This window comes from Ochlerotatus camptorhynchus, unplaced genomic scaffold, assembly GCF_037179485.1.
Source record: "Ochlerotatus camptorhynchus isolate MF236.1 unplaced genomic scaffold, CSIRO-AGI_Acam_v1.1 ptg000367l, whole genome shotgun sequence".
Classification (NCBI taxonomy): domain Eukaryota; kingdom Metazoa; phylum Arthropoda; class Insecta; order Diptera; family Culicidae; genus Ochlerotatus; species Ochlerotatus camptorhynchus.
The window spans coordinates 4,332,967-4,449,858 of NW_027040855.1; the positions used below are offsets into that span (position 1 = coordinate 4,332,967).

The following is a 116,892-nucleotide window of genomic DNA, read 5'->3' on the forward strand; positions in this document are numbered from 1 at the left end:
TGGCACTTGCTTCACCACCAGTGGAGGAAGCTTAATTTTTGCCCCACTCGGGCCGGCAGAATTCTCATTGTCGACGGCGTCGCCGAAGTCACCAATGATGCTGACGTTCGTCGCGGTAGCATCGTCACGTCCACTCGTACCATCGGATTGGCCCTGATTTTTCTTCCTTTTCTTGGTCCGCTTCACCGTGGCTGAGGTGGTATTCCCAACATCGGTGGGAAGAGTAGCGTACCTATTCGAAATATGTACACTCAAGCTACCCTCACCGCTGTTCTTCTTCTCCGCTTTCTCTCGGAGCCTGCTCCAGGAGCGCTGTCTTCCCATCACACGAAGCGACCGACACTATTAAACTGCGAACGTTTGGAACAAACTAGAAACTTTCGAACAACTCGACAGAGCGAGCAAAAACCGAACTGTACTGCTTGACGATCAAGCAGAGAATGAGCACTGATGTCTGTCTTCAACGAGCTTAGGTACCTCATATCTAATCAATAAGATTCCGTTTACATACGGACTATCACGCTTCACGCTCACTCGATTCTACTCGTTCTTTATTCAACACTAACTCTATCTACTACACCAGCGTCTGGCTGAAAATCTCCTTAATAAAGACAACCAACCAACCAACCAACAATTCAAAAGGTTCGTGAAGTACTATTATACACGTTGAAGATTGTAAATCGTTTAAACATTATTTTAAAGCAGGTTTAACTATATGGGTACACCTAGAACCTCATTGGGGAAGTCGAACCGAAGCGTTTTCCGTATAAACGCTTGTATAAAAAAAAGTCGTTTCGTCTTAGCTACAGAATATGCCCCTGGTTTAAGATTAGGCAGAGGTGTATAGAACCGATAGAATGCTCGTGAGCTTCATCATATTGTTTAAAACCTGTATTGCATTCGGACAATTCGAAGAACACATGCCAAGGATAATTTGACTGTACGTGTTTAATTGTAGCCATATCAAATGTTCAGGCGCGAACAATTATTTACCTGCTCACAATCTAAATAATAATTACATTAACGAAACGCATTCTTCCAAAATTCATGCTGCTCCATATCACGACTTTTCGCTGTTCTCATTCGCTTCGTCATCGTCATCGTCATCATCGTCGTCGTCGCTAAGCTCGTCGTCGATTCCTTCCAGGTCTTCGTCGAGGAAAAGGTTCTCATTAATAGGTGCTGCATCCGAGGAACTGCCAGCAGCTGCTGCAGTTTCTTCGGATTCACCGTTCTCTGCCACTACCGGCAAATTAGTTTTCATTTTCTCCCACCTATCCTCTTCGGCCACGGTACCAGTATTATCGACCTGTAAAAGTGATTTACAAAAAGAAAATACATTTATGCAAGGGAACGTTTCTCACGATTGCAAACTCCTTTACCTCTTTGATTGATAACGACAGCATGGTGAAGTCCAATTCCTTGTATTCCGTAGCGTCATCGTCGTCTTCATTCCTGCCATAGGATTCAATCGCTTCCTCACCGTCATCCATACCGAAATCGACCAGATCTGGATTGAAGCTAAACATTTCCCTACCGGAGAGTCCATTCTGGCGGCCAGCCTTGAAGTCCTTCCGTTTGCGATCTTCGTCATCTTGATCACGCTGTTTCTTTTCCTGAATTTTGCGTTTCTTCCAGGCAATGAAAGTTTCCAGCGTGACACGAGTTTGCTTCGGTCCCAGAGCTGCTCGTTCCCTTTCGATTAAGTCAACCAGCGAAATTTCCTCCTTTAGTGAATCCAATTTCTTCTTGTCCTTTTTCAAAACGTATCCCGGGGGAAGAGCATGACGATAGATGCATTTTTCACCATTCGGACACTCCCAGAACCAACCATAGAGGGCCTTTTCCACAGCATCCAGGAAGTACTTACAAATCTGAGAAATTGAATGAATAATAATCATTTTGGAATAAATCTGAAAAATAAAATTTACTCACAATCGTAGTCGTTGGCATGTTCTTTTCCTTGCCGTGCTTTGTTGCGACCACTTCCGCCAGCTTCTCTTCGGTCCAGTTATCAATTGTATCATTCTCCCCATCTCGCATATCCACATGAACGGAACGTTTCTCGGCTTTCCTCTCAATGGACAAGTCGTGAGAAAATTTACACTTGTCGCCCTTGGTACAGGTTCCCTGCTTGAAGAAAGCACACAGAATCGACTTCGGATCAACGCCTTTCTCAATCTTCTGTGTCGGAACTGGCTTGAACAGCGAAGCCAGCTCTTTCTGCTCCTTTAACTTCTTCTCCTTTTCCTCCTTCTTGGCATTCGGATTGCTCAATAGGTTATGTTGGCCTCCACTCTTAACTTGCTTTTCAACTTGAGTTATAAACTTTTGCTGCTTGGCACCTTTCTTGTTCTTCAAGCCGAAAGTCTTATCCTGTTTTTGGAAGGCGAAAGAATTGATTAAAATAGAATATTAAAATTAGATAAGTTAGTGACGACTACAAGGCAACCGCTTATAAACATTCCACCCACCTCGATGATTTTCTCCTTCTTCTTGGTCTCGGTTTTTTTGGATGCCCCTGATGATGTTTTCTTCGGAGGCATGGTGGAAGGATAATTTCAAATTGCACAAACTTTGAAGTAGATAGATTTTTCCGGAGTTTTAGCAATCAAAGAGCGAGAACATTGAAACACGAACACACCACACACGGCACTTTTTCTGAAGAACAAACTGCTCCGTGTGTGTTGACGTTTTGGTCGATGCTTCTTTTTGACACTGTTCCCACCTGTCATTTCTGACGTTTTTGTTTGCTTCAATCGGTACGACGGATAGGAAACTAAACCCGGTATCACGGTAACCAGCGTAAACACATTAATGTGTAAAATTTCACATATTTCGAAAAAAAGGGGCCACTCATAAAATGTGTAAACTGCGTTTACACATTTATGTGTAAACCGCTGGGTGTGTGTATTTTTTACACATTTTTCAAGAACGGTTTTTACAGCAAAATGTGTAAGAAGTAATCATTTCTAGAACTTAAATATTATGGGTGCGGAATGCCATCAAAAAAATCAGTAGCGGCGCCGGTGATATAGTGAGAAGCGTGATTATCTCTTACCCCAGCAGGCCTGATTTCAATCCCAGTCGGCACCGCTGGGATGTTCTGAGGCATAACATCTCTGATCACGCCGAGAATGATGCCTTCTTTCGGAAGGGAAGTAAAGCCATTGGTCCTCGGTTCATGAGTTGATGGATCGATACACACACAAAACAAAAATTGTATCAATAAAAACAAGCGTTATCAAAATAAAAGTTTCCCAGCTTTGATAGTTTTAACCATGAAATTTTTAAAAACAAAAGTATTTGGTTTGGTTTGAAAGTGTATTTTTCACTTTTGACTTGTATTTTTAAAAGCGCATATTTTTAAAATGAAAATTGTTTAACTGTCAAAAATACCTTGTCATAGCAACGTTTTTGGCAGCACTGGACACACATTTGCCGCTAAAATTAATCTTAACGTCAAAAGTCGCAAATCATGTTCCTTGTGTGGAATGAAACTGAAAATTAACATTAAATCCGCTGGATATTTCAAGTAATATTTTTACAATTGTCGGTTACGGAATCCACTGTGACATCATTAGTTAAAATTGTAAGTATTTAATTATCAATGATATTGTGTGAAGTTATTTAGATTTTTTTTCAGACGATGAAATCTACCAATGAATAGATCCGAATCAACCCTAGAATCAACAGTCAGCCGGGGGCGACCCCGGCGTAGTGGTTAACATTCATACCTCTCACGCCAAAGTCACGAGTTCAAATCTCACCCCCGGACAAGTCACGAATGACCCAAGGTGTTAAAGTGACTATAATAAAAAAAAAAAAAAAAAAAAAACAGTCAGCTGAAAAAATTCACCTGCAACTTTGTGATATCGCAATACGATGACAACGATTTTCTACTCACTGAAAACCTGCGGATGATGTCTTCCGAAACCCAGCATAATTAATATATTTGTATTCATGTGCACGCAGAAAAAAGTATCATCGAAATAAAAATATTTGAGGTAAAAATCAGGGGGAACTTCACTTCAGGATTATCCCATTTTTACCCAAACCTCTCATATAATTTTCAACGTGCACAAAATTTCAATCCATTCTATCTATTCTTTCTATTCCCAACATATCCCTTCTGCATGTTCACAAATTGTCAAGCAAGCCGTGCAGTTTCTCGAAGTTTTCAGGTCGACCACGAAGCACTCTGCCATACTCACTGTCAGTTTACAACACTCTCCACAACAAACACCACGTATGTCAGCTGACCATGCCGGTAAAAAATCGGTGCGAAAACTAAAAAAAGATGACGGACCATTCGTCTATAATCGGTCTCGGGGGCAAAAAACATCAAGTGCATCACGGAGGAGACGGCAACGCACATCCATTTCCCGGACTCAAACCGATCGAATTCGACGGATAAGAGCCCGGGTCTCTGTGTGTTGTATCATGGAAGTTACCGAACAGGCGCGAAGCAACTGTTGATTTCGTTCGAACTGCTGATTCTAGCCCCGGGAAAAGCCTTACCAATGAAACCCCCTACGACAAGCAGGTGGAAAAGGAATTCAGGTCGTTTTTTCCACTCGGCCCAAGTTTTACTCGTCTCTGCTGCTGGTCAAGGGTTCGGATAAGAAAGAGCTAATAGTGAAGTAAGACACCCACCGGGTGATGTATTTCTGTGCGAGAATATTGCGGATCAAATTCCCGTCCAATTACAGCTGGGAATATTAACTGGAACCTTGTAATCCATCGCCATCACCCGTTCATCCTACTGTGCAGTTTCGACCTTTTCGGTGCGGAACCGTTTTCTGCACTTGAGCTGTGAGCTTTGATTATTATAGTTGGGCGGTGTCCCGAGCGGTGTCCATTAATTCCGTTTCGCTAAAAATCAATATGTTTGATCCCCCCCCCTTTGGAACAAAACGGTACACTGAAAATGACCCCCCTCTATTTATTACGCAACGCTCTATAAACCCCCCTCCCCCGCCTTTTCATTTAATTAATGTATGATTTCGTTTTGTATTTTTTTATTTTTAGGTAATTAATTATATTATCAATATTCAAAACAAAAACAAAAAATCAGCGTACCATCGTGTACCTCCTTTTCAAAAGTTCAAGATAGCAAAAATCTCAATTTATAAAATTAAAACAGATCCATTTTGTAAAGCAAGATTTAGTGATGATAGCCTTCGTTGTCGTTGCCAAAAGCGTCAAAAAAGACCTGTATTTTCAAACTTTACATCAAGAAACGAAAAAAAAACAAAATGTTCTCTTTTTTACGCAACGCAAAGCTTTACTACTCCTCCCCTATGTATAATTCGTAACGATATAGGTGACCCCCTCTCCCCCTATAAGCGTTACGTAATTCATGGACGCTTCATTGCAGCAAATTTTTCTTCTTTTTACACCTATCCTCTTTGCGTTCAGACTCGTATCCCTCTGAAATTTTTTAACATCCCTCACATCACATCGATGTGCGGTATAAGAGGTGAGGAGAAAGGAAACTAGTGGACTCTTTCGTTCTCGCGTCTTCTTACGCAGCAACAGACGTGACGTCACGTCTGCTATTGCATAAGAACACCGTCAGAATGAAAGAGTCCACTAGTTTCCTTTCTCCTCACCTCTTATACCGCACCTCGACATCACATCAATTGCCTGATCTATTCCCATCTATTTTTTCTATCCCTGCTCTATTTTCGTCAACACGACACACTCAAAAAAATCCCATCAATTATGTTTTTCCCCGAAAATCCCAAGTAATTACTAGACTGAAAAAATACATCCAAATGAGTGTCGTTCCCCCTGGTAAAAATAAACGTGAACTCAGTTTGTTCTGGCCACAAAAATAAAATAGGTTGATTCAAACGTACGTTATGTTCAAAGTCAGTGTGATATCAATGTTTAAAATAAAAATAATTATACGTTTATTTTAAAAATATTCGAGTTGAAAATAAACGTGAATTTTTTTTTATTTGACAGCTTTGTAAACAAAAATAAATATTTTTATTTTACACATGATTTTAGAGTTTAGAGTTAATCTTTATGTTAAGAAAATATATATATTTTTTTATTATTATAAATCATCAATGCGCGATAAAATAAAACGTTCGTTTCCGATCAACCTGACACACTCAAGCTGGGAAGACAGTTGTAAACCAAATGCGATTCTTTCACAATGCAACGTTTTCGAGACATGGCATCGATGCTGGTACACGGCGTTTGATGACTGTATAATGTCTCCACGTAGAACATCTCATCCATCCCGCATAATTAAATACCATTTCGATAACCGGTTCGACTTTATCCCAACGGTTCGAATTGAGGTTACCATATTGATTATGGTTTCTGTATACTTGATTCATTGCAGTAATAATGTAATTCAACTGTACAAGATATAGTTACCATATACACAACCTTTATTAAATTGTTGCGTATACTCCTTAACCATAAGAAACTTTAACATTCCTGTAAACCTACATTTGAGTTATTTGTTCTTAGTGTGCAGCACTGCTTCCGCAGCTTTGATTCAGAATCAGAAAAGTTAGCCATTTTTGCGCAGTATTCAATTTGAAAAAAAAACCATGTCGCCGAAGAAGAAAGCTGCTCGCGAGCATTATAAATCACGCAGCATTAAGCGTAGGTATTTTAAACTATTAACAATACATTTTTAATAATGAAATGTACATATTTTCCCACAGAACCAAGAAATGCACCCACGCTGGTCAATCGAAAATTAAACCTGCTGGAGGAGCGTGCAAATTCTCAAAATGGAGGAGAAATTAACGACGAAGTAAGTTTAAATAATTATAAGATAATTATGTCAAGTGTAACACCTTAATATGCTCGTTCTAGCTGCGCATAATAAGCAAATCAGCAGTACCGGATACGTCTTCGTTGCAGTGAAGCAGACGGAGACTCAGGGCCCCCCACAGAGGGTTGACGATCCATTAGAACCAAATCCGAAAACCATGTTCCCTGATGCTCAAACGGTGGACGAAGATCATAGTTCTCCCTGCTCGGCAACTTGCAAATGGGTTGATACGAAAATGGACTCATCAGAGGAAGATTTCTCAAGCTCGACACAAACATCAGGTAAGCTTAGAATTGTTTACTAAAAAATATAGGTAAAAGATCGGATCCTCGCATGCAATGTGCGACACCGCAATGCCAGAAGAATGCCAGAAAGAAATACCTGTTTCGACCAAAGTGATTCTAATTTTCAACCTTTTTCTGTATTCACAGTGGTTAACGTGCCAACTCATCGATCCGAACCAATTCAACAAGTCAGGAATAATGAACTAGTAAATGCAGTTAATCTCTCAATCAATGCTGTGCCAAATGTAACACGTCCAGAATTACACGATCAGCATGACATGACTCTGGTTCAGATGTCATCAGAAGAAATACAACATTTAAAAAACAGAATTCTGCTTCAGGAAATCCCGGTTACAAGACAGGCTACTAGTAACACCTGTTCACAGATAGTATTCAACATTCCAATGGTGCAGATCCCATCACAGTAAACCGAAGAAAATCCTGTAGCAGTTCGATACACCGCTGGCCACCGAGCTGGCCACAACAACCAATGGCGAGAAAGAAGAAACATCTCCCAGGGATATTGATAACGATTTGGAATGTCCTAAATGTGACTATTTCCGCAGTCTCAATGCTCGGAGAACAGCTGAATTGAAAAAACTGAGAAACAAAATTGCAGACTTGGAGAGGGAGAAAGCGCAAACCGCGGACCACAGTCTTTCACTCTCCGTGAATTGCAAGATTTGAAGGACAACCGAAAGATACCGTCGGTAAGCTTATTTGAATTACTATTTGTCAGTTGAAACTCTTCAGCGAATTTTATTCTGTACTGCCGGAAACATTGTGGATGTTGTTTAATGTAGGATATCTTCATTTTATTTTTATAGGTTAGCTTTACCACAGATGACTCAATAGACATATCTCTAGAGGAAATCAAGAGAATTGATTATGAGTCGCAGTCAGACAGTCTTTTTGTCTGCAATCTTGCTATTCATTTCTTTGGGACGGAGAGATTAATGAATATGAGCGTTACCGGAAAGCAAACACCAAGATCTAAAAATCTTCAGCGAGAAGATGGGACCCCCTTATATCCAGCACGAGAACAGATCACTCCAAGCCTTTTCCAATTTATTTGCGGTAAGTTCATGAGTTAAATCTTACAGGATACAGCTGGTGCCTATTAAATATAAAGACGAATATTTTGTTATTTTTTTTTTTTTTTTATTTGAAACGATTTTCTCTATTCATTTAATAATGTTTTTATGCTCAATCCAACCATTTGCTTGGTACAATAAATAAAACTGATTTAATCCATTAAAAAGGTATTTAATTTGATATGAAAATATTATAGATCACTTTGTATATGGTACGTATAAAGTGGGAATGCATTAAAATTTCAGCAGTAATGGTTAAATTACACTACGGAAGCCATAAAGCGGGGATATTATTTATGGTTATAACGAACGATTTTACAATACCACGACTGTTGTGAATAATGTTTTCTACATATTGGAGAACCATAAACGATGAAGTTTCAATACACTTGTTGTGTTGAAAGTACATGAGGATTTGTGATTTTTCGTACGGTAAACGTTCTTAACAGCCCATTGATGTTATGGTCAGGTCTGTAAAAACATTAACCAATATGGTCAAAACAATAACCAGCTATGGTTCGATTATGTTCAATGGAACCATATCCATTATGGTCTCGGAAGGAAGATAAACCATTATTGTTAAGGTCATAATGTGGTTAACGTTTATGCGGGCAGGAGCCAGTCATATCTTTCGTACACACAAAGAAAAATCGTTAGTAAAATTAAAAAAAGCATCGGTGAAATTAAAAGTTTGCGTTGGTTCTTTTTGGTAGAAAGCGGTTAGCTTTTAAATCGAAAGTTCGTCAACTGTCAGTTTAAAAGTTGCCCGCTCATGACTTTTAAAAGTTTAAACTTTCAAAATAAATTGTTCTACTGTCAAATTAAAAGCGTGGCATGGTTGAAATTAAAAGCGTATTACTCTTAATTCAAAACAAACTTTTGACATGAAAGTACGGTATACTTTAAATGACAATAATTGTTATTTTTAATGCAAATTAAATATTTTTATTTCAAAAGTAGTATATTCAATATAGTAACATCCTTTCAATTAAAAATTACAAATTCATTTATTTCTCTATTTTTTATTCACAATTTGATATCATTGTCTGGTATATTCGTCGGATTGGGTAGGCAGTGTTTTTAGACAGCAGGCTGGTATGGATCGACATTTTTCACTTGAGATCCTTGTAGTACTGATTGAGGGCACTTCTCTCGGCGTCCGTCAGCTAAACCTGCTGCTGCTAGGGCCTTCTCTAACATCTTGCACCACTGTAGGCTACGAAATGTCTCCAATAGACAGTGTATGATTGATGCTCGTGGCCTACTGGCGATTCGCCACTGCCTGAGGATGCCATTTTCCGCAAATTACTGGTCCAAGCGTGTTTCTCATCCTACAATTTCAAAAGCAATCAATAAATATTATTTGTTCCACGGAATAGAATTTCAAATTACCGGATTGATTCGCCCGGAAAAGGATCAACGTTCGCCGGATTCTCTCTCGGCTAAATTAATGATACCTGCGTATAAGCAATAATCATGGGTCACCCGAAAAAAAATAACAACAAAAATACATTAAAAAACAATGTAACAATAAGACGAAAATTATTGTCTTAACAATGATTTATATTGTTACGTCTACAATAAATTTACCTTGATTTATGTTGTACAAAACAATAAATTTCATGGTAAATGGAAAATTTACAATAAAAAAGGGGGGTTGTTAAGTATCTTAACAATGAAATTTTCGTGATTTTCCCATATAATTTTTTTTCAATAACATTATATATTATTGTTATTTTACTGTTGGTTGGCGAATTTATTGATTAAAAAAAATAACAGTGTACTTTAGAGTGTATGTGTTGGCTTGACAGATCTACTTTATCGACTTTAAAAATAAATCGAAAAAATAAAACATTGCCCCAGGAAGGGAAGGGGATGGTATGTCTGTTACGGGTGGGTCCTTTTTTTACTGGTTATGGATCGAGATTCGATCCGGAACTTGTGAAATGCAGGCCAACTCCCCTGCGCTCGATATCCCTCACTCTTAGAAAATAATACCGAAGTCGGTTTAATTTTCTACCGAACTACATCGGTTACCAACAACGAACCGAAGAATTCGTGTAAAAATATGTTTTTAGGCGTATTTTCCTAGTCAAACCAAAATTTCGGTTAAATTTGACAGATAGGAATGAAGACTGAACCGAAAAGTACGGTAAAGTAGCGATATTTACCAGTTCGGTACTTGAAAACCGAGAAAACTCGGTAAACTGAACCGAATATTCGCTAAACTTTCTCAAACGTCAAACTCACAACTTCGGTTCAACTTCACGACGGAAATTTTAACCGAAACTCGGTTTTCAGCTAAACCAAATATTGTCAGCCATTTTTTCTCGCGGGTGCGCGTTGTGTTTTTTTTCGCAAGACGTGTTTTTTCGTTAGTGTCACACGGTGAATTGATTTGAAAATGGAAAAACTTCTGGAGGAACTGCATGTTTGATTGAATTCCATGTAGGAGGCATTATCACGACGTGTGAGAAGTTTTTTGTTTCCCTCAAGGGGGTTAACCCTCTCTTTCCCCCCGCACAGGTGAGCCATAATTTTCCGGTTCGTCTCAAGTTTGTTGTCAATAGTTAGTACATACAAAGCATATTTATGTATTAAAACAACATCTGACAAATATAATATAAATCATGCATCTCATTAAAAAAAACTAGTTTTATTTCTGATTCGAAACATCGTAAGTTTTTGGATTTGAGCGCTGTCAAAAAGAACCAAATTCCGTGATTGCAACCGGTGAGTCGGTTTGTTTGACAGCGTTCGGTAATACTTGGGTAAACCGATGTTCGGTTATTCCTGCTTGAATTGACTTTTTGTCAACCGAGTTTTTTCGGTTAGTTTGACAGGATGTGGGAAAAGAAATTTTAACGAACACTCGGTTGTTTCTTTTTGAACCGAACAGACTACCGAGCGTTCAGCAGATAAAAACTCGGTTGAAATTGAACCGAGTTCGGTACTATTTTCTAAGTATGTAGGTTACGTCTCCTTGGTGGTTGAGCGTCGTTGATAAGTTAATGCATTCGACTGGAGAGAATCGCCCATGAAATATGCTTCCACCTGAGAGTTCTTTCCTGACATCTTCAAGTGGTGGAATTTTTTATTATTATTGTATGATTATTGACTGCACGGAAAAGGTCTCCATTAAGCTTTAGAGAGGGTCTAGGATAAGATATGAGCGGACGTGGACTGCCTGGTTTTGAGCCAAACGAACTGTCAAAGCCAGAGCCATACGAGCAGCGCCTATCTTAATTACATTGGCAGTGTTGCTGACCCTCTCATAGTCTGCATGCTTCAATCAGATTTATTTTTATTGTTCGTGAAGTAACCCACAATGAAAATACACCAATATTTAATGTAACAACAATTTTTATTGTAATAGAGTTGTTCATTATTGTTCATGATCGAATCATGTTAACAATAAAATAAATGAAAAATACGATAAAAAACATTGTAACAACATTTTATTATGTACATTCATTGTACAGCTAGGTAGCAGTTTTGCCGTTTTCGGAAGAGTACAACATTATAACAATCATTTTTATTGTCGACAATAAATATTAATGTTAGAGCATTGTTTCCACTGAAAATTTCACTGTATTTTTTTTTTCGGGCAGTGGTTCAATTATGCAAATTATCTGATCTCAAAAATTACTTACGGTTTAATAAAAAATTGCTCTCCCAAACTACAATGTCAAGCAGCTGCAACTGAAATGAAAAAAATCTCTTTTCCGCCCGTATGGCACACTCCGCCAGTGCAGAAGTACATGGGTTCTAATTTGCAAGCAGTTACAGCGTTACAGACCAAATCTTTACACTTTCTAGTACAAGTTAAAAAAAACTGAAGTTTATGTAGCTCCCGTTTTGCACGTTTTTCTTTCTTTTTGTTTGCTCACGCTATCCTAAAACTACTCAAAAATGGGTAGAAATCAACACATGAAAAGCAATTTTGACAGTTAAGGCCTGTATAGAGATCGAAGCAAATCTCATACAAAATACTAAATTTTTCACCAGCGTGAAAAACGCAATTGGCAAATTTTTCACTTCGTTTTGAACTGTAAACAGATACGATCCAGCGAAATGTAATGTTGTGGATCGCATCTTTTTCGCTTACGTTTATTTTTTTTTCGCGCATGCAGCGCTCGCGAAAAGAGCAGCAGCTAAGCGAAAAGTTGACGTTTCGGAAGAGCGTATCTGTCAGATTTTCACTTCACCGGAGGTGTAAACTGATCGATTTCGTTTCACATGAACTCTAAACTGCGAAAAAAGGAAACTGAAAAATGTTCCACAAACATTTTTTCACAACCTTTTTCGCTAGCGAAATTTCATGATTTTTCGCGTGCTTCTAATTTCGTTTCGCTTTGATCTGTATACTAGGCTTTAAACAATTTTCAATTTGAAAATCTGCGCTTTTAAAACTACCAGTTAAAATTAAAACAATCACTTTTGAATTTAAAACAACCTTGTTGTATCAAACATTTTCGTAGTTAGAATAACGATTTTTTTGATACTTTTAAATTGAAAGGTTAATATTGTTACCGATACAGTTTTTGTTTTTTGTGTGTACAGGAATATAACTGATAGGAATTCTTCCAATCAGAGTATCACCAGCTCCATTGTCGCTTCGTCCAGCTCTTGATCTAATCCGGTCACTACCAAAAACTTCAGACTGTGTGAAATAACTACCATCTTCTGCGCCGTCTCCGCCAACCATTTCCGCTTGGCCAGGTCCCACTGGAGAATGATTCCATTCTTATTCGTTACGTACAGAAACCGATCATCGTCAGTCAAACACAGACATGGTGACAAAATCTGTCAAATACAATGGATTTTGATATTGTTGAAATAAACATGCCTTTTAATTTAATTCAAACATAAATATTTTCGTTTAAACATGCTTTCAATTTACTTTGAATAATTAATAAGTTTATACCCCGTTCACACTACAACCTATATTACGTGATATAGCCTATCTTGATATCAGCATCCATACATCTAGTTTTCACTGGAAATAATATGTATGACGTTTGATATCAAGAAATTCTATATCAAGTAATATAGGCTGTAGTGTGAACGGGGTATTAGAGTATAAACATTTATAGTTTTGATATAAATGAACAAAATTCGTATCCGTGCGTGTCTTGAACTCTCTTTAACCAGCGATGCAAATCGATAACAAGGAGATTATAAATGTGCATCGATGGCAATCTTTGTTGTTCTTTGGCAAAGTTCAAAGTTATGATGATATCAGTATTTAAATATTTATTGATGAATATTTGTAAAGAATACTGAAGTCCATGTGACATATCGAAATGAAAAGAAATTTAGTATGGCACCTTTATAGATTATATGACCGATAAAGAAATAATCTTAAATGTAAGTATCGATCAATAAAGATTTTTAAATGTGTACATCGAAATCATAGAAAATTTAAAGTAAAGAATTGCCGACATAAATCTTTGTTTCTGTATAAAGAACTTTGAAGAAGTTTCACCAAAAGTTGGTCGGGTTGCTTATTGCAAAATTTTCAGGTATTTTGTGTCAAACACAAACTTTACAATCATTTCTTGTTGTTTACACAAACAAAATATTCTTTTAACACATTATAGAGCCAAAATGAATGGAAGGCACCCTGCTGACAACCCTAATAAAAAAACAAAACGCGAACGATAACCCAAATGATAGAACTGTTCCACAAATGGTTTGCGCTGAACACGTCGTTCAGCAAAATAACCCTCAACATTTCATTAGGGTTTGTTATGAGATGCCTCCATTCAATCATACATATCGATTTGTTTCAGTGTAGTCTGGAACCGGTTCTTTCGGTTCATTACAAACAAACCATGCCAACATGTCATCTGCTTTGACGTTTTCTTCCGTCAGTAAGTCACTCGGTTTCGTGGCTGGTTAGACAAAACAAGACGGTGCGCTGGCGGTTGCGGGGACAAAGACGCATCCCCTTCCATGAATAGTTCGGTTCGGTTTTTGCTGTCGTCGCATTTTCCTACACGGCTGATTTACGCGTAGTATTTTTCTGCGGCGAGTGTGCATCATCCGGAGATCGAGAGAGTGCAAAAGCAAATAAACCGATAGTCACAGCTGGAAATATTGAATAAGCATACCGATGGCTGATAAGCGGCGATCCAAGAAACGCAAAGATGTAAGTAAATTTCCATGATAATGGTCGATGGTTGAAAACTGGCTCGAGCGAAAGAAGGTAGTTGATAACATGGATCCCGAACCGAGCGAGAACCTGATTTTAGTTGCGGGGTGAAAGTTGTGCTGTTTTTCGCTTGCCCATTAGTGGGTGACGTTAGCAGAAAAGTAATGCTATGCTAATGATGTGTATTTGAATGTGTTTAGAAGATGTTCCTCCCGTTAATCGGAGCTGAAGCGAATGTTGTGTGATAATTTTATTTGTTATGAGACATTGCCACCCAACCCCCCATGGATTGGGTGGAGTTTTTCCTTTCGGTTCTGTTTTTTTCTTTTTTCTTTGCTTGACATAACGGGACTGAAGCAGAGCATCATCTGAGCTCGCCGTTCTACGTCGCTGTTTCTAATCACAGGAAAAGGGCAAGCCACCAGATGAGTATATGTAAACGTCAGGGATGCCAAACATTACTGAATCATGAAGCAGAGCTGTACTGGAAATGAGCGAGGAATTGGGAGGAAATTAAAATTGTATATAAATTTACTAGGGGAAACGTTGGCTTCGGCACGTCTTTTCCTATTATCGTCAAAAGGGTAAATGAAGTCTTATAGCGAATTCGTTTATTATTCAGTTCCAACCTGGATCGGGTATCAAGATTGGGTCTGTTTGTTTTCTGACAAACGTCAGTTTGATCGTTTGTTTTTAAAACCCAGCTCAGGTTGAGGTTCGCACTGACAAAAAGTTCGGTTTCGCACTGGGTTGGAACTGGTTCCAACCCCGATAATAAACGAATTCACTATTAGAGTGTTAATTTCAATCAAAATGATGCTCTGGAACATCACGCACTTCCATGAAAAAAAAAATCAGCGCTCTATATATAGATAGAGGACTATTATAGGACTTCGTTGGACCACGAAAAATGTACAGGCAAAAGTTATTGTGAGAAGCTTGCATCAACAATAATTGTTAATTTGTCTTCCTGATGTAAATACACTTAATTATTCTGAATCCTGATTAATGTGGACGTCTTAGTGGAATACCCGTATTTCGTCTACAATGTGCAGACTTCTTCAGTGTCGCGTATCTGTCATGGATAAGCAAATAAGGTTGTGGAATTAAATGGAAATTACTAATCCTTCCCCCTTATTCTGCGAGTCACGTGACTCTCTGTCACCGGTGAGGTGACAATTGTCACCTCGTTTGAGGTGACTCTCCATGTAAATCAAATGGAGAGTCACCTCACACGAGGTGACTATTGTCACCTCACCGGTGAGAGAGAGTCACGTGACTCACAGAATAGGGGGGCTTTTCTCTCTCTCTCTCTCTTTAAGTGGACCCTACACGACTGTTTGTATTGACAATAATCGTATTGTCAATACATTCTATATTGACGTCAATACATCGGTATTGACAATATTTATGTATTCACATCATCAATATTATTGTCAATACTTGTAAGTATTGACAATATTTCTTACCGTGTGGGGTTCGCTTTATACTTAATTCTGTTTTTACGCGATTCATTTTTTTCCATTAGCGACAGTTTTTTTGTCGATAATTATTGCAACACCCTTGTAACATGTTATAAATCTGTAATTTGATCAGAGCATTAGATACCAAAATAAAATCTATAGTGATATTAAACAGGATATTTAAAAAAAAATGCCGTCCATTTATAACACAACAGTCCCCAATAAAAAAATAGTGTCAGCTAGGCCCCAATAACCGTTTTAAGGGATCCAGAATTTGGCTTCTTCTCTGCTTATGTATTGTCAACCGCAAGTTTATCTAACCTGGCATTACAATCAATTCGATTCCTTAATTTCAGGAGTACACTGGTCCAGGTGGCGCCGACCAGGAACTCGACAAGGCCTCCAAGGACGAGTACAAGGTGGCAAAGTGGCTAAAGTCAAACGTACCGACCAAGAAGACCAAATTTTTGAACCATAATGTGGAATACTTCTCAGCAGTGCGGGCCATCGATGCACTGATGACTTCAAAGTTCGCACAGGGCGACAACTGCCTGTTTCCCCACCGACAGGCGGTGCTCGATTTTATGGACGAAATGTTACATCACAAGTTTTTCCATCGCGCCAAGAAGGTTCCAGTCAGCGAACAGGAACTCCGGGGAAAGAGCAAGAAATCGACGGACAAGGAGAATGAGAAGGAAAAGTCCAAGAAGGACGAAAAGGGAACGGACGGTGGCGAAAGCAGCCACGCCGAAGGTGGCAAAGGCGACAAGGCTGCGGCCGATAAAGAGAAACGCAAACGCAAGATAAGGCTGGAAATGCACCCGGAGCAGTTGTTCGTCGATGGCCACGAGGCTTATGTCTGGCTGTTCGATCCAATTCCAATGCACTACTGGATCTTTGGTGCCCTGCTGGTTGTCGGGGCTATTGTTATATGTCTGTTCCCGCTGTGGCCGCCGATGCTGCGAAAGGGAGTCTATTATCTCAGCATAGCAGCGGCTGGTTTTCTGGTGTTTATTCTTGGTTTAGCAGTGCTTCGATTCGTTCTGTTCTGTCTTGTGTGGATTCTCACCGGCGGCAAACATCACTTCTGGTTACTGCCGAATTTGACCGAGGATGTTGGGTTCTTCGCCTCGTTCTGGCCGTTGTATGATGTAAGACCCTCAATTGTATAGTAAATAGTAGGCATTCTCCTCATTTTTGTTTGTTTTTTAAATTTTAGCACGAATACAAAGACGGCAGTTCAGACAAGGATAAGAACAAAAAGAACAAGAAGCGAAAGCGCGACAAGGATAGTGATGCCGAGGATGAAGGTACTACAGCGGCTAGCATTCCGCCAAAGATTGATGAAGTCAAGGAACATGATCCAGATCAGAAGGAGCCGGAATCCGAGGGGACGCAACTGCGACACCGAGGAAAGGCCAAGGCTGTCGTAGAGAAGGTAGAGGAAACGGCGCACGCTAGCGATGGACATGAGGAAGAAGAGGAAGAACACGGTGATAACGAGAAGAAGTGAGTACATTCATTTGCTTATGAATAAAACATTTTTATTATATTTCATGTGTTATTTTTAACACTATCTACAATATATGGCTGCTTTTTACAATATTGAGAATACGGGAATGAAAAAATGTCAATCTAACTGGCTAATAACTTGTGGGACATCGTTCAGTCGAAAATGAACAAACACAACTGTATTGATTCAATGTCACATCCCGACACGGCACTATGGTCGGAAACGCAAAATTTCACGACAAAAATCGATATCTTGAAAACTATGCACTCGAGAGGTTTGACATCTTGGGAAGAGTTTGTCTACAAGATATTTAGCGGCGCCGGTAGTGTAGTGGTAAGCGTGAATGTCTCTCACCACAAAGGGCCTGGGTTCAATCCCAGTCGACGCCGTCCTGATTTTCTGAGGCATAAAATCTCTGATCAGAGGATGAGTACTTAAGGGGGAGGGTTGATTTTGATAAGTCTTTAGTGGGATTTTTTTTCTTTGATTTGTTTTCCGTAGATTTTGTTTTCCAATGCTACCGACGCTAGGTAGGCAGCTCCCACACCTGGACCCTATAGTCGCTATATTCATAGTCTGGCGGATAGAATCTCGGGAACCAATTGAGCTGTCATATAGCGGAACCAATCGAGCAAATCACGACCAACAACAGAAAAGTGCACATCAGCTATGGCGAACCAAATTTCGTAACCCGTTTTCTCGTGACTCAAGGCTCGCCTACACGAACTAACACTATCTTTTGGTTGTGGAAAGTTTCCTCTATCCGATGATGCTGGTAATTTACCTTCCATTGACGAGGAAATAATAATCAACGTTTTGTTTATAAAACATGATAGTACCTTTTCAATTGTTGGTCTACAATATATTGAATCCCAGCCGAGGTCGGTGGGATTTTTCTGAGGCATAAAAATCTCTGGTCACGTCTTCCTTCGGAAGGGAAGTACAGCCGTTGGTCCCGGCCCATATGTGTGTTTAAATGGGTGCGATATCCTACGCAGGTGTGGAAGCTGCCTTCCTGCACATTCGATTGCCGTCAATGGATGGCAATCGATGTCCGTCGGTGATTGGCACAAGATTGCGGAACAGAGACCGACGTTAAAATAAAGGAAAATATATTGAATTGGTTCCGCTTTTTGATAGACCGAAATTCTATCCGCCAGTCTATGAATATAGCGACTATACTGGACCCTACCTATCGACCAGTGTAGGCAAAATCATCAATCAAATTATGAAGAGCTTTGAGTGGGTTGGTTTTTTTTCCTTTAAATTCCGTTATAATTGCTTATCTTTTGACAGATACGCGTATTTCGTCTACTACTTGCAGACTTCATCAGTGCCAAGTACTCAACACCACATCAAATTATATTTTCCGCTCTCATACGCTCACAATGTCACGCGTGATATTGGAACAAAATATGTTGAATTTCGTTAGCTTGATATTCCGAGCTGCGATATCACAGCTTGCAAAATCAACCGCAGCTGTATGCTTGTTGATTTTTGTCTACGAAAATCAAGCGTGATCTTGGGCATTGGTGAGATTTGATTTTTTTGATATTTTCCCAACACTTATCGACCCATAAACTCATGAACCGGGGACCAACGGCTTTACTTCCCTTCCGAAGGAAGGCGTGATCAGAGATGTTATGCCTCAGAACATCCCGGCAGCGCCGACTGGGATTGAGAGGTAATCACGCTTACCACTACACCACCGGCGCCGCTATTTTAAGACCCTTGCACTGGACTCGATTTCAGGTCTTTTTGAAGAACTATTAAGAGATTTTCAGATCTTTTATCCAAAACAAATTTGAATAGATTTTAGAATGAATTGTAGAGATAACGCCAAGGTATTCCAGAGAACAATTTTAGGGAGTTTTAATGAAGTTCTCTGCGAGAGTTTCGCCTAGAACTCCCAAGTAAATTGAGTGAGTTCAGAGTAAAAATTTAACCACCTGGTACCACCATGGTACGTTACGGGATGTAAGATCTACCACCGATTCCTAGTTCTGAATACTTCAAACTAGGGGAAAAAGATTGTTTCAGTAATCAAAGGAACAAATCTTAGTCCTTGCTACTTTTTATGCCTGGTAAACGGCCTTTCCAACAAGACTCGGCTTTATCCACCGAGGATGATCTTGAAACAAGAAAAAAAAAGAATTAGTTAGTCTTCATCTATGTGATTCCTAATCTTCTATTCGTTGTTCCCTAGTTTGAAGTGGTTAAGACTAAGGTTCTGATCAAGGGGTATTAAACTCTGCACACCTTAATACGTACCGAGTGATTGAGTTGTGCTGAAAGCTGTGCCAAGCGTTATGACGAACGTGCCTATCCAGGACAATCAAAGTATGCCACCAAAGTATGCCAAGGTGTCAATATTCCATGAGTTTGGCAACCCCGAAAGTTTTGACTTTTATGATTGTGTTTACCATATCAATTTCTCTGATGGATCATGGCAAGCATTCACCTTCATTCTCATTAGAGCGTTAACGGGTCGGGAGGTGGACGAGGAACTGGAAACCATCATGCAAATTCAACCCGTTCACAATATTCTGGCTTGATGTCTTTTTGAATTCTTGATGCCTTGCAGGTGTTCAGAAACAAAGGAAAAATCCGATCGATGATGAATGACATCCCTCCCCGACTAAAGTAAACTTATAACTGAAATGGGCGATAGTTCAATCCCACGCTAGGAGCAATAGGGTAGAGCGCTACTTCGTCGTAATCGCCCATTTCCGTTCTATCGATCAGAAAAGATCAATAATATCAATGATTTCACCGCGCACAAATCAATAATAGGTTTGTTCAGATGTGTTAGTTCATTAGCCACAACATAAATCCTGTTAGAGCGCATTGTATGAATATTTACGCTCATTGTTATCAAAACAAAAGAAGCGTTCCTAGCGAATCTCCATTTTCTACGTTTATCCTTAGGACGAAGGAAATCTAATGGCGTTTCAATGCGTTTGGACGGAATTGAAATTAATTAATTAATTTATCTTTATTAGGGAGGCTTTCAGCCTTGGGCTGGTTCGCCTCCAAACAACGGAATTGAAACTCGTAGGACGGATTTAGAATCAAGAAGCAGTATTAGATTTAAAACAATCACCCCTATTCTGTATTTCGTTTCGAACGAAATTCTCATACAAAAAAAAAAATATTTGTATGAGAATTTCGTTCGAAACGAAATACAGAATAGGGGTGAATATCTCAACAATTTGTGACTCTTTATCAAATCCAACGGTATGTATAAGGTGAATAAATTTAGAAGTCATCTCTGAAAGAAATATTCCATTTTTTGTTCAAACCCGTTCAAAAACGATAGGTAAAACGCGGGTTGTGCTTAGTACGACGGAAATTAGATCAAAAACCCTACCATCGAACCAGTTTTCAATTATCTGATCGACTTAGAAGTGCATGATCTCAAAAATATAATCCAAGCCGATCGTATCGCCTACCTTTCAAGCCTACCAAACTACGATCTGATTAAGTTGTAGTACTTTCCCACCACCTATGAAAGCTATCAAACATCTCCCCCTGAAGATCTGCCATGCTTCGGAAATAGGATTCTCGTCCACCACAGACTTCAGCGGAAGCGCTTTATCCGGCGCCTGTACCCAAGTAACTACCAAGCCCGCTAACTACCCGATATTCGCCCTTTTTGCGATATAAGGTAAATATAGGTTTTCCGAATTTTATATTCGCTAACTACCCGATAATCGCCCTTTTTGCGATATAAGGTAAATATAGGTTTTCCGAATTTTATATCAGTCGTACATCAGCTTTATATTGCAAAAATGGCGAAAATTACTTGAGTAGGTATGTATAGAACTAGAGAAGTTTCCACGCAATCCACTCAGCTCCTCACAGATGACAAACGTGGGTGATTTACGATTCAAGAGCTTATAGCATAGCAGTACCTATAAATCTTTCAAAATTTTATAGACATCCCCATAAAGTCCTGTGGTTATCCCACTGAAGTCCAAAACACTGCTAGGAAGAACTTTCGAGGAAAAAGGCATGAGAAAATGTGAAAATTTCCGTCCCGAAGCTGAGAGTTGAATCACAGACAAACAAACATAACACATTGAATATTTTTCAATTTTTTTTTTGATAATCACTTTATTTGTACAGGCTCAATCGAATAAACTTTACAGAGCCGAGTTATCATTTTCGTTATACATTATTACTGTCTTACATTTAAAGTTAAAGGAACTGTCTTGTCTCGAGGTTAGTGGAGATTTACAATTTTTTGATGGGAAAAGAGAAGAAGGAGGTTTGAAATGTGGTTAACGATACAAATATTTAATTAATCCTAAAACATGATATTATTTCTATTCATCTTGAAAACAAACATTGAAAAAAAAATCCACACGTACAAAATACAAACTAAACACAAGGTTAATCAAACTTACAACCTAAGGTTAATATTCTTAAAGTAAACATATATGAGTTTCATAAACTCCAGATCGCGTCTAGCCAAAATATCCTGAACTGGAACATTAGGTTGCCTACCTCGAGCCCGAAGTGAATCATAAAAATGTGATCTGACTCCACGATACTTCGCACAAGACCAAAGGATGTGATCAGCGTCCTGGTAACCTTGTCCATATTCACAGAGATTGCTGTCTCCCAACCCCACACGGAACAAGTGAGCGTTTAGACAATAGTGATTGGACATGAGACGAGATATCACGCGTATGAAGTCTCGACCCAAGTTCAACCCTTTGAACCATGCCAACTTCGACACCTTAGGGATAATTGAATGTAGCCATCGTCCCAAGCTCCCTTCACTCCATTGATGTTGCCAGCTAACGAGCGACTACTGACGATAAATAGAGAAAAATTCACTTTTGTCGATCATAAATGTCGCCTTCCATAGCGCCCACCTTCGCTAGTGAATCCGCCTTCTCATTGCCCAAAATTGAGCAATGCGAAGGGACCCACGCGAAGGTGATGATGAAAGAGCGCACGGATAAAGCACTAAGCATCTCTCGTATTTTCAAGAGAAAATACGAGAAGTGCCTTACCGGCCTAATGGAACGGATAGCCTCGACAGAACTGAGACTATCCGTAAAAATAAAGTAGTGGTCTGGAAGAAGTTTCCAAAGTGTAGTGAATTGTTGCCAGTTCAGCCACATACACAGAACAAGGAGCTTCAAGTTTTCGAGAGGCGCTATGAAATTAATTAAATACACCAAAACCAGCGGACTCCTCTATTAGAGATCCATATGTTAAAAACGTTCTTGCAGCATCAACATGGCCAAACTTTGCAGAGTATAATGACGGAGCAATCATAGGACGATGATGCTCTGGAATTCCGCGGATTTCCTGCGTCATAGATAAATCAATATTCACTGAACTGCCGAAATCGGAGAAGACTACACGATTGGGAATATTTCTTGAAGGGCTGACATCCTGTGTTAAATATAGGTAGTACAAAGTCATAAAACATGTTTGAGGATTTAGCTCCAGAAGCTTCTCAAAGTTTTCGATCACGTTCATTACTTCGCAACGGGTGAGGAGCCTCAGAGATAACTCTGAAAAACGGACGGATAGTGGCAACATGCCCGCCAGCACTTCGAGACTCATAGTATGAGTCGAGTGCATGCATCCTAACGCGATACGAAGACAACGATACTGGATCCGATACTAGAACAACTACCATATTCTAGAACCGATAAAATCGTTGTCCGGTACAACGTCAGAAGATCTTGTGGATGGGCTCCCCACCACGTTCCGGTAATTGATCGAAGGAAATTGATCCTTAGTTGGCGTTTTCGTCTCAGATACTCAATGTGAGATCTCCAGGTGTATTTGGAATCGAACCAGACCTCGAGATATTTGAAAGACATGGAATGAGTGATCGGCTTACCCAAAAGTTGAAGCTTCGGTTGTGCTGGGCTATGCTTCCTAGAAAAAAAACGACCAACTCAGTTTTCTCCGTGGATAATTCGATCAATCAATCTGAATAGCCCAAGTAGACAAATTGTCCAAGGTATCCTGTAAGGTTCCTTGCAGGTCAACCTCTTTTGGCCCTGTGATAGACACTACGCCATCATCTGCAAGTTGTCTCAACGTGCAATTGTCACTAAGACAGACATCAATTTCTCTAACGTAGATTACGAAAATTAAAGGGTTGTGTCCTAGACACGACCGCAGTACAACGTAGAACCTATCTATCTATCTTTTTCACTTTTTTTTTTCACTTTAAATAATCTTTATTTCTTGTGTTTGTGTGGTTTACATGTATGAATTTTTTCAAGTGACACAGATGCGTCTTTTCAACTTTAGTACATTTGAGATTTTAATTATTATTTACAGTTTCTAGTCCTATCAGGCCTGTTTTAAAAATGACCACCTTGGTGGGATTGGTTTGATTTGAATTGGAAAAAGGAGTCTGCTTATAACTACTATTTACAACTACAACTAAACTACAACTACTATATACACCTAACCTACTATAACAAATTGCTTATCAAAGCATGTTCTGATAAATTACATTTTTGTACAAATTTAGTCTTAATTTCGTTAATTTTGGAATCTATTTTGGCAATTCCTGCCTCTTCGTGTAAATTTGTTATTCTAGTGTCAAAAGGACGATCAAGTACCATCCTGAGCACTCTATTCTGAGCGACCTGGATTTTGTTCCTGTGAGTCTGTGCACATGATTCCCACACCGGAGCTGCGTAGAGGATCGCAGGTGCTATGATTTGTTTGTAGACGGCCAGTTTGTTCACCCTTGAGAGGCGGGATCTGCGGCAAATCAGCGGAAACAGACACCTAACCAAGGCAGAACACTTGACTACTGTTTTCTCTACATGCGAACGGAAGAGGAGCTTTTCATCGAACAACATCCCGAGATAGGTTACTTCGGCGGACCACTCAACCCTTGTGCCATCCATGATTACAGTACAAGATGGAGCCGGTTTCAGTTTGGGCGATTGCCGATGGAGGAACATGATCGCTTGTGTTTTGGTGGCATTGATTTTGATTTTCCACGTGGTGGCATAATCAGCAAAGGCGTTAAGGCATCGTTGAAGTTTGTTCGTTATTTCGCGAGGCATCCTTCCTTTGACGGCTATTGCGGTATCATCTGCGAACAGGAAGAACACGCAACCGTCGCACACTGGGGCAGATCAGTGATTTTCTCGGAAAAAATTAATAACTTTTGAACAAAGCATCCAATCAGAATACTGTCTTCGGTAAATTTGTTTGTATTAGTTAAGCGCTTTTTTTGAATAAATTAATTAGTTCGCAACTTGGTCGTAGAGATGGCGCGCGAATCTAACTTTTGAATAAAGCATCCTAGATGTATGGTGTTTTCAACAAAGTTTTGACGTAGGACTACGTCTTTGATTTCTATATGGGGGTACACTTTGTGAAAACCGAAAATGGAACATGTAACAAATTAAGAAAGATTTTGAACGTTAATAACTCAGCTACCCCTGGTCCATTTTCAATAATTTTATCACCAATCGATCAGAAATATGGCTACGCATTGATAACAATGCTTCCAAATGTTGATTTTCAACAAGAAACTATTGAAAAACTGGTAAATGTTCAGCATTGTCCAAAAGCGTCGAATTAACTAACAAATCCACCAATTACCTACATGCATATGCTGCTTCCCCAGCACAGTCGTCAGAGAGTAGTAAGTAGACGAAACAAGTCGAAGTGGCATTCGCCTCCGATCCTCGGGCGCGTGCGGATAGGGAGCCATGTTCAGAACCAAACGCAAATTCTTCGAGATAACCACCATCCGTCGTCTGGCTCGCCGTGGCGGTGTCTGACGTATCTACGGTTTGATTTACGAGGTGTGCTGAAGGTGTTCCTGAAAAATGAGATCTGTGATGCTGTCACCTACACTAAACACGCCAAGCGTAAGCGGCCATGGATGTTATCTACGTTTTTGAAGTGACAGAGACGCACTCTGTTTGGTTTCAGAGGTTAAATCATCCCCAACATTGGAAACAAAACGGCTCTTTTCAGGGCCACCAAGCTTATTACAGTAAAGAGTAGGAATAGAATTCATCTGCCTGTTTGTCCATATTCAGAACCACCGACCACACAAAATGCTCATGTGATCAAACTGGAAGCAGGGATACAAATTGTTTTGATCAACCTTGATCAACTTTGAATCGCCACGGCCGGATATTTTCGATGGAAGAAGCAACAATCTAGCATCTAATTCGACGAAGACGGCAGGAAACATTTCTGGATCAACAATAGAATAGGGCCCATCAGCATTTGTAAACAAACCGTTCCAAAGCCTCACAAATCGAAGGCCGCTCACACAAACCAACACCAACATCTTGTAGGTAGAAGTTTCCCCTATCCGATGATGGTGTTGGTTTGTGTGGGTGGCCTTCGCTTTGTGAGTAAAGGGCTTTGGAACGGTTTGTTTACAAATGCTGATGGGCTCTTTTCTATTGTTGATCCAGATTTGTGAAGCCGAGTTATTTACGAAAGAGTGTCGTTGAATTCTTCGAGATAACCACCATCCGTCGTCTGGCTCGTCGTCGCAGTGTCTGACGTATCTCCGGTCTGATCTACGAGGTGTGCTGAAGGTGTTCATGGAAAATGAGGTCCGTGATGCTGTCACCTACACTAAACACGCCAAGCGTAAATGGCCATGGATGTTCTCTTCAATAAAACGGCCCTTTTCAGGGCCATCAAGCTTACGTCAGTAAAGAGTTGGAATAGAATTCATCTATGCTTGTTTGTCCATATTCAGAACCACAAGCCCCCAACGACCACACAAGCTTGGAAGCAGGGGTGCAAGTGATTTTGATTGATTCAGGGTGGCCAGCAAACCGGGAAATCCGGGAATACCGGGAAATATCCGGGAATTTGGAAAGTAACCGGGAAAAACCCGTGAATTCTGCAAGAGAACCGGGAAAATAAATTAACCATATCATAGGAACAAATTTTTACATCAGAATTTTAGAATAAACCATTAAAACAGAGTGATCCTTTAGCAAATGAATGTCTTGCTCTATTTGTTGCATAATTTTCTTCAGTATACCGTCTTATTGTTTTTAGAATTTAATCACTCAGCAATATTGCAAATTGATTTTTGTCGTTTCAATTTCAGGTGTAAAGTGCATGGTCCTCTAAAGAAAATATTGAAGATGCTGGAGTTTGGAAACAAATATTTGTAAAAACCGAAACTGAATTATTCTTTTCCGGGGTTTTAATTTTTCGTTGTTCAAAATTCTCATGATGAATTCCAGAATTAACTTGGAATTCTGCTCTGAATTATCTTGAAATTGTTCTGAAATGAACCAGAAAACACTCCGCGTAATAATTACCGTTGAATTCTTTTAGTAATTTTCTTCCAACCCCTTCTAAGAATTTATTGGAATCCTTCATATAATTCCCGTTCCCGCCTATCCGGAGACTTTGATTCCTTTAAAAATCTTTTCAAACATTTCTTTTAACTCTATTCAAAACAAAAGAAATCTTTCGAAAATTAATTTATAAACCCCTTGGAGTATTTTAAAGAATTTCTTTCTAATTATCAGCAATTTTTTTGGAATCAATTTTGTTTGGGTTATGTGATCATAATCATGAATCATTCGCACTAGGGTTGAAATTATTGCCAGAACATTTTAAGACCTCTGTGTCTTGTTGAATTCCGATCATAATTCTCTTGGAATTCTTCTTAAAATTCATCTGTCATGTTCCTCACGATGCCCATACAAATCTCATCAGAACCACGTAGGAATTTTCTGCAATGTTTTATTTTTATTTTCACAATACTTTTTTAAATTTACAGTTTAATTTAGAACTTGCATTCTTCTCCAAAGAAATCCTTCCAAATTCATCTAACAATTTCTATGGATTTCATGTAAGAATAATTCTGGAAATCTGCTCTTCTCCTTCGAAAACTGTGTGGGAATCCTTCTCAATATTTGTTTTTAATCAACACTTTGAATTCTTTTAAATTTTACTAAAAATTCCAGGGTTTGTCCGCCAGATTCTACAGATTGCTATGTAATTTGTTATTACCCTTAAAATGCTTCCAAGTCTCAGAGCGTGACAATTATGACTCCACGACTCATAAGTATGATGTTTTTTTTTATAAATCTGTGATCTTGAAAAAAATTCAAAATTTCACATTTTAATTATTGTTTCTCCAAATCTTGCATCACGAAGTATGTTATTAATCACAAATTTTGAAGAAAAGTTCTAGTTTCAGACTCTACACAAATTTCAACGCTCCAGAATCTTGGGAATCTTCTTAAATCACATTTTTTTATCCTATCAGTAAATTTTGTTTTTTTTTTGTTGCATATTAACAACCGGGAATTTTTAAGATTTGAACCGGAGAACGGAAAAAACCGGGATTTTCAAAATGATAATTCACTGGCCACCCTGTTGATTCTCGTAATCAACTTTCTTTTTGAAAAAGATTACTACAAATTTGGATCGCCTACAATTCAAAACCGGAAAGAGTTGAGATAATAGATATTTCAGGCATAACATTTGATAACGGCACAAAAGCATTTGTAAACAAACCTTCTTAGGCCCTTTACATGCGAACCAAAGTACGCCCACGCAAACCAACATTTTTTTTTCTTTATTAAAGTGATTTTTAGCCATAGGCTAGTTTATCTCTTACGCAAACCAACAACATCATCGCATAGGGGCAACTATCACCTTTCCGTAAGTGGCATTGGTTTGCGTGGGCGTACTTTAGTTCGCGTGTAAAGGGCCTTAGAATGTTTGTTTACAAATGCTTTTGTGCCGTTATCAAATGTTATGCCTGATTTGATCAATTAAAAGAACTTAATGCTCTTCACATTTATTCCGTCCACTAGCGGTCCTACGTCAAGCTTCCGTTTGTGCCCCTAGGCACAGACCCTTCTACTTTTTTATCTATTAAAATGAAGGAAAGTTGCAGAAGACATAAAACTTCCATAACCTTTAGTTTCGGAGATATAGGGTATATTGAAAAATATGATGTCAAAATTCTTATTTGTTAACTTTTTTGTATATTTTCATATGTTTGCTATGGTTTCTGCATTTATTCCAACGAAAACAAACTAGGTGCGAATTTTCATTGAACTATTTGTGGAATTTATAGTGGTTTTAGTGAAATATTCTCGAAAAACATGATATTTTGCCTGTATTTTAGGTGGGTGGGATTCTCGTAGGGGCAGCTAAGGGCAGCTGGACTTTGTCTCTTTTGCTAGCTCATGTCATTGTCTAACATATACCAGAAAACTGAAGACATGATATTCAATGATTTTTTTTTAATTTCACCTTTTGTAAATCGTTACAAGTATCTCTACTAATAAGGAAACCTGTCAGTTATGTATATTTTTTATTCGTTAAACTTTTTAAATTGCAGAAGCAGTAATGGTTTAAAGAATAAACTATCTCTTAAGTTAAAGTATTTAGAAACCAGTTGTCCTTAATTGTCACTATCGTCAAATGAATCCTTGTAATTGGTTGTAATAATGCCAACACCTCGCTATTTTTTTTTTATTTATTGGGCTGAATTTTTCTCCGTTCTTTTTCGCAGACTTGTAATTAATGGATCTTGTTGGAAAAATAGTTTGATGTGCTTGTGTGATCTATTATCTTTACTAAAATTAATTTCGAGACACCACTAAACGAAATGCATGTTGAGCATATGGCATAGAATAAACAACTGTTGAAAATATACATTGAAGGTGAATCCATTATAACAACTTTGTGGATTATTGCGCAACACCGGAAATTGATCACTGAACTGAGACGAGAAAAAAAATTCACGCTTATGGATACCAACTACTGAAACATTGACGCACATGAATAATTCTCGATTACTTTTTCGAAAAGCTTTGTAAACAACGCATTTGATCGTCGGTTTGGCAGCTCGCTCACGTATACTAACACTACCATCAGATAGGGGAAATTTTCTCCTGTCTGATAGTGGTGTTAGTATGCGTGGATGAGCTACCAGTTACACCCAACCGACGACCAAATGCATTGTTTACATAATTTACGATAATTGTACGTTGTACACGATCACGTTGGCACGGCAGCACACAGCTTGTACGATGATGTCACATATACAACTTTACTTGGGTAATGCAGCTGATTGTGCTGACGTGTACATGGTGGAAAGGGACGGATAATCGTGTAGTAAGCTAGACAATGACATGAGCTAGCAAAAGAGACAAAGTCCAGTTGCCCTTAGCTGCCCCTACGAGAATCCCACCCACCTAAAATACAGGCAAAATATCATGTTTTTCGAGAATATTTCACTAAAACCACTATAAATTCCACAAATAGTGCAATGAAAATTTGCACCTAGTTTGTTTTCGTTGGAATTAATGCAGAAACCATAGCAAACATATGAAAATATAAAAAAAAAGTTAACAAATATGAATATTGGCTTCATATTTTTCAATATACCCTATATCTCCGAAACTAAAGGTTATGGAAGTTTTATGTCTTCTGCAACTTTCCTTCATTTTAATAGATAAAACACTTTGTTGTAAACACCATACGTCTAGGATGCTTTATTCAAAAGTTAGATTCGCGCGCCATCTCTACGACCAAGTTGCGAACTAATTAATTTATTCAAAAGAAGCGCTTAACTAATACAAACAAATTTACCGAAGACAGTATTCTGATTGGATGCTTTGTTCAAAAGTTATTAATTTTTTCCGAGAAAATCACTGATCTGCCCCAGTGTGCGTCGCCGAGGGGAGGAATGTCGGAAGTGTAAATGCTGTAAAGCAAGGGACCCAGTAGACTGCCTTGCGGGACTCCTGCTGGGATGGAAAACGTGTCTGAAAGACAACCATTCAACGATACCTTAAACGACCTTTGCTGGAGGTAGTTACGGGTGATTTTAACCAGATGTAATGGAAAGTTGAAGTTACAAAGCTTGTATACAAGCCCATTGTGCCAGACATTATCAAACGCTTTCTCAACGTCTAACAAGGCCATGGCTGTGGACTTGGATACAGCTTTGTTACTTCGGATGTTATTCATCACCCGCACTAGCTGGTGATTGGTGGAGTGCCCCTTTCTGAACCCAAACTGTTCCGGAAGGAGAATGTTATTTTCCTCGACAAACTTGAGCAAACGATTGAGAATGAGTTTCTCGAACAATTTGCTCAGCGCTGAAAGGAGGCTGATTGGTCTGTAGCTTGAAGCTAGCGTTGGGTCCTTCCCGGGTTTGCGGATAGGTATGATTTTCGCTGTCTTCCAGATACTTGGAAAGTAGTGCAGTTCCAAGCATCTGTTGAAGACAGCAGCCAGCAGAGAGTGAACCTTCATGCTGAGATTTTTCAACACTAGGTTGAATATTCCGTCAAACCCGGGGGCCTTCATGTTTTTGGTACATTTCAGCGCTGAGCAAATCTGTTCCACTGTGATTCTATCCTCCGGAAGGATGGCACAAGGGGAGGAATCAAGGTTGAGTACGCATTGCTCAACCTGAACTTCGAGCGGACTTTGGCTGTTGGAGCCAAGCAAGTGCGATTTGGCAATATGCTCACCAATCGCATTTCCTTTCTCCTGAGGGGTGATTATGAGCCGATCGTCATCATTTTCATCTTTTAGTGGCGGAATGGGTTTAGAGTGCGTCTTTAAGACCTTGGCAACTTTCCAGAATGGTCTGGAGCGGTCGTCCAGATTCTGGACAAGCCGCCCGAAACTTTCGTTCCGGAGTGAGACCATTCTGGAAGCAATCTCCTTGTTCAGATTGGCCATTTCACGTTTCCTCGCTTGATCTCCAGTCCTCTGAAACTGGCGTCTATGAACATTTCTCAGGCGAATTAAGAGTTGGGTGTGGGAATCAATAGCAATAAACTTACCCCTCACAGGAACTCGTCGGATGCACGCCTCGTCAGCCACGGTTATGGCTTGGTGGAGTCCCTCCAACGCTCGGTCGATGTCCTCCACGGTGTCAAGCGGCGGGTTGTCGATGATGTGCCTGTCTACCACGCGTCCAAACTGGGACCAGTTTACGCGATGATAGTCCTTGCGCAGGCTTGAAGCAGGAGCCACGTTGCAGCCCAGCTCAGACACCACCGGTTGGTGGTCGGAGCTGAGTTCGTTCAAGGCTACCGGCTTGGACAAGCCGATATTTGTCAGGAACAGGTCTAGCGTCGATGGGTTGCCCGCCGGTGAGATAAATGTTGGCTCATCCGAAAACCAAACGGAGTACAGCCCATGCTGTGAGTGGTCGAACAGCAGACGACCGTTCTGGTTCTGCTGGTAGTTCCACCAGGCCTCATGGCGAGTATTCAGATCTCCTCCAACTACGAAGCGGGAACCGGTACGGGTGATGGTGGACAGGTCCTTCTTAAATTTAGCCGCTAGTCCACTGCTGGCGGCACACTGTCGAGGGCAGTAGACGGCGATGAACTGGACGTATCCAGTCGACGACTCCACCTCCACACCAAGGGCCTCGATGATAGAGGTGCGAATATTGGACAGAGTGTGGTATTTTATTCCTTTCTTGACGACGACCGCAACACCACCCCCCCTGGAGCTGGTGCGATCAAGCCGGATAATATTGTGGTCAGGCAACCAGAAGCTGTCGCCGGACTTTAGATGGGTCTCGGTTAGAAGGCCCACGTCGATGCTGTGCTTGCGGAGGAAGTCGGCAAGCTCAATCTCTTTTGCTCTTACAGAGCAAGCATTCCAGGTGTCGATACTTAGCGGCTTAGACGCCATACTGGATGATGAACTTACCGAGCACTTGGATCTGTTCGGGCTTATTGCGGCACTTACGAAGAACACCGGACATGTTGACGAAGATTTCCATCAGTTCATCCGCTGAGAACAGATCGGGGTTGTTGTTTTGCGCTGTTGGTTGACTCCAGAATCCAGGGGGGGATGGAGAGCTTTGGCCAGCAGAATCACCGGAAGTTGCTTGAGCGGAATGCACCCGCGAATTCACTTGCCTTTGCTGAGGAGCACGAAGGGGCGGGAAATCCTCCGTCCGAAATGCCAGGACTTTGTCCTTCTTGCGGCCTGGTTGGTTGTTAGTTGCCGCCTGTTTTCGGATGCGTTTGAAGTCCTCGCGTTTGGAGCACTGTCTGTCGGAACCTTGATGAGCACAACCACAGTTGGCGCATTTTAACGCCACGGCTCCATCCGCAGGGCAGTTGGAAGTGGCGTGTTCTTGAGCGCAGTTGCTACAGCGTGGCTTGATGTTGCAGTTGCGGGTACCGTGTCCAAAATTGAGGCACCGCTGGCACTGCGTTACGTCACGATGGCCGCCACGGTATGGCTCCCATCGTACGATGATGGAGTAGACCGATCGGATGGCTTGCAGCGCATTGAGAGTCACCGTCCCTTTCTGGAAGTGCACCAGGAAGAGGCAATCCGGGGACGTCTTCACGTTTTCGTCTCTCCTTGCCATTCGGAATACAGCGATTGGGGCTAGCTTTTACCGGTTGATTTCAGCTTCGACCATCTTGGGGTCGAAGTTTGGTAGACCCCTGATGACTACCTTGAAGGGCTTCTCACCGGGGATGTCGTGCGTGAAGAATTCCGCCTTGGAATCCTTCAGATATTTCACGGCCACTTCGTACTCCGCTTTTGTTCGCAGCATCACCTTGGTGCCGATCCTGCCGAGCTTAAACTCAGCTGCAACGCCCAGCGATGAGAGATCGCCAATCAGCGTGTTGAGTGGTACTTGCTTCACCACCAGTGGAGGAAGCTTGATTTTCGCCGCACTCGGGCCGGCAGAATTCTCGGTTTCGACGGCGTCGCCGAAATCACCGATATCGCTGGCGTTCGTCTCGGTAACATCGTCGCGTCCGCTCGTACCATCGGACTGTCCTTGATTCTTCTTCCTCTTTTTCGTCCGCTTCGCCGGGACTGGGTTGGTATTTTCAACATCGGTGGGCAGAGTAGCGTACCTATTTGAGGTAGGTACCGAGCTACCCTGACCACTGTTCTTCTTCTCTGCTTCACACTTACAAATTTTCGCCGAGATTCCAACAGCCGAGTAATTCTGCAATTTATTTTGCTGAGATTCAGTCAAACAATTGCCGAGACTCAGCAAACAAATAAAATTTTGCTGAGATATCAGCTAACAAACAGATATTTTGCAGAGATATCAGCAAAAGTAAATACCGAAGTAATCGGCTGTTGAAGATTTTACCGAGCTAGATTAAGTGTGTTGGTCACGAAGTCTGCTCCGAGAGCGCTGTCTTCCCATCACGCGATGCGACCGACACTACTGACGACGCGACGTGCAGTATATCTGCGAACGTTTGTAACAAACTATAGGTTAATCGAACAACTCGACAGAGCGAGCAAAGACCGAACTGTACTTCTTGACGTTCAAGCAGCTAATCATGTTCTATCTATCTATCTCGATCTTTTTTTTTCCTTTGGTTTGTTTTTTCCGTCGATCTTGTTTTCCGTGCTGAGCACCAATGCTACCGACGTGCCAGGAAGGCAGCTCCCACACCTGGACCCTACCTATCGACCCATCAACTCATGAACCGGGGACCAACGGCTTTACTTCCCATCCGAAGGAAGGCGTGATCAGAGATGTTATGCCTTAGAACATCCCGGCGGCGCCGACTGGTATTGAACCCAGGCCTGCTGGGGTGAGAGGTAATCACGCTTACCACTACACCACCGGCGCCGTTATCTATCTCTATCTATGATGCATGATATATGCATTTAGGTTAACATCCGACGTCCCTCCTTTTTTACATATTTTGCAGAAAAATACATTCGAAGTCCCTGTTTTTTTACATATTCTGCACAAAACATAGGGGAATTTACGTATTCTCGTCAATCTAAGCAGCGTCCGCACTTCTATTAGCATTTTGTCAGCGTTACGCACATATATCACGTGTCTGTTTGTTAACATTCATCTGCTGCTTGCTTCTCTATCCATTCCAATCGACAGAATTTTTCAAACCGGTTTGAAAGCGATTTTACAACGCTCCAAACTTCTCAGGTGAGTGTGACTATTGTCGGCAGCCTCTTTTTCTTCGGCAACCTTCCCATTAGAACTGCGTGTTAACCAGCTGTTCTATTATCGGCAACTCGAAATCAGCCCCATTTTGTAGTGCGTATACTTCATTTGAAGAAAAATCTGGCATAATAGGATTGCTCGGTCGTACAAATATAATCAGATTGAAGCTGAAAGACTAAAGAATCGTTTGAATACATTCAGGGAAGTGTGTTGATGGGAAAACATAGTGAAATTATCGTTTAAATTTTGGTTGCCGAAAACAGTCAATGGGTGCCGAAGCCAACATTTACCCTACTTTCTAAGCCCCGCAACTGACAGGATTTCCCGCCATTTTATTATGAAGGACGCTTGCTTTCGGATCCGCTTGAAATCCTCGCGTTTGTGACACTGTTTGTCGGACCCTTGATGAGCTCCACCACAGTTGGCGCATTTGCACGTTTCCGACTCGTCGATAACGCACTCGGAGGAACCATGATTTTGGGCGCATTTGCCACAGCGCGGATTGATGTAGCAGTTTCGGGTGCCATGCCCGAAATTCAGGCAACGCTGACACTGGGTGACGTCGTGACGGCCGCCACGGTATGGCTCCCATTGAACAATGATGAAGTTGATGGAGCGGATGGCCTTCAACGCATTGAGCGTCACCGTTCCCTTCAGGAAATGAACCAGGAAAAGGCAATCCGGGTACGTTTTCACGTTTTCGTCTCTCCTCGTCATCCGGAAGACTGCGATTGGGGCTACCTTAAGTTCTTCTTCGATCGACTTGGGGTTGAAGTTCGGTAAGCCCCTGATGACTACCTTGAAGGGCTTCTCACCGGGGACGTCATGTGTGAAGTATTCCGCCCTGGTTGCTTCGTATTCCGCTTTGGTACGCAGCATCACCTTGGTGCCGATCCTGCTCAGCTTGAATTCAGCTGCAACGCCCAGCGATGTGAGATCGCCAATGAGCGTGTTGAGTGGCACTTTCATCACACCCAGTGTGGTGGAAGTGGAGGAAGCTTGACTTTTGCCGCACTAGGGACGGCAGAATTTTCATGCTCGACGGTACCGCCGAATTCACCGATGTCGCTGACGTTCGTCATGGTGTCACGGCCACTCGCACCATCGGACTGGCCCTGATTCTTCTTCCTTTTCTTCGTCCGCTTCACTTCCGCTGGTAGGGCATTCCCAACATCGGTGGGAAGAGTAGCGTACCTATTTGTGATAGGTACGCACGAGCTACCTTCACCACTATTCTCCACTTTCTGATAATCCTATACTACTACCACCGATCTATATATGGCTACACTGATGGCAGGGAAGCGACGCGCAGCGTTGGTGACCTTCGTCGTGGTGAACTTGATCGAGGTAGGTACTCAGCCCACACAGGCGCACGATGATGGATGAACGGTGCTCACACTCGGTGAAGATGATGTTTGAGCAGGTATGCGTGACCACGCACGGATGATGCGCAAATTGGTTCGTCGATTACCAATCGAAGAAAATTAATTCTTTCTTTCGATAATGTCGAAAACTACACTTTCTTCTAAAAAACTCACTTAATTAATTAACTAGTCCGGAACTATGCCAAGAATTACTAAGCGAGCACCAATGCTACCGACGCCAGGGAGGCAGCTTCCACACCTGGGCCCTACCTATCGACCCATCAACTCATGAACCGGGGACCAACGGCTTTACTAGGCGTGATCAGAGATGTTATACCTCAGGCCTGCTGGGGTGAGAAGTTGCCAGTGTTATATCTGTTTGTCTGTGGTTGAATCGACGCAAAAATGATTCCACTTCGTTTTCTTTGAAAGAGAAAGTATAATTATGCGAGTATCGGCGGTATAGTCCACATAAAATTTACATTAGCCGTATGTCAACATTAGATTGCAAAAGATGATTTTGCGAGATTTTCATAATTGAGGCCTTTTCAAAAAGAAAATCAACCATTATATTTAAATCGCTGGTAGAATGTAACCCCTAAGCTTCGTGATAACATTGTCCTTTGTAACTTAATTCATTCCATTTTTACAAACTAGTGATTGGACATCACAGAAAATTTAAAAAAAAAATGCATCGTTTTACATTATAGGCCATACTATCCCCCGATCCTTGCAATCCCACGTTTACAAGCACTGTGTCCAAAAATGTTACCATTGTCAAGTTATAAAAACTAAATCAATGCTAAGCTAAGTTCCCACAGTTGAATAACAGCAACGAATGGCAATGAAATATCATTTCGAACTCCCTTTCTTTTTCGTTTACAGTTCACACTCGGAGAGCGAATCGGAGGGCTCACAGCGGTCATCCACCGGGAAAGATTTCGAAATTTTGGACCACGATGAGGTAGAAGGATCGTAAAACACACTGAACCCAACAGATGCAGATATCGATGATAAAGAAGAAGACAACACTGATAAAAATGATACAAACATTTAAAAATGGCACACTAGGTGAAATGATAATACAACAAGAAAAACAAAAAAATATAACTGCTATATCAACACCCACTACACACAGCCACACTATTATTGTATTTATAATTTATTTGTATTTGTTTTTTTTTATTAGTTGCAACAAATTGAGCGAATAAATTAGTACATTAAACACTTAATGATTTAGCAATGATTTGGGTGGTGTGACTAACATCGTTTGAAGTTTGGCAAATAACCACACGAGCGACAGGTGTAAAATCAAGGGTTTGAAAGAACAATAACGAAACGATTCAGCTTCGGCAGTGGAATTTAGAGTTGGCAGCAGCAATTGGCAATAGCATAAGTAGACTTGGATCTGCAACTTGAATCTGAACAAACAAAAAAGAAAAAAAGAATTATATCATAAAACAAGCTAAAAGTTGTGCGGTGAAATGCACGAGAGTCTGGATATCTAAGTTTTAACAAACTAATGTTAACACATTTAGCAGAGAAAATCCCCTGCATTAAACCAAAATATCATGTAATGAATCGTTCGGCCATTTTTTTTTAGATGGGTATTATTTTCCAACAAATATACAAAGGGATAGCGTACAAACACAATGCAACAAATCAAGATTAATTCCATCCTGCTTTCTTGTTTGACAAAGTAAAATCTAAAATAAATATCCAGGATGATAGTGTTGAAGTAGAATTAAAAAAAAAAGAAGGTCATCCTTGTACTGATAGCGAAAGTTACGATGAGAATATTTATTTGAATAGTAGAGAGATGAGTTTTTAAACTCCTTTAAGCTCGGATTTAGACGAATGGGTAGAAATACAAACGTCTCAATGAAGATGCAAAAAATACAAAACAAACTAGTAATTGAAGATAAGATATATACATTAATTATGGGTCGAGGAAGTGGGTTATGGACATCCGTTGGTGGTTATCACGTTCTCTTGCGTTGGCTCTCTTGGTTACAAATTCAATTATTTTTTTTATGTTCATTGTGTAACATCAATATGGAATTTGGTTCACGAAACGATGCCCGTTTTGGTTCATTATATTTGTTACGCTTGTAGTAGTCAGTCGCATAATGCTTGTTAAAAGGAACTGTATTCGAAGGCATGACAATTAATGGCCTCGGAATGTACATAGCTGCCCATTTGTATGGGATATTTTCGGGACGAGCTTGCGTGTCTGTTTTCGTTCATTAAGAGGGGGCCACTTGATCTGCTTTATGGGCCTACATTCCTACATTCGCATTCCGTAGGACACAAAACAAAAAAACTTATCTCGAAGCGCAAATAGGTGGAAAATAGACACCATGTAGGACCATGGGCTTGAGCTCTATTTTAATTAATTTTATTGTTCGGTAAACATAAGATTTTTTGCAATACAACACTTATCATACAGTACCGATAGCGTGTAGTTCAAAACAATTGATTGTCGGTTTTGCATAGGGTAGGTGAGTCAGTTTTGGTGCTTGCTTCAGTTTTTAAACTTGCTTGCTAAATTCAGTTCGAAAACATTGAGTTCAACAGCTCATATTTGATTTTCAAATATGTCTTCACTAAGTAGGTCATTTGGCCTATTCTGCGCGGCGTGTGAGGTGAGGTGACTCACTCTCACTAGTGAAGTGACAATTGTCACCTCGGGTGAGGTGACACTCCATTTGATTTGCATGGAGAGTCACCTCACCCCAGGTGACAATTATTGTCTCCTCACCTCACAAGCCGCGCAGAATAGGCCTACATATTCTTAGCCGTACGGCTAAAAATCTGAGATTTTGTATCGCATTTTTTTTTATCCGAAATGCTCCAAATTTTGATGATGTTTATGCTCAAAATGTATGAAAAATGTTCAATTATAATCATAAAGTACGACATAATTCGATTTCACACTTCATTTCTTGATTTTATAGAGCGGCAAAAAATTGGGACATCTAATCATAGTGTGCGCTAATTGCGTTTAGTGAGTTTGTTTTGACAGTCCGATTTTGTTTTTGTTTTACAGTTCCCTTATGTCGTTTTCGTTTTTGCGGTGTAGCTACACCGGTGCTACACTGCCGTACACCGAAATATTTTAGGGTGTAGATATAGGATGCACCTTTGTTTACAAACAAATGATGTTGAGCTGTCAAAGACTCGCACTTATTCCTGCTTACACTACACCAGTGCTACACCGCAAAAACGAAAACGACATTAGAAAAACAAAATAGATAAATTTTAAGGTTCCTACAAGAATAAAACCGATTAAAAAGAAGCGCAGGATCCGCAGGTCCCTCAGAGGTGAGATTGTATTCGGAGCTCACCAGTCTAGAAAGAAACCATTACCGATGGAATGAAGCCAATGCTGATCTTGAAGAGGTTTCGTTCTATGCCGTTATGTTGCCATTCAGCACAGGATGTGGGAATCACCGCTTTGCACATTAAACTGCGTGCTACCAGTGGTAACCACTCCAAGACTCCTAGACCAAGCGCCCAATGGCTCAAATCCACGCTTGGTGCCCATTCATTTTATTTAACGTCGGTCTCTGTTCCGCAATATAGAGCAAATCACCGACGGACATCGATCGCCATCCATTGATGGCAATCGAATGTGCAGGAAGGCAGCTTCCGCACCTGCATAGGATATCGCACGCATTCAACACACATGGCCCGGGACCTACGGGTTTACTTCCTTTCCGAAGGAAGACGTGACCAGAGATTTTTATGCCTCAGAAAAATCCCACTGACCTCGGCTGTGATTGAACCCAGAACCATTGTGGGATGAGAAAGCAGTCACGTTTACCACTACACCACTGGCGCCAGCACGCTTCGTGCCCATCTACCCCAATCCCAACGAATTAGACTCGCCGATAGTGAGTTCTCTATGCTCATCGTCTGTATGGCGTGCCGCTTATACTTCACCAGACATAATTATTATTACTTTTTTGGGTTACAAAACTTAAAGACACTGACTGTTATTAACTGAATTGAAATAAAGGCAAATTAATTTTAAGTTTATTCATGGTCTCTCCCTTCCATTACTTTCCATTCCAAAGCTTGCTGCATCTTCTGGCTTTGGGTTATTTACCTAGTTAATTCTTGTAAAAACTAAATTATTTGCTGTTCAGCCTAGGGAAACATTACTTTTGTACTATCTTGCATATGATACCGGGTAAGTCTGGCTAGAACATTCCTTAGATGGGAAATATTCGGTAACATTTTTTCCAGCAAACCAGCTTAAATAGATTTTGATAAACAAATTTATTTTTTTCGTCCATCTAATTTGATTAGTATTCAATATTGAATCTAAGGGAAATTATATTTACTGAAACTCTCATTATGAAATCCTATAAATTAATTAATAAAATGATTACTTTATTTCACAACCAGCATGATTACATTGTACCCATTATCAACAGAGTATTTTCAGGTGAAATCTGCCAGAAAAATCTGGCCCGACTCTTTCCGATCTGAATGAAACTTTATACTACAGCTATATGAGATTTCCACAATCCCGAGACCATTTTGACTAATTTTAGAGAAGGGCGTATGTGTTTTCACATATGAATTTTTCAAAAAATACTAACTCTAAAACCTTTTTTGTACCAAAATAATTGTGTCTTAGAAGAAGTGGATTGGACTGTAAAAAATATATACACTAATACAATGTTAAATGTTTTCAAGAATAAAAATATAAAATGTGAATTTCTCTTCATTCCAACGTAAAATTTGTTTAATATTTTCTGATATGACCTTATATCATAAGACAATTTATAAAGGTAAATCCAAGTGGAGCAAATTAAAATTAAAAAGTTCATACAAGAAAAACTTCATGAATTCATCAAATTTGATTAATTAGAATGAATGAGAATATCACAATAATTGAATACGATTCTTTAGGTCATAACATATCAAAATGATCTTGGTGACCAGATACAACAAAAGGATGAAAGGCAAGTGTTTGACTCATAAAACCTGTCAATTTCGCTACCAGAGTGTTACAATAAGCGATTTTATGATTCGTGAGCGTTCACTCAGAGTGAGCGCTCGCGAGTCGTAAAATCGCTGATTGTGACTATCTGAAAGCAAATTTGACAGGTTCAATGTGTCAAATACTTGCCTTTCAACCTCTTCTTGTATCTAACAAGTACAAAATATGATTATAACATCTAATGATTTCAAAATTCAGAAAATCATGTTTTTATAGCAAGTGAGTGGAAGCAAGCCTGGAGCTAATACTAGATAGTGGGAACAGATTAGCGTGAGCGTCATGTCTATTGATAAGCACTTTTGCATCATTTGACTGATTTTGAGCTACACATATAGCTACACACCAAAAAATTATGAATTTTAATGTTGATGTAAATACCCATGCATGCTAAAATTGAAGCATGTAAACTTCATTTTTGAGGAAACTAGCAACATGCAAGAAATATTGCTTAGAAAGATGGATGGCTGCATACAATATTTAGAATATTTCATTAAATGTCTTAAAAATTTACACGATCTGTATTGTGAATTTGTATGATATGTGACGCTCCATTTATGTGCATCATAGTGACAGAAATTTACACTACTTTTTCGAACTGTGAGACCTTTTCTGCGTGGCGATTGGGGGAGATGACTATCTGTCACTCTGTGGTGACGTGATTGTCCGTGCCAATCAAATAAAAAATTCACGTCACCATAATGTCACCAGAGTCACCTCATCTCACTCACTGCGCAGAATAGGCCTGAGTAATTCGCGCATCACGTTTCCTTACGTTCAGGTTCGTCACTTTCTATTGAAGTCTCCAGTTCCACCTCACTCAAATAAGCTTAAGTATGTACATATGTGCCTCCATCGGCTATCGCATTTCAATGGAGGCGCAGGGTACCTGTTCGAATAAGTGTGTGGTCATTTATAAGTGTGTTTTCCCGATCTGTTCATTCACTTACCATACAGCTACTGCCGTTATATGCATAACTGTCCCATGTTCTATGCAATCATTATTGGTCGTGGGAAACTTACGCGCATTACGGCAGAGCAGTGAATGACCAATTTGGATTGATTAACACTCCGAATACGGTGGGTAAAAACTTTACGCCGGCTACGAAGCCTCCGAAAAACGTGTAACGGCAAGTTTGCAATGGCACAACTTAGCCATTTCTTAATGAATTTCAAAAATTGTGGTACCTTTAGAATTCCTAGGGTTTCTAGATGATTTTGATTGCAGAAAACTTGAAAATAGAGTCGTCTACTTTTTTAAAAAGCGAAAAGAGTTGTTACACGTTTTTTTGAAAGGTGTGTTTGTAGGGTTTTGCAAGTGGCGCAAGATCTGTAATTTAGATTAATGGGCACAAATGTTCACAATTAGCCAGAATACAGTCATGGTTCTTATATATGGATCCTGGAGACAACGGAACGGTCCTTGAAAAATCCGGAACATCCGTAAAAATGGTCAATCCATAATCCTGATCCTAGAGCTCTGCGGTTTTTTTGAAAACATTAGGAACTGTGATATAAACAAATATTTGGGGTCGTGACATAAACATGTCCCTGGATGGCCATGGGACCGTCCTCCGGAAGATCCGGAACATCCGTAAAAGTGGACAATCCATGAATCTGATCCTAGAGCTCTGTGTATTTTTTTAACATTAGGATCTGTGATATAAGAATGAATTTGGGTCATGGACCAAGATGGCCATCGGACCGTCCAGCGGAAGATCCGGAACATCCGTGAAAGTTGTAAATCCACGATCCTGATCCTAGAGCTCCGCGTTTTTTTTTTATAAACATTAGGAACTGTGATGATAGAAAGAATTTGGGCTTGTGACATAAACATGAACCTGGATGTCCATAGGACCGTCCTCCGGAGGATCCAGAACATCCGCGAAAGTGGTCAAGCAATGAAAATGATCCTAGAGATCCGCAGTTTTTGAAAAAAACACTAAGAACTGAGATGATAGAATGAATTTAGGGTCGTGACATAAACATGGACCTTTATGGGTATGGGACCGTCCTCCGAAAGATCCGGAACATCCGTGAAAGTGGAAATTCTCGAAACTGATCCGAGAGCTCCGTGGTTTTCGTGAAAACGTTAGGAACTGCGATATTAGAATGAATTTGGGATCGTGGCATAAACATGAACCCAGATGGCCATCGGAACGTCCTCCGGAAGATCCGAAAATTCCGTAAAAGTGGTCATTGTATGAAACTGACCCTAGAGCTCCACGGTTTTTTCGAAATCACTTGGAACTGTCATATATAAATTAATTTGCGGTCGTGACATAAACATGTACCTAGAAGGTTATGGGACCATCCTCCGCAAGATCTAGAACATCTTTAAAAATGGTCAATCTTTGAAACTGATCCTAAAGTTCTACGGATTTTTCGAAAGCATGTGGAACTGCGATATAAGAAAGAATTCAGGGTCATGACAGAAAACACGTACCGGAGACGAACCAGCCCAGGGCTGAAAGTCTCCATAATAAAGTTAAAAAACACGGACCTGGATGGCCATAGGACCGTCCTCCGGAAGATACGGAACATCCGTAAAAGTGATCCAGAGGTTTCTTATATCACAGTGTTTAAAAAAGAACTTCAGAGCTCTAGGATCAGTTTCACAGTATGATAAATTTACGGATGTTGCGGATCTTTTGGAGGACAGTCTCATAGCCATCCGGATCCATGTTTATGTCACGACCCTAAATTCTATCCAGTTCCAAGAGTTTTCGAAAAAAAACCACGGTTTTTTCACAGTTTCATCGATGATCCACTTCTTCTGGAGGACGTTCCAATAGCCATCCAGATTCATTTTCACGAATCTTCCGGAGGACTGTCCAATGGTCATTCGGTTCCATGTTTATGTTAAGACTCCAAATTCATTCTAATATCACAGTTCCACGGTTTTTCGTTCTTGGATCAATTTTATGGCTTGCAATCGGGCTAAGGCCTTGTTGTCCTCTGCTGTCCGAAGAAGTCGTCTCCACTCTACTCGATCCATGGCCAGACTTTGCCAGCCTCGTAGTCTGCGAAGGGTCCGCAGGTCACCTTCTACTTGGTCGATCCACCTTGCCCGGTGCGCGCCTCTTCTTCTTGTTCCTGTTGGGGCGCTTTAGAGAACCATTTTCATTGCGTCGTCGTGCGACATTCTTACGACATGCCCAGCCTACCGTAGTCGCCCAATTTTTGCAATGTGAACGATGGATGGTTCTCCAAACAGCTGGTGCTTGTCCTCCACGAGCATAGTCACGGGCTCGTGGCAGTAGATGACCACCGCTCTAATCAGCGTCTTTTAGACAGTCAACATCGTGCGGCGGCGAATTTAATTCGACCGGAGCGTCCTGTGGAGTCCAAAGTAGGCACGATTCCCTGCCATAATCCGTCTTTGAATTTCTCTGCTGGTATCATTTTCGGCGGTCACCAGTGAGCCCAAATACACGAACTCATCGACCACCTCGATTTCATCACCGTCAAGCTGAACTCGGGGTGGAAGGCTAACATTGTCTTCCCTAGAACCTCTTCCTTTCATGTATTTTGTGTTTAATGCGTTGATGGCAAGTCCAATCCACCTAGCTTCAGCCTTCAGTCTGATGTAGTTCCGTGCCATGATGTCGATGTCATCGGTGAAGCCAAGAAGCTGTCTTGATACTCGTGTCTATCCCAACTCTTCTGATCACACCTTCTAACGCGATGTTGAATAGCAGACACGAAAGTCCCTCACCTTACCGTAACCCCCTTTGAGATTCAAAGGGACTCGAGAGTGTCCCCGATACTCGAACAACACACATCACTCGATCCATCGTTGCCTTGACCAATCGCGTCAGTTTATCTGGAAATCCGTACTCGTGCATAAACTGCCATAGCTGATCACGATCGATTGTGTCGTATGCGGATTTGAAATCGATGAACAAATGATGTGTAAGGAAGTTGTATTTGTAGCATTTCTGCAGAACCTGCCGAATCGCGAATATGAACCCATGAATTCCTGCTGGTATTGCCCAAGTAATCTCTTGCAAATGGTGACAGGCGGCGGCGAATAATTTGGGAGAGTACCTTGTAAGCGGTGCTCAGCAGTGTGATCGCGCGGTATTTTCAGCAATCCAACTTGTCGCCCTTTTTGTAGATTGGGCATACAACACCTTGCTTCACTCCTCCGGTAATATCCCCTCCTCCCAAATCTTGGCAATTACCCAGTGCAGCGCTCTAGCCATTGCTTCACCACCGTATTTTAATAGCTCACTTGGTTGTTGATCTACACCAGTTGCTTTGTTGTTCTTCAGTCGACCGATCTCCTCCTCAACTTCTTGAAGATCAGGGGCCAGTAGCCTGTCGTCTCCACGGGAAAAAATCCGATCTCCGAAATGAGATAAATGACTCATGATTTCATGAACACAGCGTATTTTCATGTTATGAAAATACACCATGAATAATATTCATGATATCATGAGCAACTTTTGCGTAACGCAGCAAACATTCCCAAAATCATGAATCATCCGAGTTGAAATCATGAGCTAAATTCATGGGTTTAACTTTTAACCAAAAAATGTAAAAAGAATAAAATAAAACAACAGACTGGATTCGAACCAAGAACCTTGAGATCACTATACCCATACTTTGACCACTAGACTATCAGTACTTGTATAAGATGGAAGGCAAAAGGCGAATAAGAGATGCCTATGTAGTTCGGTTTATGAACACGGGTTGCCAAGTACGTGTAACGCTTTTAGCGGTCTTGATTCCTCTGCATTATGAAATCATGAATTTCCATCCCGAAATCATGAATCATTGTTACGATTTCATGGGATGGCAAGTTTTTTCATTTCATGATTTTTTATTCATGAAAATGGAATCGGATTTGTTTCCGTGTCCTCCATGCTTCCACCTCTCAATTTTATGGAGTGACCATTTTACGGATGTTGTTGATCTTCCGGACGACGGTCCCATGGCTATCTAGGTACATGTTTAGGTCACGATCACAAATTCATTCTTATATCACAGTTCCTAATGTTTTTGGAAAAAAAAACTGCGGAGCTCTAGGATCAGTTTCGAGAATTTTCCACTTTCACGGATGTTCCGGATCTTCCAGAGGACGGTGTCATGGCCATCAAGGTCCATGTATAGGTCACGACCTCAAATTCATTCTATCATCTCAGTTCTTAGTGTTTTTTTTTTCAAAAACTGCGGAATTTTCGGATCTTCCGGAGGACGTTCCGATGGCCATCTGGGTCCATGTTTATGTCACGATCCCAAAACCATTCTAATATCACAATTCCTAACGTTTTCAAGAAAACCACGGAGCTCTAGGATCAGTTTCGTTAATTTTCCACTTTCACGGATGTTCCGGATCTTTCGGAGACGGTCCAATGGACATCCAGGTTCATGTTTATATCACAAGCCTAAATTCTTTCTATCATCAAAGTTCTTAATTTTTTCAAGAAAACCACGGAGCTCTAGGATCAGGATCGTTGATTTACCACTTTTACGGATGTTCCGGATCTTCCGGAGGACGGTCCTATGGACATCCAGGTTCATGTTTATGTCACAAGCCCAAATTATTTCTATCATCACAGTTCCTAATGTTTTCAAGATTTCATTTTTATATCACTAATGTAAAAAAAAAACACGGAGCTCTAGGATCAGATTCATTGTCCACTTTTACGGATGTTCCGGATCTTCCGGAGGACGGTCCTATGGCCATCCAGGTATATGTTTATGTCACGACCCCAAATATTTGTTTATATCACAGTTCCTAATGTTTTCAAAAAAACCGCAGAGCTCTAGGATCAGGATCATGGATTGACCATTTTTACGGATGTTCCGGATTTTTCGAGGACCGTTCCGTTGTCTCCAGGATCCATATATAAGAACCATGGCTGCATTCTGGCTAATTGTGAACATTTGTGCCCATTAATCTAAATTACAGATCTTGCGCCACTTGCAAAACCCTACAAACACACCTTTCAAAAAAACGTGTAACAACTCGTTTCGCTTTTTAAAAAAGTAGACGACTCTATTTTCAAGTTTTTTACAATCAAAATCATCTAGAAACCCTAGGAATTCTAAAGGTACCACAATTTTTGAAATTCATTAAGAAATGGCTAAGTTGTGCCATTGCAAACATGCCGTTACACGTTTTTCGGAGGCATCGTGTTCGGAGTGTTAACCTACCGGTACATTTGATAAGCATCAATTATGGACTAATTCTATTGAAAACCGTGTTCGAAGTCGTATCTCGCTGAGAGCTGCACACTTCGTAATAACTACGCAAAAATTGATGTAAATTTAAGTGCTCTGAGACTAACATATACGAGCGTCAATTTCGACATAAAATCGAGTCACAATAGACGCGAAATTCAGTTCAATCATACGTACTTTTCATCGAGTAACTAACTTTTCAGTCTCGGAGCACTTAATTTTACATGACATGTTTGTTTACGTCTTCATCCTTTATGTCAAAGATGGATTCCATCACGTGTAAAATTAGGTATTTCTAAGTGTAATTTTAAACGTGACGGAATCCATTCTTGACGTAAAGGATGAGACGTAAACAAACATTACATGTAAAGTTAAGTGCTTCCAGACTGAATCATAAGTTTGATTGAGCTGAATTTTACGTATGTTATGACTCAATTTTATTTCGAGTTTGACGCTCGTATATGTCATTCCCAGAGCACCTAAATTTACATGTTTTATTCTAAGTGTGTGTCAAATAAACAAAACCTTCACATTAGGACACACACTTAGAAAAATTCATGTAATTTTAGGTGCTCTGAGAGTGACATATACGAGCGTCAATTTTGGCATAAATTTCAGTCATAACAGACCCCAAATATAGCTCAATCAAACGTACTTTTCGTCGAGCAACGAACTTTTCAGTTTCGGAGCACTTAATGCACTAATTAGATGACATGTTTGTTTACGTCTCATCTTTTATGTCAAAGATGGGTTCTGTCACGTTTAAAATTAGTTATTTCTAAGTGTGCATGGAATCCACAACATGTCGCATTTTGTGGATCATTTGACTTAGGTGGGTGGTGCCGTCTACCCGAGCAAAGCTGAAGATCAAATTGAAATCAAAATTTGCTGTTATGATGTAACTTATTTTAAATACTCCAGTTGATCTCATTTTGGTTGACTTAACGGTTAACACAGCAAAAATGAGAGCACAATGTTACACTGTTGAATCAAACGGAAAATTAATCCTGCTATCAATTAAATCAATTTGATTACTGATTTTGCATTCACGTTGTTTAACTGAATACTGGCCTGGTGTAAATGGTTAGCATCCATGCTTCTCACGCTGAAAGACTCGACGAAGAGAACGTTTTATTGAATTGATTTTCTCATTTCTTTTAACTGATTCTTATGTCAAGAGGGCCGCATACATGTGTCAGTCTCAGGGAACCGAAATTTACACGAATTTTTCGTAGTGTGTAGTTTATGGTTAACAATAAGCACATAGGGTTGGTGAGCCAGTAGCGGAGGAACTAAGGCAACTTATTTATTTAAAAATAAATATACGATGGACATACAATTATTATACGTCAATCTTTAAACCTGTCAACATCTATTTTGCTTGAAAAATATTACATTGTAATAAAATTGCATACATTTTTAGAAACCTCGTCCTACTTTAACTGTCATAACCCCAAGCCATCAAAACTTCCTCAAAGTACCAAGGCTGCAAAATGCGTGTCGATTCATGATTGACATGGCTGGTTATCAACAATCCAATGATCGTTATAATTCAGCCACCATTCGAAAGCTATGGCTATCTACTTTTATTCAGAACAGGTAAATGACCCGAAAATGACATGACTCGCAAATTTGGTTGCCCAATTTTAAGTTTGAGTCACTATTTAAAAGGTATGAATATCTACTTTTAAACGAAATAGACAGGGATTCGATTGGACCTGTGGTTGGCTAGTCGGGACGGAAGAACCCGTGAGAGTTGGCTTTGCGGAAATTCGGATTCGCCGGGAAAATGGTCAATTCCTGAAAGTAGACCTACCCAACTAACATTTTCAGCTTTATAAGCCAACTTTCCAGCGTTGTGCTGTAAAGTGGCTGAAAAAAACTGCAAATACAGCTACAAGCGTAAGCTAGCAAAATAGTTTTGGAAAGCGTTTACTCAACTTTTTCACAACCATTATTAAATTTGTCAGTTGCACTGAATAACAACAGCCAATAAAGGCTAATGTCACTTTTATACACATACTAATCAACTTTCAACTTGTAGCTGCAAAACAAAGCTAATAAAGTGAATATGTTACTCATTTGATGGCTTCTACACAACCAATCACTCTTGCTGAATAACATAAACATCAAAAGTTTTTTTTCAGCAACTAAACAACCTGTACTCAGTTAATTAACTGTATTAGCGCTACTTTGAAAGCATTTTTATAGTTAACTTGGTTTATTTTTAGACGTGTGCAGTTTTACAGCTTTTACTTTGCTCTTTTATAAAGCTGAAGTAACTAGTCGAGAAAGGTGAGTCGTGTGCACTATTATAAAGCCTTTACTCATTGATAGATAGTTGTCTCATCACAAACCATTTGGCGCTGTAATCGGTATCTATACATTCCGAAGAGTAAAGGGGGTCTGCTCAAAACCAACCAGGCAGCTCAGCTCTTCTCTTAAGCTGGGTTTATACAGGGCAAGTCAATTGATCAAGTCAGTTGAATTCAACTGACTTGAATGCGAATTGAACGTGTAAACTATGCCATTCAACTGACTTGATCAACTCACTTGAATTGAAAAAAGTTGAACCAGGCTCAACTTTTCAACTGAGTTGATAATTTGACTTGCTTAGTCGAAACCCAGCTTTATAATAGACAATCTCTAGTTTAACCTAACAACACGACGAAATCAGTTACCGTTTCCGCTTTCCAAGTAGAAGATCGTGAGTTCAATTCCCAGCTCAACCCTTTTTATTTGTGTTCTACGCTTAATTAATTTAAATCGAAATCATCAATTGCATCACTCAAGATAACGAGTTCATTTATCTTGTTTAAAAAATAAACCAGCATCCTTTCCTTGGAATTTGAAGAAGTGAAGAGGTAACATTGGTCTTACGTTAAACAACGATGAATGAAATAATCAATTCCATATGACCTTGAAGGGGATGGCAGATGGCAAGGAAAGTGGCTGGTGATCGGAAGATACTTCCCAAGTAACCAAAAGTTCTGATAAAAGGCTATTTATGGCTTAAGCACCTTGGTTGAAGGTGGTCTATAGAATTCTAAGCAGCCTCATTTTTAAGTCGTTATAAGAACTTGAAAGTTCCGGTACCATAATTGAAGAGCATTCTAAGCAGCCTCTGGCGGAACTAGAACGGAACTTTTAGAAAATAAATTAAAAAAGGTTTTTGTCCTCTACACCAACAATTCTATATTTAGTTCGCACTTTTATGAAAGTTATTCCTAAAGGCAGGTATTAATGTGTATTGATTTATCAGCATTAGTAGTAGTAATGGAGCTGTCGGAAGAACTAAACCCAGTCCTTCTGCGTGAGAGTCTCAGCACGAACCACTACGTCATCTGAAATATATTAAAGTGAGCTGTTGTCCCGCCTATTGTTGGAGTTTTCTGAGCCAGCTGACTGACTTGAATACGAAACACAACACCTTGATGAATTTAAATTGGTGTTTGCCCGCATGGTATTCCATCACACTTGTGGCGCAGTGGTTAGCAATCGTAGATCACATGCCGAATACACGGGTTCGAGTCCAGGAAATTACTTTTTAATTTATTTTTTATTTTTGGATAGAATGTTGCATAAATATAAGAATTATGATTTATTCGGGCCACTGATTATTTCATATTTACGTACATTATATTTTGTTACAAAAAAAGGTTTGTGCGGATTGCTTCACACAGCAAAAAAATAATTTTGATATCACATCAAAGTGGATGCACTACAATCATGTCGAAAATTTCATGTAATTTTTATGACCACATAAATAAACAAATGCAGTAAAAGCAGCGTAATGTCAGTTCATGCATTGTATTAATGATAATTTTGTCCTTTTTAGCAAGTAATATTACACCATATTTTCGACATGATTGTAGTGCATACACTTTGACGTGATATCAAAATTATTTTTTGCTGTGCATGTGGCTTGAAAGTTCTGTCGGAAATTTATTTGAACTTTATGGAACTTGAAAGTTCTGTCGGAACTTTATTTGAACTTTATGAAACTAGAAAGTTCTGTCGGAACTTTATTTGAACTTTATGGAACTTGGAAGTGTTGAATGCGGAACTTTTGGTTACTTGGGTTGGTTCGAATCCCATGCAGCGACGACGTGTGTATGTATTTAATAAATTTTCTTAACATCTGCCATCCAAATGATGGCAAAAGATGAAATAATGAAAACAATCCTATACACGCTAACTTGAAAGTACCCATTAATGGTTGAAAAAGACCCATTTTGAAGAAAAGTGGCTTAACTCATTAAATGAGTAAATTTTTTACCCACACGGGAAAAAATCCGATTCCATTTTCATGAATAAAAAATCATGAAATGAAAAAACTTGCCATCCCATGAAATCGTAACAATGATTCATGATTTCGTCATGGAAATTCATGATTTCATAATGCAGTGGAATCAAGACCGCTACAAGCGTTCGAATCCAGTCTGATGCTTTATTTTATTCTTTTTGCATTTTTTGGTTAAAAGTTAAACCCATGAATTTAGCTCATGATTTCAACTCGGATGATTCATGATTTTAGGAATATTTGCTGCGTTACGCAAAAGTTGCTCATGATATCATGAATATTATTCATGGTGTATTTTCATAACATGAAAATACGCTGTGTTCATGAAATCATGAGTCATTTTTCTCATTTCGGAGATCGGATTTTTTCCCGTGCATTAATGAGTATCTGTTACCCATTAATGAGTAATTGTTAATCATTAATGGGTAACAGATACTCATTAATGGGTAAAATTGTTTAATCATTAATGAGTTAAGCCACTTTTCTTCAAAATGGGTCTTTTTTTACTCATTAATTAGTACTTTCAAGTTAGCGTGTAGAGAAACAACCAACCCCCTGCAATGCGATCCAGTTCTTGAATCTGCTGACATCATCAGCAGCGCTGGTGATCCATAACATATAACAAAGCTTAAGTTCCAATCATTTAAAATTAAATGCGGCAAGGTGGCAATAAATGTAATGCCTTCAAAACCATTCTTACTTTCCCGCAATGGACAATTAAAAAATGATTTCGTTGTTTTCGAGTTGACGAGCACAATTTGCGTAAATCATGCTTTCCTATAACGTTATCTAGGGGGGGGACTCTATCTACGACGCAGAAAAAATTGTATTTTGCTGTGGCTAGCTGCACGCACGCTGAGTAGATAGAAGGAAGATTTATGTCGATTTGAAGGTTTCCTGCAAAAAGATGAAGCGCGATGCAAGTAGATGCGAGAAATGAAAGATGATTTTTCGAAGATTGATTCGCTAGTGTGAGATTTTTTGAGTATCTAGAATTGAGATTTAGATGTGTCGCCCCTCTCGGTTGAATAATCGTTTCATAAATCTATAATAAACGTTACTTCACATGAGAATCACGTATTTATACAAAAATCACTGTTTAAAGTAGCAATGATGTCTAATGAACGCTGAATAATAAAAAAAAATGATCGAATAAGCTTTATTACAACTCATGTAAGCCGAATAAAAACTTCTCTACATACCTTATACAACACCAAGTAATTCAATGTTGTGGTTGAACAAATTCTCCAGATTTGTGTGCATAAAGCCTCAAACAGAATTATTAAGCGTGCAGTTGAGTAAAATCGTCAAGAGGTCGTTTCTTCATCAGGCGATTGTTTGTTGGGATTTCAAGAAATTAATGGAATGAAAGATGTTGATACGGTTTTTGTTTTGTTTGGATTTTGTAAAGCCACAATTCTAAATTTAATGTAGATATATTTGGGTAAAAGACACTCACTTAAGTTCTTTCTTATAATGGTATACACTCATAATTGCTAAGTGGTGCGTTTTGCTTGCGGATTAACTACATACCAATATTATTTAGATTTAGATAAAATCCTAAGATAAACGTTCATTTTTATTATGCATGGGTAGGGTAATGTAAAATACTAAAATTAAACAATATGGGCACTCTTTTTTCGACAGTGAAAATCAAATGTCTTTGCATTAGCAACGATACTGACATAGAGGTAACTCTAAGACCAGAAGGTCCCGAAGAAACGTGCTCAACCTTTTGGCTCAGCTCTGGTATTATCTTCGGTCCCAAGCTAATCGATGCACCCCTCGAAACAAAAGAAATTCCACGAACCCCTCATTTTATCTGTCAAACTTTCATAGCGAATCAAAACAAACATAGTGTAGTACTAGTTTCGACTAGAATGGGGTACATTAATCGATTTACTTGGGACCAATAGGCTAGCCAAGTAGTGATCCAATTTAAAATCGTTTGTTTCCACCGGTTGGTACTAAGATAATCTCTAGCGTTCAGAATCATAAGGGCCTAACTGCGATGATCGATTCTCTCCATCGATTTTCTCTTTTGTTAATAACTCTGCTGGATTAACATTTCTCGGTGCGTCTGATTTTGCTTTTGCTTGCTAATAATTTCTGAAAAATTGGTTCACTGAACTGTGATAATGGGGGCCTCCCTTAGCTCAGTCGATAAAGGCGTAGCTACAAAGTAAGACCAACAGTCAATACGAAACTAACAATTTTAAATTGGCTCACTACTTGACTAGCCTATTGGTCCCAAGCAAACTATTAACGTATCCCATTCTAGTCGAAATTATAGTACTACGCAATGTTTGTTTTGATTTGCTATGAAAGTTTGACAGATAAAATGAGGGGTTATTGGTTTTTCCTACACACTAATCGAGTCAGTACGGTTTTACCGAGTTTTTGAATTGCGGAACTGTTCGGTAAAAGTTTAAAAATCTGTGGACAAATTATTTATGAGAAAATTTGTTCTGAACTTGTACATTCTTAGTTCTGTTAACCCCATTTAATGATAGAAAATAAAATTGGTCGATTTAATTGATTCCTTATGGATAACGGTCATTTGAATTTTTACCGATTTTTTCAGTAATTCAAAAACCCAGTAAAAAAATACTGACACCTGTAAAAAAATCTTAGTGTGTATGTTTCGAGGGGTGAATCGATTAGCTTGGGACCGAAGAGAGTACCAGAGCTGAGCCAAAAAGCTGAGCACGTTATTTCGGGACCTTCTAGTCTTAGAGTTACCTCTATGGTAAGACCATAGAGGTAACTCTAAGACTAGAAGGTCCCGAAATAACTTGTTCAACTTTTTGCCTCAGCTCTGGTACTATCTTCGGTCCCAAGCTAATCGATTCACCCCTCGAAACATAGGAAAATTTACGAACCCCTCATTTTATCTGTCAAACTTTTATAGCGAATCAAAACAAACATAGTGTAGTACTAGAATTTCGACTAGAATGGGATACGTTAATCGTTTGCTTGGGACCAATAGGGTAGTCAAGTAGTGAGCCAATTTAAAATCGTTAGTTTCGTATTGATTGTTGGTAAGACCACAGACAAACAGACATAACACATTGAATATTTCTCATTGTAAAACATCGTCGCTAAAACATTACCGCCATCTGTTGAGTACACTGTGGTGGGTAGTACGCTGAACAGATGGCGGTAGTGTGTAAACGTCAAACGCAAGGGAATTGACTATGTGCGCCACAAGTGGCAGTACTACCAACTGAGATACTTTTAAATTGACCGTTAAAGGCTTGTTCGATGAACAACTTGTGAGTGTTATGTCTGTTTGTCTGTGGTAAGACCATGCTGGAGGTGGCTGTGCTCGATTTCCGGTCTGGTCTAGAGGAATGTTTCGGGTTGGAAAATTTCTTGACTTCCCTGGGCATAGAGCAAAAAAATACTTGCCACACAATAATAATAATGCAAAAATGGTGCATGCATCGAAAGCTCTCAATTAATAACTGTGGATATGCATCTACACTCAAAAATATTACAAAACGAATAAAGATTAAATTTTATTTATTATGGTTAATCAAAATGTCAAAATTAAACTAAGTCCGATTATCGTAGTGGAATTCGATCAGTGTATACTAAAATGATAAACAATTACAAAATCAAACGCGACGGCGCTCGTAGTCGTTCGTAATCATTTTCTTGTTGCTATTATCTCGCGTTGGTGTCGTGCGGTTGGTGTTTTATATAAATGCAATTCAAATTATAATTGTTTGACTATTTCCAATCCTACTGATTTGGATAGCACGACTTGTGTGCCAGGATAGTAGAGTAGTAGTATTTTTAAAAATTATTATTAAAGACCATCGCTTGAAAGGAATTGATCGTTGCAGTATCCAGATCATTCTATATTCCCGGCGGTAGACCGTAATTTGCTCAATCGATGTTACCTCTAGTTCCCGAGAAAAGCTCGTGTAAAACATCCTGCTTCGCTTCTCATCCCCAGATATTACATTCCGAACGTGATCTTCATCAAAATCGAGTAATCCGATCTGGTGATCAATCCGATCGCCCACCGTCATGTCGTCAAATCAATCGAGGCCTATCCGAATGTTCCTTCAGGATACACCTCTGTATAAGGACAGCACTGCGAATGGAATATCGCTTCTGTGGACGCGTTCAACCTTCGCTCGGGACGTTGCCTCCCAGCGATGGATATCCCACTGGTCAAAATGTGGTTCTCACAGCATTTTTGACGAATCATCCGGTCAAGGTCAGAGTCTGCTAACATAACAGAAGCTGCTCAATGCATTGAAACACCGCAAGCTTTATCATATTGGTGGCGCTGTGTCGACAATACCACCAAATATGAGGACAGCGGGTTGGACTTATTGGGCTCGCATATGGTGAGAACGTGTCGGGATCTGGTGGAGAGCTTTGACTAACGAAAGTCTACTACGCATGTGATCAGCTAGACAGTTAGTTCTTTTTTAGTAAGACTGCGTTAGTACGAGTTTGCCCAAATGAACATTTCAAAACTGTACGTGTTTTTCATAATAATAAATATAAAAAAAAATAATTAAGGAACCTTCCTAACACAACATTAATTTTGATTTGAAAACAATAATATTAAACATGAAACAAAAAGGAAGCAGAAAATATATTCCCTAGAATAAACCATATGTATGCATTGCATGTATATTTCGATTTTATACTATTGCAGGGATAAACCATTTTTATACCAAGATTGCATTCTATCCCTTTATACCGACCTTTGCGTCGGTACGGAGAGTTGAGATTTAGCGTAACTTTTATACTATTTAGATTTCAATATTTTTTGAGTGTAGAACACTAACAAGCAATAAGCTGATATGCGAAGATGAAGAAGAAGAACCTATGATAATGCGACGAGAAAAAATCGATAAAGAGAATGTATCATCGCAGTTAGGCCCTTATGATTCTGAACGCTAGATGTATTCTCAAGATGGAATTTACTTTGGAGCATTTTCCAAAATTTCAAACCCTGTTCTTATCGACGAATCAATTCAGTTTGCAAAAAGCTGTCGTCACTTTATGTTCAAAGACAGGAGAATGATAATGACGCCTGTTGTAGTATTTTTGCAGTAAATTGCACCTTAAAATATAAGTACGTACACGGCCAATGTGACCGACCCGAATTTCAGTGTAACCTACTTATAATCACCAGAAGTGCAGGAGCTCATGAGTCAATTTGGCTTATGTTTTCCTATGGAAAACCTCAAAAATATGCCAGAAAATGAGGAATATTTACGAAAATTGTACTCAGTCTAGGAGTAGTACCAATAGACTGAGTGAATCCAATTTTGACTTTTCTCTTATTCGGGGTTTTTTCCTGGATAAACCTGGAAAAACATGAGGCAAATTTCCTTATCACTGCGTTCCTGCACTTTATGCGATTTATGAGTAAACTCATCTCAAATTTGGTCGTTCCTCATTGGCCGTGTATGATTCAGAGCTTCGAGGGCATCAAATAATGCTAATTCAAATCGTGAGCCACGAATTTGATGCATGACTGTTGGATGTAACTGCTGGTTTTATTGTTTTTGCAACGTATGATGGGAATGGGCCCCATATGCTGAAGTAGTGTTACACCCTATATTACTTTGTATCATATCAGTGCCAACATTTCAAAGGGGCGTAATTGCTTTTGTAAACAATGGCTTTAGCCGTCGATTGCTCGCAAATAAAAGCCCACCCCTCCAAATTACCAATGCTAGCTGGGACAGGAAACATTCCTCTACCTGCTGGTATCATTCATTTTCATGAGTGAGCTTTCATTCGCGAGAAATCGAAGACGAAAGTCATTGTTTACAAATGCAATTACGCCCCTTTGAAATGTTGGCACTGATATTATAATTATAATGTATTATGTATTGCTGTTTTTATATGTTTTCTGAATAATACACTGACTGTGTGACTGTAGCACTATTTTCCACTATCTTTCGCGATGCGAAACACTTGTTAACGTTTTCTTCATTTCCAACCCAGTGTAGCGGCCAAGTGATTATCTCGGAATCAGCCGCATCGGAACGTCCTTTATGCGGTATTGGTGGAAGCGATGGATAGCCAAGGGCCGTTGCACAGACAAACCTCAGCGTTTAATGAGTGCTGTTCTGTGTCGCTGTCTTCTCGGCCAACCGACTTGAATGCTATTGGATCGACTGGCTGCTATGCTGTTGCGTAGAGAAATGTGACATCTGCAACATGCCCATTAGCGACGGCCCAAGCAATACCAGATCAGCCGGAGCGTAAAAAAATACATAATTTCCACCACTCCCAGGACACTGAAGCCAAGGAATAAGCCGGCTGTTCCCCCGATGGAAACTGCCGGAAAATAAGACATTGTTGTTGTTGAAAGTGCACGGAGTATAGGGATAGAAAGGAAGAAAAATGACGAGTTAAAGGTTAGCGCATAATGGGAGGGAAATGGAAAGCAACCATTAGTTTCTGTCATCATTGACGTGTTTTCCATCACTAAACGAAAGCTCGTAATGAGGGTTGATAAAAATGGTAGATAAGAGGTAAACGGGTGCTTGAAATAGTATGAAGCGGAAGTTGTTTTGGTTTAGATTGAACATTGAAGTACCTACCCAATAGATCAGTGAATGTAAACAGCACTTGCCGGCTAAAGCGAATGAGGGGATATTTTTTCATCAGGATAAGACCTCCATTACTGCCAAGAAGCTTCCGAGTGCCAACGAGTATCTTGAAAATAGTGGGAACAAATAATAATGTTAATAAATTATTATCGTAATCAAAACCGTTGTGATCAGATTATAATTGTAATTTATGCATCCAATCAAATTAGGTCTACATTTGTTTGTTGCGGAAAACATAAAAAGCGTTGCTATTTTGATGCCTTTATTATTTTGTCAAGAAAGACCGAATGAAACAAATGCTCTTTTGTCTTGATAAGTTCAAGTTTCCTTTTTGTCAAATAGGACATTTGAGACTATGTTTGCCGAGAAAGAAAAGGCGGAGAAAGTTGAACCATGTATCAATCATCGGTCTACGTTGTGCAAAACAAGTGCACAAAAAAGCTATTGGTTGAGAAAGGAAAGAGTGATTCCTGAAACGAGATTTGTCACGCTTGAAATCATACAACATCTTAATGAAGCTTGTTATGTTAAGGGCAACCGAACTTTCCTCCAAAGAAAAATAATAAGTTATCGCAACCAAATAACTGAGGAATTCAATTACACGACCGCCGAGATGAAGGTTAAAACAAAAGTATGTAGGTAGGTAGCCGCAACTAACCTGAGTCTTCTCGATGATGACCTTCGAGTCCACGCAGTTTTGTTCACAGTAGCAGTTGATTGCATCATGGTCGCCGTGCTCTTCTCGGAGCTCAAGGAAAAGTTCCTTCAATGGAGGGAAACATACCTTCAGCGTGCGGTAGTCGCAGACTGGCTTCGGTGGCTTGACTGAAATCGATGAAATGAGACAATAAAGGGCGAACACGAAATTATTGCGACACATTCAACAGGCCATAACTTTTTTACCGTTGGGTAAAAATCAACCAAATTTTGCACACTTTCTCATTGATGTGACATGCTGTCAAACTCGAAGTCGTGTTTTTCGATTCAACGAAAATGGAGGTGAACCAACGCGAGTTGAGAGAACAAATTATTTCCAAACACCTGGAATTTCCTGACCTGTCGCACCGGCAGTTGGGAAAAATGTTGAACATTCACCATTCAACCGTCTCCAGAGTGTTGAAGTGGTTCCAGGAGCGGTTGACGTTGGACCACGGCAAAGGAGCTGGAAGAAAACCGGGACCGGAGAACAAAAAGACGGAGGGAAAGGTGAAGCGGATGATTAAAGCAAATCCCAACGTCTCAAGCCGTGATTTGGCTAAAAAGATCGGCATGTCGCAGAGCTACGTCCAGAATGCAAAGAAGAGAGCTGGACTACATACATACAAGGTACAGAACTTCCAAAACCGCGATGAGCGGCAACAATCGACAGCTAAAACTCGGGCACGGAAGCTCTACGAGAAGATGCTGACAAAATATGGCTGCTGTGTGATGGACGACGAAACGTATATAAAAGCCGATTTTAAGCAAATTCCGGGGTTGGAGTTTTTCACCGGCAAGAGCAAGTTCGATGTGGACGACAAATTTAAGAAGAAGAAAATGTCGAAGTTCACCTCCAAATATCTCATTTGGCAGGCCATCTGCTCTTGCGGACTGAGGAGTGAGCCTTTCGTGACAAAGGGCACAGTAAATGACGAGATCTACAAATCTGAGTGCCTCGAGAAGCGCCTTTTGCCGTTCTTGCAGCAGCACGACGAAGCTCCGCTATTTTGGCCGGATTTGGCATCATGCCACTATTCTAAAAGTGTCCTGGAGTGGTATGAGGCCAATTCTGTCCATTTTGTTCCAAAGGACATGAATCCGCCAAACTGTCCGGAGCTGCGCCCGGTGGAGCAGTACTGGGCAATAATGAAGCGGGAACTTCGGAAGAGCAAGAAGACAGTCAAAGACGAGAAGGACATGTTAAGAAAATGGAAAAAAAAACTGAGAAACTGGTACCGGATGACACTGTAAAGACTTTGATGGAGGGCATCAAGCGAAAATGCGTTCAATTTTACACTCAGGGCTCCATCGATTAACTTTTCTTTTGATTTTTGAAGTAAATATATGTATAAAACTACCCTAAAATTTTGGTTTGATTCTAAACATTATAAGAAAATTGGCATGACATTTTCGGTGTCGCAATAATTTCGTGTTCGCCCTTTAACTTTAATACGCCGGGCTCTCACGAAGCACAAAACACCCATGCAAACTAACTATAGTACTTGTTCGTTAACTGGGCTAAAAGCACAATCCAGTTAGCAAATGCCACTCGCTATCTGGGCTGGCTTATCAAACGTCAAAAAACAATGAGGGATACTGAAATGGATTGTTTGGTAGGCGTTAAAAAAATTCACATGCATTTATTGAAACAGTGTAAAGCTTGTTATTGCTATTTTCACAGCATTCATACTCGCGAATTTAAAAAGGCTTAACGTTTTCAAGTCTAAATTTCAGTGTGAAATGAAAATATTTTCAAATTTATTTATATTAAAACTTAAATTTCCATTTGAATGCCCCTCACCAATTATGACAACGGAATGTCAAACTAAATGTGACGCCTTTTGTTGACGTATAACTGCCCAGGTGTGGGAGCTGCCGGTAGCATTGGTGCTCGACGGAAAACAAATCAAGGAAAAAAAGCCTTGTTTAAACAATCGAGTCTTTCCATTGTCGTGCAGTTTTCCTTGTGTTGATGCTTTTAATCTAATAAATTGAGAAGTCTGATTTTTACCGAACAGTTCAGCTGTTGAAAGTGGGTATGTGTGTAATAAATACATTTTCTAATATCTGTGTGGTACGTTCCTCGTTAGAATCATGAAAACAACAACTTAAGAAACAACCATTCCTTCCCAACAAACATTGAAAGCGGAATAAAAGCTTATTCAGGCAAAAATATGCTTCTTCAGCTAAAAAATAGCTTATTCAGCCCTTAAACAGCACAAATGGTTTGTTGGATTGTCTTCCGTTTTTATTGTCGGGTAAATTTTCCAGCAGTTGAATAACACTAGTTTACAGCATATTTGAACTTTGTACGCTGATGGTCATTTCCCATGTAAAATCGAGCGCTGAATCCAAAAATGTAGTCTAAAAGAACTCAGTAGGATAGTTTTCGAGATATAGTTAAAATGGAAATTACACTTTAAAAAAATGTGTGAAAAGCTATATCAATTATTTTAACTTCTAATTAAAGGTGATAAAATTTGCTTACGATCGTTAGAACATCATTTTCAGGGAGATTAGTGGTACAACCACTACAAACATTTTTATTTACACTGCCTTAAAACTTATCAGAAATTATTTTTTTCTTAGAAAAATGAAAAATATAAAAAAAATAACAATAAACAAACTATTATCAACAACAAACCACTAATATCTCTGGCAATTGATCGAAAGAAAATTCTCTTACCTTTAATTTGGCGTTAAAATAATTGATATAGTCTCATTACAAACGGAGATATTTGTATTTTCGTAAACACATCCTTCCTTTTTTGACTACATTGTTGGATTCAGCGCTCGATTTTACATAATAATCATTGGTCAAAGATTCAAGGTCATCTTTTTACTTTTATTTGTAAACTAGTGTAATCGTTTAGTAAATGTTTAATAGTGTCTAATTAAACGTTACTTGACCTTCATCAAAGCGTATACAACATCGCTGTTTCAGGAAGCAATGATGTCTAATAAACGCTGAATAATTAATCGTTTGATCGATAAGCTCTGTTACAACTCATGTAATTAATTCGGCTTCTTGATACACCTTATACAACACAAAGTAGATCAATGTTGTTGTTCAATAGATTCTCCAGACGTGTGTGAACAAAGTCTGAACAGAAGTTATAATTAAAAATAGTACAAGTATTATTGAGCATGCAGTTTAATAAAATCGTAAGAAATCGTTTCTTCAATAAGCGATTGTTTGTTGGGCTTAGATAGATCTTAATCCCATATTTATTTACATGTCTACTCAGCCGATATTCAGCTATTTAAGCTGAGCATGAAGTTAAAATGCGCTTAATCAACTTTTTCCCAACTACTAAATAATAACTTTACAGCTTTGTCGCATAGTAGAGTTAAATATTGTGTTAGAAACTTACCGGATTAATATTATTCTGAACGTTTGTCATCGCCGGATTTAATTAAACACATAATTTACTAGCACCGGGACCTGGACTCGACCTTATGGCGACCGCAATGGAAAACGTCGACGCTACCAACTTGGCTAAACCAACACTTAAAATTTATCTAGAAATTATTATTATTATTATTATTATTATTTGATATAATTCATTTGACACTTCTTTGTCTTAATGAATAACATAATGTAGGGTTCATACAAATAAACATAAATAAAATTACACAAATTTAGTCAAGTATTACGAAAATGGTCAGTAAACCGTCGTTGCAGCGTGGACACCGGTACGTTTAAGTCGAATAAATGAAAAACTTCATCAAAGGTAGCTGACATAAATCTAACCGGATCATGCTGTCCATATAGGGTATTGCGGGGTTCAAACTGTAGGAAATTTCGTCGTCGTAGTAAACGTTCAGGGGCGTAGATATTCATTCTTGCTAGTAAGGATGGTGAATCAATGTCATTCCTGAGGATTTTAACGACGAACATCGCTTGAGCAACTTGACGTCTATTTTTCAGCGTTTCTATTCCGAGTAGTTGACAACGATCCTGGTATGGTGTCAGATGCTGAGGATGACGCCATGGAAGGTTCCTGAAAGCATAACGTACAAACTTCCTCTGTACAGATTCGATTCGTGTAATCCAACTATCGTGATAAGGACACCAAACGATTGCTCCAAATTCCAGAATTGACCGTACTAGAGCACAGTACAATGACCTCAAACAGAAAACATCACGAAATCCACTAGCAATTTTCATAATGAATCCAAGCTGCCTGTTTGATCTAGAGATGATGTCATCATAGTGGAACCGGAAAGTGAGTTCTTGATCGAGACTAACTCCCAAGTCTCGAATACGTTGTACCCGCGCTAGAGGTTGCCCGGATAACGAATATGGATATACGATTGGCTTGAACTTTCTGCTGAACGTGATTACCTGACATTTCTCGATGCTGAGAGTCATACAGTTCCTTGTGCACCAGTTTTCGAAGGAATTCAAGATATTCTGCAGTTCGAGACAGTCTTCAAAGCTGTTTACAATGACGTAGACTTTAGCATCATCAGCATAGAAAAGTCGCACTCCCGGTGGCAGAATCAGTGACACATCGTTGATAAACAAGGAGAACAACAGTGGTCCCAGGTTGCTCTCTTGTGGTACGCCAGATTGATTAACGAACATCTCCGATTGACTTGAACCGATTTTTACACACAAGGATCTGTTGGTTAGGTACGACCTGAACCAATCCACTGAAGCAGACGTTACACCAATCTTCTCCAGCTTCTTCAGAAGGATGTTATGATCAACCCGATCGAAAGCAGCCTTCAGGTCCATGTAGACAGCGTCCACCTGCTTCCCAGAATCGACTGCTTGAATGCACAGAGAGGTAAATTCAGCAAGGTTTGTAGCAACCGACCTTTTTGGATAGAATCCATGCTGATCAACCGAAATGTAATGTTTAGAGCGGGCAAAAAGAACGTCGTTCACGATGATTTCAAATACCTTTGAACATGCACACAAGGAGGTTATGCCACGGTAATTGCTGACATCTCGTTTATCCCCCTTTTTGAAAACTGGAAACAAGAATGATGACTTCCAATTCGAGGGAAACACTCCTTGTTGAAACGAAAGGTTGAAGAGTTTCATCAAAGGTTGACATAGCGCAGAAGTACATCTTTTCAGCATCGCTGAAGGAATTCCGTCAGGTGCAACAAATAGCGAGAATTTCAGTTTACTTATTGCCCTCGCAACCTCATTTTCATCGATGTAGAAATTGTCGAAGTCCAAGACGTCCTGTGGAGTATCTCGAACTGCCTCTTCAACTTGAGCAGGTTGCGCAGCGAAATTATTGAAGGACACTTTGAATTGGGATGCAAAGAGTTTACATTTTTCAGCAGTTGAGTCAGCAGAGAGATTTCCTAGATACATTGACGAAGGAAGACCCTCTTCGTTACGTTTAGATTTGACAAACGACCAAAATTGCTTCGGATTGGTACGTAGGTTGCGCTGCATCCGAATTATGTACCGAGCGTACAAGAAACGGTTGTGGTTCCTGTATGCTCGGCTTGCACGATTGAACTGTAGTTTTAAGTGCAACGAACGACTGCTGCAATATTTTCGAAGGGCCGAAGAACGGTGGCGTTTAAGCATTCGCAAGCGATTGGTTGACCAGGGTGGTTTCTGTGCAGCTCCAGCAAGAGGTACATGTTCAGCGATAATACTGCTTACAGCGTTCGTGAAAAAATCCACAGCATCATCCAAGTTCTGGAATGAATTAAGGTAACTCCAATCGATAGCAAGTAGAGCTTGATTCATCGCAGCAAAATCAGCCTTTCGGAAATTGAAACTGGTGTTATCATGCACCGCTTCGTATGAAACTGGGATCGTATGGGATAATGCAACCTCTATGGCTGGATGATGAATATCAATAAATAGAAGTCAGTGGGTCGATGGCTTCTGAAACCGTACAATTAGGCAAAGCGATGTCATTTGCAAGTATTAGATCGAAGATGCGGCCTTTTGAATTTGCAATCTGGTTGAGCTGCGATAATCCATGCAAGTTGAATCCGTCCACCAATGCGCAGCTGGCGGTTGAAGGACGGGAACGATCCATGTCCACAGAAGAGTAACCGTTTTTATTTGATATCCAAAATACATCTGAATGATTGTAATCGCCAAACTGAAGAGCCATGTCGTTAGCTCCTAGACCAGCGGCGACCGCACCAATTGAGTCTATGTGCAGTTGAATATCGTTGAGATCGTTTTTCCGATCGGGTGGAATATAAATAACTCCGACGCTGATGATGCAACCATTCATATCAATTCTCACCCAAATTTGCTCTAGTGATTTGCAAATGGTTGATGAATCTAAACAGCTACTAAGATGTGTAGAAACAGCTATGAGAACTCCACCTCCTTGACTTTTTTTTACTGTTGAGTGGTTGGCGGTCAGTTCTAAAGACAGAAAAATTATTCCCGAATAGCTGCGATGAAAAGATGCACTCGTCAAGCCACGTTTCCGTCAAAACAATGACATCGTATTCTTTTTCGCCAACAGCCAGGTAGAAGTCGTCAATTTTTGTCCTTAGTCCACGCACGTTCTGGTAGTAGATTCGCAAGTTTTGGTGGAGATCATCAGAGTGGCGAGTTACTGAGCTGGAACATGCAGGCACATCAGGCAATGGAACAGTTCTATTAAACGCATACTTGCCAGTGTCAAGAGGTTGGAAGACCCCGTCACCACTCTCAACCACAGGGCCAGAACGACTGAGGCGACTGGAACCAGCAAGCACGACTGGGTCAAGAGGGCTAGGGGCTTCCATAACGCAATAGGCAGTGCGTTCTGGTATCGGTGATAGGCCATTAGAGATGTCATCGATGCATGGAGTAGAACATTCACTAGGTTCGCCGTGTCTGCATCCAATATCGTCAGGCGAAGGCAAGATGCAGTGTTCTTGCAATCCTTCTGAAGTGGAAGGTTGGAAGACCCCGTCACCAAGCACAACTGCAGGGCCAGAACGTCTACGATGGCAGCAACCAGCAAGCGCGACTGAGTCGAGTGGATCAGGGGCTTCCATTAGGCAACAGGCCGTGCATTCTGGTTTGGAGAGTTTATTCGTGTGATGATAAGCTTTGATGAAATCGGAGAGGCGAAATGCTGTGCTGGAACACGAAAAGTCATCAGGCAATGGAATGATTCTATCGAACACATACTTGCCTGAAAAAGGAGGTTGGAAGCCCCCATCACCATTTTCGACCGCAGGTCCAGAACGGCTAAGATGACAGGAACCAGCAAGCGCGACTGGGTCGATAGGCTTAGGGGCTTCCATAAGGTGACAGGCAGTGCGTACTGGATTGACAGGAACATTGAGTACGACGACGTCCGATGTGAGCAGCTTGTAAGTATTGGTACAGGTGTGTGCAGCGATAACACGTTGCTTGTCAATCAAGTGTTTCCTGATGATCGTGAGCTCGAGTAGTTTTTTTCACGAGATTCGAAGGTTCGGATTTCGACTCCTTCTGGCCAGTACCATGTATCCTCAACGACGGTTTGAGCGTTCCTTGGTACAGTGGCTTTGAAGGACACAAATGTTAGGTCACGCTGATCCTTACCCCTGGGAATTAGCTTTACTACTTTCACCATGGAGGGGTCGACGTTGGTAATATCACAGATGTGATCCCGAATAGCTACTTCGGTTTGATCTGGTGCGAAAGGTGTCACGTAGTATGCAACTTGGTGTCCGTCAATTTTCAGCTGAGGCTCTTTTCGAGCAACCTTGAGTGAATTGAAACCGGTTGATACGGATAATGGTCCAGGTTGCCCAGTGGTTTGTTGCTGAGGTGTAATTGAAGTGGAGTTGATCAGGTTTGTTGTTTGATTGGGAGGATTAGCAGATGTAACTGGTCTCGATTCAGCAGTGGCGTTAGCAGTGGCACCGGTGTCGGTGGACTTCAGATGGTTGATGAATGGTACTGTTAATATCATCGAGAACCTCGAAGAAAGAGGTATCATCGCATGATCTGGAACGATCGAGAGGATCAACCGAATCATCAAGTGTGAGTTGATCGATTGTCCTGTGAAAGGCGGCTTGATCCAACGAAAGGTTGGATGCTCTTTTCTTCTGGTCAAAAAGAATTCCGTTAATGGTTCGAAGATTCTTTCCATAGTTTCCCAGTCTTGTGTCCATCGAATCCATCCTGATGAGAAGCTCACGTAATGCCTTCATGATGATCTTGTCACGGTCATAAACAGCAGGCTCGAAGTTCAGTCGACAAGCCTGACAGAACCATAGGAGTCCCACTTGAGCAGACCATGACGCAAGATGACTTCTGTTCACTCCTACACAGCTTGGATGGTATCGCCGGTTACATGATCCACTGCAAACTATCAACTTGCTTGACCTTAACGTTTTGTTGCATACGTTGCAATTCTCCATGACTTGAAGCTATGTTTGTCTATGGTGTATGATGTGTTACGCCTTTGGCTATTCTTCACGGGCTGCACGAGTCGATGTAGTGGTACGTATGTGGGTATGAATACTGCTATGAAAACGATTGTCCGCTTCTCTCAGGCAGATGGCGCTTTTCTCGGAAAAATCGACGTGGAGGTTAGATGAATGGCGCGTCGGAGGAATCAAACAATACACAAAGAACACTTCACTGCGTTGGCACATAAAAAGCCCAAAATCACTTCTAATCAAAAATTCACGACGAAAACTTCAGCTTTTATACACAACTACGACACTCAGTGATTGAAATCGGCACAGACGGATAATTAATTTGGTAAACAAACACAATTAAACGTGAAAAACTACTTCGTCTACAATGATGCGTGGACTGCGATGGATGCGATGACTCAATGATGTTTCGGCTGCATTCGGGTGTAAAGCAAAAATCATATCTATATGTTGTTCAAGAACGAGATCGCTGAGTAGAGGCTTTATAATAGTACATGTGTAACACTTTCTCGACTATTCTATTTATAGATCTATATGTTGTTCAAGAACGAGATCGCTGAGTAGAGGCTTTATAATAGTACATGTGTAACACTTTCTCGACTATTCTATTTATAGATTTATGAAAGACGCAGTGTAAAAGTTATAAAACCACTGCTAAAGTAAACATCAGAAATCCAAATCACGTTGTTTACATAAATGCTTCCAAAAATTGATTAAACAGCTTATTAGCTGAGTACAAACTATTTAACAGTTGGAAATGTGCTTTGGTTGTTTATATTACTCATTTTTTTTTGCCTTAAAAATCTCTATTTAGCCATATGGCTAGTTCATCTCTTCTTTATATTACTCAGTATGAGTATACACTTTTTATCAGCATTGAATTGCAGCTATAAATTGTATGTTGAAAAACATTTGAATAGCATTAGTGTAAACGTTCATTAGCTGCTGTTATTCAATTTGACTGACAAACTGAATGATAGTTGCACCGACAAACCGACATGACACTTAATTCTGACTTAGGCCCGAAAATCTTAAACGGCCGATTTAAATGTGCAGTGATCTGAACTGTAGGATTTTTTTTATCTAGATAAAAATAATTTGTCTAGAATAGATCAGACACGAACCAATTCATAACTTCGCATAACTTCATGGTTTAGCTAAATATTTCCCGCGAACACGGAGCCAGATGTCAGTAGTGTGCTTTGGTCAGAAATTTTATTGTTTTTGCTATGGTCATTCATGTCGGTTTGCCTGTGATAGTTGTACAAACGCTGAATAGGCGCTACTCATACTATTTTGACAGCTTAAGCTTGTAGCTGAATTCATAGCTTTTATACAGCTGTTTTACAACACGAAACTGCAAAAAGTAAACTTAAATAGCTAAAAACGTTTGTTGTGTAGTCCAACCGTTTTTGATTGCTGAGCAAAAGACCCTGGGTTTTATCCCAGGCCCTATTACATTACTGAATGGATAGGATCGTATAATTTGCCTTACAGCCATTCCAAAGATTGCAAGTCTTATTGGTGTTAATTTCGGAACATTAACGAGCACTTATCAAGGTAAATCCTGACCGAAAGAATCCAACGTTGAATTCAAATCTCCGAGGAGACACGCTGCCTCTTGGAGTGCAGTTAACTTGGGCTTTTGCTTCGACCTCTTTCATCCCGATTGTCTAGTATCCGTCGCCGTCACCCTGTTTGGAGTAGATCCATCGAACCGTCAAAGAATCACAACGTACACACTTAGTCTAGCTCGGCAAAATCTCCAACAGCCGATTACCTCGGCATTTACTTTTGCTGATATATCTGCAAAATATCTGTTTGTTAGCTGATATCTCACCAGAATCTTATTTGTTAGCTGAGTCTCGGCAATTTTTTGACTGAATCTCAGCAAAATAAATTGCAGAATTACTCGGCAGTTAGAATCTTGGCGAAAAATTTTAAGTGTGTACACACTTAAATTTTTTCGCCGAGATTCCAACAGCCGAGCAGTTCTGCAATTTATTTTGCTGAGATTCAGTCAAGCAATTGCCGAGACTCAGCTAACAAATTGATATTTTGCAGAGATATCAGCAAAAGTAAATGCCGAGTGTCGTGATTTCCACCATTTGGAAAAGGACCGTAATCCCTGCGCAGCATTTTGTGATCACTCAACTTCACACTTTAAGATCTTTTTCAAAACTTTTTCACTTTACTACCCAGTTCCATCCTTTCTCTACACCGAGGTAATCGGCTGTTGGAGATTTTGCCGAGCTAGATTAAGTGTGTAGGGTCCTGATCTACCGCTGGACAAAACAGTGACATTTACTTACTGTTATTTGGGTAAAAGTGCGGTATACAACCACAGTGCTGAAGTGCCATCTTTATACGGCATTCCTGGAGACAGATGCCTTTCGTGTAGATGTTGTAGTGCGTTAGATTGGATTCGGAAAAGAACCGACAGCTACGTTGTGCGACCGTTGTGTCCCTGTAAATAGCGGAAACGAAAAATGCTTGATTATTGATTTGTGCTTCACAGATTCTGGTTCAATTTCAAGTTGAATGCATTCCACTTTAGCGTGTGCCAGTAATTTGCATGAAGCTTGTCAGCTTTTCCAGCTGGCTTTCATATTTTCTAACTGCATTAAGCTTGATAGACGCCCACAGCGTAGACTAATGGCTTATTACTGCGTCTGGTTGGATGATGGAGAATAATCCTTCTCTTTCATTTTCTTTCGTTAGCTCCATCAAGTGCACAATTATTGCATCGTGGTGCAACCCTCCTTGCAGTTGGGTTTCGAAATGAAGCTTCGTTTTTGAGTTTTCGCGTTTTGAATGTACAATACACGCTAATTGCACTCCACGGGTTCTCCCCTTCTTGGTTTCTGGTAAGACGGTGAGGTGCGATGTGACAGGGGGGTCAGGATATGGTGCGAGTTAGGATGAAGGTTGGAAAATGCATTCGTGGAAAAGTACCGCAGACAGACGTGCAGGAGCCAGAGGGTATAAAGGCAAAAGCTTTTTGCTTTCTGCGTTCCCCAAACACATCTATACAAAGGCGCGCTCATGCAGGGCGAAACCCCAAACTAGTGGCGTACACTGACTGCATTAAAACGCTATTTCGTTTGCGTTGTCGGTTAGCGGGGATAGGTAGGACCTACCTACTGGGTTCTGCAAAGTGCAAGGATTCACGTAGCATAAGGACGAACGCAAGACTGAATTACGGGCGGTTTAATTTAATATGACTACAAAAGTTTATGTGCGAGAATAAACAAAATCTCTACTTGACTTTCTGGCTAGAATTGTGTTTGGTTTGGTGGGAGGGTTGCGGAAAGTACAGTAATGAATTCTACAAATATTTGCTGCCTTGTTGATGTGGTTGCATGGGCAAAGTGCATACACTCGACGATGTGGTAACTACGAGTGTTTGCTTAGGTATGCTAGAATGCTAAGGATGTTGTTTGCTGTTTTTTTTAAGCAGACTGCATGCCATTCGCTGTTGGCGTGCTACACAAATTACGTAACGCAATAAGCCCAGATTGTTACTCAGGGCTGGAAAATGTCATTTTCAATGAAAGATCTCACTCGATATTTACAGAGATACTTCTGTCACTATCATTGGACGAAAAAACGATGATAGAGATTTTCTTAAAAATTTTCTCGAATTTTTTGTCATGACAGAACGTGACAGTGTTGTGATCATCGTAATTACTAGCTCATTTAATGCTATTAAAGTTACTTGTACCGAAGTAATCTCAATAATATATACACTCTACCGATTACATGCGGTTGTTTGCTTAAATTCATCTAAATCAGTTAGAAATTTTGATGTCAAAACCCCATAAGAATTATTTTCATGAGTGCTTGATCATTGAAAAATGTCAAGAAAGCTAATGATAGGTAGTTTCGTCTCGTGATAGTGAGAGGGCCTGTTTTCTCATCGTCACATGACGGCCGTGATATTTACCGAGGTCAGCTCGGGTTCCGAGGGTTATTGCTGCTTTCAAAAGGAAGATTCGGATGAATCCAGTGAACGCACACAGTGGCAAAGGAACAAGGGAACAGTGACTTTACGGCACGGAAGATCGTAAAGGAAGATTTCGGGGCGAAGTCGAGGGCACGTAAAAAAACTCACATGATTACCAACCGCATCCGGGAGCTACGAGTCAAACGATGCAAGAAAATCTTGAATTTCCTTGAAAAAATCCAGTAATCCTGTTCAGCGACGAGAGCAGAATTACCGTCGATCCCGTATCAAATTCCAGAACCGACCGGTATATTAGTTCTCTTCCGGTAAAAGACGTGGCCAACGAGCACAAGACCGTGTATCTGACCAAGCATCCTGCTAGCGTTATGGTGTTTGGATTGGTGGCTTCCGATGGCAAAAAAATGAACCCGGTGTTCATTCCAGAAGGCGACAAGGTCAACACGGAGGTCTACATCGGGATTTTAAGTAAGTATGTTCTTCCGTGGATGAAAGAACAGTACGGTCCGAAGCCAAATGTTGTATTCCAACAAGATGGGGCTCCGTGCCACACCTCGAACCACACTCAGAAGTGGTTGCAGGAACATCTTCCGTTCTGGGCGAAGGATATGTGACCGCCATCCAGCCTCGATCTAAAAACGCTTACTCAATATGGCGCGTATTGAAGGCCAAGCCCTGTTCTAAACGCTACCCGAGTACAGCAAGCCTCAGACAAACATTGACTCGTACCTGGAGAGAAATGGATCCAGACTACATTATTAGAACCTGCCGTGCATTCCGGAAGCGTGTGGAGGCCAGCAATTGCAACAAGTGGAAACTCGATCGATGATTAACATAGTTTAAGACTCTGAGAAACATCCCCCCTTTGAATGAATAAAAAAACTCGAAAACAAAATTTTTGATTTTTTTTTAAATTTAGACATTACTCAATGGTGCAAACATTATCACGCACACGGTACCTTGTAAATTTGGTTCTGCATTTAACATTAATATTTTGAAGTCACAAAGTGTTGAACAGGTAAAACAAATATTCTCTGCCATTTTCATGTCAAATTCATCAAAAAAGACAAATCATGATTTAATTGCAGAAATAGCTGTGCGCGGAAAAATTGGCCGACTCAAATTTGGGGATTTTTTTAATTCATGCATTTAAAAAACTTTAGCATCCAAGGGGTAGGTAACTCCGCACACCAATATTGGGTCATTTTTTTGTCAGTGTGCCGCAGATGTGCCGATTGTGCCGGTCATAGAGTAAGCTGCGATTGTTTGTAAAATATCCAACCCGGTATTTCTGACACCTTGAATGTTTTGGTTTGAAATCGCAAGGATAAATCGGATTGAGGATGACGCCTTCAGTGGCGGGTGTTTGAAATTTCGGTGTTTTGTGATCATAGGATAAAAGTCCTGTATTTTAGGGTTTTATATTGCCCTCAAAGGCAGACCAGAAAGCTAGCCTTTCGTGATGTGAAAAGCAACAGTCTATCAGCAGCCGGAAAAAATTGGAACCGGTGGGGAACATTGTTGGCGACCGACTATGGAGGATGATAAATAGACTTCTGAAGTTTGTTTTGTGTGAGTTGCAGTATTATTTAAACTAAGGGTATTATTGGGGTCTGATTAACTGCCTCTTTCTCTTGAGCCCACCCTAGAACCTACATTTCGTATTTAGATCTATAAGTGATCTACTGGTCTGAGTCCTCTAGTATATTCAATTAGAGAATGTTCCTGAATATACAGTCAAACAGCACGTAATGTTGTGAACAACTTCAATGACAGCTCTCCAGCAGTGCTCGCATTTTCTTTACAACAATCCAATGCTTACAATATTGTGCCGAAGGATCTGCCTAAGTTGTGCCGAATCTAATTTCGGCACAATGTGCTGAGTGAATTACCCCTTGTTAACACCCCTCATTTTGGAGGACTGTGTGTACGGAATGTTGCCTCTTTTTTGTTTTTGCCATTTTCCATTCAGTTGTCAAAATGGCATCGAAGCCAGAGGAACAGCGTATCAAAATTTTGGTTGCGTCAGAAATTTGATTGCTTTATAATGAATGATGAAATATACGTCGAGGCGCATTTCAAGCAGCTCTCAGATCAAGAGTTTTCACGGCTACCGAAAAAGAAAAGGTTCAAGATAAGTCTTAGCAGAAAAATTTGTCAAAGTTCCCCAAACAATACTTTGTTTAGCAAAATTTTCATGACAACTGGCATTGTGAACCAAGATATTTATAAAAAGAAATGTTTGCCTTTTTGTAGAAACACAGTTGTTCCGTGCTGTTTTGGCCAGACCTCGTTTCCTGTCACTATGGAAAAATGGCTCAGGAACGGTATACCACCAACAACGTGCAAGCCGTATCCAAGGACAAAAACCCTCACAACTCGCCGGAACTGTACCCAATTGAAAAATATTGGGCAATCGTTAATCTTTGTCGGGCATTTTCATCACTGCGACCATTTTACTGATCTATTGTGATAAATTCTCCATTTTTTTTTAGCTATATTAAGATGCCATTGTTTGACTAATAGCATTATCTCAGCAAGGAATTACACTTCGAATAAAGTGCACTGCCGTACTGGGAGTTGTTCTCCAAATGTCAAAGGGTTCTATCAGCCCCTTGTCGAAGAACTTACGCCTTTTATTGAAAATTGCCAGACAGTGGCTTAGCAAATGTTCCGAGTCTTCCTTTACTATACCACAGAAGCTACATATATCGTCTTGAAGTTTTCCAATCAGCTTCAAGTGATAACGACCTGTTATAAGACCTGTCTATATGCTAAGATCTTTTTTGGAAAGTTCCAGGATTTTGTGGGTCACATAAATGAATCGCTTGGACAGCCTAGCAATGGAAGTATTCTTTTAGTTTTCCTTCACTTTTGAAGATTCCCACACTTTTAGCTCCATTCTGAAAGATGCAGCCGATAAGCCCCAAAGGGGCTCTGGCCCTATGAACTTATGAGAAGGTCCGAGTCTTGCTAGTGCATCAGCACTTTCATTTCCGTCAATCCCGCAATGGCCAGGAACCTAAAATAAATTGACTTGACAAGACAATTTTTGAAGTGATTGCACCTAGGATTGAACACACTCCTAGACAAGCTTTTTTTTAGATCTTTATTAAGGAGATTTTTAGCCTATGGCTAGTTCATCTCCAGAGAAAGGAGAGGACTCAGAGTCAGTAACCTATAAATACATGGTATATTAACATTTTGTAAATAACTTTGGTTGCTGGCTCTTCAACAACAGAAAACAAAATGATTTAAAACAAGCTACAAAAGAATAATCCAAACAAAACAGAGGTCAGCTGGCATGAGTCAGATACTGGAAAACCATCCAGCTGAGACGTCCCGACGGCCGAAAGAAATTCCTGCTATACCAAGTGGTAGATTTTGGCTTCTTTTAAGAAGGTTACTAGTGCTGCCGAGGCCGAAGTATCATTCCCGAGCAGATCGCTGATGCTGGAAGTTAGGCAGAGTGACTCCCGAAGATTTTAGAACTCCAGGCAGTTGCACAGCATGTGTTCGACGGTGTAGGGTACCCCACAGATGATGCAGCTTCTGCGGAACGGCAGGCCACCATAGTTATAGTAGAGTTTGGTGTGCCCGGTTCGAAGCCGTGAAATCACGCGTTGATCCTTCAGGTTGTCCAGTTCGCTCCATGGTTCAGTTGACCCTTTGACTTTGCGGATGAAGGCAGTTCTGTTGCGGAACCACTCGGCTTCCCATGCCGCTCGAATGGTCCGCATGATACACCGTCTGACGTCCTGTAGGGGTACCTTGTCGGTGAGTCTGGGACCCGATGTCCCGGCTTCGGCAAGGTGATCAGCAGACTCGTTACCTGGCACTCCGCAGTGTCCGGGAATCCATGCGTACACGGTGTTCGATGGGGCGTACTTGATAATCGCCTGGATCCATGGGTGTTTTGGTGCTTCCGAGGTGATCCCTTGAACGACGCTGTGTGAGTCGGTTAATATAAGTATCGGTTTGTTGGCTGGTGTCGTAGCGGCACGGAAGATCGCTGCAGCCTCGGCCGAGAAAACCGACCACTGTGGAGGAAGACTGCTGCTTTCAGCAATACTGTCTCCAAAAATCCCGATATCTACTCCGTTTATCGATCGGGAGCCGTCGGTGTACCGGTGTACGTGGTCGGCATAGTTGGATCCAAGTAACTCGGCGACCGATCTGCGCAAACCATGGATGCATCCCCTGCTTTGAAGCGGTTCTTGATCCGATTGTCCAATTGGATTCGTGAAGAGTGCCAACTTTTCTCTCCATGTCAATGGACTTCGGCCATTGGGGGGAGGTCGATGTTGGCGGCCGTGCGGAGGACTCTGTTCCCATCGTCGAGGAGAAAGATCCTATTGTTTCCGCAGGTCTTGGCAGAAAAGGCGGCGGCTTTTGTGGCAATATTTGCGTTCAAGCAGAACCGGAAAGGAAGAAGACCCGCTTCGATGCATGCGGCGTCTGCTGGAATGGATGGCAGAGGTGGCTCGCAGAGGTGGCTCGCAGAGGTGGAGGCAGAGGAATGGATGGCAGAGGTGTCCGAAACCGAACATCGCGGTTGTTGGATCGGTGAGGCTGAGAGATCGTTTTAACGAGGTTGAGTCTACTGCGGCAGTCCTTTTTGACCTGTAGGAAATGCTGGTAGAAGGAGAGCGTTCATTCGATCAGCACGCCGAGGACGCGAACTGTTTTCTTCTTTGGAATGGCTTTGTCGTCTGGCTGCCAATGTAATAGAAAGAGAAGATTAGTTCCAACAGGAATTGCAAAAAAGATGGTTATTTACCCACCTTATTAGAAAATTCAGAGTTCGCGGAATAGTCTTATTGATCGTGATGGTTAGCTCTTGCGACGGGAATAGCTTGATCAAATTTTGCTTTTGATTGCACTCCTAAATGATTCCTATTCCAAAATCGATCGGATTATAAAACCGCAAATAAATCTGTCACAGGTTGACATGATGGCGTCGAACGAATCGTGAAATTTACGATTTTCGACACGAATTACAGTCGCCGCAGTTTAACTCACAAATTATTTGGCCGTGATTGTATGTACACATTCAAACCTGAAGAATATTCAAATAGCGCAATAAAGAAAGGTTTCGTAATAAACACGGAGAAAGCGCGTGCAATATCTGCTATGGACGAAGCATAAATCATAGGCGAACGAATGGTTTCAAAGTTTTCACGAATGCACATTTTCGCAGCCAATCCTTACGGAATTCAGTTCTTGTTTCATATGAATTATTCTTAAAGTTGGCATTGAACCTGACGACATGCAATAAGAATGTTTCGCATAACTCTTGATAGAGCTGGAATTAGGGCGTAACAGCTTTTGTAAACAATGTCTTCTATCGATTATTTCTTGAAATTCAAGGCACGCCCACGCAAACCAACATAACCAACGGGAAGGGGAAGTCTTCCCCTACCAAATGGTGACGTTGATTTGAGTGAGTGAGCCTTGGCTTTCTAGAGATCATTGAGAGAAGTCATTGTTTACAAAAGCTGTTACGCCCTAATTCCAGCTCGATCTAGAACTAACGAATTAATTATTTTATGCTCGAAACTTATTTTACGAAAAGAGCGTGAGATAATTAACGAAAAAATGTTTTCAGTGTAAGTTTTTGAAAATTCTTAAGCAGTCCTGACTGGAATTTGTTTGTTAATTGAGTGACTGCATTTAGTGAACGCCACACACGGTAAGAAATATTGTCAATACTTACAAGCATTGACAATATTATTAATGTGATTATACGTCAATATAGAATGACAATACGGTTATTGTGAAGACAAAAAATCAAGAAAACTGGCAACTCTTCCATTTTCTCATACGAACGCTATGAGCCAGATACAATCGCGTCATCTGCAGCTCAAAGGTAAATGCTTCGAACGAATTTGATAGCAAAGATTACATCCTCAGAAGAAGGGTTTGTGTATTTGCTCATTTTTCTATGTGTTGCTTCCACTTTCACTCATGTGCAGCGCTACTGTATCTGTCGCTTGGATTCTGGAATAGTTGCCAGTCTTCTTGATATGATTATTGTCAATAAAAATTGTCGTGTGAGGTGCACTTTTAAAATAAGCCTCATTCTCATTGAGATTCAGATGAATGCTAGATGTATGAACTCATATTCAAGACAATAAATCTAGACCAACAATTGAAATAGGCGGAACAACCAAACGTAATCAATGGCTTTAAATGCAAATTTCTCTAGAATCAAAACACATCCACGCAAACTAAGAATGCCATTCGATAAAGGAAGTTTGCTCTATCAGATGGTGCTGTTAGCTTCATTCCTTTATTTAACGTCGTTCTCTGTTCCACAATCTAGTGCCAATCACCGATTGTCATTTTTGTCATTGACGGCAATCGAATATGCAGGAAGGCAGCTTCAACACCTGCGTAGGATATCGCCCCCATTCAAATACACATGGGCCGGGACCAACGGCTTTACTTCCTTTCCGAAGGAAGACATGACCAGAGATTTTTATGCCTCAGAAAAATCCCACTGACCTCGGCTGGGATTGAACCCAGACCCATTTGGGTGAGAAAGCAGTCACGCTTATTTACCACTACACCACCGGCGCTGGCATGGTATTAGCTTGCTTGGATGTGTTTTGATTCTCGAGAAATTTGCGTTTTAAGCCATTGTTTACGTTTGGTTGTTCCGCATATTTCAATTGTTGGCCTAGAAATTATCCTTAATAAGTGTCACAAAACAGATCCTGGTTTGTTTGTTTCTACTGAGGAGAACATAAAGGAGACCTAAAGTTGTAAAAAGTAGAATTACAACGTTAAAAATGAACGTAGCAACAACCGTCGGCTGAGCCTTATTTTGGTAAATGATTGAAGTGTTGTACATGGAAAGGTGATTTTTGTATTGCACTTACTCCCTGAAGCCGTTCGCCGTAATGCTTTCAATTGAGAATACTTCAAACTCGTACGCTTCGGTGCTGTACGGTAAATATCGGGCGATGTTCATTGTTTCGTACGGACTGTGGTGGAAAACCTGCGGCACGCTCGACATCCGTATATGGTTGCAGATGATAGTGGAGAACAATAGAAGAGAAAATAAACATTACCGGATGAGTGTGCTGATTTCGGATTTGAATGGATCGTTTGTCAGATCAGGTTGGTGACATTTAATCCTGTGTGTATGCTGTGCTGGAGTTGCTGCGGATTGGACTGGATTGCTGTGTGAGAATTATCTTTAGGTGCATATTTCACACATTGCCTATGACATTGGAATATATTTTGTCAAATCTGCAAACATGTCGGCGATATTCATTCAATTGGTCTATCTTTCGTCAACTTTTCTATCACTATATATTAACAATATATGGTGTAGTACTGCTTCATCACATGGAATCCATTTATGACACACAAAGAACTTCATTTCCCCATGCAACAAGTTTTTGCTCACGAATTAAAAATTGCAGTTTGTTTAAACAAAATTCTACCGGGTTGTCCAGCGACCGATTCAATCGCGAGATGCAAAAGTGAAATGAAGTTTGACGAATTAGTGCCGCATCCTATTTGATAATTTTGCAATAAATGATGAAATGACGCTGTTGCTCAGTGAAGTGTTCTAATTATTGTTCTACTGTGCTCAAACTTTGCATCAAGCGTAACGAAATTGATTAACTTAACATGCAATAAAATCGTGTAAATTTTCCACCGTGAAGCGTGCACACAGAGATCAGGTAATTAATTACGGAAATAGGTCCATCGAAACCGATGAAACTATACGTTACATCACCGTCGAACAGGTTACCATAGCGAACATCATGCAGTTTGTGATTTCGGTAGAAATAATTTTCTTCAGGAGGGTGTCCTTTCAGCAGCTGACTGGTGGGTCCGTCATCGGTGGTGGCAGTGGTTTGGATATGGCCAGCCAAATGGTGCGAGTACTCAACCATCCGTGGACATATTTATGGCAGTCATGGCAAACGACACGTGGTCATCGTGGCATCGATCGTTGATTACACGGATGGTCACAATGTCAATTTTGGTGAAGGTGTTTGTTTTGATTGGCCACCGCAAGCGTCGAGAGGGTTATTGAAAAGTGGGTGAGAGTATGGTCAGATAATTAAATGCAAAACAATCAATCGGTATTTTAGATTTTTGATTACACATCGCTTCAGGATAAAGCACTTGAATTGAAGTTTGTTTGATGATTTTTCGCTATGATTTTTATTTCTGGTATTAATTTAAACTCATTTTACATGATCTATGCACAATAGAGTGATGGACAGCTCTGGGCTGCTGGAAGGAGAAACATCCTTTATCTAAGCGTTAGTGATTAATTCCAAATTAGTATGTAACAGTACCGGATGGAGGTGAGTCTTCTTCTTAACAGTAGTTTGGAGCTCGTACTACCTACGAGTTTGTGCAGCTTGTTATATGCTATGCTATCTATGCAAAATAGAGTGATGGAAAATTTGAAATTATCGCTCCACAGTGCTCAAACAGTTCGGAATCGGGACCAGATCATCATCGCAAAATTTGAACTCAGTAAGTTAAAAACTGACAACGCACAAACCATTTGAAATTTAGATGCAAATTACTCTGGGAAATCCAAACGTTGGGCTCATGCACGATAACGACAGCAAACATAAATCAAGGCTGGTTACAGAGTGGTTGACCAAAGAAAACATAAATGTAGGGTAAACGCTCCTATAGTTGCGGTACGTTAGAAGCGTTAGGTTCCTATAGTTGTGTATGGAGGAATCTAACGCTTCTAACGTACCGCAACTATAGGAGCGTTTCCCCTATTAGATTATCGATTCTCATCCTGGGGTACGCGTCAGAACGAAAAGCATTTAAAAAGATGCGATGTTAAGTGAGCTTCATTTCACGGTGGGTGAACTTTGAGATCAGATATTATTCTCCCTAAAGCATAGAATTGAACTGTATTGAACATTTCTGGAATGAAATAGGAAGAGCAGATTTTAAGTAGTAAATTTGTAACAGAAATTAGTTAAAGTGATTTTAACTATGTAGAGTAACCCTCTAGCATAAACTACTACAAAAACTGTTTTTACTTATTAATCTTATTTAATCGATGTCATGTCACCTGTCAGAAGAAATAAGATACGTACGAAGACAAACACACTACTAATGAAGATGAATTTTAATGGTTTAAACCTGGGAGGGAGAAACAGACTCGGAAAATGTGAATGTCAAGTGAAGCCAGAAATGAGCTGTCACAAACTGTCAGTGGGAGCCAGCAGTACAAAACATTAATCAATGGGAAGTATTGATATCGAATACAAAATATTTTCTTGCTTGAAAACAATTTGCACTGCAAAATTCAGGAATCGGTATGTAATTTAGCTAAATTGTAGTGTACCAAGCATGTTGTATCATAAATTTGATAGTTTTCTCAAAATGGAGGGGGTTGTAGAGATATTCAGGAACGGTTACTCTAAATTTTCGGGTTCGTGTCGGGTACGAGTATACGAAGAAAATATTTTTGAGTTCGGATCGGGTAAGGGGTATATTTGGGTACGGGTAGCATCGAGGGGCACGCAAAAACTTCAACTCCGGCACAGGAAGTAGCCGTAATTAAATTAATTCCATTAATTACAGGGGTCAGGTCGGGTTCGGGTTCTTGAAATTTTTATGAATTGGGTACGGGTTTGGTTCGGGTATTCAAATGTCTATATCTGACCATTTTTATGGGATTGTTTGTTAATGTGATGTATTGTTTTTCGTAAATAAAGGAAATGCTTAAAATATTCACACATTTATTCATCATTTCATAACAGTTGGTAACAACAAAATTTCAGCTCAAATCAACTCAACATGATGTTTTGTACTGCTGGCTCTCACTGACAGTTTGTGACAGCTCATTTCTGGCTTCACTTGACATTCACATTTTCCGAGTCTGTTTGTCCCTCCCAGATATTACCTACGCGTTTATTATTATACCTGAGCAACTTGAATGAATTTTCCTTCTCACTAGCTCTTATCCTTGAGCCCGAATGAGTTCCTTCGTTACACGCTGTACCACAGACCGGTTCACTTTGTGGTTCGAACTTTTCCTCCAAATCTAGATCGTTCCTGGCGACTTCCGGGTCTGAATCCTCTTCAGTGTTCTGTTCATCTTTTTCATCTCCAATAGTAACCCATTCAGGCACCACAGCAGCAAAGTTCGCGTAGGTATGATCCAGAAGAGCCGGCGAAGAGGGGACGGGATTTATAAAAGTCCAACAACCGATCGCACTCTTCCGGTTCCTCTTCAGGAGGTAGCAAGCAAGCTTCAATCGACGGAGCGGCATCTTTTTTTTTCGTTTTCTTCCCATTTTTATCGACGCGGAAGCAGTCCTCTAAGAAATGGGCCTGCAAATAATTAAAAAAGATCATAGCAACATTGATAAAATGCAAAACACTTGTACCGTCAACACTTACGCTACAGACTTGGTTTAATTTCGCCGGTTCCGGAATCCATCCGACAGAACTTAATCCATTGGGATCTTGTGATATAATCAGTAGGAAAGCGCAAAAAACCCAATCCAGGATAATTCCTGCTGTTCCGGCCGCAGTATTTCACCTGACTCTTCATTTTGGCTGATTCACTACGAGTCTCTACAAGTGATTTTTCAACTTCAACTTTCCACAAGCATTAAGTCATCCGACGGTAACACGTAAACAACAGAGACACGAAAAACCGAAACCCCTCATTATGGGAACAAATTACTTGATAATTTTTATTTGCCAAGAATTTTCTTGCGCAATATTGTGATTGATTTATTAGATTTTGTGTGTAGTATTTGCTTCTCCCTCCCAGGTTTAAACTGCTAAAATTGAATTTAAAAAACTTCATGAATCGTGACGAAACTTGAGCTCTGAAAAAGTAGCACTTTCAAAACAAACTGCTGTCAAAACGTTTCACAGCCTACTACTAGTGGCACTACTGCAAAATAAACACGGTGTATTAAAACAAAAAAATCTGCATTCCCGAAACCTTCACAATTTCACACTATTAATTAAATATTTCTCGAGTACTCTATCAAAAGGTCCTAAGTAAAAACAATGTAAAAAATGAACATCAATTTAAATTTACTTATCATACAGCTATCTCCCGAAGAACGCGTTACCCAGTGAGTTGCACCCACCAATTTTTCGCGGCGGGGTTTCAACTAGTCGGTCTGATTTTTTGCATATGAGTAGGGTCAATGGAGAACTAGTCACTCGCAGAAAATCAGAGCGCTTGGGTGAAAACCCACCGAGACAAAGCGGTGGGTGCAACTCAGTGGGTAACGCGTTCTTCGGGGGAAAGCTGTAGTGCATTGTCCAATGTACAGTTTAGAATGATCGGTACCTGATTGTTACTTCGGACTTTTTGTCAGCATTGTTGGTGCTCATTTTCTAGAGGCAAAGGGGCGTGGAAAACCAATCTCAGGTTATAAGTAAGGCTACCAGTAATTTTTCCGGTATTAGGTACGGCTCTTATGTTGGCCTACAGATCTAGGATTTGGCCCATCGCCAAAAATTTGCTAGTTATCAATTTTATCCAAATGATCGCGACATTGGGACGGTACTAATGGATATTTTTGGTCGCAATTGAAAATTAAGTCGATTGCTGAATTTATGTATGGGCCCAAATTAGGGGCATTTAGGCCGACATTACATCCATTTCCCCTATGTGAACACGAATCTAGTATTATGTAGAATAAACGTCCAATGTTACACTCATTAATTATGTCCCGTGCTGTAATGATAAATTGAGAGCTGGCTACTCGCTGATTTTCATATGTGAGAGTCTATAATTGTAATTTAGGAACGGATAAATACAGGTAAGTACAGTTTGGTTCCCTCTAATAGACACTGAGTCTCCCTTAGCTCAGTCGGTAAAGGCACAGCTACTAAGCAAGACCATGATGGACGCTGCTGGGTTCGATTACCGATACGGTCTAGGAATTTTTAGGCATCGAAAGTTCTCAATTGATAATTATGGAAGTTCATCTAGAACAGTAACTTGAGAGCACGCAATAAGCTAATAATATTATGCGTTAAGCTGTAAACTTGACATGCGAAAAAGAAGAATAGACACTGATGCATGGGTATAGTTTGATTGTCATCAACTTTCCACAAAACTTACAAAACTTATAGGTAAGAGAGTCATTCATAGATTCGTTTCGTTAGCTCGTTCGTTTTGTTAGTTCGCTTCGTAAACGCGATGTGAACCCAGATCCTAACCTTGATATTCCAAACCCTCAACTATTGTTCTACCCTGACATGGTTGTTTCACGTGGTCAGATTCTTCTTAAACCAAATCCCTTGTGTGAAACATAAAATCGCATGCCAATTGGTAAGCATTTTCCTAAAGTTGTTAGAACTTCTCTAGAGCTCCCCAAATCTTCCAGATGTTAATTTATCTGACTTAAAAATCACCTAATTTACCTGTACTTGCTGACATTTCCGAGAATTCCAGAAAAATAACGGGATCTACGGGTTGCTTCTGTAAAGATTTAAAGCTTTTTGAATTTATATCAAATTTCCGGTGCTCTCTGCATTTAAATGAAATTAATTCAACTTCCATGAAGTTCTCTGGACTTCCCAGAGATTATCTGAACTTTCAGAAAATCCCTGGATTTCACTGATTGCCACAAAACTTTCTAAAAGTTTTTAAAACTTTCCTGAGGTTAATGGAACTGTCTTCCAGTACTTTGATCTTCCATGAAGTCAGGTAATGGAATGTTCCTTGAAATCTCCAAACTTGCTTGCACTTCTTTAGATTTTTCTGAAGTTTCCAAAATTTACTAGATGTTCTCGGACCTTTTGTGAAGTTCCCTTATCTTCTCTGAAGTTTTCTTAACTTATATGGAGTTCTTTAGACTTTCTGAAACTTATTAGGACTTCTCTGAGATCAATTTTTCTGAAATTCGGAGTCCTAATAATTTACGTGGTGCCAAGATAGTCACTGAAGCCGGAGACAAACCAGCCCAGGGCTGAAAGCCTCCTTTATAAAAATATGAAAAAAAAATTATGACTTAAATAGAAAGGTTATTTAAATTCATGAAAGTACCCTGAAAGAAAACACTTTTCTTAAAAATTCTGATCTTCCCTAATGTTATTGTAACTACCCTAAGGATCAGGACCTTCTCAAAATCTCTCAATTTCCCTGAACTTCTCTAGACTTCCCTGAACTTTTTGGAACTTGCCAAAAGTCCTTGCAATTATCCTGGAATTTATGGAACTTTCCTGAAGATCATGTGATTTTCCCTTTTCCGTAGCTGTTACCGTTTGTAACATTTGTTTTTTTTTTGTAATATTGTTAGCAATATGTTTTCTGCATGGGGCCCATGCATTAATTATGTCACGCAAAAACGAGCAAAAAATTACCCCCTCCCCCCCTATCGTGGCGTTTTTCCTATACCTAATGCATTGCTTGTCACAAAATCTTAGACCCCCTTAGAGCATATGTGCATCAACTAGAATAACCAATAAATATATTCCTAGGTACACTACCAACTGCTGGAATCTGAGTCGAAGTAATAGTTCAGTGGATAGATTAGAAGAAAAGGACAAGAGAAGACCAACAGGAAAGGGACAAGTAATTAACAAAGGGATGTACTCAATCCTCTGGCACGGCCGTTGGTTTTTGAAGCTGCCGTCAGTGATAACGGTGGCGTTGTTGTTGGAATGATTTTAAGCTTCGGTCATACGTTACCATCATCATGGCTTAGCGATAAGTTTCACCCATCCGAGTATGACCACCCGATAGGAAGGTCATTTTTTCTTGAAGCCACCGCGAACTAACTGTCGTGCACTTCTTTCTATTAATTTCAAAGAGCGAAAGAAAAAAAAACTAAAAAACACCGAGAGAACAATTGAAAACTCTATTCACATGAGAATTTTTTTATCAATACCACAACGTAACATGGCCGTTCAAACAAACGCATAAACGGAGCTGAAACTCGTACAGCTGTCAATAACTGACTGTTTGTGCAAACGTCCACTACCTGTGTTCCTACCCTACCAGCTGTGTGTTGTATTGTATCCCTATACACTATCAATAAATAGAGTAGTATCTTGAATACCTCCGCCATGGCAGGACGGTGAAGCAAACTGTGTCTTTTATTCATACATCCCTAAATAAACACAACGTAGGAAAAGTTCTGCCCGTGCGCGATCACTGACTTATAATCGAGCCTAAACAAATCGGCTTCAAGCAATGTGTTCTTGGATGACTTTTGTGCCACCGAAGTGGATGTACTCTTTCAAGTTGACAAGTAACCAGAGACGCGAGTAGGAGCGGATTAAGTGTTAATAGTTGGTGAAAATTAAAGAAAAACTAGATAACGTTGGAAGTTTTGAAAATAGAAATGAGGAAGTAAATTAAACATAATTAGAGTGTGAAGATCAGGTATGCAATTAAAACCATTTGTGATGGCCTTGGGACAGGCACGTGTATATAAATTAATAGGGTTATTTGTTTGCCCAATAGGACCCGTAAATTATAAACCGGAAACGACCTTCAGGGAAGGCTCCGAATAAGCTGTCTGGGACCGTTTCGTGCTTTTAAGAGCATACTTCGTTCTCTCACGAGATTCAGGAAGAGAGATCTGGTCCTCGTTGCACTGACCAGGGGATTGCTTAGTCATACCCACGGACCCAGTTTCGTCACCAATCGGGTTACCGGGCCATAGTAGTGAGTAATTGGAACCTACTCTCGCCACGGATCATAACCGGCAATTGTCGGCGGTTGATAGGATCATCGTCACCCTTACCGGCGCCCAATCACCACGGTAATCGTCGTCCTTCTCGAGCCCAATCACCACCACGTTTCCCGCCATCAAGCTAGCCATCATCATGGCCAGGTATAGTTTAAGCGAACATACTACACACCCCACAGACATACACACAGCATGTAAAATTTAGGGAATTAAAGAATGCGAATGTCAATCATTAGCTATTTATTCAATTATACCACACTATCCGAGTCCTGGTTAGTCCAGTAAATTTACACCAGCCGACCTTGAGACTAAGTATAGTTCTCCAGATCAAGGTAGCCATCAAAAGAGGTCGTTGGATGACCCACCCTCACTGGTAGGCCGTTGCTTAGCCAAGCCCACCGAGGGTCTGGTAACCCTTAAGGTACCCCAGCCTAGCAGCAACATACACACTAAGAAATAACTAATTTTACACGAGACGTAATCCATATTGGACGTAAAGCATGGAACGTAAACAAACATTTCATGTAAAGTTAAGTGTTCTCAAACCGAAACATAAACAAATCGACGAAGAGAATGTTTCATTGAATTGATTTTCTTGTTTCTTTCAACTGATTCTTTTGTCAAAAGGGCCGCTTACATGTGTCGGTCTCAGAGAACCTAAATTTACATGACATTTTCATAGTGTGTAGCACCCCTGAAATTATCGGTATTTTTCATAGTTCTTTGAACTTCTTGCAAGTTGCCGCAACTTTTTGAAAATAATGTAACCAATTTAAAGCTATCTGATCTTCCCCCAAAGTACTCTAAACTTCTCTAATGTGAAAACTTCTACTAAAATTTCAAGCTATAATGTGTGAATGGAGTACAAACGGTATAGGCATAGAGGATAGAGGTAACTCTAAGACCAGAAGGTCCCGAAAAAACGTGCTGAACTTTTTGGCTCAGCTCTGGTACTATCTTCGGTCCCAAGCTAATCGATGCACCTCTCGAAACATAGGAAAATCCACGAACCCCTCATTTTATGGGTCAAACTTTCATAAAGAATCAAAACAAACATAGTGTAGTACTAGAATTTCGACTGGAATGGAGTACGTTAATCGATTTGCTTGGGACCAATAGGCTTTTCAAGAAGTAAGCCAATTTAAAATCGTTAATTTCCACCTGTTGGTATGTATGTCTGAGCACGACTTTGGAACACCCCTTCTTGTTTCAGATGACGTTTGAACAGCTGTTTATCACGCTGAATCATTGTTTACCTTTCGACCAACAGTTCCGTGTATCGCAAGTATCGGTTCTTTACATTTCCGTGACAATGCGAAGCATTTCTCCAGAAAAGCGCAAACAGATCGTGCACAAATGGTGTACTATCCTGAACATTTCTTTGACTCAATTAACGAAATTGGAAGGTGTTATCATGTGAGCACCTGTTAACCTGTAAGATACATCCCCTTAAGGATAGTGTTAAAATAAATATTAAAATGGGCGTAGATCCTTTGAACGAAGGGATGTTTGTATGAGAAAAAATTGCAGTTTTACGCACTTATAGGTTGGTTGGTTGTCTTTATTAAGCAGATTTTCAGCCATACGCACTTATAACTTTGTAGAACATTGAAAAAAAAAAAATGAAAATATTAACAAAAATTTTATTGTAAAAAACACTTTTTAAGTCTGTACTACCGTTTGTACTCTATTTTCACCCTAAAACTTCGTCCACTTGAGCGATAGAGAAATTGTCGTTTTGAACAAAGTTTCTTAAAATGATTTCATCTACTATTTGTTAAAATTGATGAAAATCAGCGAAAATATGATGTTCATCAATTTTAACAACACATTAAAAAAGTTATTTTTTTTTATCTGAGTGTATAATCAAAAAATTTCACCACTCAAATAAAGTACTCAAAAATTGAAGAAACATTCTAGAAAACATCAAAATGCAACACTCAATAGTTTCGTCGCAAATGGCCATGCCCCACTGTTCTTGATTTCGTCCCACTGTGCGACACAAGCAGCAGTGTGTGTGTTTTTACGGTGTGAGTCACGAGAAAAAGGGTGTCCCACATCACATTGTATCACGGAAAAAACGCTGTAGAAAATTACATAGTTGACCTATCCTTTTCAAACTTTAAGGTTCAATTTACTTTGATGCTTTTTGGAAAATTTCAAAAGCAGTTTTTTCCGACGCATTATTTCAGATTGCAAAAAGCTCGCACTATTCGATTCCTTTTGATATTTTACACAAAATGACGCGAGCTTTTTGCAATCTAAAATAATGCGTCGAAAAAAACTGCATTTGAATTTTAAAAAAATGCATCAAAGTAAATTGAACCTTAAGACAATAAAATATAACCCATTAGCAAGCTTTTGGCAAATTTTTTTCATTTAATTTCAATACCATAAACGTACGCTCGCACCTTACGCTTAACTCCACTCATTAGGTTCTGTACAACATCTGGCTGCAGCTTCTTCTGTACGGAAACCCTTCTTCATGTCTTCCTTAGATTTGACTTTCTTGGGATGCTTCCGTAGTGCCTGCTTTATAATAGCCCTAATTATTTTCGATGATCCTTAGTTTCGGTGCGTTAGGGGGTTCATGTCCTTGGGTACGAAAGTGACCCCGTTGGATTCATACCACTCCAGGACAACATTTGAATTGTGGTACGAAGCTAGATCCGGCCAGAACATCGTAGGGCTCTCGTGTTGCTTCAACAGAGGAAGCAGACGCTCCTGTAGTCACTCCTTGAGGTAGATCTCCCCGTTTACAGTCCCGGTAGTCACAAACGGTGCACTCCGTTTGCCACATGAGCAGATCGTTTGCCAAATCATGTATTTCTTGGTAAACTTTGATAGTTTCTGCTTCCTTACTTCCTCCGGAACATCAACCTTGTGCTGGGTGATGAAGAACAGTAGCCCCGGAAGCTGCCAGAAGTCCACCTTGACGTAAGTCTCATCATCCATGATGAGACAATGAGGCTTCGTCAGCATCTGGGTGTACAGTTTTCGGACCCGTGACTTTCCCACCGTAATTTTCCGTTCGTCACGATTTGGAGCCTTCTGCACTTTGTACGTATGCAGTCCCTCACGGTCCTTGGCTCTCTGAACGAAAGACTTGGACAGATTCAACTTTTTGGTCACATCCCTGACCGAAGCATTGGGATTCCGCTTAAACGCTTTCACGACACGCTTGTGATCCTGATCACTAATAGAACATCCATTCTGACCGTATTTCTCCTTCCGTTCGATGCTTTCGTAGTAACGTTTAATCACACGACTCACCGTTGACTGCACGATTCCGAGTTGTTTTCTGATGTCGCGATGAGAGAGTTGAGAATTTTCCATGTGCTTGCGCAAAATCAATTCGCAACGTTGCTTTTCGGGTGACGCCATTTTTTTTCCAACTTTCGAAATACTGACAGCGATAAAAATAAAGTGCAAACAATGCATTCTAAACTACTTCTACCCAAATTTTCAAAAAAAAAATACCCAATGGGTAATTTTCTACAGCGTTTTTTTTCGGTGATGTAATTTGATGTGGGACACCCTTTAGTCTGTTTTTCGATAGCAACTCATTATTGCGGTGCTTGGTTCATTGTTTGAAGTTCGTTCGCTTTTGCCATTAGGGTTAACTACCCCATTTCCGGCCTATTAAGCATAACCCGCACTTAGTCCTTTTTAATCTAGTTCAGTTTAGCACCAAACGGAATGTTATTATTACTGCTGGCTTCCAAATTTATTTACCTTTCTGTACGTACCGTAAGATTTGAAAACGAGAAACCAATCGTTGAGATATTGTCAAAAGTCTAACACTGCTTCTTGACACCAAACTCGGCCTAACGCATTGAAACGCAATTGAAACGCCAACGAATTCACTTCGGCCTATCGGATGAAGATAAAAATTGATTCGGTTGGAGCGCTTTTTTTGTTTTTGGGAATAATGGGTGCAAACCTTCATACCACGCGTTCTCATTGACTTCGTTCGGTAGCTTATTAACTAAACCCAAGTAACAATCTAAATGCTTGGAAGATTTATTCTTATTTTATCATTGTTTTATCATAGTATCTCTTCCAGCCTGTGGTTGTATTACGGTTTTGTGTGCTTGTCATAAAATCAGGCCGTCAAGTCGTCTATAAAACTGTTTTATGACTACTAAATTAAAACTCAGACTTCATAGTTTTAACTGTAGCTGTAAGGTGGTTCTGCATCACTACTTATAACTGAAGAATAAAACCAAAACAAAACATACAATTATGTTTTATGGTACACTTTTTATGACCGATATAAAACTTGAAGCAGTCTTAGACCTTCATTAAAGCTTCATTACAACTATCATCTTTATCAGAGGCCTAAGATTCACAGATAAGAAATATACTGCTACAACAAAAAATACTCTGAATTTTTTTGTCATTATAAAAAGCAAATCTATTCAGATATATGAAATGAAAACCCCTTCAGTGCTTCTGAACACGATGAAGATGAGACGATCGACAATATGAAACTCCTGGAGGAACTACAGTTATACGATCCCTACATAAGGCACAGTGCGGTGAAGGAGCTCTTAAAAATATTGAACAAGCGGCTTTCCGATACACTTCCGAAAGATCCACGAACCCTTCTTAAAGCAACGCCGACAGTTTCACTAAATCCGGTTGGAGATAGCCACGGCTTTAAACCTTGTATTGAAAAAGCTTTTAGTGGATCCAATAAGCATTTCTTACATCTTGATTACAAGCGAAAATAGGAGGATTGCTTGGAATGTTGACTTTTTGACAGGTTGCCATGGTTTTTGTTTTGTTTTGATTCGCTGTACCGAATAAAACCAGCAAGCTAGTTATACAGCTTAAATATAACTCAACGCTCTCAATTTGGACTACGAAATGCTAAGATACAACCATTAGGTTTATGTTATGCTATAGAATTCCAATCTAGGAGAATATGTTATATTGAGGTATTTTTAAGGAGTAGCAAGTTATAACGAAAAAAAATGTCGCCGTATGAACAAATTTCACACAGTATGAATACTTACGCTTTAATTGATAGGCAATAAAACACTTTCATACATTTATGTATAATTAAATAATATGTGACTGGTTATTGCTCAACAGTAGTAACAGTTTTGTACTAAATAGATAATCTTTGAATGACTCTTTAATGCATGGTGCTAATGCAGACAAATTAAAAATATCCCTATCTTTTAGTATTCATATGGCGCACTAAATTTATGCTCCTATTTGGTATAATAATCACCATAAATATTGCACGGCATGCTGTGAAGCATATACAGATTGGTTTAAAATTATAATAAAGTCGTCTTATTTTCAATGTAAAATAATATCAGCCATTATAACCAACTGACAAGGATCATGATTTCACATCAAACATCGAAAGAATAAAACCACAATAAAATATTTCTCAATATTAACTATCATCCAAAAACCCCAACTTAAAACCTTCAAAGTTGTCAAAATGTTTTGCGTATCATGTTTTATCAACTTCTTCAGGAGCGATTTATGCGGTTGTAATATAGTTTTATGGTAGTCATTAGAAGGCTGTTAAAACTTTCTGACCTGGAGGAGGTTTTATGTTTTCATTTTTAACAATCACGTCTAGAGTGTGATAAAACTGACATAAATCCTATGCTCCTAAAGTAGTTCGCATATCAAGTTTTAATGACTGCATTAAAACTGGGCCAATTGGCCATGACATGGCTGTATTGCGGTTCTCAGGAGATTGTTAAAGCAATGTGGTCGTCAGTGAAGGTTTTATAATTTGGTTATATCAACTGCTATAAAACTTAAATAAAACAAAAATTGTTGCTTGGGAAGTATCGTACCAAACGCATAATTGACTTGTTAACTCTGAAATCATGGATTTATTTGAAGTTTCTGCTCGATAGGCCCAAAATGGGCGATTAGGCCGAAGTAGTTCTCTACCCTACCTACCTCCTCGTTGAAAGCTAGTGGAGATGACGGTGGAAACAAAGCAGACGATGAGTTTCAGCTGAGAACATGACTCGGGGAATCCATCTATGGAAGAAATTTCGAATTTTGTGACTGTCATAACAATCTTAAAACTTCCCTTTAGCTCCCTGGTCTTCTGTACAATTTTTTAAAAATTTCTTAAATTTTCTAAAATTCTAAACCCACCCTGACAGGTACTCAAACCACCCCAAAAGTTTAGACCTTTCTTAAGATCTCGAAAATTTCCTGAAGTTGTCGAAACTGCCCATCTAGATCGGAGAGGTCGATTCAAACATTCAATTTTTATTTTCGTTATTTTGCCTAGACAAACCAAAAAACAAACGTTTGTAAAAAAAAATCTGCCTTCAAGTGTACTGTGTAAAATGTTCTACGATCATAAAATACAATTTGATTTTATTTGGGCCACCTCATGTATATGCACTCTGTATAGACAATTCAAAATGTCAATCGGTTCCTTGGAAAATCAAAAAAAAAAAATATTGTGATAAAAAAAGTGTGGGAAAATTTCACCAGCAAATGAGAAAGGTTTTGCTCCCATCAAATAAAGTGGAATCCTTCAAAAAGTTTCGAAAATTTCAGCGAAGCCTGAAGAAGTCCAGGGAACTTAAATGAACATAAAAAAAACTTAAACACCGCAGAAGTTCCAATAAATTCACGAAAGCCCAGCGATGTTTAGGGATCTTTATTATAATTTCACTAATTTCAGGGCAGTTTCAAGAACATCATCAGGTGGTTAGTTAATATTTATGCTAGGTTTCAAAAACTTCGGGGAAGGTTGTAGAGCTTCAGATCAGTCCCATTAACTTTATGAAAATTGTAGGAAACTTATAGACGTTACGAGGATTGAAAGTAAATGCCGAGAATCTCAGAGAAGTATAATCAACATACTTTTGGAACATTGCAATGCATTGGGGAAGTTCAGAAAAGTTTCGAAAAATTTAAGGTGATTTAACTAATTTCACTTTCAAGAAGTTCTGAGAATTTCAGGGATACCTGGAGAATTTCAAGGAAGTCCAGATAACATCACAGAAATCCAGAGAACTTGAGGTAAATTGTGGGAACATTTAAAAAAATATCGTGCAGCCTGGATTATGGGAGAGCATGGAGTAACCATGAGTAACCCACATTTTTTTATATAATGCGTTTATTTCCAGGCTCATTTTCCGTAGCTTTGCGGAGCTGATATTCATTGTTTAGATTACAAAATTACTTAAACCTAACGGGGTCGCTTACTCGTGGCTTTCTCGAGGTTAGGGGTAACAAATTGTAACAAATGGATGGCAGGGTAGACATTGAGAACACAAGGTTTGGAGAGCAATGTGCTCTTGATCTCGAACTAAGCGGCAAACTGATAAAAAGACAAACATGGGGGTACACCAATGGGCAGCTAACAACTTGGGGGAACACAAGATGACACTAACTACTAAATCCTCAGATATATCCGTTTTAAAAACACATAAATTAAATTGCAATAGTCGAGATTTCGGCTCACCAAGATGTCTCTAACAGGCCGCATAGGTTGTTTTAATCGGGCCCTGAGGGATGCGGATAACTCGGATGAAGGGTGCATGACCAAAGCACGTGGTCGATCTCGTGATAACCACTACCATAAACGCACAAATTGCTGTCTGCGAGCCCGATTCAAAAGAAATGCGAATCTAACGAGCAGTGATTGGACATGAGCCTCGACATGACACGTATAAAGTCACGGCTCATTTTTGTTGCCAGTTGGTGAGGACTTGCTGACGGGTAATTGAGAAAAATTCTGCAAAGGTGATTTATCGATCAAAAATATCGCCTTCCATAGCGATACAATAACGCTTTCTCGTTACCTGGAATAGAGCAATGAGATGGGACCCAGACTAAAGTGATGGTATAGGCGCAGTTAGATAAAGTACTCAATTTGGCTCGGATTTCGGTCAGAAAATACGAGAAGTGCTTCATCGGCCTCCTGAGTAACCCACATGGCAGGCCTGGTTATGTCGTTGAGAAAAACCATCTAATGTAACATGTCCGAAATACAACTTAGGTAGTCAAAATGTCCCATTTGATTCTTTTCATATTTTAGCAGACCAGTTCCAGGCCAAAATAGGATAAAAATAATGTAAAATAAAATTCAGACTCGACCTTCTTCGATTTGCATGAAAATTTGCATAATTATGTGTTATGGTTAATCCACAGTCAAACAGACATAACACATTGAATACTTTTCAATTTAAAACATCGTTGCTAAAACACTACCGCCATCTGTTGAGTATACTGTGATGGGTAGTACGCTGAACAGATGGCGGTAGTGTGTAAACGTCAAACGCAAGGGTTATTGACTATGCGCGGCACAGGTGGCGGTATTACCAACTAAAAACATTTAAATTGACCGTTAAATGCGTGTTCGATGAACAAATTGCCAGTGTTATGTCTGTTTGTCTGTGGTTAATCATTCACATTTTTGCACACAATCGGTCATTTTGGATCAAGCATTTTTTTCTTCAAAATGTTGTCTTTGACATTATTTAATAAATAGTAGCACTTCTGATTGAAATGACGACTCTGGCAAAAATGTTAAGAAAAGTAAACTTAAAAATTGACAAAAATCGTAGAATTTATTTTTTTATTTTACTTAAAATTACTTTAAAAAATACCATGTAGACGTTATTTAGATCAGAAGTCTTCTTCTTATTCTTTTTCTTCTTCGTATTTCAAGTTTATTGCTTATCGCATATTAGCTTATGACGTGCTCTTAACTTAGTGTTCTAGATGCACTTCCACAGTTATTAATTGAGCGCTTTCAACGCCTGTCCATTTTTTTTGCATTCGTATAATTGTGTTGCAAGTACAATCACAACGCTATGCCAAGGGAATCCAATAAATTTTCCAACCCGATAAATTCCTAGGCCAGACCGTGAATCGAACCCAGCCACGACCATCATGGTCTTGCTTTGTAGCTGCACCTTTACATTCTGAGCTAAGGGATGCACCTTGGACAACGTTTTCGTGCTACAGTTTATTGAAAAAATACAAAGACTTCATTGTGAAAAAATACAACATTCAAAATGATTGAATTCTTGTAAAATTTGAATTATTACCCTAACACACAATAATGCAAGGTTTTATGCAAATCGAAGAAGATCGAGTTTTTTTTTTCAATTCGTCATTTGGCGTGGAACTGCTCAGCACGTACTTCAACATAAAAGTGTGATTTTACAATCCCTGCTAAATGTTCACCGTTTTTATTCACTGACAACGCCAACAATAGTTTTGTTAAACGAATTGTTTCAGAAAAGTTTAAAAAATAACCTTTCGATCTTTAACTTAGTTGTTCTCAATATGGCAGAAATTTAACATCGAGTACTCGAGGTTTCATCGGGTGGTCTGGAACAAAAAAAGTCTCGGTATTTTACATACAAATAGACTGTAAGAAAAAAGGCCCATATAAATAAACGTTAAACCTATATTTTGTATTTAAAAGTGCCCCAATGAAATATATCATTAGTAGTCTAAAAATGACGGGAATCGTCCTCTTTTCTCAATTGTGAAGTTTTCGGGAATACCTATTTTTGTTGTTATATTATTCTAATAAAGACACCGTGTAAACTGTTCTTATGGATTCTTACTAGACCACACTTTACATCAAATCCCTGCTTTCAGAGTGTTTGAGGGGCAGGGTTCCTTCCATTCATTTTGGCAAAAAAAAATGTTTTATAAAATTATGGAATAATAAGATATTATAATAATATTTTGTTTGTGTAAGCAACAAGAAAATATTGTGGAGTTTGTGTTTGACACATAATACCAGCCAATGTTGCTGCATGAGAGTCGCAATAAGCGATTTTGTCATTTATCTCACCCACTCTTCACTCTTCACTCTTCGCGAGAGGCGATCAGAAAATCGCTCATTGTGGCTCTGTCAAAGCTAAATTTGCAGGTTTTATGTGTCAAACACAAACTTTAAAAATTGGTCTTGTTCTTTACACATACAAAATAACATCATAATATCGTATTATTCCATAATTTCCTAAAACATTTTTTTAGTCAAAATGAATGGAAGGCACCCTGTTGAGGGGAGTGATTCTTACCGCTTAAACCGACCAAAACGAGAAAATATCACCACTGAACTAGATTCTTCATTTTCCCTCTCTAGGTTTAGATAGATATAGACTGACATCAGAAAGAGCATCTATTCGATTAAGGAAAATTTAAAATAAACATTTATCAAACTGATTAGGCAGTTTGAGGCGTTCTCTTCAGTTTGATTTTATTTCGACGTAATGGAGAGAACATTAGGTGCATTCTAGTGAAGTTAACGTTGAGTGTAAACAATTAATGGCTTTACCATTCAGTTCATCACTCTGGATGATACCGGGTTCATTTTCTTTCTAGGATAGATGGCTTGTGGAAGGAGTATCTTTGTCATTAAATCATGAATAATCGTGCCACCTAGAAGGACTACCATTACGGTACCTAACCTAGAATGCTCATAGCTTTATGAGGTGCGAAGATGAAGAGAAATGGGAACCCATCTATACAGTGAGGTCTTGTTGGTTGTTGGGTTGTGGTCGGTCTTGGCCGACGTCGGTATATGTAGGTAGTACCGTACCGCTGCTGCTGGGTGGCCTGTTGATGGAGTGTGTACCGGGTTATAAAGCACAAACAAATTACCTCGTCGTTAAATTGGGTGCGATGAAGCTATTGGTGGTGTAGCAAATTCCGTACTCAGTCAGCGTCTGAACCGTTAGGATGTACTCGAGGTTGTTCAGACTGCGTACCCGCAGCTCTTGGTGGTCACGCCGGGTAAGGTCCTTCGTCAGATTGGCGATAAGCATCATGTAATCCTTTGGCGTAACTCGAAGCATCGAAAGGATGCGCTGCACGGTGGGAGTGAATTTCAGTGCTTTCAGATAGATACACAGATGCAGAATAGGGTTGTTCATAACATTTGTGAGTTGGGTTTCTAGTGGAATATTCTAAAGCGCAAATCAGTGATTAGTAAGCATTTGGGCATGAACAAATTAATCCTTTTTCTTGTGTCACACCACATTCAAATTTGACGAATAAATGAAACGAATAATAAAACTTCTAATAAGAGGAGTTAACCCAAAACGTAAAAGTATATTTCAACCCATTTCAATTATGTTTTAGCAAGGTATCTTGCATGTTTGTCAACCGTATTCAAATGCAAAAATGCAGTACTAAAATCAATTTTCAGGATTTTTTTTCAAATATGTTGCATTAGAAATTTGAGGGGAGCCTTTAAAGCTTACTGAATTTGAACAAGCAATGATCCTTTGTTCATGCCTTTTGTAATGAAATCACATAGCGTCCGGATTGCAAAAATTTAAGCATCTCAAAATAAGAAAATGCTCAGAGTTAGGTTATTCCATGCATTTTGTAACTAACTTTTTTTTATTTTGAATATTTAATCATCAGTAAAATCTCAGACATAGGAACCAAAATTAAATTCTAGGAGTTTGAATTTTAAACATGGTAAAGGGCACACGGAATAAATTTCATGCATTTAGAACTTAGGATAATGTTTGAAAAAATTTGACATCTGTCAAAAATTATGAAAAGTCAGGCTATAATTTGTCATGATTCTGACATTTGAAGAGAAAGGAAGTAATAAAGCATTATTCGATGCAACAAACATTCGGAGTCAATCAAGGTTTAACTTTAATTCTAATCGAAAGGAATGAACTCTTAACTTGAATGATTGTGTCCCTGTTTGTAATAAGATAATAGTTGAATTTAGTTTTACAAAAGTATTTGGATGCTTTGTTAATTTTTAGGAAATTTTTGAAATCTTAAATTTGAAAATATCGATATGGGGTGAAATTGATCAACCCCTAAAATGGCTTCCCGGTGCATTTCTAGTAATTTTTCTTATTGAATGTGGGTTCCCTGAATCCGATTTAGATGCTAAAACCCTTGTGCCAAAAATAGATGTCATTCAAATACACTGGCAATTTTGCGATAAGCCCTGGATTTCTTGATATATGAAACATTCTACCGCAATTTATTAAATAATTCGAATTCATTGACACTTAGTGTTTGTGCAACGTCATCTATATGTACAACTACCCTACCTACTGTAACTACTATACAAAGAAATGTAGAAAACAATATAGTATCTCGAATACCTCCGCCATGGCAGGACGGTCAAGCAAACTGTGTGTTTTATTTATTTCCATCTCCGTGCCTATCACAACGATCATAAACACAACGTAGGGATCTCTCCCGTGCGCGATCACTTAGTTTAATAAAAAATGCTACTTGAATGGTAATGACATCAATCTTTGCAGTCCAATCATCGTTTGTTTGGATGTTGATATTGTATGCTACTTAACGTCAGCTGTATAAAATTGAAATTCATTCAATAATATTTTTTTTTGTTATTAAAACACATTAAGGCAATCATTGGAGTCTCATGAAGATATTCTCTAAAGATACGTTAAGTACGTGACAATTAAAAGTGCAACACATAATGATCAATTTGCCCCCAGATTACAGTACTTGCTGAACAACCTACAGTCTTGAAAGAAACTAGAATTTTTAAATAGTTGGAGATCCTCAGAACTTGATCAACCCAAAGTCTTGGAAAAATACCCAGAAAACTTTACTAATATCTTCGTCTGTATGGTGATCTTTTGAATATTTTCTGCTGTCTAGGAAGGATGCTTGAAAGTATAACCAGTATCTTTGGCAAAGTTTCCTGAACATCTACAAAACTCCCTTAAGTTTTACTAAATTTCCTCAATTTCTACGAAGTTCCCTGATTTTATTCCAAATTCCATGCTTTGTTAATCTCTCTTAATTCTAAGAAGATCTCTGAACATCTTTGCACTTCTGAAAAGGCACCCAGCATCTACAAATATTCTTGAACACCTGGAAGGTTCCTTGAAATTTAACGAAGTTCCCAAAACCTCCAAGAAGTTCATGGAGTATTTGCTAATAAGGATCTCCGAAAAACTGCAATGAAGTTCCCTATACTGAAGCGAAGATCTCTGAAGTTCATAAACGTTTATTGAACTATCCTTAGATCTTCTACAAAATTCCTTGAACTTTACAAAATTCCTTTCACTTATATGAAGTTTTACGCAGCTCCTCAAAATGCTACGAAATTCGCAAAACTTCTACAAAGTGTGCCGTACTCCTACGTTCTTCGTTGATTTTCCGCGTAGTTTCACGAACGAAATTTCTTGAATTTGTGCGTAATTTTCAAAACTATTCCAAGACCATGGGGCTTAAAAGGAGCCCTGAAATGATATGAAGGTTCCCGATCAATAATGAGCTTGCCTGTAATAAAATAATGTTACCTTAACTTCTACAAAGCTTCTCAAACTTAAATAAAGTTTCCACTTCTGCGCATTTATCAGAACTTTATCGAATTTTTCTGTAGTTCTATAACATTCCCAGATTTTCTAATAAGTTTCCTCAAAATCCTTTTCTATCGTCTTTTTTTCTTCCTTGATTTGTTTTCCGTCGATCTTGTTTCCCGTGCTGAGCACCAATGCCACCGACACCAGGGCGGCAGTTACCACACCTGGACCCTACTTTTCGATCCATCATCTCATGAACCGGGGACCAACGGCTTTACTTCCCTTGCGAAGGAAGGCGTGATCAGAGATGTTATGCCTCAGAACATCCCGGTGGCGCCGATTGGGATTCAACCGAGGCCTGCTGGGGTGAGAGGTAATCACGCTTACCACTACACCACCGGCGCCGCTTCCTACCGTCTTTGGATGTCAATCGACGTCCGTCGGTCATTGGTACTAGATCGCAGAACAGATACCGACGTTAAATAAAGGAAAGAAGAAGAAGAAAATCCCAAACCCAAAGCTTAGTAGAATGTGGCGATCGTGGACTTTTTTTATTTTCCATATTTCTGGTTTATTGACATTATAAATATGAGATTTTTTGTTAAATTGTATATTGTATGAAACTGAAATTTTATATTGTCTATGGATTTATTATTCTTTTAAAGATAAACTTTTAGTTATATATACCATAATACCAGTTATGTATACCATAATACGGGGATAATACCAGTTGGAGTTCACCACCATAAAACATTTCTCTTTACTCAAGTTAGTAAGCATGTGAAGAAATAAAGTCGCATAAATCTTCGTTTAATGATCGTCAATCAATTATCGAATCAAACCAATCAGAATTCGATCAAACGGCATTCAGCCAAATAAAATTCGGCCAAACGCCATTCAACCAAACGGCATTCGGCCAAATGACCCGGAACAAATTTTAAGGATAAATTAAAGGAAAACTATGCATACATCTAAGAGAATCGAACTCTGAAGATTACTTTAAACAAATTCTGGAGCGGAAAGCAATTTTTAGAAGAGTTTCCAGAAATTGCATTCTAAGGGAATTTTAAGGATAGTTCAATGGAAATTCCAAGGCAATTCTTAGGAGAGTTTCAACGGAATTCCGAAAGAAGGAAGAGTGGAAGAGTGTTCCAAGAAAATTCTGAAGGCAAATTAATATTTTTTTATCATTCGAAGATAATGCTGACCAAAACTTCTAGGGAAAATTTAGGAGGTTTCCAAAACAAATCTGTGTAAAACTTCAGGACTGTTCTGAAGTGAATACTTTGTCAGCTCTTAGCTGACCCGAGTTGCTGGTTTCTCTTGGGTATTTTATACAGAATTATGGAGAGAAAATCAAACAACTTTTTGTGAGAACTATTGAGAGTTATGAGAGAATTGTAGGATCAATACAAATAATTGTATGATATTTCTTAGGTTCAACAAAATTGCTCTCCTCTGTGTAGAAAACTGACTATGCTTATGCAAATAGATAGATGGCGTCCTGTGCTAAGTTGCTTCTGATGATATTTTCTAAAACTTTTCTGAATATATTAATTCTTCATATCATTTTCCCTCCCTTAGCTCAGTCGATAAATGCACACCCAAGTAACATTTCTGGTCTTATGAAGGTTCTTTAGACCATTATTTAGAGTTGTAGAATTTTATAAAACCTTGATAAAACTTGCAATGTTGCTTGGGCAGCTACAAAGCAAGACCAAGCTGGAGGTGGCTGGATTCGATTTCCGGTCCGGTCTAGAAATTTTTCGGGTTGGAAAATTTGTCGACTTCCCTCGTCATGGAGTATAATTGTACGGAAATTATACTAGTGCAAAAATGCTACAGCCATCGAACGCTCTCAATTAATAACTGTGAAAGTGCATCTAGAACACTAAGTTGACAGCACGCAATAATATGCCAATAGTTTGGAAATAGTTTGACTCCACATGCTTGGAGTTTTGAGATACTGCATTTTTCAACCCGTATGTTCGATGCGGTTTCTGAATCTCAAAATGAGCCCATTCTAGCCCAATTTTCTTCACCAGTATGAATTTAAGGCCAATAAAACAAAGCCCGTTGTTCATCGAACAAAGTCATTAAAAAAACATGTTTAGAGACGTTGAGCCAGCTTGCTCGTAATGGTTGAAATTTTAGAATTAGTTTACTACTAATAGTAATCATGTGCCTATGAAGTCTATAACTAAACGTCTTAACTAGTCTTAACTGTTGGTATTTGTTAGAATTGGACATTAATAAATTAAAAGCAAAATCCAAGCGTCCCATACTCACATCGATGTTCGCCGATCCCTTGATGTTGCCAAAGTTCATGTAGGTGGAATTTGCCAGAGATTCAATAAATTCGAACACCTCTTCCTTTTCGTCTTCCATAATGTAAGTCCGGCTGCAACGAAAGGATGTGAACTAATTTAATAAAGTGGTAATGCTGCTTTCACTATGCGTAGCTTGTTTTCATTGACTACGACCGTATGTAGTAAACTTGGGGATACAAATTCTCCCTCCCACCCGGAAGCTGCCAAACAACATACGAAAAGACGAAAGCAAATGAAATTTTCACTCCAATCGTTTTCCTCTAAGAAACCCCCGGTTATTGCTCGATTTTCCGCTCATTTTGTTCAATGTTCTGTTCATAACTTTCGCAGGTCCATGCCGTAAATCTTGTGCAAATCTCCTGAGAGCACAATCGGTCGGTCGCTGAACCGTTTTGGGTGCCGGCGAGTTCCAGAGAACACCCGCCGGAGAGTTCAAATTGCGACAACGTGGCATGGTGGAACATCAGAAAGCAGTTAAATTAATGTCATAAACTTTTGTTTTATTGCATTTCGTCCACCACCGTTTCGAGCGTTTTCTTTTGGGAAGAAATTTTTCCGCAAGCGTTCGTTTTCATAGATTTGAGCTTTCTTTCTTCGTTTGTTTGGGTGCATATTTATTTTTATGTTCGAATGCTGAAGAAATGGGTTGCGGTGAGGCATCTAACCATTTACCTCTGGATGGGCTTTAAGAAACGGTAACATGATGATATTTGTTTTGTTATAATTTTAATAATATTCGATGTAGCGAGGCGGAACATTCTGAAATTTCTTCATTGCTGACCATTCAGCTTAATTTTGATCATATTCAGTTTACAAATTGCTATTCAAGTATAGTCTTCATATGTGGCATTTTCACACAGTACTTACGTGCTAAATTCATCAAACAGCTCCCGATCGATACGGTTCATAGGGCATATCGTCAAACTCGGTAAGGAAATGTTCCAATAGTAGTTATCCTTTTCAATCACCACAACGGTACTTTTGGTGAGGAATCGTTCCCAAGATTCCAAACTCAACGTAACACAGAAGTATAGCGATACGACGATCAGCACTAGCCACAGTATTCTAAAAAAAAAATACATCCTTTCTGTTTTCAATTCAGTCCATCCATGGTATTATGACGCTTCACTTTTCCAATGAATGGAGTAGAGACTTCCCCAAATAGGTAATTCCGTGCAAGGCTCCGTGGGAGAAAAACACATCCAAAAAGGTCTCCACCGGAGCAAGACATAATTTCAATTTGCTTGGTTTGTTTTTGGTTTTACTATCAGGATTCACTGTTGCTAGTTCATTTCTGGTCATCATGAATGGCAATCAATGAACGTCGAATTGCATTAAAATGCAATAAAAACTCGTTTCAAGTAATAAAGCCAATTGATTTTACCACAGTCTGTGGAACCACCACTTAAAGCAAACCAACCGCTTCCCTAGAGTGGATAGTAATTTCTGGAGTGCACGTGAAAATGAGTTCGATAACTGTTCAGCAACTCATAGCAGAACTGATATAATTAAAATTGCATTCTCGATGTTTAAATTGTAATTTATTCATAATAGCATGTTATATTTAATTTGCCAACCAGTCAGCCATTGAATACGGATTGCGACACTTTGCGATTGCTTTGTCGTTGATTGATGAGTGATATGTTGGTTAAGGCACCAGAAGAATGTTAGTTTGAGAAATCTAGAGGTAGGGTAACTGATGATGGTTGGACCTATTTAGGCCGGTTTCACACGACGTCAACATTCATGTCGTATTTTTTTTTATGAATTAAACATATAATTATGAAAATTGCGTGATTAGGGGAAAGATCTACCTCTCTTGTTTCTAATAATAACATAAATAATTAAATATTATGACCAAATGATTTTATAAAACGTTTTTATTCGGCAAAGAATTATGATGTTGGTTGGACCTATACTGATCTTGGTTGGACCTAAAAAATGATGATGGTTTGACCTATTTTTGCAAATGCTAGTTTGACCCATATTTTTTCAAAAGCTTTGTTTAGAGCTTATTGGTACCATGAACAAATCCTTTTTATACAGTTTTATGAATTTGCTATTTAATAAAATCAAGAAAATTGAGTTTAACTTCGTTTTTTAAGAAAAGTTCACTTTCCACGCATTAGCTATTAATCATGGCTCATTTTCTCGGAAATCATTTACATGGAACATGGAGCTAATTTTGACATGGAAGGAATAAAACCTATCATACGACACTTCACATTACTTCCAAATTCGATAACAAGACAAATAACAAAATTGAGTGCCTTGGACCACATTGGCCACTTCCGGGCATGTTCTGGGTGCCCCCGGGGAATTTAGGGGCTTAAAATGACAGAATATCAGAACTTAATTCCGGTTTTAAAGTTTTTTTTTTTTCGGAAATAAGTTTCAGGTAGCAATTTTTAGTTTGTTTACATTTTATTTCAAGTTAATTCACGCACAGAAGGTGTATGAGAAGTGCTTAATGTAAATTCATATTAACAGATTCTTTCGGCACTTTCGTGGTTGTTCGGAAATCGGTGGTTACCTTTTCAGCCAACCTGACGATGGAATTCCTACTTTAAATTTACGCCCAACTAGTGACGCAAGGTCTTTAGCAGCTTCCAAGATCTGTTTGGTCGTCTTGGGACTGCCAGAAGCAGCGCACATACAAACCCAATCCCCTAGTTGTTTCTCCAAATCAACACTCAACCCTATTTCCCTTCCATATTTCTTGCCGTGGCTTCCCATAATTTTTGCGTGAAATGTCGTTTTCGGAATATTGTACCTTTTCTGTGCCTGATACGCGGAAGGTGATTTATTTCTTACTAAAAGAACAGCCTCTTGAAGATTTTCGACCGTATAACTCTTTTCTTTGGCCATTATTTCAATCGAAGAAACTGATCACTCGGCCAAAACGAAATCGAAATTTCAAATCAGCTGCGCATGAAGGATGTAGACAAACCGAAGCGCACCTAGCGGTCGTCTTAGGAAACACATAGGTCCAACCATCATCATGCGTAGGTCCAACCATGATCATATTTATCTATTCGAATTTCGTCAATTATTCAAACATTTTAGTGAAACCAATGGATAAATGGCGGTACTAACGTGTTGTTTACACCTTAAAGCGGTATTTTACTGCATGAAAATAAAAATAAATGTAAAAAATATTCCTTTTTTGTATGTTTGAAAGTAAGGCATGATGACGAGCTAATGCGTGGAAAGTGAACTGTTTTGAAAACACATTGAAACTCAATTGTTTTGAAGTTTTTTTTTTCAATAAAACACTCATGCAAATTGAAGAAAAAGAGTTTTTATGATAGTAAAGTGATCTTTGAAAATAAAAAATTAGCAAAGATTGTCTAAACTAGCGATTGAAAAAAAAGGTCCAACCATCATCAGTTTTTGGATAGGTCCAACCAGAATCAATTACCCTACTTCAAGCGGCCTCAACACACAAATAGATAAAAAAAATATCTTGAAAATGCCAAAACTTTTAAAACGTCAAAACACCAGGAAAGGCATCAGAATCGCTAAACTAAAAATTTACATCCAAAATTGACTGTTATTGAGGCTCAATTTGGATAATCCCTGCATAATTTATATTCAGATACATTTTGCATGATATTTTAAAGCCGGATGACCATGTTTTTTGGAAAGCTCAAGACCCACCGCATAGATTGAGAAACAACATTTATAGCGAGCTGAGTCGAAGCCTATTACAGTTTTATTATCATCAACGTTTCGATCCAGGGGTTGGGATCATCATCAGGGCTTGTTGGCGATGATAAAACTGTAATTAGAGCTTCGCCTTAAAGACTGTAGAGCCGAAACTAAATTATCCATTTATCACTCCAGTTGAATATCCCTAACTTCAATAAAAATCTCTAAACATTCGTGAACTTATCTACACTTGCTTGGAGTTATTTGGAGTTCCATGAAGTTGTACATTTCAGCAGGCTTGCTTCCACTCACTTGCTATAAAAAAAATGATTTTTTTGATTTTTGAAATCATTAGATGTTATAATGATATTTTGTACTTGTTAGAACAAGAAGAGGCTGAAAGGCAAGTGTTTGACACATAAAACCTGTCAAATTCGTTTTCAGATAGTCACTATAAGCGATTTTACGACTCGCGAGCGCTCACTCTGAGTGAGCGGTCACGAATCATAAAATTGCTGATTTTAACACTCTGGAAGTGAAATTGACAGGTTTCATGTTTCAAACACTTGCCTTTCAACCTCTACTTGTATCTAACAAAGACAAAGTAACATTATAACATCTAATAATTTCAAAATTCAGAAAATAATTTTTTTATAGCAAGTGAGTGGAAGCAACCCTGCATTTCAAAAGTCCTCGGAAGTTTTAACACTTTTCATAATTTTCCTAAAGTTAATGGATCTGCAATGTAGTTTTTTTTAAATATGTTATTTCTACTAATTTCTGGAAGAATTTACTTGTGTTTTATACAATTAGTATCAATGTTCAGGCTCTTTGGAACTACATGTGATAAAATATGAAACGCACCTTTTAAAGTGAATTACACATAACAATGTTCATCACTTACTCACACTTGAAATCTGCCTCGACCAACCTGGCAGAACGCGCCATAACCCTCACTGAACCAAAGGGCATGGTGGAGGGTGGATCTCTTCATGAACATAAACAACATTGTTGTTTTTGTACCAGTCTAAGACTGGTCGGGCGTAATGGCAAGATACCAAATCCGACCAAAACAGCGTCTGACCTCCGTGGGACTTCAGACTGTACACCCTTAATTATGTATCCGGGCGGCTGTTCGCTGTTGCCTTGACCTGAGCCCAGGTCAGATTCTTGTCGACTTGTCGGGTTCCAATCTAGCACTTGCTTGCAGATTTCTTTTCCGCCCTTTCTTAGTATATGGCCGACTCACCTTAACTTACGTTATCGAGTTTCTGTTGATATCGGATTCTGACGATGGAGCTCAGCATTCGAGATCCAGTTGTTCACCAGGCACGAATTATATAGCGCAGGCATCGGTCGATGAAGACCTGCAGCTTTTGAGTGTTCTCCGCTGATACACACCACGTCACACCAGATTTCACGTTTGAATTGAAAATCCGAATTTTGGTACGTTGACTTATCTGGTTAGATCTCAACACATTTCGTAAACTCGCCAAAGCAGCCCTAGCCGTCTTGATTCGTGTACCTATGTCAATCTTGGTCCCACCTTCAGACGCTATATGGCTGCCAAGATATTGGAAACTTTCGACTTTCTCCACTGCTTGCCCCGCTACCGTATAGTCTGAAGGGTTGTCCATGTTGATATCCAACGATTTAGTCTTGTTGACGTTGTTGGTGAAAATCGCCGCAGAGGAGCGTTCAGCTAGGTCGTTTAGGTTACTCTGCGTATCATAGCGCCGTTGAATAGCGCAAAATCATCACCCAAACCAAAGCAGGCCACGGTTCGGTACACGGTCAATTGCACCTACCATGATCTCGTCGATTACGATTAGGAACAGTAGTGGTGATAGTATACATCCTTGCCTCACACCGGATAGGGTCGGACAAGGCTCCGTTATGCAGGACTCTACATATGCAAGCCTCGTACTGAGCTTCGATGAGGTTGACGATTTTATCCGGGACTCCTTTGCGTCTCAGGGCGTCCCACTGATTTTCATGATTGAGTCAGAGACCGACGTTAAATAAAGGAAAGAAGAAGATGATTGAGTCGGTTGAAAGCTTTTTCGTAGTCAATGAAAACCAAATAGAGGTACTCTTGGAATCCGTTGACCTGCTCCAGGATGATCCAGAGCGTGACAATACAAGATCTTCTGGCATGGAATCTTGCCTGCTGCCGCCGGAGAATTTCGTCAATCTTCTCCTGTATCCGATTCAGGATAACTTTGCACAGAACTCTGAGAACAATACACAGTAACATGATTCCTCACCAGTTTTCACACACAGTCAGATCCCCCTTCTTAGAGACTTTACTAAGACGCCCTGCATCCAGTCGCGGTGTTCCAGATATTACAGAATAGACGACGCAACATTTGTGCGAATAGCATTGGGTCAGCGTTGAGCATCTCTGCTGATATGCGATCGAGCTCGTGAGCTTTGCTGGATTTCATACTTCGGATAGCTGCTTAAATATCCTGCCTTGGGTTGAGGCGAGTGATGCGCCGTATCCTTGGCGGATCTTGCCGAGACGTTGATGCTTGGTTGAACATTATACTGATAAAAAATTTAAAATTTCCGCTCAACAGTGCTCAATTAGAGTTAACCTTCCAAAATTTGAACTCATTTGGTAAGAAACTGACTTGGCACAAACCAGATATGGTGTAAAGACTTGGCACAAACCAGAGTGATATGTAAATTACTATGGGAAAACCGATTGTTCTGTTCATATCTATCCAACAATTCACCACATCACTCTGCACTCTGCACTCTGCACAAATCTCACCAATGCCCAATATCACGCTTGATTTTCGTAGACAAAAAGCAACAAGGAAGCCAACAAGGAAGGAAATGATATTGAAAGCAGTGAGCAGTAGCTACGACTATCAAGCTAACAAAACTCACCGGCTACAATTCTTACCAAACCGTTGTTAGTTTGAGTTTAATGATTGTTGCCTTACATCCTAATGCAAGCGGCGCCAGTGGTGTAGTGGTAAGCGTGATTGCCTCTCATCCCAAAATGCCTGGGTTCAATCCCAGTCGGCGCCGCCGGGATTTTCTGCGGCATAAAATCTCTGATCACGCCTTCCTTCGGAAGGGAAGTGAAGCCGTTGGTCCCCGGTCCATGAGTTGATGGGTTGATAGGTATGGTCCAAGTGTGGGAGCTACATTCCTGGTGTTGGTAGCATTGGTTCGCAGTACGGAAGACAAGATCGACAGAAAACAAACCAATGAAAAAAAATCCGAATTCGACCCGAAGCTACCGTCACTGCTGGCAGCAGTGACTACGTGTCTGCCATCGGTTAAGAGTAAAAAGAGATACTTACTATACTTTCTCTTTCTAAGAAACCGATGTGCAACGGAATTAATTAGTTTAATTTTTACATGTTGCGAATAGTCTCGCAATATCAAAGGAGCTTGTAAAATAATATCAAGCATGATATTTTGTTCCAATCACGCGTGATATTGAGACCGTATGAGAGGGGAAATATCAGTTGATGATTTTGCCAACACTGGCTATGCTTGTTGGAAATTTTCGCAGCTACAACTTTGTTGAAGATCACTTTTCAATAAAACGTAACAGAAGTTATTAATGATTCAAGTCACTGATGTTTTATGATTATGCTCAATCAACTGTTCAGCAAGCAATATTGGTGTTTTTGGCGCGTAGAATAGAGCATAACAATCATGGCTACTATGTTACACTGCAGGATACAGTGTTGCCTTCAAAACAGCTGCTTGATCATGCCATAAGATTATGAGTCTCTCAAATGAATAACTTTTTAAATTGACGTATGGTTTTTTTTTGTTTATTAATTTATTTGATAAGGCTCAAACCAATTAACTTTACAGAGCCGAGGATTTTTGATCACTATACAATACAATGAAGTCTTTTTTTACACGGTTTTTTTACGCGGTTTTTTTTTACACGGTTTTTTTTACACGGTTTTCCACGATTTACACGGTACGTTTTTAACGATTTCTCGACAACGATACAACCTATCGACTTGCTTCCAATCACATTATCCGTTTCAAGCTATAAGTAATCGAACGGCATACTTAAAAAAAAAAAATCACAATTTTTGGTGTAAATACAGAAATTTTTAAAATATGTCTATATGGACCATATCATGCTTTAATTACAAATGGCATCAAAATCCGATGTTTTAAAAACATTTAAGCATGCGAAAAATCAAAATCTCGTAGGTTGTTTTTTACACGTTTTTTTTTACACGGTACGTATCCCCCGTGTAAAAAAGACCTGAGTGTACATCTTAAAACTATAGTCAAAAGGTACAACACAATAAACACTTTATCTTCCGCTATTCAAAATCAAATTCCGCTCCATCATAATTGGAGCAGCTTCCAGTGGTTTCATTGTATGGCAGTTACGCCAACGAGGGTCAGAGCGCGTCCATTGCAGTAATGGACGCAAAACGTGGTCAGCACTCACACACTCATCACGAAATGGTTATTTTACAAAGTCGACGAGGCATCGACCAAAAGAACTGCTTATGAAGAACAATGAGGAGGACCACACATTGGTTGCTGCCAAGAAAACAGGCGATCGCGTGGCACACATCGAGAGTGGCCTGCTTTTGTCGATAGCCGAGTGAACACTGGATTGACGTATGGTTGAAAATTTTATTTTCGACAAAGTTGTAGCTGAGAAAATTTCCCATAAGAATAGTTATACAATTTTTTTTAACAGAGCTATATGGAAAAGACTTGAAGTCAATGAACAAAAAGCTTGGTTTTCGCATAGTATTTTCCAAATGAACTTCAAGGTTTTGTGCCAAGTAAGTTTCATACCAAACGAGTTCAAATTTAGAAAGGCTAAACAAGACCCTATTTGGAAATTTCAAATTTTGCATCAGTCTATTGGACATCGAAGCTTGAAGAAGTTGTTCGAAGTGCTCAAACCAACGATTTAGCTGGTCAATAGGGTCGATAAGTAGCTGTACAGTCGCGTCTTCGGATTTATCCTTGCTCCACTGAGGCGTCGTGAGATATCGTAGAGGATGCGGATATCGCCAGTGGTTGTGGCTTTCTCCCCTTCGTCAGCCAGGGAGTCTAACCACGCTCGCTTGACCCGCCAGCAAGAGCGTTTGACTTTCATATCTAGAGCCGAATACCGTTTACGGGCTTCGTTCTTGGCTACTCTGGTTGTCGTCAGGTGTCATCAGTGATCCACTCTTTTCGCTGAGTGCACAGCTCACCCAGATTGTTCTCACTTGTCTCGATAAAGGCATTCGTCCACTGTTCTTCTACGATGCCACCTTCCGGAACAACCGCTGCTCGGGTCTCAAGTTCTTCGACGAACGATCTTATCACAGCTTGATCTTCTAGTCGGTGTGTGTTGAATCGCCATCCGAGCCTCTCCTCCCTCCGCTGGATCCGTGCAATGCGTAGGCGGATCTTACCGATTAGAAGGTGATGGTCAGACGCGATGTCGCTGCACAGAAATCCTGAAACATTCATTCAATTAGCAGCACCGGTTGTGTAGTTGTAAGCGTGATTGCCTCTCGCCCCAGCAGGCCTGGGTTCAATCCCAGTCGGCGCCGCCGGAATGTTCTGAGGCATAACATCTCTGATCACGCCTTCCTTCGGAAGGGAAGTAAAGCCGTTGGTCCCCGGTTCATGAGTTGATGGGTCGATAGGTAGGATCCAGGTGCGGGCGCTGTCTCCCTGGCGTCGGTAGTATTGGTGCTCAGCACGGAAAACAAGATCGACGGAAAACAAATCAAGGGAAAAAATATAAAAATTCATTCACTTATATTTCATTTCACGCAAACGAGGAACTTCAAAGCAATGTTGTTTACAAAGATGGGTTTTTGTATAAAATATTTGCAAGATTGCATTATGCGTCTCAGAGCTTTACATGATTTGTAATGTAAACTTATATCATATGTGACACTCCATTTACGTAAATCATATTGAAATTTACACTACTTTTTCGAACTGTATTAGTTTCATTAAAAATGCTGAACTAGAGATGTTCTCAAAAAATTCTGAAGATTTTTAAACATCTCTGAAGTTTTTTTGAATCCTCCGTATTAATGGAATATCGAGGCAAACTTAAAATTTTGCCATTGAATCATAATATGCCTCTGTATTGAAACGACAAATTACATAGGTACCAGAACGTCAAAATGGATTAAATCAAGCCACTTCAATCGACGATTTGTGGCAACTGCTAGCTCACTCACAGAAACTAACAACAGCAGCTAGTTGGGTAAAGATTCCCCTACCTGATGATAGTGTTTGTTTGCATGGGTGAGTTAGTAGTTAAGACAAATCGTCGATGGAAGTGATTGTTTACAAAAGCAGATACGTCGATTTGAATAGTTACGCTTGAAATGTTTGATTTAATCTAAATGTTGGGGGTTTGACATCTGTAGAATACCCGTGCTCTAAACTACTTGAAAGTTTGGGAGCTTCTCCAAATTTTCCACTATTTTCCTGAAATTTATGCAACCGCATTTATCTTCCCTGAAGCTTTCGGAATTTTTTTTTAAATGTTACTGCATTTTCCTGATGTTTTTCATAAATTTCTCGGAGTTTTCCGGAAGTTCTCGGATGTCGCCTAAAGGTTTCAAGACTTCAATGAAGTTCCCGGCCTAGGAAGTTTTCGGGTTGGAAAATTTCTCGACTTCCCTGGGCATAGAGTATGATTGTACTTGCCACACAATTATACTAAATCAAAAATGGTACAAGCATCGAAAGCACTCAATTAATAACTATGGAAGTGCATCTAGAACACTAAGTTGAGAGCACGCAATAAGCTACTATGCGTTAAGCAATAAGCTTGAAATGCAAAGATGAAGAAAAAGACGAAGTTCCCGATGTTTTCTTGATATTCTCCGGATTCCTGTGAAGTTCTCGAAGTTTTCCTGAGACTTCTTAACTTCCCTGGAAGCATTTGGACTTTCCTGAAATTTCCGAAACTATTATACAGGGTGCGTGACGAATTTTTGCAGTAAATTTCAAATAGTAATTTCTCATGCTTGCGGATCATGATTTAGATATATTTGGCAGCACTGAATTGCTCATACTGTTAGGTGTAAGATGTAAACAAACAGTGTTGAGTAAACGTAAAGATGTCGAAACAAAAGAGCAATCGGTCAGCCGCTGTCGCTTTGTTGCGCGCCGGAGTAAGCGTAATAGAAATAATTCGGTGGATAAATGTGTCTGAAAGAACAGTATATAATATAAAAAAGGCCTGAGAAAGTGATAAAACGGAGAACCTGCTCATACTGCTAATAAAACACAGAAATGGCTTGCGGAAAATATTTCGGAATTTTGGGAGAAAGAAATTTGGCCCCCAAGCAGTTCCGATATCAATCCGTTGTATTATTTTGTACGGGGCATCGTCGAACGGAATACCAATAGAACCCCTAACACCACACTTAAGTCCCTAAAAGCTTAGTGATGACATCTATGGATTAAAACATTGTCAAACGTGCATATGGCAGTTTCCGGAAGCGTCTAGCTACAGTCGTCGAAAGGGAAGGTGATTTTTTTGAATAAAATTAGTTACAACTTCCATATTTTGCGAAAGAAAATAAATCACATAACATTCATTGCTAGAATAGCTAACTGGTGTAATTTTTCTCAAATATGTCATTTACTGCAAAAATTCGTCACGCACTCTGTAGGTTCGCGCAATTACCCTGGCAAAATAAAAATATAGTTCTTAGATTTGGAAATAAAATTCTAATTTTCTTTTAAATTCTTAAAATAATCTTGTAACAAATGGAAACAAACAAATTCTTGAAACTTCACCAAATATATCATTTTTTTTCAAAAAATTTCGGGACGTTTCTTATGTTCCCACAGCTTTAGATCTTTTTTCAAAGTTTCCTGCAAATTTTGTGAAGTTTATGGTAGTGCCCTGATGTTTGCAGAACTTCGCTGTTGTTCTTGATATTCTCCTGATCATTATCATGTTCATTGTTCCTAAAATAAATTGAATTGACCTAAACATCCTTGAACATCCCTGAAGTTCTCCGGACTTCCATGAATATCTGCGAAGAAGTTCCTGAAATTTTTAGGACTATCCATAGTATTTTGTGGGCTACGAGGTCGTGCGATTAGCGTCACCCGTCTTTCTGGCGTATTGTTAGTGGCACGAAGTTAGGGTTCGATTCCTGCTCCTGTCAAAAGAACTTTTCGCAATACGGAAATTTCCCTACTGGTCTACTGAGTGTTGTGCTGTCTGTCCGTTGTCTAGTGTTAAGGGTTCTGTCTGAACAACCTCCGTCTGTCTATTAAATATATGGAACTTCTTGTAGATTCCCGCTATTTCTTCAAATTTATGGAACTACCCTAAACTACCACTCTTCGCATACCGTCCCTGGGACGGCGTTCCATAGCGAAAATCAGCAAGCCGAGAAGATTGCGTTTTAACTTTGCTTTGTACCATTACTTTTTATGGCATGGAACAACCAATTTGACTGTCATTCCAAACTTTTTTAGAACATAGTTGTTGAGTGTGTCCAGTATTATGAAAATATGGGTAATTACCTACCATTTGAGCATGAGCATTGACGACCATACATTTCACCAGTTGCTACTCCGTGATTGACCAGATTTAGCGAAATTTGTACAAAGAACCATATGAATGGGGCTTCATTCTCAGTGTACAAAATCCGGGTAATCTTTATTTTTGAGGTCAATAACGGCGCCGGCCTCATAGCCTAGTCAGCAAAGGCACGGTATTACCAAGCCGGAGGCGGCGGGTTCGATTCCCGGTCCGGTCGAGGGAATTTTTCGGGTTGGAAATTTTCTCGAACTCCCTGGGCATAGAGTATCATTGTGCTTGCCACACAATATACAAATTCATGCTTTGGTATTGGCATCGAAAGCTTTCAATTAATAATTGTGGAAGTGCATTAGAACACTAAGTTGAGAGCACGCAATAAGCTAATATGCGTTAAGCAATAAGCTTAAAAATGCAAAAAAGTAGAAGAAGAACGGTGCCGGCGACATCCTTACGGTCATCGGGGAGGGAGAGGATTGTTTTTTCAACAACCGATGTTACTAGAGACCGAGTATACCCTGCATCTCCACGGTTGTCACGGTAAGGACCTTTTTGCTTGTGGGAAGGGTAAGTTAGATCTGGATTCAAATTGGGAAGTGATGCGATCTTTTAAAGGCTATTAGGGGCTGTTCATTAACTACGTAGACAGTTTTTTTGGATTCTTGACCCCCCCCCTCTCCCAGCGTAGACAATTGTCCATACATTTTTTTAAAATTTGTATGGGCCGTGGATTATTTACCACCCCCTCCCCCCCCTATTATGTCTACGTAGTTTATGAACAGCCCCTGAAGCAAATGACGCGACCCTATCAACTCAGTAACGTAAATGAACTTGGGTTCTAACCCACGATTTTCTGTTCAGTAAGCAAAAACGGTCGCTCTAAGGCCACCGTGCCGCTTACATCACAACAAGCTACGACCGACGATCGTTCATTACAAGAAGCTATTACAATGAAATGAAATCCTTCAAAGTAGTTAATAATGTCTTCCGAACCGGATTTGGCGTACGTCACATTGCACAGCGCTCCAGAATGAAGATTTAGGTGGAATGATATGTTTTGAGCCTGAAATTGAAACTTTAGACTAAAAGTCTCTCCTACAAAGTTGTTCCTTATAGTTAGGCCCTCATTTTTATAACAATGAATTCTAGGGTGGTTCCTATCTAAGAGAAGAGGTGACAATACGGGAGTGAAAATGAACCACTTTTCTGTCAAATGTGAACCAGCTCCTGATTGGTCGATTTCATGTGAGTAAGATAGAGATAGAGATAGATAAAGATAGAGATAGAGATAGAAATAAAAGAGGAAGAAGCCAATTGTCACCTCTTCCTCTTAGGTTCCTATTATCATTAAAATCAAAAATCTAACTTTTTTGTTTGAATAAATTAAGGTACACATTCTTAGACAAAGTTATAGGTGAGCTAATTTAAAGCAACTTTATTTGAAATTTTTCATGAAAGTCATCTTCTAGAGGCTTTTAAAACTCTTTAAGACGAATGTTTTATAGCGCAATTTGTTGTCTGTATCTCTTCTAATAAAAAAGATATACCAAAATATAGTAAAAAATATGAATAAATTCAAATTGATTTTAAACGAGTTTAAAAAATAACATTCCTTAATTTTTTTCATATTATTGAGAATAACATACGCCCTTTCAATTGCCGTAAAAAAACTTATTACTTTTCTGAATCGTTCCTCAAATTTATGTAACTAACAATTTTCTGGGTAATTAGCTATCATTGAAAAATTCAGTTTTGACAAAAATTACTTTGGGACCACTCTCAAAATGGAACTGCCCAAAAGTTCACTGAAAATTTCATTCAATATTCCTAAAGTTAATGGAATTTTCCTGAAATCTTTTTAAGATTGTCCTGAAGCTGTCGATACTTACCCCTAATGATTATTAAACTTCCCGTAGTTCTAGAAGTTCTCGATATTCTCAAAACTACCTTGACTTTTTCTGAACGTTTTAAATGTTCTCACAATTTTTCTAATGTTAATGGAACTATCGTTTAACAACCGGCCAACCGAGATTGATACATTCACAACAAAAAAAAAATCGATTATGTTTGTCATTTATTAATTAGATAGTATTTTTCTGAAACATTTGCATTTATCAGCCCCTAGTCATTCAACATTTTTGCACCGGGTGTTATTGTCCCCCTCGACGCGTAGCATAAAGCAATATTTTTCTGGAAGAGGTGGGTGGCATTTTTGGTTCGATCGAGAAAATTCTAGGGATGGAAATTACCCCAAATTCCGTGGGCAGTGTGATTGTGCTTGATCACAAGAATTATGTAAAATTCATCATGATTTATATAATACTGAGAATCTGAAAGGGATTACTGGTAGAATGTACCGTAAAACAGGGTTAAATGGATCACTGAGGTTTTGTTAAGACATAGTACTTTTTATGTCAAAAGTTGTTGAACTAGGATGCATTTTTACGACCTTAATCAATACAAATATTGCTTTTTAGAAAAAAATAGTGATACAATTTACAGCTGATCAATTTGACCCCGCCGGTGTACTGTACTGCCTATAATCGCATATCAGTCCCATATGGCTTTTCGTAATTTTTGAGATAGCATTGTTATTCACTATCAATTGGCATCTACTTTCATATTACTTGATAAAACTACGGATTATGATCATGGAAAATGTGAAAACCACATCAAGTCAGTTTGTCCCCTGAAACAAAATAATCGCATATCAGTCATATCCTGAAATTCAATCGTCCATAGTTCAAGTTAAAGTTCTGCTTTTCGAATTGTTATATTTTTCGCTGATATAACAAAACATACAAGCTTCATTGCACCTGATTCAAATATGAAAAAAATATCATTAAATTTACTATGATTTTTCAAGTATGTACATGGGAATCGCACTTTGTACCTTCGATGGCTATTTTCGCAATGCCTACTTTTTCCATATGGGACTGATATGCAATTATAGACAGTGTACCTAAAAGAAAAAAAAAATATATTTTTTTCTAAAATTCACTCTGTCATCAAGCAACTGAAACTGATGTAGAGCTTATAGTTCGTGATATGAATCAAGATTTACAGGCGTTATCAAAATACTTCGCAGCAAACCTGCTTTCCCTGAATGCTTCAAAAACTAAATGTATGTTTTTTCGTTCCCCTAGGAAGTCTGTACCACAGCATGGCAACGTAACATTGAACTTATGTACAATCGAAGAAGTCAGATCATTTAAATATTTAGGTTTGATCTTGGACACAACACTTTGTTGGGTTGACCACATAAAATATGTTGAGAAGAAAGTTTCATCGCTTTGTGGAATAATGCGCAGAGTAAGCTATTTTGTATCTCGCAGTACTCTCTTAAAGTTTTATTTTGCTCATATTCATTCCTGCCTAAATTATCTTATTATAGCCTGGGGTCGGGCATGTAAATCTTATCTAAGAAAACTACAAACACTTCAAAATAGATGCTTGAAAACTTTATTCAAAAAACCAGTTTTGTTCCCTTCGTTGCAGCTTTATTCCGACAGCTCTCATAATATTCTTCCGATTAATGGCCTTTGCGAATTACAAACTATTATTTTTGTTTACGACACCCTACATAACGATAATTTTCATCATTCTATTCAATTACCTCTTGCTGCTCATAGTTACCCTACTAGA

General features: G+C 39.5%; 3 protein-coding genes across 3 annotated transcripts; 1 reads left to right on the forward strand and 2 right to left on the reverse strand.

Annotated features, from left to right (window-relative positions):
• Window positions 1-930: 930 nt before the first annotated feature.
• LOC135709937 (zinc finger CCCH domain-containing protein 15 homolog) lies at window positions 931-2,676 on the reverse strand. Its single transcript, XM_065232383.1, has 4 exons — window positions 2,475-2,676; window positions 1,936-2,376; window positions 1,383-1,874; window positions 931-1,309 (listed from the first exon to the last, which is right to left on the reverse strand). Exons 1-4 carry the CDS (start codon window positions 2,544-2,546, stop codon window positions 1,061-1,063), a joined length of 1,254 nt encoding a protein of 417 aa, XP_065088455.1. The 5' UTR covers window positions 2,547-2,676; the 3' UTR covers window positions 931-1,060.
• Window positions 2,677-14,073: 11,397 nt separating this feature from the next.
• On the forward strand, window positions 14,074-36,863 carry Trp1 (translocation protein 1). Its single transcript, XM_065232326.1, has 4 exons — window positions 14,074-14,337; window positions 16,160-16,954; window positions 17,023-17,312; window positions 36,517-36,863. The coding sequence occupies exons 1-4, from the start codon at window positions 14,302-14,304 to the stop codon at window positions 36,608-36,610; spliced, it is 1,215 nt and encodes a 404-aa protein (XP_065088398.1). The 5' UTR covers window positions 14,074-14,301; the 3' UTR covers window positions 36,611-36,863.
• Window positions 36,864-57,304: 20,441 nt separating this feature from the next.
• Window positions 57,305-101,988, reverse strand: LOC135709891 (sodium channel protein Nach). Its single transcript, XM_065232340.1, has 7 exons — window positions 101,928-101,988; window positions 101,020-101,131; window positions 96,074-96,279; window positions 69,112-69,266; window positions 58,392-58,558; window positions 57,725-57,839; window positions 57,305-57,458 (listed from the first exon to the last, which is right to left on the reverse strand). The coding sequence occupies exons 1-7, from the start codon at window positions 101,966-101,968 to the stop codon at window positions 57,346-57,348; spliced, it is 909 nt and encodes a 302-aa protein (XP_065088412.1). The 5' UTR covers window positions 101,969-101,988; the 3' UTR covers window positions 57,305-57,345.
• Between the last annotated feature and the right edge of the window lie 14,904 nt (window positions 101,989-116,892).

Coding starts and splice junctions, on each gene's coding strand:
- LOC135709937 (XM_065232383.1), bottom strand. CDS start 2,546: ATGCCTCCGAAGAAAACATCATCAGGGGCATCCAAAAAAACCGAGACC. Junction 1,875..1,935: donor ACATGCCAACGACTACGATT/GTGAGTAAATTT, acceptor TCAATTTCTCAG/ATTTGTAAGTACTTCCTGGA. Junction 1,310..1,382: donor TGTCGTTATCAATCAAAGAG/GTAAAGGAGTTT, acceptor TCACTTTTACAG/GTCGATAATACTGGTACCGT.
- Trp1 (XM_065232326.1), top strand. CDS start 14,302: ATGGCTGATAAGCGGCGATCCAAGAAACGCAAAGAT. Junction 14,338..16,159: donor GATCCAAGAAACGCAAAGAT/GTAAGTAAATTT, acceptor CCTTAATTTCAG/GAGTACACTGGTCCAGGTGG. Junction 16,955..17,022: donor CGTTCTGGCCGTTGTATGAT/GTAAGACCCTCA, acceptor TTTAAATTTTAG/CACGAATACAAAGACGGCAG.
- LOC135709891 (XM_065232340.1), bottom strand. CDS start 101,968: ATGAACCGTATCGATCGGGAGCTGTTTGATGAATTTAGCAC. Junction 69,267..96,073: donor GCACCCAATTTAACGACGAG/GTAATTTGTTTG, acceptor CGCTATTTACAG/GGACACAACGGTCGCACAAC. Junction 57,840..58,391: donor TCATCATCGAGAAGACTCAG/GTTAGTTGCGGC, acceptor ACTATTTTCAAG/ATACTCGTTGGCACTCGGAA.